Here is a 121,170-nt window from a genome sequence, read left to right on the forward strand (position 1 = left end):
CTAGCAATAAACAAGCATAAGATAAGGCTGAGCATTCATAACTAATAAATCTCCATGTCATGATTTGGGGGCTGGCAGTCTGAGAAAGCCTCTTACACCAATACTGGAATTACAAATACATGCCTCCATGCCTATATTTTTTATGTGGCTTCTGAAGATTGAAATCAGGTTCTCATGCTTGCACTTCTGATCTTCTTGCCTTTACCTCCTGAGTGCTGGCAATATAAATGTGCACCACCGCCGGGCGGTGGTGGCGCACGCCTTTAATCCCAGCACTTGGGAGGCAGAGCCAGGCGGATCTCTGTGAGTTCGAGGCCAGCCTGGACTACCAAGTGAGTCCCAGGAAAGGCGCAAAGCTACACAGAGAAACCCTGTCTCGAAAAAAACCAATAAATAAATAAATAAATAAATGTGCACCACCAGGCTAGGTTTATGTAGAGTTAGTTATTGTCTCAGAACTTTGTACATGCTAGGCAAGCACTATACCACTGAGCAACACTTCCATCTTCTGTGGTTATTTTGGTGTGTCTGGTGCATGAATAGCTTTAGGAGATATTCCATAAGTATCTGAAGCAAAGTTGTGTTTATACTTTTGTGGCATCACCTGAGATATTACCTTCAATATTTTGGACTGTGTCACCTTTCTCATTTTTTCTTTGTAATTTTGGATTTATTCTTCTAAAATATGTTTTCTATCACTCCCACAAATTTTTAGACAGAGTAGATGTTCTCTAGCTTCCATATTGTTAAAATCCTTCAGTTTGTTGAGGTTTTGCTAATGGGTGTGTGTAGTATGTTTTCCTGGCTTTAATTTCCCCATTTTTTTATGATAGCAATTGAATCCAGGGCTTCACACATGGTAGACAAGTGTTCTACCATTGTGCTTTATCCTCATACTTTATCTCCCCATTTTAAAGGGATATTATTTTTAAATGCTACAGTCCCATTTTAAAAATGGCTCATTATTGTTCTAGTAAAATACTTTTGGTACAGTATGTTTTTCTACTTTTAGTGAAAACATGAACTATGTCATTCAAGTCTTTTTTTTTAAATCTAATTAAAGGAACTTAAGATTCTCTTTGCCAGGCACTCAGGAAGCAGAGGCAGGCGAATCTCTGTGAGTTCAAGGCCAGCCTGGTTACAGAGCAAGTTCCAGGACAGCCAGGGCTACATGGAGAAAATATGTCTCAAAAAACCAAAAACCCAAAACAAAACAAAACAAAAGATTCTCTTCATGGGATTTCAAAAAATGTCTTGGCTTCTTTCCCACATTACTCTTCTCAATGCAGGATTAACTTATTACAGTCCATAAAAACTCTTGGATTTATTTATTTGGTTGGTTGGTTTTGGTTTTTCAAGACAAGATTTCTCTGTGTAGCCCTGGAACTCAGATATCCGCCTGCCTCTGCCTCCCAATTGCTGGGATTAAAGGGATGAGCTACTATGAAAGGCTCAAAGATCTTAGATTAATTTACAAAGATTGACATTTTTATGTTGAATCTTCCATTCCAGGAATATGGTAGTTGATGTTTTTTTTTTCACATCTTTTAACTTCTTCAGTAAAATTTTATATACGTTTTTACATTTCTTTAAACATTTTTATTACACATATTTATTATTGTGTGTGTATGTAAACAAGCATTCAGATGCCACAGTGTGAGTACGGAGATTAGAGGACAACTTTTGAGAATTAGTTCTCTTCTTCCATGATATGGGTCCTAGGCATCAGTCAGGTTGTTAGGCTTGGCAGCAAATGCTTTTACCTGCTGAACTGTCTCAGAGGTCCAGTTATTTACACTTTTTTTTAAAAGATTTATTTATTTACTATGTATACAGCATGTATGACTGCAGGCCAGAAGAGGGCACCAGATCTCATTACAGATGGTTGTGAGCCACCATGTGGTTGCTGGGAATTGAACTCAGGACCTCCGGAAGAGCAGTCAGTGCTCTTAACCTCTGAGCCATCTCTCCAGCCCCTATTTACACTTTTTAATAAATTTATTTCTAGACTTTAACCCTTGCCATTACACTTGGCAACATTTTATTACTAGATAAGTTTACGTACCTGCACCCTAATACTATACTAAACTTAGATTAATGGCCATTTCTCCTCACAGTGAAGGGCCACTGATGAAATTAAAGTAGGGAAATGTATTTTATTTTATGTGAATGATAATGCACCATAGATCTTGCTCTGTTTCTTGGTTTGCCATCAATTAAATATGTTTGCTCTACAGTTTTATAGATATCTCTGATCAGATTAAGGAAGTTATAGTTCTTTTTTTAAAGGCTTTTAATGTATTTTATAAGGTAATGCTGCATTACTGCTCCATTTCTCAGAAAAATTTCAAATTGAAGTTATCAAGAACAAATTAAACATAGTACACCAATAAAAAATGCAGTGCAACTACTTAAGATAGGCAAGGCTAAGAGCTACTGTCAGACCCTCAACACACAGCAACCCTGTTTCTATGATTGTACTAGACTTATCAAGAAAAGCTGTGAACAGCAACATCATAGATACAAAAGGTCATTTGTTCTTGGGTAGCCCTTAACCAAGAAAAAGATGGAGGCAAGTTAACCTGTTCTTTTGACTTGGGAACAGTGGCTGTGCCTTAATCTACTACTACGTCAGTCAACAATTGTGACTTTGCAGTTACCAGCCTGCTTCTCTAGCAGTGGCCTGGCCACTCAGGCTGCGCAGCCTGGTGGGAATTCTATTCCCCCAGGTATCAGGTCTATCGCTGCCACTAAAGATAGCTTTAACTAAATCTCTATTGTTCTGTTTATAATTAAGACTCAAGACTCAAAGGCTGGAGTGAAAACCTGCTAGCTCAGAGAGACTGGGTCATAACTAGCTAACCTCTCCTTGCTTTTGTCTCCAAAAGACCTGTGCTTCCACTCCGCCAAACCAGAAAAGGCTGTACCAGCCACTCCAAATACCTCCCTACTACTTCCTGTGTCTCTCTATCTCTTCCAGATGTTCTCTGATGTTCTATGATTGCTTTCTGCCAACTAGTTGCTAACTCAGCTGTGGTGGTATTGTATTCCCCAATATATTGTGCACCCTAATAAACTTATCTGGGGTCAGAGAACAGAACAGCAACTAGACAGATAAAGAGGCCAGAAAATGGTGGCACTCACATCTTTAATCCTAGTATTCCAGAGGCAGAGATCCGTCTGGATCTTTATGAGTTCAAAGCCACACTGGAAACAGTTAGGCATGGTAACAAGAGCCTTTAATCCCAGGAAGTGAGCCTTTAACCCCAGAAAGTGATGGCAGAAAGCAAAAAGGTGTATAAGGTGTGAAAACCAAGAACTAGAGCTGGTTAAGCTTTTAGGCATTTGAGCAGCACAGTTCAGCTGAGATCCATTTGGATGAGGACTGAGAGGCTTCCAGTCTGAGGAAACAGGATCAGCTGAGGAACTGGCAAGGTGAGGAAGCTGTGGCTTGTTCTGCTTCTCTGATCTTCCAGCATTAACCTAATACCTGGCTCCGGGTTTGATTTTATTAATAAGACCTTCTAACAATTCGTGCTACATCTGGCACCCAACGTTTGTGGTATGCATTCTCGAAAAAGCCACTTGCCTGTGGCCTTGTGGGCCCCAGCTCAGACCTGAGCTACATGTTGCCGGTTGTGGTGGCACACTAGTTGGATTTGCTGAAGGAGGCAGAGGCAGGAGGATCCCAAATTTGAGGCCGGCCTAAGAGCCTTGCTGAGGAGAAGCTGTGACTAAGGCCGGACTTGGCCACAAAAGGTGGTGGTGGGACCATGGAGGCATCAGATGCTGCTCTGAGTTGCTGGCTGCTTTTCGTCATGTTGGTGACTGCGGTGATGCTGCTACCTGGGACAAAGGGTTTACTACTGCTTGTTCAGAGAATAATTGCCAGTACCATCATGTTACAAGAAAGCATCGGCAAAGGTCAGTTTGGAAAAGTTTGGCAAGACAAATGGTGGGGAGAAATTGCTGTGAAGATTTTCTCTTCTAGGGAAGAACACTCATGGTTCTGAGAGACACATTTATCAGACTGTGATTGCTCCAAACCACAGAGGAGACACACACACACACACACACACACACACACACACACACACACACACACACAATTCTGCAGGGAACCATGACCACAACTAACAGCAACTTTGATTTGAAATCTTCAAAAGGATGACGGGACCCCACAATGATGATTCCACATGGACTATGGTAAAGCCATTAAGCTGATTAACACCATGGAAAAATCGACTTTGGACTACAAACTGTTCAGGACAATTTCAAGATGGCTAGCTGAGATGATCCAGATTCATAGACTACTCGAGCAAGGACTTGAGACAAGCCCTACATCTTCCCATTATGCAGAGACTGGACAACAAATGATACAGCTACCTCTCCCAGGACTTGACAATTAACCCAAAAATTTTCTTTTCGGGATCCCCTAAAGATGTCTTCACCCTCAGAAAACTACGCCCATATTCCCAAGAGGTGGGGTGGGTGTTTTTTGGGTGGTTTAATGAGTTATGGATATTGTCATTGTTTACGATGGTTGGTTACAAGTTGTTAATTGTTAATGGTCAGGAAAAAAGCTGAACGAGGAGATCAGATTCAGAGTATTTGTTAAAAAAAAAGAAAAAAGGGAGTATAGATATGAGGTAGATCATTGACTCTACTCTGAGAAAAAAGATAAAAAAATAATAGGATAAATGGGTAGATCATTTAATGTACTCTAAAAAGAAAAAGGGGAATATATAAAAATGACAAAAGGTAGATTATTGAATCTATAATGAAAAGAAAAAAAGAGAGAATATGGATATGATAAGATAAAAAGGAACTACTTGTTTTAAATAGGATAAGTAATGAAATTTTTGTCTGAGTTTATCAAATGTTACTGGACTGGACATTGTTAATATATATTAATGGAGTTTTTTGTCTGAATCTGTCAAATGTAAATGGACTAGAAATAGTTAATGTAATTCTTGACTGTATATATTGTATATACTTATTGGATATAGTTTTTTCTTGTATTAGTTATAAGCTTTTCTAATTTTAGACAAAAAAGGGGAAATGTGGTGATATTGTATTCCCCCAATATATCATGCACCCTAATAAATTTATCTGAGGTCAGAGAACAGAACAGCCACTAGACAGATATAGAGGCCAGAAAATAGTGGCGCTCACAACTTTAATCCTAGCATTCAAGAGGCAGAGATCTGTCTGGATCTCTGTGAGTTAAAAGCCACACTGGAAACAGTTAGGCATGGTAACAAGAGCCTTTAATCCCAGGAAGTGATGCCAGGAAGCAGAAAGGTATATAAGGCATGAAAACCAAGAACTAGAGCTGGTTAAGCTTTTAGGCTTTTGAGCAACAGTTCGGCTGAGATTCATTCTGGATGAGGACTCAGAGGCTTCCAGTCTGAGGAAACAGGATCAGCTGAGGAATTGGCGAGGTAAGGAAGCTGTGGCTTGTTCTGCTTCTCTGATCTTCCAGCATTAACCCAATACCTGGCTCCAGGTTTGATTTTATTAATAAGACCTTCTAACAATTCATGCTACACTCAGCCTCCTGACCCAAGGTTAATTTTATGTAATCAATGCAAATGCAAACTCAGGGCTCACAGTGTGATCAAATATCCCCCCAACATTAACCCAAGATTTTTTAAAAAAAAGAGATATACTAAAGTGAAAAACTCCAATAACTCCATCAGACTCCATAAGCCCAGGTACAGTCCACACCAGTTTGAAGAACAGGTAAGTGACCTGCCTCCCAGCTGAGCTGCCCTACTCCCCAAACCTTGATCTCCAGGGCATATCCTTTGGCCCTCTCCCTCCCATTTCTGCACCAGCACCACTGCTGGGCCCTGCCCTCAACTCTGGGTGGAATTCCACTGCTCTGATGCAATCCTCAACAGTGACCTGCCTGCCTACTGGACTGCCCTCACCCCCTGGATTCTGTTTCCCCAAGACCCACTCTACTCTCTAACCCCTCCCACCTCATCATCTTCCCCACAGCCATCCCTTCCCCACAACTCTGGCCGACTTCTAGGTCCAGGCACAATCCACACCGGTTGAAAGAACAGGTGAGTGACCTGCCTCCCAGCTGAACTGCCCCACTCCCCAGACCCTGATCCCCAGGCCACATCTCATGGCCCTCCCCGTTGCCATGATCATAATGGACTGAACCTCTGAAACTGTAAGTGAGCCACCCTCAACTAAATATTTTCTTTATAAGAGTTGCTGTGGTCATGATGTCTCTTCACAGCAGTAGAAACCCTAACTAAGACAGAAGTTGGTACCAGGGTAATGGGGTATTGCTGTGATAGGCCTGACCTTGCTTTTGTTTGGAGTAATTTAGACTTTGGTACTTTGAGTTAGCAAAGCAGTGGAATGCTTTAAGCACTACTTAATGGGGCATACTAGTAGAAGCATGGAAAACAATGGCGTTCATAATGATTGAAATGTCAGGAGCTGGCTGTAGCAGGAGTCTTAAAAGTTCTTATTAATAAAATCAAACCTGAGCCAGGTAATGGGGTGAACACTGGAAGGTCAGAGAGACAGTACAAACCACAGCTAACCTCACCTGGCCAACTTCTCGGCTGGTCTTGTTTCCTCAGACTGGAAGCCTCTGTGTCCTCATATCCGAATGGCTCTCAGCTGAACTGTGCTGCTCAAAACCTAAAAGCTTAACCAGCCAAATGCTTCTAGTTCCTGGTCTTCACGCCTTATATACCTTTCTGCTTTCTACCACCACTCCCTGGGATTAAAGGCTGCTTTCTGGGATTAAAGGTGTGTGTCACCATGCCTGGTTGTTTCCAATGCGGCCTTGAACTCACAGAGATCCAGAGGGATTTCTGTCTCTGGAATGCTAGGATTAAAGGCGTGTGCTAACATTTTCTAGCCTAAGTATCTTGTGGCTTTTCTGTTCTCTGACCCCAGATTAGTTTATTAAGGTACACAATATTTTGGGGAACACAATACCACCACAGCTGGCTCAAGAGGTTTCAGAGAATGCACCAGACAGACTTCATAAAGCAATATACCACAGACTTTGATTTGTTAAATACCACCCCTCCCTTGACCTCTGGCTCCAAGCATACTCCCTAGAATAATACAGGCAAGGAAGACTTATATATTGGGAAGAATTCCTAACACTTTTCCAGGGTAGAATTCTGGCTAGTCCAAAAAGGACCCTTCTTTTAAGGGTTGTGGGAAACTAGACACTGCAACTTTATTTAGTATCAGTGACATTTATTTGAAGCAAATTCAGCTCCAGGAGCTGGACAGTTGAATGCAGGAGGAGTTCCACTAATTCCTTTGATTTGTAGCAGCTTGGCCAAACCATTCAGTTTTTGGTGGAGTCAATCCCAGGCCTCCATCTGGCATCATAGTGTCAAGTCCTGGAAGAGTTGGGATACCAGTTGGCTCAGGAGCAATAGGCATGGTGCCTCTATTGTTTAAGCCCATAACACCTCCCAAAGCCATTTGGCCCATCCGTATCTCTTGTTCCCTCAAATTAGGGAAGGTTCCCTTGAATCCTTCCTGCTGTCATTGCATCATTTCTTCTTGTTGCTGCAGCATTTCTTCTTCAAGGTGCCTGCGCTCATCTTCCTGCCTGAACCTCTTTGTTGCTGAACCTCTTGGTTATGCAGTTCCTCCATTCTCTGAAGCTCTTTTTGACACCTCATCAAATCCTGCCTCATTAGCATAACCTGGTGCACAAGGCATGCTGCCTCCATCTCCATCTCCATCTTCAGCTTCTCATGAGCCTCCCTGATATTTGGGTGCACTTGATCCTGCTGTTGCTCTTCCATCTCAATGAGTATCTTCCAGTGGGTAACACTGGCTGTGCAAATCTGGGTGGCTGTTCTTGCTCCTTGTGAAATTGCTGGTGGGGGGGTTGGTTTTATGTTTGTTTGTTTTTGTTTGTTTGTTTTTATCAGCAGCTTCTCTGCAAGTTCCTCTTCATCATCTAAGTGGTCCACAGGCTCCACAATCACAGGCCAAGGAAATGTGCTGAGCAAGAATGAGCCTTCAGTGCATCTGTCCAGAGGTTTCTGAGTAGCTGGATTCCCTGAGACCTCAACAGTACTTTTCCCTGAGGGCTTTCCTCAGTCATCCACAATTCCCACAGACCTCTCCACCTGGCCAAACACAGAAAAGGTTTCTTCCAGCAGTTCATTGGATACATACTAAGGAAAGTTGCAGACTGTAAGGGATCCACTATAGGACAAGCAAAGTGTACATGCTGCTGCTTTCCATGGAGTGTCATTTTGCCCAGCTCCACTTTGGCAATTTTCACTAGGGGTCCTGTTTCCAAGCAAATAAAGACAAAGCCGGGCTGGAGAGATGGCTCAAAGGTTAAGAGCACTTGGCTGTTCTTCCAGAGGTCCTGAGTTCAATTCCCAGCAACCACATGGTGGCTCACAACCATCTATAATGAGATCTGGTCCCCTCTTCTGGCATGCAGGCAGAACGCTGTATAGATAATAAAGAAATTCTTTTTTTAAAAAAAGACAAAGCCTTTATCCTTAAGAACGAAAACTTTGCCTGCTTTCTTACAGTTCTCAGAAAGCTTCCTCATTTCCTCCTCAGTGACATCAGGGGAAGATTGTCCACAAAGAGACGGCTACTCCAGGTGAAGGTCTTTCCTGGTTTCCTAAAATTCTTCAGGTCAATAGTTAAGATTTCATTCTGGCCGGGCGGTGGTGGCGCACGCCTTTAATGCCAGCACTTGGGAGGCAGAGCCAGGCGGATCTCTGTGAGTTCGAGGCCAGCCTGGGCTACCAAGTGAGTTCCAGGAAAGGCGCAAAACTACACAGAGAAACCCTGCCTCGAAAAACCAAAAAAAAAAAAAAAAAAAAAAAAAGATTTCATTCTGTCTGCTGGCCTGCTGTCCATTTGCAGGTATTGGTAGGGTGGCTGCTGCTGCTGTTGATGCTACTTGTGGTGATGTTGATGATGCTTCCTTGGAGTATGGTTCTGCTTCTCCAAGTTAAAGCTTTTATTGCTCTGCAGTTTTGAACCCTTGACTTAATTTGAACACAGCAAAGTGTCTATCTCCTGCTCTTCTATAACCTCCACTCCCTCTGCACACAGTTCTTTGCTCATAGTAAAAGTGACGCTACACAGCCTCCACCATCCTGAGCTCTAGTTATCATTCCTTATGGTATTTTTTTATTATTTTATAATTTGATTTAATTTTACATATCAGCCATGGATCCCCCTATCCTCCCTCCTCCCGCCAGCCTCCCACCTCCCCCTAGCCCACCCCCCCATTCCCATATCCTCCAGGGCAAAGACTCCCCTGGGGATTCAGCTCAACCTGGTAGACTCGGTCCAGGCAGGTCCAGTCCCCTCCTCCCAGGCTGAGCCAAGGGTCCCTGTATAAGCCCCAGGTTCCAAACATCCAGCTCATGCACTGAGGACAGGTCCCGGTCCCACTGCCTGGGGGCCTCCCAAACAGTTCAAGCTAATCAACTGTCTCACTTATCCAGAGGGCCTGATCCAGTTGGGGGCTCCTCAGCTATTGGTTCATAGTTCATTTTTAAAATCTTAAGTAGTTGTTGAATTTTATCAAATGCTTTTTCCTGCATGTATTAGGATAATCACATGATTTCTTCTTAAAATTGTAATTGGTTTCTAATTTTAAAGCATATTTGTTTTCGTAGAATAAAGCTCAACTTGGTGGGGTTTGAGAGAGGGCTCAGCACTTAAGAGTGCTTGTTTCTCTTGCAGAGGACCCAAGTTTGGATCCTAGCACTCATGTTCAGTGGTTTATAACTGTTTGTAACTCGGCTCCAGAGGTCTGATGCCATCTTCTGGCCTCTGCAGGCACCTGCACACACAACACACACACATTCTCTCTCTCTCTCTCTCTCTCTCTCTCTCTCTCTCTCACACACACACACACACACACACACATACACATACACAAACACACACACACACACACACACACACACACACACACCTAAAAATAAATTGTCAATGATATATAATCATATACTTCTGGATTCAGTTTATCCAGAAAATAAATTCTCATATTTATTCTCATAACTTATGTCATATATTTCTGTTTATTATTATATTAGCTATTTTATTCTAATAAAATAAATATGACCAAAGTTCTTACTTTTCTATGTATGATTCAATCTGCTAACCCATTAAACATTTGGTAGAATTCATCTGGTAAAGCATCTAGCCTGTTTTATTTTTATTTGATTGTTTTTGGAGGGAGGGTATTAAACATACTTTCTTTAAGGTTATGAGACTCTATCTAGAATTTTATTTCTATAGTTAGTTTGACAAGCTGTATTTTTCTATCATTTTACTTATGTTTTCAAGTTTACTCACAGTTCTTCATAAAGTTGTTTTAAAAAATCTCAGGCTGGAGAGATGTCTCAGTTTTTAAGAGCACTGGCTGCTCTTCCAAAGGTCCTGAGTTCTATTCCTAGCACCCACATGGTGGCTCAAAACATCTATAATGGGATCTGATGTCCTCTTTTGGTGTGCAGATGTGCATGCAGCCAGAGCACTCATAAAATACATAAATACATAAATCTTTTTTAAAATCTTACTAGGAACTAAAGAGATAGCTCAGTGCAAACATGAGGACTTGAGTTCAGGTCTCAGTCTCTAGCACTTACATTAAAAATCCAAGTGGCCGATCCGCACCAGAGGTGTGTGCCTGGGGTCATACGCAGAGAGGCCTGCCCCTAGGTCCCATCCCTGGGCACTCGCCATTCCAGGGAAGACCTGCCCAACTTAGCCCCAGGTTCTGGCCATGGGCGGGCCCCAGTGGGAAGGTTCCCCTTCTCCTAGACCCCCTGCAGACCCTGCAAGCTCCACGCCCTGCCCCCACACCCATCCGCACCAGACCCCAGGCACTTCCTGAGACTTAGAGACCAGCCCCCAGCTCCCAACCTGCCCTGGACCTCCCATCTGGACCAGAGCTCCCATCCTGCCCAGAGTCTCCATCTGGACAAGAGAGAGAGGCTTCCTGAATCTGTCAGCTCTGTCTGGACCAAGTGCGCTGATAAGACCAAGAAGGAATCCACAAGGAGATGGGCAGACATCAAGGCAGAAGTACATACAACAAAATAAAGAGCAATACAGCATCACCAGAACCTAGCCCTCCTCCAACAGCTAGACCTTAACATCACAAAATGGAAGAAGCAGAAGAAAGCAACCTTAAGAATAGCATCATGAAGATGCTAGAGGCCTTTAAAGAAGAAATCAAAAATGAAATGGAGGAAAAGACAAATAAAAAATGGGAAGAATGCTATAAAAACTAGAGGAAAAGACAAATAAAGCAGAAGAAAACAATAAATCCCTGAAAGAAAACCATGAAAAAGCAATTAAACAGGTAAAGAAAACAGTTCAAGACCCAAAAAGGGAAATAGAAAAAATGAAGAAGACACAAACAGAGGGAATATTGGAAATAGAAAATCTGAGTAAATGAACAGGAACTACAGATGCAAGCATAACCAACAGAATGCAAGAGATGGAAGAGAGGATCTCTGGCGTTGAAGATACGGTCGAAGAAATAGATTCCTCAGTGAAAGAAAACACTAAAGCCAACAAAGTCATGACCCAAAATGTCCAGGAAATTTGGGACACCATGAAAAGACCAAACCTACGAATAATAGGGATAGAGGAAGGAGAAGAATACCAACTCAAAGGCATAGAAAATATATTCAACAAGATCATAAAAGAAAACTTTCCCAACTTAAAGAAGGAAATGCCTATGAAGATACAAGAAGCCTATAGAACACCAAACAGACTAGACCCCCCCAAAAAGTCCCCTCGCCACATAATAATTAAAAAACTCAACCTACAGAATAAAGAAAGAATATTAAGAGCAGCAAAGGAAAAAGGCCAAGTGACTTATAAAGGCAAACCCATCAGAATAACACCCGATTTCTCAATGGAGACTTTGAAAGCCAGAAGGACCTAGACAGATGTAATGCATACACTAAGAGACCATGGATGCCAGCCTAGACTAATATACCCAGCAAAACTTTCAATCATCATAGACGGAGTGAACAAGACATTCCAAGACAAAGCCAGATTTAAACAATACTTATCCACAAACCCAGCCCTACAGAAAGCACTAGAAGGAAAATTCCAACCTAAGGAAGTCAGATACATCCTCGAAAACACAGGCAACAGATAACACCACAGCAGTAAACCCCAAAGAAGAGAAGTACACACACACACACACACACACACTACCACCAAAAAAAAAAATAATAACAGGAATGAACAATCACTGGTCATTAATATCCCTTAATATCAATGGACTTAATTCACCTATAAAAAGCAGGACCCATCTTTCTGCTGCATACAAGAAACACACCTCTACGGTGGTATTGTGTTCCCCAAAATATTGTGCACCCTAATAAACTTATCTGGGGTCAGAGAACAGGACAGCCGCAATATTAAACATAGAGGATAGGCAGTGGTAGCACACGCCTTTAATCCTAGCATTCAAGAGGCAAAAATCCCTCTGGATCTCTGTGAGTTCAAGGCCACATTGGAAACAGCCAGGCATGGTGACACACGCCTTCAATCCCAAGAAGTGAGCCTTTAATCCCAGGGAGTAATGGCAGAAGGCAGAAAGATATATAAGGCGTGGAGACCAGAAACTAGAAGCATTTGGCTGGTTAAGCTTTCAGGCTTTTGAGCAACAGTTCAGCTGAGACCCATTCTGGATGAGGACTCAGAGGCTTCCAGTCTGAGGAAACAGGATCAGCTGAGGAACTGTCGAGGTGAGGAAGCTGTGGCTTGTTCTGCTTCTCTGATCTTCCAGCATTCACCCCAATACCTGGCTTCAAGTTTGTTTTTATTAATTAATAAGACCTGTTAAGATTCCTGCTACACACCTCAAATTCAAAGACAGACACTACCTAAGAATAAAAGGCTGGGAAAAGACTTTCTAATCAAATGGTCTTAAGAAGCAAGCGGGTGTAGCTATCCTAATATCCAGCAAAATAGACTTCAAACTAAAATCAATCAAAAGAGATCAAGAAGGGCATTACATACTCATCACAGGAAAGATCCACCAAGATGAAGTTTCAATTCTGAACATTTATACCCCAAAAACAAGGACACCCACAGAAGTAAAAGAAATATTGCTAAAGCTTAAATCACATATAAAACCCCACACATTAATAGTGGGAGACTTCAACACCCCACTTTCACCACTGGACAGATCAGCCAAATTGAAACTTAACAGAGAAATAAGGGACTTAACTGATGTTATGACTCAAATGGACTTAATCGATATCTACAGAACATTCCATCCTAACAAAAAAGAATATACCTTTTTCTCAGCACCCCATGGAAACTTCTCTAAAATCGACCACATACTTGGCCACAAATCAAATCTCAACAGATACAAAACAATTGGAATAACCTCCTGCATTCTATCAGACCACCATGGCTTAAAGTTAGATTTCAACAACAAAAACTACAGAAAACCTACAATCTCATGGAAACTGAATAATACTCAACTGAATCACCAATGGGTTAAGGAAGAAATTAAAAAAAAAAATTAAAGACTTCCTAGAGATCAATGAAAATGAATATACCACATACCCAAACTTATGGGACACTATGAAAGCAGTGGTAAGAGGGAAATTCATAGCACTAAATGCCCACATAAAGAAGTTGGAGAAATCTCACACTAGTGACTTAACAGCATACCTGAAAACTCTAGAACAAAAAGAAGCAAAGTCTTCCAGGAAGAATAGACGCCAGGAAATTATCAAAGTGACAGCTGAAATTAATAAGATAGAAACAGCCGGGCAGTGGTGGCACACGCCTTTAATCCCAGCACTCGGGAGGCAGAGGCAGGCGGATCTCTGTGAGTTCGAGGCCAGCCTGGGCTACCAAGTGAGTCCCAGGAAAGGCACAAAGCTACACAGAGAAACCCTGTCTCGAAAAACCAAAAAAAAAAAAAAAAAAAAAAAGATAGAAACAAAGAGAACAATACAAAAAATTAATGAAACAAAGAGTTGGTTCTTTGAGAAAATCAACAAGATAGACAAGCCCTTATCCAAACTAACCAAAAGACAGAGAGAGAGCATCCAAATCAGCAAAATCAGAAATGAAAAGGGAGACATAACAACAAGCAATGAGAATATCCAGAGAATCATCAGGTCATACTTCAAAAACCTCTACTCCACAAAACTGGAAAATCTAAAAGAAATGGATAATTTTCTGGATAGGTACCACATACCTAAGTTAAATCAAGACCAGATAAACTATTTAAATAGGCCAATAACCCCTAAGGAAATAGAATCAGTCATTAAAAGTCTCCCAACCAAAAAAATCCCGGGACCAGATGGTTTCAGTGCAGAATTCTACCAGATCTTCAAAGAAGAGTTAGTACCAATACACTTTAAATTTTTCCACACAATAGAAACAGAAGGAACAATTTTGAGGCTACAATTACCCTGATTCCTAAACCAAACAAAGATACAACAAAGAAAGAGAACTACAGACCGATCTCCCTCATGAACATTGATGCAAAAATACTCAATAAAATACTGACAAACCAAATCCAAGAATACATCAAACCAATTATTCACCATGATCAAGTAGGCTTCATTCCAGGGATGCAAGAGTGGTTCAACATATGAAAGTCCATCAATGTAATACACCATATAAACAAACTGAAAGAAAAAAAGAACCACATGATCATCTCACTAGATGCTGAAAAGGCATTTGACAAAATCCAACACCCCTTCATGATAAAGGTTTTGGAGAGATCAGGAATACAGGGAACATACCTAAACATAATAAAGGCAATTTACAGCAAGCCAACAGCCAACATCAAATTAAATGGAGAGAAACTCAAAGCGATTCCACTAAAATCAGGAACAAGACAAGGCTGTCCACTCTCCCCATACTTATTCAATATAGTACTTGAAGTTCTAGCCAGAGCAATAAGACAACATAAGGAGATTAAGGGGATACAATTTGGAAAGGAAGAAGTCAAGCTTTTGCTATTTGCAGATGACATGATAGTATACATGAGTGGCCCCAAAAATTCGACCAAGGAACTGATACAGCTTATAAACACCTTCAGCAACATAGCAGGATACAAGATCAACTCAAAAAATCAGTAGCCCTCCTATATACAAATGACAAACAGGCTGAGAAGGAAATCAGAGATACATCACCCTTTACAATAGCCACAAATGATATAAAATACCTTGGGGTAACTCTAACTAAGCAAGTGAAGGACCTATATGACAAGAACTTTAAGTCCCTGAAAAAAGAAATTGAAGAAGATGTCAGAAAATGGAAAGATCTCCCATGCTGATGGATAGGCAGGATTAACAGTAAAAATGTCAATCTTACCAAAAGCAATCTACAGATTCAATGCAATCCCCATCAAAATACCAACCCAATTCTTCACAGACCTGGAAAGAATAATACTCAACTTCATATGGAAAAACAAAAAACCCAGGAGAGCCAAAAGAATCCTGTACAATAAAATAACCTCTGGAGGCATCATGATCCCTGACCTCAAGCTCTACTATAGAGCTACAGTAATAAAAACAGCTTGGTACTGGCATAAAAACCGACATGTGGACCAATGGAATCGAATTGAAGACCCTGACATTAATCCACATACCTATGAACATACAATTTTTTACAAAGAAGCCAAAACTGTACAATGGAAAAAGAAAGCATCTTCAACAAATGGTGCTGGCATAACTGGGTGTCAACATGTAGAAGGCTACAAAGATCCATATCTGTCACCGTGCACAAAAAAGTCCAAGTGGATCAAAGACCTCAACATAAATCCAGTTACTCTGAACCTGATAGAAGAGAAAGTAGGAAGTAGTCTTGAATGCATTGGCATAGGAGATCACTTCCTAAATATAACACCAGTAGCACAGACACTGAGAGAAACAATCAATCAATGGGACCTCTTGAAACTGAGAAGCTTTTGTAGAGCAAAAGACATGGTCAACAAGACAAAGTGACAGCCTACAGAATGAAAAAAGTTCTTCACCAACCCCGCATCTGACAGAGGGCTGATATCCAGAATATATAAAGAACTCAAGAAATTAGACATCAAAATGCCCAACAGTCCAATTAAGAAATGGGCTATAGAGCTAAACAGAATTCTCAACAGAGGAAGCTCAAACAGCTGAAAGACATTTAAGGAATTGCTCGATATCCCTAATCATCAGGGAAATGCAAAGCAAAACAACTCTGAGATACCACCTTACACCCATCAGAATGGCTAAGATCAAAAACACTGAAGACAGCTTATGCTAGAGAGGATGTGGAGCAAGGGGAACTCTCCTCCACTGTTGGTTGGAATGCAAGCTTGTACAACCACTTTGGAAATCAATATGGTGCTTTCTTAGAAAATTGGGAATCAATCTCCCCCAAGATCTAGCTATACCACTCTTGGGCATATACCCAAGAAATGCTCAATCATACCACAAGGGCACATGCTCAACTATGATCATAGCAGCACTGTTTGTAATAGCCAGAACCTGGAAACGACCTAGATGTCCTTCAACTGAAGAATGGATAAATAAAATGTGGTACATATACACAACGGAGTACTACTCAGCAGAGAAAAACAATGATGTCATGAGGTTTGCAGTCAAATGGATGGATCTAGAAAAAATCATCCTGAGTGAGGTAACCCAGACTCAGAAAGACAAACACGGTATGTACTCACTCATAGGAAGATACTAGATGTAAAACAAAGGATGACTAGATTGCTACTCACAACTCCAGGGAGGCTACCTAGAAAATAGGACCCTAAGAAAGACACAGGGATCGCCCAATGACAGAGAAATGGATGAGATCTACATGAGCAAACTGGAAGTGGGGGGGGGGGGTAATGAAAGGCAAGTATCTAGGGAAAGAGAGCTTAGGGGAGTGGGAGATCCCAGCTGGATCAAGAACAGAGAGGGAGAACAAGGAAAAAGAGACCATGATAAATGAAGATCCCATGGGAATAGGAAGAAGCAAAGTGCTAGAGACGTCCCCAGAAATCCACAAAGATACCTCCACAATAGACTACTGGCAATGTTTGAGAGAAAGCCCGAACTGACCTACTCTGGTGATAGGATGGCCAAACACCCTAACTGTTGTTCTAGAAATCTCATCCAATGACTGATGGAAGCGGATGCAGAGATCCATGGCCAGGCCCCAGGTGGAGCTCCAGGAATCCAATCGGCGAGAAAGAGGAGGGATTATATGAGCGAGAATTGTTGAGACCAAGATTGGAAAAAGCACAGGGACAAATAGCCAAAGTAGTGGAAACATATGAACTGTGAACCAATAGCTGAGGAGCCCCCAACTGGATCAGGCCCTCTGGAGGCACCCAGGTAGTGCATGAGCTGGCTGTTTGGAACCTGGGGCCTATGCAGGGACACTTTGCTCAGCCTGGGAGGAGGGGACTGGACCTGCCTGGCTGAATCTCCAGGGGAATCTCCAGGGGAATCCTTGCCCTGGAGGAGATGGGAATGGGGGGGTGGGCTGGGGGGAAAGCTGGGAGGAGGGGGAGGAGGGAGGACAGGGGAATCCATGGCTGATATGTAAAATTAAATCAAATTATAAAATTTAAAAAAAGATATCTCCATCTCCCAAAAATTTAAACAAATGCAGCATTGTGGGAGCCCACAAAGGTTTTCTAGTGAGATCGGAGCTTGTTTTACACAGCAGGGCTGCATTAGAGGATGGTTTGACCATGTGTGTGGTTACCAGGTTTGGGGATGGTCTGCACTTGGCTGTGCTGTGGGGAAGTCTTTTGCTCCACCCCTTGGCATTCCTTTAAAAGCCCTTTAATAGAGACAGAAAGGGCCGGTGTGTTTTGACTCAGGCCTTCCTGAGGGTGTCCTATGTTCTAACTACTTCCTCTATATTTCTATCTAAATATTTCTCCCTTCTCCCTCCTCAAGAGTACTCTGGGGGAAAAAGTGGGAGCTGGTCTTCCTAACAGCATAAACAAATGTAACACACCTTTACAGAGTTAAAGTAATATTCTGCAGTGTAAACAAATGTAACATATCTTTACATAGTTAAAATAATATTCCACAACATCCTTAGCCACAAAATGAGTTCGAGGTCAGTCTAGGCATATATGGCAAGAAGTTGTCTCCAAAAAAAGGAAAGATAGCTGGGTGGTGGTGGCGAACACCTTTAATCCCAGCACTCAGGAGGCAGAGGCAGACAGATCTCTGTGAGTTCAAGGCCAGCCTGGCTTACAAAGCAAGTTCCAGGACAGACTCCAAAGTTACACAGAGAAACCCTGTCTCAAAAAACACAAAAAAAGGAAAGGAAAGGAAAGAACTAAAGAGAGAGGGGGAGGGAGAAAGAAAAGAGGGAGAAGAATATTGATGATACCACATACTTCAGTTGCAACACACAGAAAAATAAAGCTGGAAACTTCCTAATCTGCTGCCTAGAGTTCATAGTACAAGAAGATGCTAAGATGCTTGCTGAAAGTGGGGGAAGTCATCAAGAACAGTCTTGCCCAGCTGTGAACTCTATGAGCTACAATACCATTGCCAGGCAAGATGCTTACTGGTGCAATATTAGCTTGCCTATTATGTGGTAACCAACCACTTTCTGATTAGATTGAGGCTTGATCAAGAAGGGAATTCATTCCTGGAATGGTGAAAAGCCTATGTCAAATTTCTGTCTTCTAAATACTTACGTTTATGCTCATAGATTAGTGCTACTCTCAGCTTTGATCCAAGAAAGATTCCAGTTTGCAGGAGGTGAAAGTTAATGTAGAGGCTCATAAATGGTTAAAGTGTTGAGAATAAATAACAATTGAGTTCTTAGCCCTAAACAGGACATCTATGCCCCGCACCCCCCCCCCCCCCGCCCCACAAGGCTCAGGAAAAATCACAGAAGGGCAGAAAGAATGTAAGAGCCAGAACCAGAGGATAAGGAAGAGTGTTGTGGCTGTGAAATGCTGTCTTCCGGACATGGCATGGCCATTGCATTCATGAACTTACAGCAGTTGTGGTTACTTGTACAAGACCTGCACAAGATGGACTTCTCAGTATTCCAACATGGAGGGGGAAGGGTCTCATGAGGCCCCACCTCTCTCTGAGGAGCTATTGGCAGTTAATGGTTGCTGGGGAAATCATTTTATTCAGTAGTGTAGCCATGCTCCCAAATAACATCCCACCCATGCTCATGCAAGCAACTCTAATTAAATTAAACTCAGCGGGCCATGCGTGCACACACAAACATGAACATACACACACACACACACACACACACACACACACACACACACACACACACACCAACAAGGACATGAAAATAGGAGTACTTTTTGAGAAGAAGTGTTGGCCATACCTGAAGTGCCATCTCACAAAGAAAAGCCCTGCAGCATTCTTGACTGGTAATTCTTGATACTGAATTCTCCACAAACTCTCCTTTCCTCTCCTCTTCTTGCCTTTCCCTTCCCTTCCCTCCCTTCCCTTCCTCCCTCTCCTCTTCTCTTCCTCTCTCTCTTTTGCAGTATGGTGTGGTGGTGGTGGTGGTGGTGGTGGTGGTGGTGGTGGTGGTGTGTGTGTGTGTGTGTTGGTGGTGCATATGTGTGAGTCTGCAGGTGTGTACACAGGCAGAGGCCAGAATAGGGCACTGGGTATCTTTATTGTCTTTTGCCTTATTCCTTTAATTCATGGTCTTTCACTGAACTTGAAGCTCAGCTAGGCCAGTTCATCAGAGGAGTCTCAGCATCCCCCTGGCTCCATCCTCCAATACTGAGGTTACAGACACATGCAACCATGCTTAGCTTTGTATGTGGGTGCTGGGATTTGTACTAAGACCCTCTTGCTTGTAAAGTAAATGTTTTCACTCACTGAGCCATCTCCCCAGCATCTCCTTTATTTTTGGAGACAAAGTTTTATGTAGCCCAGGCTGACCTTCAATTCCTCATTCTCTTATCTCTGTTTCTCAAGTGCCAAGCTTACAGGTGTGTGCCATCACACCTGGCCACTTTTCCTTCTGCTTCTCTTCCCTCTCCTTCCCTTCCTTTCCTTTCTCCTCACCTCCCCACCCTTCCCTTTCCTTCCCTTCTCTTTTCTTTGCTTTCTTTTCCTCTTGTTTTCTTCACAAAGTCTACTTATTTTTTCTTGTTTTTCTTTTCTGCCTCAAAAAGAGGGTAATATACAGGCAACATACATGCAGCAATCTCAAAAAGGATATCAAAATAGTCGTGAGCAAAATTAGTAAAGATGCCAGACAGAAGAGGGGTATCTACTATATGACTATGTTTATGAAAAAAATCTAGAAAATTCCAACAAATCTGTGATAGACAGCAGATGTTGGGCTGTTTGCATGCTCCTAATTATGGAAACATTCCCATACTTATGGAACTCATTTCTAGCTTTACTGTGGTGGTATTGTGTTCCCCAAAATATTGTGCACCCTAATAAACTTATCTGGGGTCAGAGACAGAGCAGCCACTAGATACAGAGGCTAGAAAATGGTGGCACTCACGCCTTTAATCCTAGCACTCAAGAGGTAGAAATCCTCTGGATCTCTGTGAGTTCAAGGCCACATTGGAAACGGCCAGGCATGGTGACACATGCATTTAATCCCAAGAAGTGAGCCTTTAATCCCAGGGAGTGATGGCAGATAGCAGAAAGGTATATAAGGCGTGAGGACCAGAAACTAGAAGCATTTGGCTGGTTAAGCTTTTAGCAGCAATTCAGCTGAGAACCATTCGGATGAGGATTCAGAGGCTTCCAGTCTGAGGAAACGGGATCAGCTGAGGAATTGGCGCAGTGAGGTGGCTGTGGACTGTTCTGCTTCTCCGATCTTCCAGCATTCACCCCAATACCTGGCTCCAGGTTTGATTTTATTAATAAGACCTTTTAAAATTCCTGCTACACCCTCAACCAATCCTAAAACACTAAGATGTGTAACCCATTGCATGTAAATTTTTCCTATATAAACCCCTTGTAATGAGTGCTCGGAGCTTCTTCCTTCACTCACTGTAAGTGTCGGATAAAGTCTCTACCAAGACTTGGCTTGAATAAAGAAACCTTTTGTTTTTGCATCAGAAATTGGCTCCTTGGTGGTCTTGTGGTGGTGGTGGGGGCGAACTCACAACTTGGACATAACACATCCACTGTTTTAAAATCTTGAGGTCTGGGGATCTAGCCCAGTTGATAGAATGCTTATCTAGCACTCATGTAGTTAGGGTTCAGTCTCCAGCAGCCCATAAAACCAGCTATGGTGGTGCACACCTGTAATCCTAGTACTCAGGAGGTAGAAGCAGAAGATCCAAAGTCCAAGGTTGTCCTTAGCTATGGAGAAGGTTTAAGGCCAGCTAGGGTACATGAAATGTTATCTAAAAGCAAAAACAAAAATGAAACAACCGCCCCCTCCCTTCATTCCAGTTTCAGGTTATTTCTCCCTTCCTATTTGTCATGTGGTTTACCTTGGTTTTTCTCCTTCCTGTTAATGAAATTTGTAAATAGAATTTAAACTGCCAGGAAAGGGCTAGAGAGATGGCTCAGTGGTCAAGAGCACTGGCTTCTCTTCTAGATGGACCTAGGTCAATTCCCAGCACCTACATGATGGCTCCCATTTGCCTGTAACTCCAGTTCCAAAGGAGCCAATACCCTTTTCTGGCCTCTGTAAGCACTGCACACATGTGATACACATACATACATGCAGGAAAAACACCCATACACATAAAATAAAATTAAAATTTCAAAATAATTAAAGAATGACACAAAGATTCCATGCACTTCATTCTAAACAAGAAAAAACACATTTCCTCCAAAATTAAGCAGAACTTCATTATAAGAAAACACCGGATTGTCATGATATATACACAACGCCTGGCTTCTGTTATTTCTGACAGATGCTCATAATTATGTTAATCATTATTTCTTTTTCTTTTCTTTTCTTTTCTTTTTTTTTTTTTTTGGTTTTTTGAGACAGGGTTTCTCTGTAGTTTTGGTGCCTGTCCTGGATCTCTCTCTGTAGACCAGACTGGCCTCGAACTCACAGCAATCCACCTGGCTCTGCCTCCCAAGTGCTGGGATTAAAGGTGTGCACCACGATCACCCGGCGTTAACCCATTATTTCAAATTAAGTTTCCTATACCTTTCAGACATGGTGTCACATACCTATAATCCCAACACTCAGGAGGCTAAGGCAGGAAAAGGAAGAGTTCCAGGCCAGTCTGGGCTATAGAAGGAAGGGAGGGAAAGAAGGAAGGTAGGAAAAGGAGAAGAAACAAAGAACAGAAGAAAGACAAATGACAAAGAAAAGAAGAAAGATTCCCATATCTGGTGTTTCTTGGAGATGTATCTGGGTCAGTGTGATTCAGGTTTAACCCACACAACTCATAAATAAAGAGTAGATTTTTGTTGCATTGAGGCAAGATCTTACTATGTTGCTCACGATAATCTTGAATTCCTGAGCTCAAGCAAGCCTCTGCCTCAGCCACCCAAATATCGGGGACTATAGGTGCTTGCCACACTTGGCTGACTAGCAGAGTTTTAGCCTGTGGGTAACTAACTTGTTGAGTCTATTAAAGCATCCACCTACATGCTCCTTTCCCTCTGAAGCCTGGGAACTGTACCTTCGACCAGCTGGCTGCTTCACTGCACTTGGGCACATACTCAGTGTCTCCTTGGCTCAAATCACAGCCTACACATGTTAGAGGTTTCCCCTAAAGTCACTGGCCTCAGGCTAGAAGCTACCTAAGCAGAACCCTGGCATGGGAATTTTCTGCAGGGCGCACTGAGGGGTTTCAGTCTCCCACTCTCTTCCCTAGGAAGACTGCTGCTGCTAATGAAGGTGGGAAAGAGTCTTGGTCTCAGCCATTGAGCTAATTTCTATGTTCTTTGTCTATAGAAGACTGAGAGCCACTTGTCTTTCTGGTCCTCTGAAATTTTTGGTTAGTTCCCCTTCTCTTTCAAGGTACAGAGCAAAAGTCCTATTTCTAGGGGGCTGGAGGGATGGCTTAGTTAGTAAAGTGCTTGTCTGAAAGAATGAAGACCTGAGTTTGATCACCAGAACCCAATTAATAACAGCCAAGTGTAGCTACTTGTATTTGAAATTCCAGTGCTGGGGAAAAAGAGACAGGTAGATCTCTGGAGCAAACTGGCCAGCCAGTCTAACCTATTTGGAAAGTTCCAGGCCAACAAGAGACCCTGTCATTAAAAAAAAAAAAGAGGAAGAAGGTGAATTGCACCTGAAGAATGACACCTGAGGGATGACCTCTGACCTCCACACATATGAACACACCTACACACACATACATGTATGCACACACACAAAGTCCTGTTTCTGGAACAGGACAATAGAGCAACAAAAGAAAAAAATCCATTTTGTCTCAGTTCCTATGGAAACGTTGTGCGTATGAAACGGGGATACTGTTTGGACTTTATTAGTATAGCTGGACATTTATTTCTGTTGTTGTTTGGGATATGGTCTCATTCTGTAGCTCAGGCTGCCCTAGAACTCATGGCAATCCTCCAGTCTCAACTGAATTATAGGTATAAGCCACCATACCTGGCTTATATCTGGTTTTGTATGCTTACTTATAAATATTTTAATTTTACTTACTAGAGTGTAATAACCAAAAATACTACAATTTGATAAACTTTCTCTCTTCTTTTTGAAGCATTTAGAAGTTAATTTTGGGGGCTGGAGAAGTGGCTCAGAGGTTAAGAGCACTGGCTGCTCTTCCAGAGGTCCTGAGTTCAACTCCCAGCAACCACATAGTGGATCACAACCATCTGTAATGAGATCTGGTGCCCTCTTCTGGGGTGCAAGCAGAACACTGTATACATAATAAATAAATAAATCTTAAAAAAAAAGAAGTTAATTTTGTGCACCAAAACATGGTTTATATCCACAAAATTAACTTCTTTAAACTTTTTCAATATCTAAGTTACCATGTACACAGGAAGGGATATCCACACTGTATAGGAACCAAAGTCTGTTATAGGTCCTTCTTTAGAAAAAAGGACACAAAATTAGTTGCAAACATGTATGTTTACTTAGAAAAAATAAATCACAATAAACTGCACAAATTAGGAACTTGACAAATTCCATAAAAAAAATAGCAAAAGCCCACAAAATGCTATTACTGTTGTTATTATATTTTCTTCTTGTCTTATGTCTAGTATCCTACCTCCATTTTAACTGCATACTCTCTGATCATGTTTTTCTTTCTTTTTTGGTTTTTCGAGACAGAGTTTCTGTGTTGTTTTGGTGCCTGTCCTGGAACTCACTCTGTAGACCAGGCTGGCCTTGAACTCACAGAGATCCTCCTGGCTCTGTCTCTCAAGTGCTGGGATTAAAGGCATGTGCACTACCACTGCCCAGCATCATGTCTTCTTTTAACAATGATTTTGTAACATAATTTTTCTCTGAAGGCATAGAAAGATAAGGCAATCTTTCTTCTACCCTGGCTGATGTGTTTTATTGTTGATGGTTTTGCAGTCTCCTGTTTCATGGGTCTTAATCAGTCCAACTACCTCAAGCACTGACCCCCAAGAGAAAAACAAAGCCTCTCTTCAACTGAAGCATCTTCCCAAACAACATGACTTCAGGAAACTACCAAGGAGACATCCCCTAAGGACAGAATTCCTTTCCCTTAGGCTGGGCACAAGATGGCATCTTCAATGGGTATCCCTTGGGTGCTGAGTTGATCAACTGACAGGGGGAGAAACTGTACCTTTTTCTGTTCTAAGTAAAAAAATGCTTGCCACAAAACAATCATCAGAATTCTAGAGCTCTAGGAAGGTTTAATTCAGTTCTCGGTCAGGAACCTCCAACCCGGCCATGAGCTTTAAGCTTGGCTTTCCTGACCCAAGAAGTGGGTCGAGCCAGCCACCAAAGCCAAGCAGAGGTCCTAGCCTCAGTGCTTAGCAGTTTTTTGTTCATGCAGACAAAAAAGGCTAAAAGATATGCAGTAAAAGAGATCCAGACAGAAAAACCTGTAAACAGGTTCCAGTGTGTTTTACAATGTGCATAGGCTTAAGAAAGAAAGAAAACGGGTGTGGACAGTCATAAAAAGAAATAAATAGTTTAAAAATAATAGTCTTTAAAGAGAGAAGTGTGGGGCATTTACCCAACCACCTCCACAGTTCCCCAGAGTTTTCTTGAGTGTGAGCAGCAGGAAATATTAGATAGAAGGATTTATTGCGGAGAATCTTGCGGAGATAAACAGATAGAAAATAAAGGATAGCCTCGAGAGGGCCTGGAACCTATTCCAACGGGCCCCGACTGTCTCTGCCCCAGGGTTTTTATAGAGACGCCAAGGGGTGGAGCAAAAGACCTCCTCCCCCAGCACAGCCAAGTGCAGACCATCCCAGACACCTACACTCAGGCCGGTGGTCTAATCATCCTCTATGAGGACCTGCTGGGTAAAGCCACGAGGAACCCGAGAACAGGCTCCCACAGAGAAGTGAAATGATAAAAAAAATAATAAGCCATGTAGAGGTGGGAAATACACAGGAAATGTGCATCCTGTATGTTATTGTGTTGGTTTTGAATTTTTTGATGGATGATGGGCAAGAGACAGCTGCTGGGAGACATTGGATTGTGAGCAGGATTGTAGAATTGAACAAACCTAGATACTTTAGGGCTATCTTAACTTTAAAAAAGAAGTCAAAAGTTGTATTTGTCAAATGGAAGTAAAAAATGCTTTGGAGAAGAGGTTTTGCTTTTGTTTCCACAGGAAATAAGAGGCTGTAGATTCATTCCAGGTTAATATGGATCAGGTTTGATCAAGGGAGACCTCCTGAACATTAACAGGTGATATCTATCAACAAAGGTTATAGCTAGTCTTCCCAAGACTTGGCCATTATCTCAATTCTTTTTTAGCAACCCTTAAAGATGTTTTCACCCACAGACAACAGGAAGCAGTCAGAACACACCGCTCACATTCCCAAGATGGGTGTGGGAGGCTTTTGGCTATTTGGAGGGTTATCAATGTTTGTTATCATTTAGGGGAATATAGTATATTGGTATAAATATAAGGTTATTTTTCTTACACTGTATATATGTTTCTACTCTTGTTTAAGGTATTGTACCTATGCAGTTCATTTTAAAATGTAAGGTAAAATTCTAGTTTTTAAAAACTATCATTATAAACTATTTAGGATAATCAGGAAACATAGGTTAGTGTTTAGTCATTTATAACAATCAAATTTGTAGATATGTTAGGTATGTTTTCAAGATCATATAGGGATATATTTAGATAGCTAAATTAAGCATTTCCCTTTTATCAAGAAAATTCCTTTTCTTTCCCCATTTTCTATTGGAAAATTTTCCTTCTTAATTCTTTCTCCTTCCCTTCTTACTACTGGGAAGATTTCCTTTTTTATCTCCTTTCTTTCCCTTTTCCCTTTTGGGAAGTTTCCTTTTTTGTCTCAGCAGCTCTTGTATTTTTAACGTGCAGTTAACCTTTCAGCCTTTCTTATTTCTAAATCTGTTTCATCTGATGAAGAAGGAAGAGAGTCATCTCCAGTGTCCTGGCTTTCCTCACTTTTACTGTCCTCTGAAACAGTATTCCTATCTATCTGTGAAGGAATATTCTCCTCTGCTGACTGACAATTTCTAGGCTGAGTGTCTTTCTTTTTACTTTCCTGTTCTACTTCAGAACCAGCTTTCAGCCTTTCCTCACTCTGCTCTAGAGCATTTGAAATTAAATTACAGAAAGACCAAATTTTTAACGGTATGGGCTCTCTTCTCTGATGAGCTCTCCTCAAACCTCTCAACACTTGTTTCCATACCATCAGTTTCAACTGCACATGAGGAGTTGCCTGAAACCAATGACAATGCTGTTTAATTAATACCAAAAGCTCTGTAAGCTGTTTTTCCTTCACTTTCACTCCATTCTTTTAACAAGCATTTTAATAACTGCATATACCATTGCTCCTGAGATGGGAAGTTTCCCATGACCGTGCCAATCCTGAAGTCCTCTTACCCTGAGAGCAAAATTTCTTCCAGTCCTTCAAAGTGTCGGGATCCACTGTTCTTCTTCAAGCCTCAAGTGGGCACCAAGTGTTGTAGAACGGGTGTGTTTTCACACAGGTTTGTGGGAAAAAGACACAGTGCACTAAAGGATGTCTTTAACCTTCCAGCTTCAGGAGGAATCAGCCTCTCAAAGGACTGAGACACCTTCCCTTAGCCAAGGGTATTTTTATTGTTCTCCAAATTTACACTTTTAGCAAGTTGATCTCCATATTCCCAAAACATCCTGACTAGGCTTCCAAAGGGACAATGCCAAATGCAAATTCTTGATTAAGGAACATCACAGTGTGCTGGATTTTCCCAACCAAGTTTTGCATAGGCTTTGTACCCTTGGGAAATTCTCAGACAAAATTCACATAGAGGACAACAAGGGAAAGAAAAGGTAATGGAGAAAAAAAAGGTAGATTAAGGCTAGGTCCAGGTGTAGCTCAGTGGGAATTCTCCCATCAGATCCCCCTTTCTTTTATACAAGAATTAATTATTTTGGAGGTTATGCAGCCTCACAGCATATACAGCTTTTTCCCTCTCTTTCTGTTTTACAATCTTATGTAAGTAAACCAAAACACATTTTAAAGCCAGTAAGGTTACTATTGCTAGCACAAGAGTAACACATGCTAAAATAATAAATCTATTGAAGTGATTCATAGGGTTAAAGTGAGGTTATAGTATCTGCAAGGCCTTTCATGATATCTGTTCCTGTCTTATCAGGTAACTTTTTTTGCAAAGGTTTCCTTAATTTCCTGTTGTAAATCATAAAACATTTGAGAAGAATTAGGGTGACCCATTAAATGCATCTTAATCCTTTCCCAGTCATACTTGCTTTCATTAAATTTTAAAGGTGTAATACAATAAGATATAATGTTCCATTCGCATTTTAATTTTATCTGCTCCTTTAATATTTCTAACTGATCTCTCAACAATATGTTTGTCTTAAATCAGCTAACTCATTAACTATCTCCTTATTTATCCTATTTTGTTCAGTCCAAAGTTTGTTAGAGTGTTTATGTCAGTCTCTGATGAACTCAGCAGTTTGAATTTCTTTCTGAAGGGCCACTCCAGCTGTTGCAGCAGTATCTGTCAATGCAATAATTCCAATAATAACTGCAATAACCAGTCTGACCATTCGATGTGTCCTTTTTAATATTCTTTCAGTGAGCTTCTGTACCAGGATCATCACAGGAGAGTCTTGCCATGGCCTAAGTAACCTCACCGGTATCCAGATTGCTGGCTTTGCTCTAAGAATGTACGAGCTTTAAGAGGTTAAGTTTAAAGACATACTAGAATTAACACAGGTATGAAGTGATAGCCTTCACAAGCAATGCTGTAATTATTAGGGTGCCATTGTACAGACCTCTTTTGTAAAAAATAAGGCAATGGTACACATGCCATAAAAGGATGGCTTTGATTTAGCCTAAAAGACCGAGTGTACTAATCATCCTTAATGTTTAATTTTCCTTCCCATGCCTTAAGAGGGTAGAAGGCACTTGCCAATTTCCACAAGTTAGTCTGGTTGAATTGCCAAATTGCAGGAGAGGACTTGACATTCCAACTCCATGCCATTGGATAGGTTCATTAACAGAAACACTGATTTCTACAGTTCCATTCAAACTATATCTCTTCTATCTTAACTCCAAGTGAGAATATTTTCCTCGAAGGAAGCCATAAGGGCTCCAATCAATGACGTCTCCTTGGGAGATATTAATTAGCACTCGAGGTTTCTCACTCTTACACTGTTGCCAGTCAGATTCCTTGTTGGTAACCCTCATCTCACAGAATGGTAGATTTATGGAACTAGTACCCTGCTCTTTTCTGAAGGGAAGTAGAGGAGGAGTGGATCTGGGACAGAGGAGAGGTGAAGGGGGCGCTGGGAGGAGTAGAGGGAGGGGAAACTATGCTTAGATGTAATGTATGAAAGAAGAATTTTTCAAAAAATTGCAATTATTTTTTCCCACAAAAAAAGGAAAAACAATGAGCACAGCAGCTAGCATTTTGTATATATTTTGCCACAATTTTGAAAATGTCAAAGGAAATTACCAAATGGTTCCTTATTCTCTAGCAAATTCAGCCACTGGCTGTTGCTGATAAAGTCCCTGACCTACTAGATGGAGCTGAGAGCTGAATGGAGGTGACAGGCAGTCCCCAGAACCCCTAATAAGCTCTCATTTGTAGAGTCATTTAGAAATAGATTAAAGACAAGTGTGACATTTAATCTTCTAGACTTCCAGGACACCAGCTGGCACAAGGGTGACAGATGATGCTGGGGTGGGGCAGAGCAGAGGATGATGACACTCAAGTTCTTTCTCATTCCATCTCCACCATTACTCTGTTCCTCTACACTCCCATTTTCTCCCCACCTTTGCCCTTGATCTCTCTTTCCAAGGCCCCTCTCCTTCCACCCACTCTTTTGATGGAGCCCCAAGGAGCTTTCACTAGAGCTAGGGAGCTCACGTGCTCTTGCACATGTTTGGGGACTTTCTAAGGCAGCAATCAGCTTTAAGCTAAATTGAGACCTGATCTTCTCTTAGCCCTAATCATCAATTAGCACCCTATCGTGCAAGAACCCTAAGACTTAGAACTCACTGCCTTACTCTACCTCCTCTTCCCCTCCCACCTCTAAACTCCTTCCACAGAATTTGAGGGCACTACTGTGAGATGTCATCTGTGTAATATCAGATAAGAGCAGGCAGGGCAAGCAGAGGGCTTGCTCTGGATCTCAAGCAAGGTTGGAATCTCTCCCAAACACCAAACCCCTCTACATTTATATAGCACTTCATCTTCACAAGGAGGGCTTCCTGCCATTTTCATTCAGTTTTTAATTCCATCCAGCAGGTCAGAGACTTTATAGGTAACAACCAACAGTTGATTTACCTAGAGGACAAAGACCCCCTGGACCAGCCACTTCTCAACAATATGGCAGCCCTGGATGTTCACAGCCAGAATGGAGAGTCAATTTGAGGGGTCCTGGGAGAAACTCAACCAAAGCTTATGAAACCTCAGGGCAGCCACACACAACTGCCTGGTGTAATCCAGAGAGGAGGCCACAGATCAGGGACCACAAGTTCACAAGTCTCCAGAAGGTCGACCTTCAGGGGGATATTGCTGGGTCCTAACCTAAAGGAACAATCAATTGAAAGATAAGACGAGAGAGCTATGTGGTGGCATCTAGCATGCTTTCCGAGTTGGAGAGTTGGATGGCCATTGTAATTGTTATTTTTTAATCATTCCTAAGTGGCTCCACAAGACTGACTTTATCAACGCTTCTACTGGATGTCTCTCATCTTTATTCAGCTCTCAGCTCCATCTAGAAGACCAGCTACAATACAAAGAATTATTCGACCTTTGCCTTTGACATCTCTAAAATAGTAATAAAACACATAAAAAGTCTACCATTCTAGCCATTTTCGAATGGAAAGTCCAATGAGAGCAAGCATGACTCTTGCTGGGCAGATGTCAATACCTCCAACTCCAGACAACTAAAAGGCTGCACTCATGAAACACCAACTCTCAACTGCCCTGTCCCCTAGCTCACCAGCCTACCTGCTATAAATAATCTGACTACTCTAGGGACCTCCTAGAATTCGTGTATTTGTCTTTTTGTGGCTGTTTCATTTCACAGGGCTTCATGTCCTCAGGGCCATTCATGTTGCTGCATGTATCAGAATTTCCTCCCTTTTAAAAAAATTTATTGGTTATTTGGGAATTTCACATCATGCTCCCTGATTGCGCTCACTTTCTAGTCTTCCCATGTCTTCCCCCTCCCTTGTGACCTCCCCCCAAAACAAAACAAAACAAAAAACAAGTCCATTTTGTGTTGTCCATTTATTCACTGGAGCATGGTCAAATTCCTAGTGGCCAGCCCCCAAAGGGAGGATGAGTCTTTCTTCATCTGCTTCCCCACCAGAAGCCATCAGCTAAGGAGATCTCTGCTCAAATGGAGTGGGACTAGCTCTCCCACAACCACACCTTATCAGGATCACTGACCCACATCATGGCCCTCAGTGGCTGCACTGGCCACATACCTCAACATGGCCTCAGGTGGTTACACATGCCACTCACATCAGCATGGTGCCCCGAGGCAGCAAATCCTTGCGACATCAGCAAGGCGTCAGGCAGCAGCACAGACTGTGTATATCCACATGGATCTCAGTCCACCAAGCCTAACTATCCCTGAGATACACATGGTAGAAGGAGAGAACCGACTCCCACAAGTTGTCCTCTTGTCCTCCACACACATATGCCATGGCATGTACCCTCCCTACACATAAACAAACAAACAAACAAATGTAATTTAACATTTTTTAAAAATTATTTTTATTTTATGTGTATGAGTGTTTTGCTTGCAAGTGTCTGTGCACCACATGCATACAGAGCCCACAGAGGTCAGAAAAGGGCATTGAATCCCCTGGAAGTAGAGTTACAAACAGTTCTGTGCCACGATGTGGGTGCTTGGTATGGAACCTGGGTCCATGATCAGTGATCTGTGCTTTCACTTGAAACCATGTTGATGTCTGTAATTCAGGCTGTTGCTGGAGACCATGTTAACCTCTATGGTCCCATGCTGCTGCTGGAGGCCATGTTGATTTCCATGATCTGTGCTGCTGCTGGCTGCTATGGGCAAGGAAGCTTCTTTTGCAGTGGTTCTAATGACTACAGACTCATAACTGAGAATGAGAGACACTGAAAGCTTCTGTGACAACCTATCCTCTCCTAAAAAAACAAAAAGAGAAACAATACAGACAGAAGCCATTGAAGAGAACTAGTAAAAATTGTGATAAAGATGCTGATGTGTAGCTCTTCACAGCTGATGGCTTCCGGCAGGGGTTGGGTGTAGCTAGAGTTTTCCTGCCTGGCCCACAGTCAGGACAAATCTCTCTCACCCGCCAGACCCACAGCCGCTCAGACCCGACCAAGTAAACAGAGACTTATATTGGTTACAAACTGTATGGCCGTGGCAGGCTTCTTGCTAACTGTTCTTACAGCTTAAATTAATTCATTTCTATTGATCTATACCTTGCCACATGGCTCGTGGCTTACCAGCATCTTCCCATGCTTTTTCTCATCGTGGTGGCTGGCAGTGTCTCTCTGACTCAGCCTTCCACTTCCCAGCTTTATTCTCCTCCTTGTCCCGCCTATACTTCCTGCCTAGCCAATGGCCAATCAGTGTTTTATTTATTGACCAATCACCAACACATTTGACATACAGACCATCCCACAGCAGTTGGGGGGGGACAGAGGGGACTTAGTTTTCTATAAGGGACTGGCCACTGAGAGTTTGACTATGCTCCAGTGAGTATATGAGCAACACAAATTGGACTTGGTGGGGGTATTTTTGTGTGTGTGGGGTACAAGGGTGGGAGGGTGGACCTGAGAGGAATGGGAATTGGGTGTGATGGAGCACATTGTGTGGAATTCCCAAATAATTAATAAAAATAATATTTTGGGGAAAAAATTAAAATATAAATCTTTAAAAGGAGAGGGGTGGACAAAGGAGGTTGCATTTGAGCAGTGTCCATGTGGAACTAGTATACCTAACTCCTTTAATATGAAAATCAATACATACTAATAAAAACTTTTTAAATTCTTAATAAAAGATTTATCATGACTAACCAAAATCAAAACATGCAGAGCAGTTAAGGTAACTTTCCATGAACCCCTTAAGTGGTTAGAACTTGGCACATACATTCAGGGCTTCCTAATAAATTTGTCAATAATATAAATGAATGTTTTTCAAAATCCTGTATCACAAATGCCCTTCAATTGAAAAGATAACATCAATTTTAACCCCCTCCCAAGGAATTTAGAAATAAAGACTAAGTGTTTAAAAAAAAGAATTACTCCCATTCTCTTCCTCCCATAACCTGGCAATAACTTACCTATTTTCTGTTTCGGTGGATTTGCCTTCTCATTTTATTTGCCATCCTAGAATCTATGTGGCTTTTTGTGTCTGCCTTCTTTTGTTTAGCGTACTATTTCAAGATTCATTCACTTTGTAGCACAAAAACCACTTCATTCCTTGTGATGGATGAATGATATTCCTTTATGTGAATAGACCACACTTGACTCATTTACTCATTTTTTCATAGACTTTTGAGTTGTTTCTCTCTTTGAATCTCATCTGGAGAGTGCTGCTATGAACATACATGTGTGAGTTTTGTGCAGACATACTGTTTCTAGACTGCACACAGAGCCCCTAGCTTGGTCCTGACACAGAGTGCATCAATTAATTCCAAGAGCCATTCTTGGGATGAGTAATTAAGGTTCTACCTGGCTCTAGCCTTAAGCTTAGAGCCAGGAGTATTGAAGAATGATAGCACAGAAGTTGGAGACATTAATTCCATCAGCCCATGTGACTTTACTGAGCTCAAGAAGCCAACCCAAAGGCAGCTGGATTTCAGGACCAAGTAGAACCCTTAAGAGTGGATGTGTTTCCTGAGGGGGCCATAGCAGGAAATCAGGAGTCTTTGCTTGGAACTGGCTATGTTCAAGGAATTAGTGGCTCCTGATAATTGTGGAGCCAGCAGCCACACTGCTGTGAGTAAAGGAGGACAGTGAGGCACCCTGTCTAGACACTGTCAAGAAGCAGGTAGCAATCAGGTATAATCCAAGGACACATTGTGCACTTGAACAGACAAGATAAAGGTACCATGCAGGCACTTTCCAGTGTTGTGCCAAGCTTTTGGGAAGACCTACATAGGCCCCTGGTGATTGTAAGAGCTGCAGCTGGTAGAGGTGGAGGAAGAGGGCTGAAGCTGAAAGAGAGATGCACAGTCAGTGCCTATCCTCTTTCCCATGGGAGCAGTCCTGCTAACACAAACTGTGGCACAAGGCCCAATTAAAAAAAAAAACTGTCCTGCAACACAGTCCTGTTCCAGATCTCTGCCTGAAAGGTTTCCAAGGGCTTTCAGCAAAGCCAGAAAAGGGAGGTAGACTAGAACTTTGAGCTGCTTCGCTACTCAACACTCTGGTCCACAAATCCCACCCTAGGACCTGTCCGACCTACAGCAGTAGAAAGAGATGGAAGACACGTAATCACAAGCAAGGGCTATAGTGACTCCCACAAGCTCTACTGCAAGCCAGGGGTGGAAGGGGTGGAGGTGTGTATTATGCAGGTTCCACTGTGGGCAAATGGCCCTGAGCCACCCCTGTGGGTTGAACTTAGGAACAGGGAAGTGAGGGTAGGAGGGGGTGATCTAAGTCCTGGGCCCAATTAAGAGATCAGATGGTGAAGTGTTTGGGAGCCCTTAAGGTAAGGAGGCCTGGGCTGATCCTGCAGGCTGATATAAAGTTCTGTAACCCCACAGGCAATGTGCCAACTCTGGCAGGTTCCAAGGACAGTGTTTTCCATAGCCATGACCCAAAGGCTTACAGGAGGAGAGATACTGGACCACTATGAGGATAGCACCCACGCAAGCATCTTCACCTACACCAACAGCAACAGCACCAGAGGTGAGCAACAGGTGCCCTGGAGGGTTCAGTCACCAAGCCAAGGTGGCTATGCTAAAAGCTACCAGCCACCCTCAATTTCTCTCTTCTACGTAACCATATCTCCCTTAGCTTTAACGATGATGTCATAGTGGGCAGCTAAAAGCACAGTCATCCTAAAACCACACACACACTCCTCCTAGCCTCTGGAAATCTGTGTCCTTGGAAGGGTTCATAAGATCTTCCTCCTTGAGGAAGAACAGGATCTGTCTTTTTATCCTCTAAAGCCACAAAGAGGCTGAAGAGATGGTCTGGAGAACATAGATCCACTGAAGGAAATGGGAAAGTTTGGCAGGCCTCTGAGTGTGCCTGACCCCAGAGAGGGAAGCTGGGGAAGCTACAGCAGAAGACAAATGACTAGGTTAGAAGACCTTGTGACAGTTATATTGTCCAACCCAGGGCCTAAGGCACACCACCAAAGCTGTTCACTTCTGAGGAGGAGAGCTAACAAATCGTTTTTCTGTCTTGAGCAGTCCTAGGAACTGAGGTCTTATCAGGGCAGCCTGAGTTCTGCCTTTAGAAGCTATGTATGCAAAAAGCTTTGCATGTGGGACTATCAAATGACTGAAGGCAGGCCCCAGTCCAGCACCAGGTCTCTCCTTAAAGCTTCCCTAGAACCCTGGGTTGGCAACACCTTGCTCTGGGGTTGCCAGGGCCACCACTGTAGGAACAGGGACTTTAGGCCAGACTAGCTAGCTTTCTGTATTTCACCTCCACAGGGCTGTTGTGGTTCTAGGCTTCATTATGGCACAACACCCCTGTTTTCTGATGTCAGAGGCTTTGTTTTGTGCAAAGCTTCAAGTATACATCAAAGTAATAGGGAGAGTATCATGAACTCAGGCCCTTGTCATTCAGCTTCCATGGGTTTTTATCTTATTTTGTCTGTGACCCTTCCACTCTCTTTCTTCCTGATTATTTTTATTTTAATTTTGCATTTTGTTTATTTATTTGCTTGTTTATTTATTTATTGAGAAGGGGAAGAGAAAGAGAGAGAGAGAGAGGGAAAGAGAGGAGTTGCATGTGGAGATCAGAGGACAACTTGGGGACATGTGTATAGAGGTCTGGGGATAAGTTGGGGCAGTCAGTTCTGTCTTTCCACCATGTGGGGACCTGTTGTTCAAATCTTAGATGATCTTTTAATAAAAAAAAATCCCATAGCCAGATATCAGGGTGAAAGCTGAAAGATCAGAAGCAGAACAGCCAGCCACTAGTTCTTACCTCTATGAAACCCTCAGCCTGAAGAGAGTGAGTTCCTGTTTCCTCATGCCTTATATACCTTTCTCTGCCTTGCCATATTACTTCCTGGGATTAAAAGTGTGTGTGCCACCAATGCCTGGCTCTGTTTCTCTCCTTTACTGGATCAATCTCATTGTATCCCAGTGTGGCCTTGAACCCACAGAGATCCAGATGGATCTTTGCCTCCCAAGTGATAGGATTAAAGCTGTGTGCCACCACTGCCTGACCTCTATGTTTAATTTAGTGGTTTGTTCTGTTCTTTGATCTTCAGTCAAAATTTATTAGGGTACACAATATATCACCACAGGGACTAAGATCAATCTCAGTTTGTCAGGCTTGACAGAAAGCACCTTTACCTACTGAGCCATCTTACTGGCTCCTCCTGATTCTTAGACATGAATCTAACACATCATATCCTTTCTTTTGTATGTACTTTGGATGTATCTCTAAGATGAAAGGACTCTACAAAACATAACTATGATGCCATCCTAATATCAAAAGTTTAGCAATGTTTCCAGGATATTATACACTATCTTAGTTGATGTTAGCAATATCTTACTTTCAACTGGTCATGGTGGCAGATGCTTGTAAATCCAGTGCCTATGATGTAGAGGCTGAAGGATCAAAAGTTCAAGGTCATCCTCTGATACATATGGAGTTTGAGGCCACTTTGTTACACATGAAACCCTGTGTCGAAAATGTAAGTCAGGTAGTAGTAATGGTACACACCTTTAGTCCTAGCCCTTGTGAGGTGGAGACAGGTGGATCTCTATGAGTTTGGGCCAGTCTGATCTACATAGCAAGTTCCAGGCCAGCCAATGCTATATAGCTCTCAAGACCTTGTCTCAAAAAGACCATGTTTTTGTTTTATTTTACACTTAAATTTAGTTATTTTTTGAGAGGGCACATACCACAACATACACACAGTGGTCAGAACTTGTGAGAGTGAGTGCTCTTCTTCAACCTTATATGTTCCAGGGACCAAATTCAGATTGTCAGGTTTGGGGCAAGTGCCTTTACCAACTGGAACTTTATATCCCAGGGTGGCCTTGAACTCACTATCCCCTGCCTCAGCTTTCAGAGTCCTGGGATTACAGGCATGCACTACTATGCCTAGAAAAAAGCGTTATACTTTTTTTTTTAAGTTGAATTGAATCAAGGCTCAAATAAAGTGTACATATTCGTGTTGATTACTAGATCAAACTCAGACCCTCATGCATGCCAAGCAAGCACTCTACTATTAGCTACTTCCCTTGCCCAATTGCTACATTTTTCATTTTCCTTGCACTTTTTTTTTAAAGAAAATAACCATTTTCCATGAACTTTTCCTCACTTCAAATATTGCTGGTGACTAGCCTATAATGTGATTTAACATGCTCCTTTGAGTGTATTCATTCTTCTTTTGTTGTTTGTAGATAAACAGTTGATCTGAAGGTCTGACTGGTACCAGAGGCAGAATCCTTTGGCAGAAGTAATAGAAGTGAGAGCAAGCCCTGGGTTAGGAGCTTCCATGTAAAACTTTATTGGGACATTAGCTCAAGCAGAAAACTCACAACTTGAGCAGAAAGGCTGCTTTCCAGACAAAGGGAGAGAGGCAAGCTTTTCTTTGTTTGCTAGAGTGGCCTGGGGATTTTCTTCTGGCTATAGCTGTGGTCTCAAAAGATGTTCTATTTTTCATACAAGACATTGGCTACTCCTAGAAATCCAGGTGCTGCCTCTTTTATACTTCTTTCCTGTCCACCAGGAAATGATGGTTGGTTGGTGTCTGAAGCTTCTAGGAGGGAGAAGACACTGGATGAGTGTGGATCAGGGTGGTCCTGGGTTTTGTTTTCAGTTATCAGCAAGTCTATATACAGAGCTAAGTAAAATCTAACTCAAAGATCAAGGCACCAAGGAGGAAGACAGATGGACCAAGCCTTGTCATCCCATCCCAGTCACCCTGTCAGACACCTGCAGGCCCAAGTAAAGACACAGTGCTTTTGGTGCTTTCAGTAAAAGCAGCCTTCAGGTCCCTGAAGAGTAACGTAAGCTACTGTTACCACAACTCACACCTCAAAGTTATTCTCTGCATCGAAGCTAGCAGGATATGAATGGTGTATGGCCCAGCTGTATGATCTTCAGAATTAGTGATCTTTGGGCTGGAGAGGTGGCTCAGTGATTGAGAGCACTTACTGCTCTTCCAGAGGACTCAAATTCAAATCCCAGCATCCACAACAGATGTCTCACAGTTGGAGTCTATAACTCCAGGTCCAGGGAATCTGACACCTTTGTCCTCTGAGGGCAACTACACTCACATGCACATACCTACATGCAGACACACACATCTATACATAATTAAAAATAATAAAAATAAATCTTAGAAAAGAAGAATTAGCAATCTTGAAGTTAACTAAGAGCCACCAAAGCTAAAGTTCTTAATTAGTTTTCCCTCAGTGGCTAGACCAGTATCCAGCTGGTGTTTTGTGTCTCAGTGAAGACAGCTTTCAGAAGCATCGCTTTTCTTGGGGAATCACAAGTTGCTGAAGTGCAATGCCCAGATGTGCTAAGCAATTGGAATGCCAAGCTGCTCTTCTCTGACTTCCCTTCCTAGTTTGATTACTTTAATAAAGGGAATCATGCCTCAGTTTCCACCACTGGACTCTCCAAAGTGCAGCATGTGTGAAAAGTAGGATGTATGCTCAATTCTTTCCCCTTCATTTTTTAGGCAAAGTCTCCCTATGTAGGCCTGAAGGCCTAGAATTCACTATGTAGACCAGATGGGCCTCAAATTCATGGTCCTCCTGCCACTGCCTCCTGAGTGCTGAGATTATGAGAATGCACCACCATGCCCAGTTCTCTTTTCTTATGTCTCCATTCTCCAATAGTGATTTGGTTCACCAGTGAACACCATAGGTATTACATCTCTTTCCTTTTCCTCCCAATAAGAATCTTGTGGGGGCTGGAGAGATGGCTCAGAGGTTAAGAGCACTGGCTGTTCTTCCAGAGGTCCTGAGTTCAATTCCCAGCAACCACACGGTGGCTCACAACCATCTGTAATGAGATCTGGTGCCCTCTTCTGGCTTGCAGGCATACATGCAGGCGGAATACTGTATACATAATAAATAAATCTTTAAAAAAAAAAAAAAGCCTTCCCCACAGACTGAGATCAACCTGGTGGACTCAGTCCAGGTAGGTCCAGTCCCCTCCTCCCAGGCCGAGCCAAGGGACCCTGCATAAGCCCCAGGTTTCAAACAGCCGACTCATGCAGTGAGCACAGGACCCGGTGCCTGGATGCCTCCCAAACAGACCAGGCCAATCAACTGTCTCACGGTGAGGGAGGGGAGGGGAGAGAACAAGGGAATCTGTGGCTAATATGTAGAACTGAATTGTATTGCAAAATAAAAATTAAAAAAAAAAAGCCAGGCGGTGGTGGCGCACGCCTTTAATCCCAGCACTCGGGAGGCAGAGGCAGGCAGATCTTTGTGAGTTTGAGGCCAGCCTGGGCTACCAAGTGAGTTCCAGGAAAGGCGCAAAGCTACACAGAGAAACCCTGTCTCGCAAAACCAAAAAAAAAAAAAAAAAAAAAAGAATCTTGTTATACAGGAATTAGAACTTAATGTCATATAATTACTCATTTTCTCTATGTCAGAACACACACACACACACACACACACACACACACACACACACACACCCATCTCAAAAGAGTGATACAAACACTACTATAAACAATAATATCAATGTTGGGTATGATGGTACCTATCTGGAACCCCAGAAATCGGGAGGTAGAGGCAGGACAATCATGTGTTCATAGCTATCTTCAGCTAAATAAGCAAGTCAGAGGCCAACCTGAACTATATGATACTTGCTTCCCCCCACCGCTGCCCAAAAAGAAGATGACTAGGGTCTGGAGTGACAACTCAACAGTTAAAAGCACTGACTGCTCCTCCAGAAGATCTGGATTTGATTTCTATGGCAGCTTAAAACCATCTATACTTGGCTGGGTGGTAGTGGTGGTGGACGCCTTTAATCCCAGCAATTGGGAGGAAGAGCAGGTGGATCTTTGTGAGTTTGAGGCCAGCCTGGTCTACGGAGTGAGTTCCAGGACAGCCAGGGCTGTTATACAGATAAACTCTGTCTTGAAAAACAAAAACAAACAAAAAAATCTGTAACTCCAATTCCCGGAGATCTGATACCTGATAACCTCTTCTGGCCTCTCACATAGTGTATAGACATACATGCAGGCAAAACACCCATGCATATAAAAAAGTGATATTAAGTTTTTAGGAGACTGGATAGATGCCTTAACTGTTTGCTCTTCTAGAGGTACCAGGTTTGATTCCCAGCACCCACATAATGACTCACAACCATCTGTAAGATCCATTTCCAGGGGATCCTCTTCCAGCTTCTGTGGGCATTACATTAATATGGTGCACAGAATACATGCAGGCAAAACACCTACACACATAAAGTAAATGACAAAAATTTTTAAAAACTTAAATAGGATTACTAAAGACCTAACATTTGTACATGTCCTTTCACACTGAGGATGTATGTCATTGGGTTGTGTAGTTGAGACACTGTACTTTCAATCCCTCTCTCTGGAGTTACACTATTACTGGATGTGTGCATTTAGGCTCATTTGTTTTGGTTTTGATAACCAGGGGTTACCTTTTTTTTTTAATGACAGATATGCACCACCACATCTGGCAATCAGATATTACATTTTAAGTTTAAATTTTAGATCAGACATAAGCCACTATGCTTGTAATCTCAATACACAGGATGAAGAGGCAGGATAAATTCAAGGCCGGCTTGGTATACATAGCAAGTTCCAGACCAGCCAGGTCTACATAGACAAACCCTGTCTCAAATATATTTTTATAATTATGCAATATGTTGGTTATAAGGTTCCAAAGGAGGCAAGCATGGTGGTCCACACCTTTAATCCCAGCAATCAGGAGACAGAGGTAGGCAGATCTGTGAGTGTGAGGCTAGCCTGGTCTATGTAGAAAGTTCTAGCACCATCCAGGGCTCTATAGATCCTGTCTCAAAAAACCAAAATAATATAATAATAATAATAATAATAATAATAATAATAATAATAATGTTCTAAAGGAAAATCTAGAATACAAGATAGATTTGAAGAAGTCCAGCTTTCCTGACCCCATCCAACTCAATTGTTTCCTTCCCTGTTTTCCTTACAAACTTTTGGCCTGGGAGTTCACTTTTGCTACCTTTCTCTTGCTAATCTCTTTATGAATCCTGTTCTACTACTTTCAGGCAGGAGGGACAGGCTGCTCTGGTGTCATTGCTAGAGGCTCTGGTCCCCCTCCTTGACTGCTGCCTGGGCCTGGCTAGTCCTTACCCACCTTTGTCAGTGCTCTGCCTGGTTTGGAGTCTATCATCTGGAAAGGGTGCTGGCTTAGAATCTGTGACATTCAATTGCTCTAACCTCTTTGCTTGTCTATAAACTAGAGGTTCCAAATACCACCAGTTCCCCCTGCTCTGCTCCAGTTCACCTGCTGTACTTTCTCAGGGGAGATACATTGACAGTCTGAGGGTTCTCTGTTCTGGGGTCTTTTAAAAGGCCTCATTGTGCTGGGTGGTGGTAGCACACGCCTTTAATCCCAGCACTCAGGAAGCAGAGGCAGGCTGATCTCTGTGAGTACGAGGCCAGCCTAGCCTGGTCTATGGAGCAAATTCCAGGACAGCCAGAGCTGTTACGAAGAGAAACCCTGTCAAAAAAAAGAAAGGAAGAAAGAAAGAAAGAAAGAAAGAAAGAAAGAAAGAAAGAAAGAAAGAAAGAAAGAAAGAAGGAAGGAAGGAAGGAAAGAAGGGAGGGAGGGAGGGAGGGAGGGAGGGAAGGAAGGAAGGAAGGAAGGAAGGAAGGAAGGAAGGAAGGAAGGAAGGAGGAAAAAGAGCCCTATTGCTTCATACTATTCCCTTCTGCATAGAGACAGACTCTATGAGTCTTGGGTTGTCAATGTCCTGTTCCTACATCTCATATTGGGGGTTCCTGGGAATCTGTGCAGGGTTTCCTATTAGAAACAAATAGGCCAGTACACAGAGTGAAGCAGAGGTATCACAGAGTACAGTTGTGCTGGGGATGAAATTTACCTGTCCCTCCTAGCACAGCCAGGACACCCCTGTTTTTCTTGAGCTATTTTGTGCTGGTTTTGGGAGGGGGCTGTGGTTTTTGTTTGTTTGTTATTTGTTGTTTTTTTTTTTGCAATACATAGACTGTAGAATTCTTGCAAGCATAGGCCTCTTTGTGTGTACTTTCCTAGTGCTGTGAAGCCTTATTATACAGTAGGAAAGATTGGGGCTTGTGACCCTGTGCAATTATTCTGGCAAAAACAGTAGTAGTAAATGTCCCCTTTTTATAAGGAAACCAGTCCTACTGAATCAGGGCTCACCCTAATAGCTTAATGTGCAGGGCTCATTTAGAGCAAGGAAAAGTGGGATCAAGATGCTAGTGCAGCTGTGTAAAGCTTTGTGCAGCTCCTCCTCTATTCTGTACCTCTTGCCTCCAGGTCCCTTTGAAGGCCCCAATTATCACATTGCTCCCAGGTGGGTGTACCACCTCACCAGCACCTGGATGATCTTTGTGGTCATTGCATCTGTCTTCACTAATGGACTTGTTCTGGCAGCCACCATGAGGTTCAAGAAGCTGCGCCATCCTCTGAACTGGATTCTGGTGAATTTGGCAGCTGCTGACCTAGCAGAGACCGCCATTGCCAGCACTATCAGTGTTGTGAACCAAATCTATGGCTACTTCGTGCTGGGCCACCCTCTCTGTGTGGTGGAAGGCTACATTGTCTCCCTGTGTGGTAAGCTGAAGGAGACACAACCTGGTGTGCCTAAAGAAAACCATACTGCAAACCCTGAGGTTCACACATGGTGTGTATATATGAGACACAGTATGAAGGGAGATACTCATGGTAAAAGCTGGATCACAGTCAGCACAGGGGTTGAAGGACAGGCTTACAAAATTCTGAAGGCTTACATCTGAGCACACATTTTCTTTTTTTATTAACTTTTTTCCTTTATTTTACATACCGATCACAGTTTCCCCTCCCTCTTCTCCTTCCATTCCTTCACACACACACACACACACACACACACACACACACACACACACACACCCCGATTCCCATCTACCCCTTCCCCATCCACCTACTCCTCCTCTGTCTCCATTCAGAAAGGGGCAGGCCTCCAATGGACTTGAACAAAACATGGCACATCAAATTGAGGAAGGAGGAAGAACCGAGCTCCTCTCCCTATATAAGGGCTGGGCATGGGGAACATGTTCCCAAAAGGCAGCTAAGCACCAGAGACAGGTCCTAATCTCACTGCTAGGAGCCTTGCAAACAGATCTAGCTACACAACTGTCACACACATGCAGAGGGCCTAGGTCAGTCCCATGCAGGCTCCCTAACTGTTGGTCCAGAGTCCATGAGCTCCTACAAGCTCAGGTCAGCTGTGTCTGTGGGTTCCTCCATCATGACCTTGACACCCCCTGGCTTGTACAATCCCTCCTCCCTTTCTTCAGGAGGACTCCCAGAGCTCAGCCCAGTGCTTGGCTGTGAATCTCTGCATCTGCTTCCATCAGTTACTGGATAAAGGCTCTGTGATGACAATTAGGGTAGTTATCAATCTGATTACAATAGATGGCCAGTTCAGGCATCCTCTCTGAGCGTGCATTTTCAAGTGTTTGCTTGAGTCCAACATCGAGACAGGCTCTAGCTATACGTACCCAGTTTTGGACTGTGGAGCTCATGTGGGAAGAGATAGGTCACAAATCAGAGAATTCCAGAACCATATGAAGGGTAGGCTCTGGGCACCTTGGATGGACTCCTACCCAAATCAGGGATATGTGTTTTTCCATCCTGTCTCTAAGGCTGGTTAATGACACTGTGTGAGCTGTTCCCAGAGAAAGACATCAGAGCTTTTGAGATATTGACTGGATCTAGACACCTTTCTTTACAACCATCACTAAGGCCTGTTGGCTATGATTTGCTTAGGTTAGGTAGCTAAAGGCTGATGGGTAAAGATGCCTAGCCTAATGAGGTGTGTTTAATTCCTAAGACCCACATGGTAGAAAAAGAGAAACTCCTGAAAGTTGTCCTCTAACCTCCACATACACCCCATGGCTGCACACACATACACACTCTAAAACGTGGTGGCTAAGAAGTACCAGTGTGGTAGGCTCTGTGCTGGAAAGGGCCCAGTAACTAGATGGTGACAACACAGTATCTCCATTACTTTATCTCTAAATGGTTAAGGAGAGCCCAGTAGTAGCTAGTCTGGAAGACAGGCTCTGTTGAGCATATATGACAAGGGAGGGTTTAAATGCCATGTGTATAAAAAGAGACTTTGAGAGGTCTGGACTGGGGGTGTGAGACCCACAAATAGACCTGGTTGGAACCCCACTTGCCTAGCTGTGTACCCAGCAGATATCTACCAGTAGCTTCCCCAGCTCTTGGTCTCTCCTTGCCCCTCACCCACTGGGCAGATTAAGTTCAGACCAGAGAGAGTACTGGACAATATCCAAATCTATAGGGTAGAGTAATCAGGAAAGATCAAGTTAAGAAAGTCTATCTCCCAGGCCCAAGCGCTTTCAGTTAGAGATGTGCACCTTGGTGGTTACATGGCCTTTCCCAAGTGGCATCCTTATGTCTGGCTCTGCTTCTGCTAGGCTTGCCTTTGTCCTACTCAGAGTGTTCTTTGTTTACCCATACACACAAAATAAAAATAAAATACATCTTTTAAAATTATGCACTAAAACCATTAGCAACAGTGTTCTATACTAAAGTATTTCAAACAAGGATATGATCTGAGTACCAATAAAAATTTAGTGAAGTGACAATGAACAGGAATGACATTTTATAGTCTGCCACCTCAGTAGAGTGATCTGAGAACATCTGTCCTTTCTCTAGCTGACCGAACTAGGAGTGTTCTAATATTGCCTATTTCATAATAGAAGGAATATAGAGTGTCCTTTAGAGGTTAGGTGAATGAACAATATATACTTTTCCCCACCCTGGTTCATGGGTGCCTGAGGCCTGTGTGCACACCTTTGGGCATAAGGAGTGGGAACCTGTGTCACCTTACAAACAATTGGAGAGACTCTGAGCTGTCCCCAAACACTTAAAAGAATAGCAAACAAGCAGAAAGGATACAGATCATATGTTCTGTTTCTTTGAAACAATGACACCTCAGTGTGGTCATGCCCATATGGATATGGGCTTCCAGGAACTCCATCAATGGCACCAGAGGAAGAAATTACCAGAGGCCAAGAGGACAAAAAGCCCTTGAAGGGCCCCAGTGGACATATAAGTACAAAGCCATCAGCTACCAGAGTATTTTTTTGCCTTCTTTTTGGTGATGGGGTGTGCAGGCTGAGGTTGAGGAGAGAGAGCTATGAAAGCTCTAAGGTACCAGCCTCAAGATTCTATGACTCAGCGACTAAACTGAGAGCTAGGACATCCTGCTCCAGAGCAGAAGCAATTGTGGTTAGAAGGAAGACAAGAAAGGGAGTAGGAAACAGAGGGGAAGAAGGCATGCCATTGGATTTAGCATGGAAGCAAAGCAGAAGAACCTGAAGGAGATGAGAAAAGAAGGTGAGACACACATGTCATAAAAATGGATTGAAAAAAAGTCCATTCACCAAGAGGTCCACTGCACTCTGGACCTGAGAACATTTCAGAGGATTTGGTGTGATAACTATGAGGGAGTCTTGAAAACTGTTGGCTAGTAGGAGGAAGTAGTGTGAATAATCCTTTGTTCTGACTCAAAGCCCCGTTATATCTCTTCTTCCCCATAGGCATCACAGGCCTCTGGTCCCTGGCCATTATTTCCTGGGAGAGGTGGCTAGTTGTCTGCAAACCCTTTGGCAATATGAGATTTGATGCTAAGCTGGCCACTGTGGGAATCATCTTCTCCTGGGTCTGGGCTGGTGTGTGGACAGCCCCACCAATCTTTGGTTGGAGCAGGTAAGGGTGTAATGATGCTAGGAAAGTAGCCTCTGTAGGGCCAAGTGGGGAAGGAAGGTCAGACTGTGATCTCCAGGAATATCAATTCACTTCTGGTTCCTGGGCATGCATGGCTCCCTGCTTATAAGAAGGAGGGAGAAAACTCTCCCTGGGCTCTCAGTGCAGCATGCACATGAATGTATGAATATTTGCCTATGGTATCAAAAGGGGCCCTATGGCCCACTCCCTAGACTATGTAAATGTTTTTCTCAAGTATAAAAAGCTCATAAGAACACTAGGAAAATCCAAAATGCCCAACCTAGTGTAAGTGAACACAGGGTACATTTTAGATTTCAGGGCCCTCTTCCAAGCTCTGTGCCAGGCCTTTCTCATACATTTTACCCTACCACCTTCAAAGGTTTCTTGGAAGGTACACCAGGTCACCTATATCCTGGCCAGGCTCATTCTTTGGGGAAAATACTCAAAACTGATGAGGCAATGGCTCAGATGTTTGGTTGGGAGGAATGAGACATGGACAATTGATTGCACTGTAGTAAACAACAATCTTGAGTGTGTGTTTGTAGCAGGAATCTTAAAAAAGTTCTTATTAATAAGAACAAACCTGGAGCCAGTTATTGGGGTGAATGCTGGAAGATCAGAGAAGCAGAACAAGCCGCAGCTACCTCACCTTGCCAGTTCCTCAGCTGATCCTGTTTCCTCAGACTGGAAGCCTCTGAATCCTCATCCAGGATGAATCTTAACTGAAACCAGGCAAATGCTTCTAGTTTCTGGTCCTCACGCCTTATATACCTTTCTGCTTTCTGCCATCACTTCCTGGGATTAAAGGCTCACTTCCTGGGATTAAAGGCGTGTGTCACCATGCCTGGCTGTTTCCAATGTGGCCTTGAACTCACAGAGATCCAGAGGGATTTCTGCCTCTGGAATGCTAGGATTAAAGGTGTGAGTGCCACCATTTTCTAGCCTTTGTATCTAGTGGCTGTTCTGTCTCTGACCCCAGATAAGTTTATTAGGGTGCACAATATTTTGGGGAACACAATACCACCACATGTGTTCTTCTGGACAGGGAATGTTCTTTCTTTGGGAAGCTTCCATCATTCTATAAAATAAGACTTGTAAAAAGCTTGTCTTTCTCCAGAACCACAATGACTGCCAGAAACTGAGAATTTTCTAGTGCTAGTCCCGGTGGAGGCCCAGACTGGATGATCTAATTTCATCTCCATGGTTACCCAGGGAGCATGTCCATTCATTACAGCCCTGGCACAATGGCCTCAGAAAAAAATTCAGATATTCATAGGTGTTCTTAAAAAGTAAGAGGAAGAGGAGGCCTCCTCACCGTCTTATGAAAATAGCCTAGAACCAGGTAATGATAATTGCATAACCTTGGGAAAGTCTTCAATGTCATAATGGCAAATTTTATATTATGCATATCTTGCTACAAAGAGAAGAGAAATGATATGAAGTATATAATGGAAAAGTATTTATTAAAATCTTACTAAAGCATTTTAAGGTGATAAGAATATTCTGGAAGTACTACACTGTGTAGATATGAAATGCTATTGACCTGTTAACTTCTCATTGGTTAATTTCTTCTCCATTTAAAAACCTTCTGACTCAAGTCAGGGGTGTGCCCTGGTTGATTGGGCAGGTTCCAGGTTGCCCTAGCTTGAATCAGAATGAACTGCTGGCCCTTCTCTTTAGGTACTGGCCTTATGGCCTGAAGACATCCTGTGGCCCAGATGTGTTCAGTGGCACCTCGTACCCTGGGGTTCAGTCTTATATGATGGTCCTCATGATCACATGCTGCATCTTCCCACTCAGCATCATCGTGGTCTGCTACCTCCAAGTGTGGCTGGCCATCCGAGCAGTAAGCCTTTCACCCTCCTGCCTTCATCCCAAACTAGCAAGATATCTAGGCAAGCTCAGAGGCACACCTGGTAACTCTCCTACCTCCACACTGCTCTGATCAGAAATCTATCAGTACACCTGAGTCTTTTAAACTACTTTTTTTGGAGAAAAAAAATCTCACTATGGAGACCTGGCTGGCCTGAAACTTGCTATGTAGATCAGGCTAGATTCAAACTCACAGAGATCTACTTGCCTCTGCCTTCCGAGTGTATACCATCACTCCTGGATTAAACTGTTTTTTCAATCCCCATATGTCTTAGTTACTGTTCTATTGCTGTGAAGAGATACCATGGCCAAGGCAACTCTTCTTATAAAAGAAAGCATTTAATTGAGGGATTTCTTACAGTTTCAAAGGCTTAGTCCATTATCATTATGATGGGAATCAGACAGGCACGGTGCTGGAGCAGTAGCTAAGAGCTATATCCTGATCTTCAGGCAGAGAGAGAAATGCTGGCCTGGTGTGGGCTTTTGAAACCCCAAAGCCCACCCCCCAGCGACACACTTCCTTCAACAAGGCCATACCTACTCCAACAAGGCCACCTCTCCTAATCCTTCTCAAATAGTGCCACTTCCTGATGGCTAAGCATTCAAATACGTGAGTCTATGGGGGAACATTCTTGTTCAAACCACCACACTATACCTATAAGAAAATATTAAGACCCAATGGTATGGGACAGGAGATGTCATGTATTGAAGTTCTGAGTTCCATCCTAAGCACCAAATAAACTGGGAGTGGTGGCACATTCCTGTAATTCCAGCACTCAGGAAGTGAAAGCAGGAGGATCAAAAGTTCAAAGCCATCCTCTGCTACATAGCAAATTCAAGGCTAGCCTGATCTCTTACGAGACCCTACCTCAAAAAACAAAACAAAACATTGAGTAGTGTGAAGCAGGACATTCCTTTGGAAGATAAATTTGAGGGTTTTTTAAAAATTAATTAATTTTATTCATTTATTTTATATCCCTCCTCTCCTCCCATTCCCTCTCCCCACCTCCCACCACCAGCCCCAATCTACTTCCCCTCTGTTTCTGTTCAGAAAGGGACAGGCCTCCCATGGGTATCAACAAAACATGGCATATCAGGTTTCTGTAAGACTAAGTACCTCCCCTTGTGTTAAGGCTGGGCAAGGCAACCCAGTATGAGGAATAGGGTCCCAAAAGTCAGCCAAACATGTACAATATATTTTGATCATATTCTTTCCCTTTCCTAAATCCTCTCAAATCCTCCCCCACCCAACTTCATGCAAACTCTCTCTCTCTCTCCCTCTCTCTCTCCTTCTATCCCTCTCATTAAAAAAAAAAAAAAACAACGGTCAAAACAAATTAACAAAAATCATTAAGACAAAAATATCAAAGCAAAACAAAAATGTACACACAAAAAACCAACAACAAGCAAGCAAACAAGCAATAACAACAAAAACATGGAGTCTATTTTATGTTAGAAGCTACTCCTGGGTATGGAGTAGCTTCCTGGAGTGTGGTAGATATACCTGGTGACATTCCATTGGAGAAAACTGATTTTCCCTTTTCCAGCGTGTATCAATTGCAAATAGCTTCTTGGTTAGGGGTGGGACTTCTACCTCTCTGTGCTAGAATTTTATATGGTTTAAATTTGTGCAGATTTTGTGTGTACTGTCACAGCCCTAAATGGGATGTCTTTATCAAACCCCAGTCCTCAGGGCTCAAGGATCTGTGCAGAAAAGGAGTCAGAAAGATTGTAAAATCTAGAGGTGGTAAACAGCTCCAAGGATACAGTGTCATCCAGACACAACAAGACTGATATACATGAATGAAGTTCTTGCAGTCTCAACCTTCCTTGTTCTCACTCCTATGGGATGGAAAGTCACTGCCTGCACATTCCTAGAGGACCCAGTAAGGGAGCAGAACTGTACCTTTCCCCTGGCCCAGAACAATCCTCCTACAGAGCATAACCAACAGAGCACCTGTATTCCCTTCACAGGAGTCTTAGTTATTGTTCTATTGCTGTGAAGAGACATCATGACCAAGGCAACCTATAAAAGAAAGCATTTAATTAGGGGATGCTTATAGTTTCAGAGGGTGAGTCCATGATCATTGTGGTGGGGAGCATGACGGCAGGCAGGCATGGTGCTGGAGCAGTATCTGAGAGCTTACATCCTGATCTGTAAGTTGGAGGCAGAGAGAGATAGCCTGACCCTGGCATGGTCTTTTGAAACCTCAAAGCTCACCCCTAATGATACATCTCCTTCAACAACGCCAAACCTCCTAATCCTTCCAAAACATTTCCACCAACTAGGGACCAAACATTCAAATATATGAGACTATGGAGGGCACTCTCATTCAAACCACCACAATGGGGCTCTTGAGGATGACCAAGAAGTGGACTCAAGGGTGCTATTTGCCCTCAGACCTGCTCTCCACTGTCCTGCGTCTGGTGTTCCATCTTAGGAAGCCAATTCTGTTAGCAGTCCTTAACCCATCAACATTCCTACCCAGGCCAGGCTACCACTGGGGATTATCCTGCAAAAAAAAATGATAGTAAGGGGATGTGTGAGCTGGGTACTGTATGGTAAGAGCTCTGTGCTCCTCTACTGGTCTCCCTCTCCAGCATAAATTGTCCCTTTGTCCAACAACTCTCCTACCATTTATTTTGTGTTCCATTTGTTCATTGCTGGGATCCTGTGTAACAGAAAGTCCCTCCAGGTGGTGCTTTTCCTATATGAAGTTGCTTTGTGCTCACCCCTGCATGAATGGGTATTTATAAGCTCTTTCTGGAAAAGACCATGAGCTCCACCAGGAGGCTCCACTCACTTTAGTGTCTTGTAATGAAGGCTGCAATTTGGTCCCTGGGTTGGTGGTCTCATATCAGAATCAATTTAGCTAGCTCCCACAGGGTTTCCTTCAAGCTTTAGCAGTATTGGCTCTTGGCTAGTAAAACCCATCACTGCTGTTTCAGCTCTTGCCAGATTCTAGCCCTCATGGTTCCTTTTACAGCTAACCTTCCATGGCAGATAATGGCTGACCTCTATCCTTTAGAAAGCCTGGGTGAAGTGTGTATATGGCTCTTGCATTGCCACTGGGCACCCTGCCAGGCCCAGTTTAGTCAAAGCGAACTTGACTTCTGGGGCTCAGTTCAAGACTCCAGACTCAAACCTGAGCACAAGACTAGATCTTCTTGGAAGGGATCATATAAAGGCTAAACTCAGTCTCCTTAGTTCTCTTTCGCAAACTTCTATGAAACTACAGGCAACAGCTTCAAAAGTCTGGTCTGAGGGTTGACCTTGGCCAGGCCAGCCACTTGTTACCTCAAGGCCTACAGGAACTCCTACAAAGCTCCAGGACCACTCCGGCTCCCAAGTCAAGTCATCCTCTGACTGAGGGTGGGAAGCAGGATTGGGATACTAGGTGAACTATTTCTTACTCCCTATAGATCCCTAGGTATCCCTCTTCTTGTTAGTATCCTGACTCAGTGCCTGAGCAACATCAATAGTCCCTCTCTATATAGAGACCTAACTGACTCCTCCATTCACTGTTCTTGTCTTCTCTAGGTGGCAAAGCAACAGAAAGAATCTGAGTCCACCCAGAAGGCCGAGAGGGAGGTGACACGAATGGTGGTGGTGATGGTCTTTGCATATTGCCTCTGCTGGGGACCCTATACTTTCTTTGCATGCTTTGCTACTGCCCACCCTGGCTATGCCTTCCACCCTCTTGTGGCCTCCATACCATCCTACTTTGCCAAAAGTGCCACTATCTACAACCCCATTATCTATGTCTTTATGAACCGGCAGGTAAGCAAGAGCATGAGCAGATCAAATTCAAAATGGCCCATAACTCAGTGAAGGTTTTTTACCTGGAATCAAGTCATCAATGAGAAAGCTTTATGGAGAACCTGGGGGTGGGGACTGATGATACGCCTCCAAGAAAACGAGTGTGAGAAGGCTTTGCATGTGATCCACCCTCTCTAGACCCCTCTCAACCATGAGCTCTGTTATCCTTGCACCGTCTCCACCTGAGTCTGGTACTTAAGAAAATGCAGTGCACTGCAAGTTCTTCCCTTCTGATGACCCCACAACTATGGACAGGAATCTTCAAAGGGTGCTGTTATAATCCAGATGTACTAAGCACTCAGTGAGCACACAATGACACTAGCTAGTTCTGCTCCTCTTGTGTTTACAGATTCAACTCCAAATTTTTCCATTTTGAAACCTTGACTTTGGGATTTTTGCCTCCTTATAAGTTTAACCTTTCTTAGCTATACTAGCTAAGAGTTCAAGAGCTTTTATGAGCTCATGAATTAGTTCAGAGAGAGCATGCTATGGCTTTGTCCAAAGTCTTGTCTGATGGCAACTATCCTTAGCTATCATATTGGACTTTGACACAAGTTGCTCATGACTCTTAGACCATCCTGGTAGGTTATAGGTGAACCTTAAGAGGTTCATCACCTTCTGAGTGCCATTTGCTTTCCTTTTCCTTGAATCCATCACATGTACTTCATTAAGGAATATCTACTGTGTGAGTTATTAGTAATCAGAAGTGTTCACTGGGGCCTCTCATTTCATCAGACTCTGTGAGTCCTTCCAATTGACTCCACTTTCCTCTATTGTCTTCCTTCCTCTGGTGCTTGGGATGGAACACAAGGTCTGGTACATGCCAGGCAAGTGCCCCACCCCAGATCTCCTCTGCCAAAATCTGAAAGTAATTCTAGAAAGAGATCCTTGTGAAAGACAGGAAACAAAGGTGGCCAGGTGTGCAAATTTTACTTTCACTCATTCTGCTTTATTCCAAGAAAATTGGTGTAGAAGTAACCGTCTTATTAAATAAGAAACACAGAGCCAATGCAGAGATGAAAGCCCAAGAGGTCAGAGCTAAGAGCCTTACCCTTCACTGTTGCAGCTATCCTCTTCAGCCAAGAGACCTACTTCCTGTCTGTTTGTCTTTATATAGACTTCTGTTCTGCCTTCTCATTGGTTGTAAACCCAACCACATGACCTCCTGTCACTGCCCATCTATACAGACCTCCAGGTCTTCTATGGTTGGTATTGAGATTAAAGGCATGTGTCTCCATGCTGGCTGTATCCTTGAACACACAGAGATCTGCCTAGCTCTGCCTCCCAAGAGCTGGGATTAAAGGTGCACCACCACCACCCAGCTTCTGCTATGGCTTGCTATTAGCTCTGACCCCCAGGCAACTTTATTTATTAACACACAAATACAATCACATTTCAGTACAAATAAAATATCACCATAAATTGGAACAGGGGATTCCATTCTTGTTCACTGCTATCTCCCTCCAGAATAGAGTCAGGCATGAAGTGAAAACTCAGTAAGTAGATGTTGAATGAATTTCTTGCCTTACCTGCCAGTTTTTCAGCCAAGTTCATGTTGTTATTTAGCCCATCTCTAATGTTGTCAATGTCAACACTTAAGTGTTTTCATTTTGAGAGTTTTAATGTGAGAGGGAATGGAGATAGTCATAAATAGAGCTGAAATTAGTGACACTTTTACTTTGGGTTCTCAAAGCTTTGTAGTTGAGCTCCTTAGATGGCATTGGTTTTGGTCACTGCCTAAGTATCCTGAGGCTACCACAATAAATTCTACAAGCTTTGTGGCTTAAAACAACACAACTGTAGTTCAGTGACAGAGTACTTGCCTAACATACACAAAGCTTTAGGCTAAGTTCCTAGCTCAGCAACAAACAAGCAAACAAAACGAGAAAATAGGAATTAAGTTTCTCACAGTTCAAGAGGCCAGAAATCTGAGGTCTAGGTGTCAGCATTATTATTGTTCCTTCTGGAGGTGCTGAGACAGTATCAGTCTTGTGTCTCTCTCCTAGCTTCCCTTGTCCTACTACTCACAAACATGCTGTCCCAATATTATTCTTCACATAGTCATTTCTCTGCATGTTAAATATTATCTAAATCTTCCTCTTCTCACAAGAACACTGGTCACTGGACTAGTGACAATGCTAATCCAGTATGACCTCATTGTAACATATATGTGCAAAGACTCAAGTTCCAAAAAAGGTACAGTCACAGGTTCCAGTAATTAGGATTTGGCATTTTTTAGGAGCAGTCACAATTCAACTAGAATCACCATTAACCACTAAATTAGATGATTCAGTCCTCCTCTATTCATATGTGTAAAGAATTAGCTGAGCCTTCCTCATCCCACTCATAGTATTCCAAATGGGAGAAGGGAAGGTGTACATCCACAAAGTGACAGTACCAAATGCCCCAAGCCTCACCTTTAGCACAGTGCACTAGCCGTTTCTGCTTTGCTGAATAATGTTTTCTGTCCTTCTAGTTTCGAAACTGCATCTTACAGCTCTTTGGAAAGAAAGTTGATGATATCTCTGAACTTTCCAGGACCTCCAAAACAGAAGTCTCATCTGTCTCTTCGGTGTCACCTGCATGAGGTCCTGCCTCCAACCTGTCCCATCCACCAAAGCTTTAGCCATGTCTTACCTCCTTTCTCCTCCATCATTATGAAATAAACATAATTTCCCCTTGCCCAATCAAAGTTCCAGAGATGACTACTACAATTTGGGGTTATCTAAGCTACTGGGTGTTCAGGCACCGGGTCTGGAGAGAGTACAATGTAGACAAAGAGATCAGAACATATGGTTTCTTTCATTTTTAATCCAATCTCCATGTCTATAGATATTATGAAAAGATCATGGAAAATTGGAAGGAGAAGGCAAGTTGGCATCTGCATATATCTCACTGGGCTGGTGGTTACAGAATTAAGAAAATGAGGGCAACAAAGTAGCTATCTAGGGGAGGCTTACTGGATGCCCTCAACATCTGGAAAGAGGGAAGTAATGAACAAATTCAGGTGGTCGAGACTCCTTGCCCTTCAGTGTCCATCTAATAGAGGCTTAGCATCCTTGAAGTCTGGTCTCCACTTAAAGGGAACCCAGGCCTGCCAGTCCATGATGGAGATGATATGCCGCTTCTGCCAGGCCAAAATTCCAAGGCCAATCAACACAAATATGGTGAATGTGCGCAGGCGTGAGTTGAGCAGGGGCAAGGGGCAAGAACACAAGGTAGAGACTAAGACCAAGAGGATAGTGGTCAGTGTAAGAAGCAGGCTTATGAATCTGAACAAAAAGTCCTTGGGACGGGTTCTGATGCTGGCCATCATCTCCAGTTGGGTAGCTTGCTGTAGAGTTTCTAGCTTGGCTATTCTGCTCTTGAAAGTCTCCATTACATCCTGTAGGTAACAAACACATATACTCACCAGATGTCAGAACAGAAATGTGTTTATCTAATTTAGTAATTTATTTGCTTAGGAGTGTTCAAGAAATACTGTTGAAATAAAAAAAAAGTTTTATTTATGTATTTATGTATTTATGTATGTATGTATGTATGTATGTATGTATTTATGTATTTATTTATTTATTTATTTATTTATTTATTTATTTATTTATTTATGTTTGTTTATTTGAGACAAGATCTCACTGTATAGTTCCAGCTGACCTGAAACTTGCTATATAGAAGACAAGGCTGTTCTCAAACTTAGAGATCTGCTTGCCTCTTCCTCCCAAGTCCTGGGATTAAAGGCCTGTGACATCACACCTGATGAGTTGAATCTCTTAGGAGAGACAGGGAGAACTTCTAGGACATGCACAATGGAGACAAGACAGTTGTTGTGCAGTGCTGGGCTAATGGGTCCTGGTCCTTATCTACTGCTGAAACTGAGGACCTAGGTGGGAAAGGGATAATCAGGGACAGGAGTAGGAGCTATGAGTGTGGCAAGGACTAAGGGGCAGGAAGGTAGACCCAAAGAAAGGGTTCCCAGAAGCTTTCCCTCTACTAGCAATGCAAACACCTCATCATCCCTTGGGCTTGTCAGGCTTTACCCCTCCCTGATCTGTAGCTCACAGACTCTAGGCTATGGCTCAGTGATTGCCCTGACAGGATGAGAAGCACAGTCCAAAGTTCACAAAGCAGCTTGGTAAGGAGTGGAGCTTACACAGACATGCAAGGTAAACACTGTTGGTTCTAAAGCACCACCAGGTAGTCACAGCTACAAGATCTTCTCTTGCCTTGGCTTGGGAGCATACAGATAGATTCACTCATCACCCCCCAGCCCTTTCTCCCTGAGGTCCTCACCCATATTTCCTTGGCTTTTTCATAGGACAAATAGGCCATTTTCTCTTCAGTGCATGCCAAATGCTGTTTGAGGTGGCAAATCTCATCCAGGTATCTCTGCAAGTGATCATTCACCTGTTCTTCCATCAGTGATTGTCTAGAAAGCAAGAAGGAAAGTAATATTCCCTCTGTAGCTTACTCAGAGCTCATGCTAGCACCTTGCAGCTAGATTTACTACCCCCACCCCCACCACACCCCCACTAGAATTTAGTCAAAGATGGCTGCCTCCTCTACCTCTGCTTGAGAATACTTACACTGATAGACATTATTTACAATTACTGTCTAGTAAAAGTCTTACCAAATGTGCCATAGACTAAAAAGTGTAGAAAATATTTTTTTTTTTTTTGGTTTTTTGAGACAGGGTTTCTCTGTGTTGTTTTGGTGCCTGTCCTGGATCTCACTCTGTAGACCAGGCTGGCCTCGAACTCACAGAGATCCACCTGCCTCTGCTTCCTGAGTGCTGAGATCAAAAGGCGTGCGCCACCACTGCCTGTTGAAAAGAAAATTTATTTATTTATTTATTTATTTATTTATTTATTTATTTATTTATTTATGTTTTTTGGAGCTGAGGACTGAACCCAGGGCCTTGTGCTTGCTAAGCAAGCGCTCTACCACTGAGCTAAATCCCCAACCCATTTTTTTCTTTTCTTTATTCTTTTTTTTTTTTTTTTTTTTGATTTTTTGAGACAGGTTTTCTCTGTGTAGCTTTGCGCCTTTCCTGGAACTCGCTTTGTAGACCAGGCTGGCCTCGAACTTACAGAGATCTGCCTGCCTCTGCCTCCCAAGTGCTGGGATTAAAGGTGTGCGCCACCACCGCTCCGAAAAGAAAATTTAAGCTATCTGTACATGCTATCAAATCCCCCAAACATTCCCAGGAGCAGTGTTAAGGTTGCAGTAGTTACTCCATAAATGTATCTCTATTATAGAGCATGAAAAGTCACAAAAGACCACACTGAGTAAAATTCCATTTGTATGCAGTGTCCATAAACACGAACAGATGAGTGGATGCCAGGGGCTGAGAATCAGGGTGACAAGGAGTGACTGCTAATAGGCTTTATTTTTTCAAGGACGATAAAAATGGAGATTAGACAGTGGTGCAACTAGCTGACTGGAATGGAGTAGAGGTCAAAGCCACTGGGGCCTGAGAGTCCAAATTGTCTAATGGGATTCTTGCCCTTTCAGCCCCATCTGGCTCTGAATAATACCCTTGCCAGACTGTGCTACCTTTACTTACCCCATAAAGGGGTTCCATGTCAACTGGCAGCAGATTAATCAATCCAACCTTCTTCATTCTCTCTCCACCCTCATTACAGTCTTAGATGTTCCAATCATCAACTGGTGCCTACTGTGCTTTTTTGAGAAATCCAGAGTTTCATGAAGCAAAGCTAGCAACATCTTGAGGCAGTGTGAGGAAGAATGAGCTGCAGAACTTGGGTGACACATTCCCATTTATTTGTCAGGATTTTTTGCTGTGGAATAATCCTTCTGTACACTATGAATATATATTGCTCTCATTGGTTAATAAAAAACTGACAGGCAGGTAGCTGGACAGGAAGTTAGGTGGGAAAGCCAAACTGAGAATGATGGGAAGAAGGAGGGCAGAGTCAGGCGAGATGCCAGTCAACCGCCCAGTTAGCAAGACATGCTGCTAGAGGACAGGTAAAGCCACGAGCCACATGGCAATACATAGATTTATAGAAATAGGTTAATTTAAGTGTAAGAGTTAGCTAGTAACAAGCCTGAGCTATCAGCTGAGCATTTATAATTCATATTCAGCCTCTAAGTCGGTTATTTGGGACTGGATAGTCAGGACAGGAAATGTGTATTTACAATTTTTTAATCACCACAACAGAATAAGTAACTAGTAAATCAACCCCTTGACAGCACTCCAGGATGAGGAAGCCAGACAATTTATGGAGAATGATTGTGGATTATAGAGAGCTAAAGAAAATAGTGCCTCTTACCCACACTGTTGTACTCTTCACTGCTATTTTTAACAAACAATTGGTTTAAGTGATGGGATGATCTTGATCAATCTGAGGACCCACACAGAGGTGAAGAGAGAAAACTGAGTCCATAGAGCTGTCTTCTAAACTCCTCACATGTGCCCCCCATTACACACAATATGACAGTAGTAAATAAAGTAAGAAAAACTCAAAATAAATCAAAGACCTTAATATAAGACCCGAAACCCAAAAACTGTTCAAAGAAAACACATAGAGGAGCTGAAGAAATGGCTCAGTGGTTAAGAGTACTTGCTGCTTTTGCAGAGGACCTGGATTCTGTTCCCAGCATCCACATGGCAACTCTCAACTGTCTACAACTCTAGTTCCAGGGGATATACCCTCTTTTCTGGCCTCTACAGGTACCAGGCACACATTCAGTATACGTATACACATGCAGGCAAAACATTCATACACATAAAATAAAGTAAATCTTTTAAAAAATATTCTATCTCTGGCTGGCAAGATGCAGAAGCCCAAGGCTCCTACTTGAATGAAATGAAATACAATAGAAATGGCAATTCTTCTACCCGACTCCATAAAGCACCCCCTTTCCAGTCATCTCTCTCAGCACTGTCCCCCTCTGACCACTCCCCAACCCGATCCCTCAAGTTCCCATGCCCACCCACCCCCAGTCCAACCAGGGGATCTCCTCTATTTCCCCTTCCCAGAGAAGGGGAGGTGCTTGGTCTTATGGCAGCCTGACATGCCACACTTTGCTGAAGCCCATGGGAGGTCTGCCCCTTTCTGAGAGATTATGGAGGAGGGGTGGGGGCATGGAAGGGAGGAAGGAGGATGGAGTGGAAGGAGAGGAGAGAGGGGGTAGCTGCAGTTGGGATGTAAAATAAATAATTAATAATAAAAATAAATAAATAAATAAATAAAAAAGAAATGACAACTCTTTAGCCCTCTGACCAACATAGTCTGAGAACACAATAGAAGCCTAAGCAGATTCCTTGAGAAGTCACCCCTATATTATATCACTGGGGCAAAGTGATCTTAGCAACTAAAAAGGCTCTGTTATACATAACTTTTGATTTCTGAACCTTGTCTCAAAGGAAACCATACCAGAATATTCCTGGGACAGAGGACTTAGAGATTGGAAACTTCCAAAGTCCTGGAATGTAGAAGGGAAAAAAGCACAGAAATATAGAATATTTACTTCAGGGCATTTTCACTCTGGTAAGAACTCTTGTGCAAGATGGACCGTGAAAATGTTCATGAGTGCCATCATCTGTGAATACAGGTAGAAATATAAAGCAAGAATGATGTTCTCAACACAGAAAATATGCTAAAATACGACAGAGAGCCAGAATCATGGGAGTGGTGTAGGCAATGTGATGCTGGTGGAGAAGAGATAGCATGAGGAATCCAGGAGACATTGCCTGAAGGAAATAAGAAGGCAAGGTCAGGCCATCAGCCTGGCCAGCTCTTCACACTGGGGTATTCTGCTGATTTTTCTACAATCTTGCAAGAGCTTAGTTTGCAGAGAGAAAGCAGAGACTATTAATTCCAGTTTGTGAGCATTCACTTGGGGTCTGAACCCAAACATTGACCAAGTTGATTCTCACAACAGGCCCAACGACAGTGGAATTACGAAATTAATTCAACTTCACAGGCTTGGAAACGAGTATGAGTATTGCTATTTTAATCTTTGACTAAAGCTATTTAGCTCTAGCAGAGAGGATGCTAGGCCTGATCTAACTCCAGGATTCTCTCCTGAGTGATTGGGGATCTCAAATCACCTATCTGACAGGATTAGTATTTAAAAAAAAAAGATATGAAGAACTCTTATAATGCAACAAAAGAAAAACAAAACTATACAGTCTGAAAACAAGCCAAAGGCTTAAATAGAATTTGATAAAGAAAGGTATACAAATAGCCATAAGCAGATGAAAAGGGCTCAACATCACCAATAACTAGAGATAAAAATGTTAAATTACACCCACTGTTCTCATGTACTTAGAATAATGATTCTCAGGGGCAATTTGTTCCCCATGCAATATTTGGAAATGTCTGGAGACATCTTTACTTGTTACAAACTGAGGAAAACTGGTAGGCTAAAAATGGTTCCCTAAAAGATAGCCATGTCTTAATTCCCAAAAGAGTCTTTCTAGAAATGATATAGTTAAGGATATTGAGATATGGAAATTATGCTGGTGGGCCCTAATGTGATCACAAGTATTATTTTTCTTTGTGTGTAGTGCTGGCGATAGAGCCCAGGGATTATATGTGATAGGCAAGCGCTTTACCATAAAGCTATACCTCTAGTCCTCATTCAGTCTTATGCAGATAGATATTAAACACACATAGAGAAGGCTTTGTGAAGACAAAGAAACAAGAACTTTGAAGGGCCATATGTAGTGGTAGGCTCCTCTACCCCCAAAATTAGCAGGTAGAGGCAGGAGGACCAGAAGTTCAGGGTCATCCTCAGCTACATAGCAAGTTCAAGGCCAGTCTGAGAGATGTGAGACCATGTCAAAAAGTCAAAACAAGGGAACAGGAAATGAAAAGAGAGGAGAGGAGGGCAGAGGAGTGGAGAGGAAAAATAGAGAAATGAAGAGTCATTTGAAGATTCCAGTCTTGAAGATGTGGCCACAAATTAAGGTATGTAGCAGCCATCAGGAACCAGAGAAGATGGTGCAACCTTGCCTAGTAAAACTAGTTTTAGACGTCTAGCCTCTAAAACTGTGAGAGAATAAATTCAGGTTATTTCAAGCCACCAAGTTGGAGTGATGATGGCAACAAAAGGAAACCAAGGTAGGCAGGGTACTATTGCCATCTGGTATGTAGAGGCCATGTGTAGTACCAATCATTTTACAATGCCAGAGAGGTCTAAGGGTCAGGGGCTGGCTCCCTGCTACTTCCGGTCAGTACTCCTCACCTATGAGTAATCAATCTCTTCTGCTTCCTGCTAAATTTTAGTTTCATCTTCTCCTTAGGAATTCCCTGACACAAGAACTCTAACATCTCCTAGAGAGTGACTATTTTAGCTTATGTCCACTCTTGTTTTTGTTTTGTTTCATTTTGAGTTGCCCAGCTGGTCTCAAAGTCATAAGGATTATCTTGCTTTTACCTGAGTTCTAGGATTACAGATGTGTACAACCACACCTGGCTTAGGACCACTCTTAACAGATACCTTAAAACAAAATTAGAAGGGGTAAAACAACTACAATGAAAAACATTTCAGTAGCTGTAGCTGCATGTAGTGTAATCTCAGCAGTTAAGAGGTAGTGGTGGAGGATCAGGAACTCAAGATCATCTTCAGCTACATAACAAGTTTGGGGCCAGTCTTAGATACATGAAATCCTGTCAGTAAAAAGAAAATTACAATAGCTCCTTTTGAGTACAGATTTAACTTTGTTAAATGTTACAGGACTTTCAATTTAAAAAATCTTAGTAGGGGCTGCTTCAATTGTTAAGAGCACTGGCTGCTCTTCCAGAGGACCCACGTCCAGACTGCCAGTACCCACATGGTGGTTAACAACCTAGTTCCAGGGGATCTGATGCCCTCTTCTAGCCTCCATGCCCACTGTGTATATGTGGTGCACAGACATACATGCAGGCAAAACATCCATACACATAAAAATTTTTTAAAGAAAAAGAAAGCTAGTGGAGCATAATTCTTCAAGCAAGCCAATGAGCAACCTTCTTTCATGGTTTCTGCGTTAAACTCCTGTTTGAGTTCCTGCCCTGACTTTCCTCAATGACAGACTGTGTGTGACCTGGAAATGTAAGCCAAATAAATTCTTTCTTCCTCTAAGGTAGTTTTGGTCAGAGTGGGTTTTTTCGGGGTTTTTTGTTTGTTTGTTTGTTTGTTTGTTTGTTTTGATTTTTGTTTTATTGTTTTTGGTTTTGTTTTTTCCTGATGGAGTTTTTTTTTATATATATAGCAACAGAAAATAAATTAGAACACAGGATCTGTCACTGAACCTCAAACTCATTGATTTTGTAACACTACCTGGCCACCAATCCCTAGTGATTTTTCTATCTCTGTTCCCCCAATACTGGGGTTACAGGAGTGCACCACCATTTCCAGATTTTTATCTGGGTGCTGAGGGTCTGAACTTAGGCCTTCATACTTGAACAGAACTTTACCCACTAAGCCATCTTGCTAGCTCATAAAATAAACTATGTCATCATTTATATGAAAGTATGAAAGACTCCACATAGCCAAAGCAATCTTGATCAAAAAGAATAATGTCGAAGGACCACACTTGATTATAATTCATGCACTACAGAGCTATAGTAAAAAAAAACAGCATGGTACCCACACAAAACAGATATGTAGATCAATGGAATAGGATAAAAGACCCAGATAAAAATGCATGCAGTTACAGACATCTGATTTTTGACAAAAATGAATATATATATATATATATATATATATGTGTTAGAGAAAAAGAGCCTCTTTAACAAATGGTGTTGTGAAAATTAGAATAATGAAACTAGGTTCTTATCTCTCACCCAGTTAAAAAAAATCAATCTCAAAATCTTTATTAAAATATATATGATTGATTATGTATATAAACCATCTGTCTATATGCTTTATTATTTTATTTTTATATAATGTACTTATTGCCAAATTGTCTAATAATAAAGTACTTATATAAACAAAAAAAATCAATCTCAAATGGATCAAAAATCACAATGTAAGACTTGAAACTACAAAAGGAAAGGGTAAAGAAAATGCTTTAAGATATAGGCATTGTCAAAGTTTTTCTGAATAAGATCATAATAACTCTGTAAATAATAAACAATGTAAACAACTGACAAATGGGACTTCTTAAAATTAAAAAGCTTCTATACAGCAAAAGAAAGAGTAATTGTCTCTTCCTGCCTCAACTGAATGTGCATGGCTCTGCTGACTCCCCATGGGAGACCTTGCCTTGGAGGAGGCAGGAAAGGAGGGTGGGTTGGGGGGCAATGCTGGGGGGCGGGAGGAGGGAAGACAGGAGAATCTGTGGTTGATATGTAAAATGAATAGAAAATTTCTTAATAAAAAACCTACAAAAAATTGTTAGGTAATTATTTTCAGAATATAATCTCATAATCAGAATAAATTTAAATAAGACATAAAAAATGAAAGAGTAATTGAATGAAGAGATAGCCTATAGAATGGGAGATCTTTGCTAGCTATACATCTGACAGATGATTAATATCTGCAATATACTCTGAGCGGTGGTAGTGCATGCCTTTAATCCCAGCACTCAGGAGGCAGAGGCAGATGGATCTCTGTGAGTTCAAGGCCAGCCTGGTCTACAGATCGAGTTCCAGGACAGCCAGGGCTACACAGAGAAACCCTGTCTCAAAAAGGCAAAGAAAATCAAAATAAAAAATAAAAACATAAAAATGCATAAAATCATGTATGTATATGTGAAATGAAAGTAGAAACAAAATTGTCTATGAATATACACAATGAAAATAATAATAGTAATGAAACCTGTATTTCTCAGTAGCTAGCTTACTTAATGATAGGCTTCTTCATGATGCTCACTAATGTCTCCTTACAGATTCTTAAAATGCATGAATGCTCCTAGGAATCCCTGGGAAAACCCAAGACAATGGTTCCCATTTGCGTTTTCTTCCTTGTATATATAGGTACTAAAATGACTTCAGCGTCCTTATTTTCATGAATATGCTAAGACTCTTGGATTACTGAAGCAACCCCTCCTTCTTCTCTTCCTAGGCTGTTGAGTGTATTTGTATTAATTTATCATTGACTATGCTGACTGTGACATGAGAGTGATCAAGGTACCCAAGGCTGGTGGGGAACCAGAGAAGGAGTGCAACAGGAGTGGAATGGATCCATTGAGAGACTCGATTTATGTTTTGTTGTTTGTTGTTGTTTTGAGACAGGGTCTCACTGTGTATTGAAGGTTGGCCTTGAAATCACTACACAGTGAATGCCTAGCTTGCCTCTTTTTAAGTTGTTGGACCCCTGTTTTGTCTTGGAGGAAAAAATGAATTCAAGCCACACCATACTGAAGAGAAAGCACTCACAAAAGATAGTCACTTTCAAACTGAATATCCAATACATCCAGTGCTTGACATTGTACTCCAGTTTGGACTTGAGTCCAGACAAACTTTCCTAGCAAATGGGACCTAGGGGACATTACCTTTCTAATGCTAGCAGTCTGCCAGGCTCCCATTGCACCTGGATGCCTCTATTGTTCCATTGCTACAGCCTATTTAACCAGCAAGGGGTAAAGGTTGGTGTGAGGCAGCAGGAAAAAAACCACTCATTCCACTGGAGGTAACAGCCACCAAAGAGAAGCACAGACCTGCTCTTCTTACCTGTCCTCACTCTGACTCTGTTCCTGTCTCCTTCTCAACCCTTCACAGGTGGATCTCAAATTATCTCTTGACTGCTTCTTGTCTTGGGAGCCAGGGTGTAAAAAGGAGCTTTCCTCACCTGGTTTTCTTTTCCTGGAGGGACTCTAGTATCTCCCGCACATCAGTCACATGTCTTTCCTTGAGGCTTTGATGGGAGACCTGAAGGCCAGCATGAACCTTCTTGGCTTCTGTCAGTTCTTCCTTCATCTTCTGCAACAGCAGGTTTTGTTGCTGGGCCACATACTTTTTGTCTGAGAATTTCCTCTGTTGCAAGACTGACAAGTGACCTTCCAGAGTGTAGGGCCTAGCTATGTTGATGGGCAGGCTATCTTCCCCACCTGGCTTATGGCTGTCCATGCCACTGCCCACTTTCATCACTGAGCTTGTAGGGCTGCAGCCCTCTTCCAGCTCCTTCAGCTGCAGGTGACACTGATAGAGTTTTCGTTCTATGTGAGCAATAGTGGCAGAGGTGCGCTGGTTCACCCTCTCAAAGGCCTGTCGGATATGTGGGGCCTGGTGTCGGTCAGCTTTGGATACCAGCTTGAGGTAGCTCATGGTATTCTCATCCCTACTGGCCTTCTCCACTCTCAGCTGCTCTGAGAGGTAGAAGATTCGATGTTTGACACCTTCCCTCACGTTCCGGGCAAGCTCGCCATCTGAGAAGCTAGTGTGACTGCTAGGGCAATCCTCATGAGAGGACAGGGACCTGTAGGAGGGCACGTTGCTGGGGAGGGTTGCACTTGAGCTCTTGGTGCTTTCCACCTGCATTGGGAAACAACGAATCATGCAACAGGTGCTCTATGAGCTTCAAATAGATGATGTATGAATTCACTTCAGAAAATACATGTATGCATAGACAGTGATGTGTACAAGGTTTGTATATTCAAGATAGGCCCAACATAGACTGTGGGGAGGTGGAGTTCATTTTCTAGGCCCCTAACTCCTTACTTTTCAACACCTAACTCCTTGCTGGTACCCTACTACAAATCTCAGATGGGTATAATCTGCCCTCTACATCTGCCTCACCTGGCCTTGAACTTCTTCTTATTTCTTCCAAGAATTATCAGTTATGTCTCTCACTTATTAGGGGCTATTCTTACAAAGTAGCAGTAAACTTATTCCCATTAATCCATATGGCTTCCTGTGAAAGACAAACATGGTATGTACTCACTCACAAGTGGATATTAGATGTAAAGCAAAGGACAACCAGACTGCAACTCACAACTCTGGAGAGGCTACCCAGTAAAAAGGACCCTAAGAAAGACACAGGGATCGCCCAACGACAGAGAAATAGATGATGAGATCTACATGAGCAAACTGGGGGTGGGGGGGTAATGAAGGGCGAGGGTTGAGGGAAAGAGAGCTTAGGGGAGCAGGAGGTCCCAGCTGGATCAAGAACAGAGAGGGAGAACGGAGAGGGAGATACCATGATGAATGAAGACCCCAGGGGAATAGGAAGAAGCAGAGTGCTAGAGAGGCCCCCCAGAAATCCACAAAGATACCTCCACTATAGACTACTGGCAATGGTCAAGAGAGTGCCTGAGCTGACCTGCTCTGGTGATCGGATGGCTGAACACCCTGGCTGTCACGATAGAACTCTCATCCAGTGTCTGATGGAAGCGTATGCTGTGTTGCTACTTCTGGGGAGATGATAGGTAGAAAAATTTCTATGCTAACAGGTTTATCCATTCATGAAATCATTTGTCCCATATATTATTTCCTGAGCATTAATGAGACAAAGTAGGCAGGGAGTCAAATGAGAGCACTACACAAAGGAAATAAACTATATCCTTAAGAAATATGAAGGTGGCGCACGCCTTTAATCCCAGCACTCGGGAGGCAGAGCCAGGCGGATCTCTGTGAGTTCGAGGCCAGCCTGGACTACCAAGTGAGTCCCAGGAAAGGCGCAAAGCTACACAGAGAAACCCTGTCTCAAAAAAACCAAAAAAAAAAAAAAAAGAAATATGAAGGAATCTTACAAGCATAATGTTGAACAAAAAACTTCACATTGTACCTGGTTTTTGTTTGGATAAATTTTAAGAGCACGCAAAATGCAGTAATATTGTATAGGGATGTCTACATGGGTGGCAAACTATAAAGGCAAAGCCTAGTCATGTGTAGTATAAGCATCAGGAGGAAGATTTCCCTGAAGGGGGTTGTGACTGTAAAGGAGGTAGAGACTGTGGTGCTTGATCTGGAATAGCAGTTATTTATCATTATTTCTTAAGATATATGTTTACAGTTCCTGCATCATTATGAGCATATTCCAGATTCTGCAATTTTAAAAATATTTTAAGTGTTCAATAGATGGATGTAGTAGTAGATTTTATATGATTAGATAAAGCTAGTAAATAGTAAAACAGAGCTGAAAAAAAGTATCTGAAATCCAGCACAGAGGTATAAAGAAATAGAAACTTTTCAAAGTAGAAACAGAAGACAGGCTGAGGAGTTCTAACAAAAATCTTCTCACTGTACCAGAGTGAGAAGATAGAATAAATATTTAAAGAGATAATCCATAAGAACTTTTTAGAACTAATGAAGGTCACAAATCCACACATTAAGAAGCTTAATAAATTCCAAGAAAAAAAAAACTCAGAAATCGATCTGTATCAAGAGACAAGATATTAAAGCTAGAGAGGAAAAAAACATATTACCTTTAAAACCATGACTTTCAGACTGCAATCTGACTTCTCAATAGCATCAATAAAATCAAGAATATGGCTGAATAGTATCTTCAATACCATAAAAGATATACTGTTGGAGAAAAAAATCAAGTCAGATTCAAAGAACTTGAAGTTAGAATGTCTTCAGACTTCTCAGCACAACTAGAAGGAAATGAAGAAATGCCTTCAAAGCTTGAAAGATAAATGATTTCCAAACTAGAATTTATTTTATAATAAAGCCATTGTCTAAGTTAAGGACTCTTCTTTTCCCTTTTCCTTCCTTTTCTCCCTTCCCTTTTCCTTTGCCTCCTTTTCTGTTGTCTCCCCCTACCTCTGCTTTCCTTCCTACCCTTTCTCATTCTAGGGATTGAACCCAGGGCCTCATATGAGGTAAAACTTGCTGCTCACATTCCCAATCCTAACTGTGAATGTACAGTGAAACATTTTCAGACATGAAAGAACTCAAATAGTTTACTTCCTCTATAATCTTTCTTCAGATTTTTTTATGACACATATAGAAGACCACCATAATGAACAAGGGACTTAGGAAACAGGGTACTGGGTGGAGGGATGGCGAGGGGAAAGAGGAAGTAGAGAAGCAAACATCATTTTCTGTTTCCCAGATGACAAAAGGAAAGCCTGTGCTTATGACTGGGCAGCAGGCCGGGAAAGTAAAATAAAGACTCCTTTGGGGTTGGGGAGATGGCTCAGTGGGTAAATTGAGGGCCTGAGTTTGGATCTCCCAACATCTGTAACCCTAGTGCTGGGGGTTGGAAACAGGAGAATACCAGTGGCTCACCGGAATTGGTGAGTTCAGTGAAAGACCTTGTCTCAAAAAAAAAAAAAAAAAAAAGAAAGGCAAAACAAGATGAAAGGAAGAAGGAGAGGAGAGGAGAGAGGAAAGGAAAGGAAAGGAAAGGAAAGGAAAGGAAAGGAAAGGAAAGGAAAGAAAGAAAGAAAGAAAGAAAGAAAGAAAGAAAGAAAGAAAGAAAGAAAGAAAAGGTTGGCAGGGCTAGAGAGATGGTTCAATGTTTAAAAGCATTTGTTGCTCTTTCAGAGGACCAGAGTTCGGTTTCGGTTCCTAGCACCCACATGGTGGCTTACAAATATCCATAACTCTAGTTCCAGGGGATCTGACGCATTCTTTAGCCTTCCTCTGGTACCAGGCATGCATATGGTGCACATACATACAGGCAGGCAAAACATGCATATACGTAAAATAAATATTAAATAAAAGTTATAAAAATGTAAGGTGGAGATAGAGGAAGACATCCTGACATCTACTTCTAGCCTGCACACATACATACACACAAAGTTCCTTCAGAGAGCTACTGGGAATCAAGTGAGTAGAATGCCAGATATCTTTTAACACATGGGTAGACAATTTTTACATATATAGTTGGTAGAAGTGCTGAACTCGATACAGGTAATAGAGAACAAGCAGAAGGGAGTACAAATATTGAGTCTAAGGAAAAGAAAATGTCTTTTAACACATGGGTAGACAATTTTTACATATATAGTTGGTAGAAGTGCTGAACTCGATACAGGTAATAGAGAACAAGCAGAAGGGAGTACAAATATTGAGTCTAAGGAAAAGAAAATGTTAGACAAGATAAATAAATAAATAAATAAATAAATAAATAAATAAATAAATAAATAAATATCACTAATTATTCATTTGTGACTAATATTCCCTTGGATTTGAGGATTTGACCATGTAAACCCCCAAGAAATGATGCACCTGAAATCATCAGTGTGCACTGTGCAGGAAGGAAGGCCAAATATGAAGTGTGTGTTGTCTAGAGAGGAGGCAAGTGAAAGAGTTACATCATCATCTTTCCTATAAGAAGTCAACAACAATGGCTGAGGGGTCCCCAACTGGATCAGGCCCTCTGAATAGGTGAGACAGTTGATTGACTTGATCTGTTTGGGAGGCATCCAGGCAGTGGGACCGGGTCCTGCGCTCATTGCATGAGTTGGCTGTTTGAAACCTGGGGCCTATGCAGGGTGGCTTGGCTCGGCCTGGGAGGAGGGGACTGGACCTGCCTAGACTGAGTCTACCAGGTTGATCTCAGTCCTCGAGGGAGGCTTTGCCCTGGAGGAGGTGGGAATGGGGGGTATGCTGGGGGGAAGGTGGGGGGGCGGGAGGGGGGAGAACAAGGGAATCCGTGGCTGATATATAGAACTGAATTGTATTGCAAAATAAAAATTAAAAAAAAAAGAAGTCAACAACAGTTCCTAAAATACAAAAAGACAATTGAACTGGATTATGTAATCAAATTGTTTAGGTAACTGAAGGCAAATGCCAGGTGAAACAGCAAAAGTGTTAAAAATTGTTTGATTCTGGAGAATGGACAGTGTGTAGTTGGAGTCTGGGTGTTGCTAATTTTTTATGTTAAATTATATCTTCATTTAATTAAAAAATAAAGTTGCTAAGCTTAGTAGAAATATTTAACTCTAGCACCAAGAATTGACAAAATCTAACCTATAGGTCCACTACGTGATTTTGAATGGCATGCAAACATTTACATCTTTTTTTCTTTTGAGATAGGGTCTTTCTATGTAGTCATAGAACTCTCTATGTAGACCAGGCTGGCCTTGAATTTACAGAGATCTGCCTGCGTCTGCCTCCTGTATGCTGGGATTAAAGGCATGAACCACCATTCCAGGCTTATATTATACCTTTTTTTAAAATTATAACTGCTTGGCCATTAGTTCAGGCTTATTACTGACTAGCTCTTACACATTTATACCTTTTAAAGATTTGAAAAAAGTGGGACCATTCAGAACATAAAAATTACACAAGATTAAAACCTTAGTATTCAAACTGAGCAGTGGTAGCACATGATTTTAATCCCAGCACTCATGAGGCAGAGGCAGGCAAATCTGAGTTTGAGGCCAGTCTGGTCTACAGAACTAGTTCCAGGATGGCCAGGACTATACAAAGAAAAGAAAATCAAGAAAGAAACATCGGCATTCATAAAAAAATTATTTGCCCAGAGCCACATTTAACCACTTCCCTACCACCTAAGGTTCCTAAATTTTCTACAAATGCTATCTGACCATTTATAGAAAACTTTGTTGACCTATGCTTAAAATAGTTCATGTATACCTTTGACAAATGAAAGAACTAAATAATTTCTCAAGGAGCAAGTTGTATATATGGAGAATAAAAATTTGTTTATAACTTTTTCTGGGGGAATTTTATAGACACAATATAAAACTCAAAATTAAAGGGAAATTGTTGGTGTAAAAAAAATCAAAGGGACTGGAGAGATGGTTCAATGGATAATTACAAAAGCATGAGAACCTGATTTCAGATCACGGTGCCTATGTAAAAAATTGGGAATAGCCATACTTGTACCTGTAACCCCAGTGCTGTGGAAGAGTGGAAACAGGAGGATTGCTTGGGCTTACTGGCCACCAGTGTAGGTTCAGTGAAAGACCTGGTATCAAAGAATAAGATAGAGAGTGATAGAACAGGAAACTTGACAGCCTCCTATGGTCTTTGCATGTGTGCACTGCTGTATGCACACACATATGTATATACACCACACATACTACAACACACACACACACACACACACACACACACACACACATACACACACACACACAAATAAGTAACTAAAAAAGTGCTGGAGATGTTGTTCAGAGGGCCCATCTAGCACATCAAAGGCCCTGTGTTAGATCCCAGCATTGCTTAAAATGAGGTGATGGAGGTACACAGGCCTTTAATCCCAGCATCTCCAAAAACAGGAAGCTGGAGGAGCAAACTTCAAGCTCAACCTCCTCCTCAGCCAGCTTGAGGCCACCTGGGCCACATTAGACTCTGTCTCAAATCAACAGAAGAAAAGTTCAATCCAAATGTAAACAAACAAAATAACAAAACACAAAGCAAAATAAAACAAAAAAGAAAAGGAATGAAAGTTTCTTTGCTCTGGCCTGCTTCCTCTCCCTTGGAAGTATACTTACTCTTAATAAACTGTCCCTGCTTCTGCTATTTAAAAAGCAAAGAAAGGAGGCTGGAGAGATGGCTCAGTAGTTAAAAGCACTGGCTGTTCTTCCAGAGGTCCTGAGTTCAATTCCCAGCAACCACATGGCAGCTCACAACCATCTGAAACTCCAGTTCCAGGGGATCCAACACCCTCATACATTCAGGCAAAACACCAATGCACATGAAATAAAAATAAATAAATCATTAGGAAGGAAAGTAAAAACAAAAAAAAAAATTAGTGTAAGGGTTGGCAGAGATGCCTTGGTGGGTAAAAGTTCTTGCTTCAAAGCCAGACAACCTAACTTGGATCCTCAGAACTTATAGTAGAAAGAACCAGCTACTGAAAATTGTCCTCTCACACCCACACATGCACACACACACACACACACACACACACACACACACACACACACACTCTATACACATAGTAATAATAGTAATAATAGCCGGGCAGTGGTGGCACACACCTTTAATCCCAACACTTGGGAGGCAGAGACAGGCAGATCTCTGTGAATTTGAGGACAGCCTGGTCTACAGAGTGAACTCCAGGACAAGCACCAAAACTACACAAGAGAAACCCTGTCTCTAAAAACCAAAAAAGTAATAATAATAATAAAAGTGTAAGCCAGGTGGTAGTGGCGCACGCCTTTGATCTCAGCACTCGGGAGGCAGAGGAAGGTGAATCTCTGAGTTCAAGGCCAGCCTGGCCTACAGAGGAGCTCCAGGACAGCCAGGGCTACACAGAAAAACCCTGTCTCGAAAAACCAAATAACAAATAATAATAATGATGATAATAATAACAGTAAATCTGTGTAAATAAAAATATAAACAAGAAAGCATGGCCTAGTGGCACCTGTAACCCTAGCACTTGGGAAACTGAGACATGAAGATCTCCAGTTCCAAGCCAGCCTAGGCTACTGATACCAAGTCTTTAAAAAAAAAATCCACCAGAGGAGCCATAAAAATGGCTCAGTGGGTAAAGGTGCCTTCCATGCAAGCCTACGGATGTGAGTTCAATCCCCTAAACCAGCAAAAAAGCAGAAGAGAGCCAATTCCACAAAGTTGTCCTCCTACCTACCTACACACACACACACACACACACACACACACACACACATGCATACACACTAAAAATGATTTTTTTTAAGAGATGGGAATTTATCTCAGTAATAGAGGGCTTACCTGGGATTTATGGGGACTAATGTTTTATCTCCATCACCACAAAAAAGAAAATATAAAATAGGATGTTAATAAAATGTAATTATAAATAGCTATATATCATGATCTTGGGGAGATTACTTAATATTATAAATATCCCAGTCTCATATATATATACTAATTTCTACATTCCTTGAAATGACAGTTAAAAATCAAATGGTATCACGTATGGTGGCACATGCCTGTAATCCCATCACTTGGGAGGCAGCAGAAAGAATTCAAGGTCAGCCTGGGCCACACAGTGAAAGCCTATCTCAAAAAAAGAAAGAAAGAAAAAGAAAGAAAGGAAGGAAGGAAGGAAAAAAGGAAGGAAGGAAGAAAGCCAACCAAATGAACAAAAAATCCAAGTGAGAATATCTTGTGATTCTTAAATTAACTGACTTCAAAGTTTAAAAGAGAAAATGCAAAGTAGCTAGGAAAATTTTAGAAAAAAATTATTGAATTAGGGTCTTAGACTATTCAAAAATAGAGTGCTTCTTTATGTACAATAATATAATCTAGACAGAATAAAGAACTAAACATAAGAAACACAACCATAAAAATATTAAAAGTATCTCTTTAAAAAGGAGGGTTGGAGGGACACTTAGCAGTTAAAAGCATTTGTTGCTTGCTCTTACAGAGGACCTGGGTTCAGTTCTCAACACCGACATGGTGGCTCACAGCCATCTGTAACTCCAGTTCCAGGGGATCTGATCCCTTATTCTGATCTCCTTGGGCACTAGGCATGTATGTGGAGCACACACATATGTGCAGGCAAAACTCTCATACACATAAAATAAATTAATTAAATGGATAATTAAAGAAAAATGAAAGTATGTAATAAATATTTTTACAATCTTTTAATAGAAAAGACCTTTCTAAGCAATGCTCAGGCCTAAATGCCATGAAAAAAAGATTTACATATTTTATTACCTTAAAAACTCTTATAACCTACTGTATGGAAAGAAAAAAAAAGGAAGATAAAATTTAGGTTTTGTTTCACTTTTTTAAAAAAATAAAATATCTACCTTACCATTAAAAACTAAAAACAGATATAGATTAAGGGACAAAGACTAAATATATGTAATAAAGGGCTAATTAGCATCATATTTAAGGTAATCATACAAATTAGTAATCGAAGAACAACCTTACTAAAATAAAATATCAAAAGATAGTATCACATACTTCAGATAGGCTGAACTTCCAATGAGCAACAAATATTTCACAAAAAAAGGGTAGGAAGGGGACTGGAGAAATTGCTCAATGGTTAAGAGCACTTGCTCCTCTTACAGAGGACCTTGGTTGGATTCCCAACCATTCATAATTTCTGTTTCAGGGGATCCAAAACTGACTTCTTCAGACACCAGGCATATACATGCTGCATATATATATGCAGGCAAAACATTCATACACATAAAAATGTAAACATTTTAAAAATACTAAAAAAAGTGATTAGTAATTTGTAAATCAAAGCATTAATTAAATACCATTCACTTATCCATCAGATTGCCAAAAATTAAAAGTGCTAATAATATCCATTAGTTATGAGAATGTAAGGAAAGGAATACTCAGATACTCTGCAAATAGGATCAGTTCAGATTCTTTACTATGCTAAATCAGGCAGCATCTACTGAAAATTTAAGTGCAGGAACCTTTTAATCTAGCAAGAACAGCAAAGTCCAGTGGCACTCAGGTGACAATTTACACAGGAACTCCTAACTTTTGTGTCAAGATACTGCATTTGGAATCCCATGTTACTGACTCTCGGCACAGCACCCAGTACTATATATCTATCTATATCTATCTATATCTATCTATATCTATATCTATATCTATCTATCTATCTATCTATCTATCTATCTATCTATCTATCTATCTATCTATCTATCTATATATATATATATATATATATTTGGCGAGATAGACATATAACCAGGATAGACTTATAACTGAGTCACGAACTTGTGGGCAGAGTTGAGGTATAAACCTGTGGAATATGTGCGGAGGGATCAGTTCATACCAGGGCGGAGCACTCCGGTCCTTTTAACTGAGTCGCAGGCAGCCATTTAGTGCTGCGGAGCATGATGCTCTGGTAACATGTCAGAAGCTGAGGCAAGCAGTGGGATGGCCGGCAACGCTGGACCAGATGAGAAAACGTTGCAGGTGTTGCGGGACATGGCCAACCGCCTGTGAATCCATTCCATCAGGGTCACAAGCACCTCAACCACTAGGTAAGGCTGCCTGGGAGGGCCTTACCATGCGGTTCTTCAGTCCTTACTGAAGTTGTGAGGCGAATGGAACCTGCCGTTATCCTCCATTTTCTGCCTTCTGGGACCACCCACCGCCTTTAGATACCCATGAAGTATAGTCTTCAGCCCTGGCGGCAGGGGCACTCCCCTGACTACTTTCTGACCAAGGTTCTGGAAGCCCACAAGACCTCCCTTAGTAAGGAAAAATCTAGAACCTAGTCGAGTGAGCGAGCAGTGTTCTCTGGTATTTATCAGGCTAGTTCTAGTTTGGCATTTTAGGGAGGAGTGGAGTTTTGTGTGTAAGTTGCAATGGAATGGGGGGGTGGTCGTGATTGAGCGGACCCTTACTCAGGACTTTAGGGTGAAAAATGAACCACATTCTGTGGAGAGCACACCAGAAGGGTAGTACTCCAGGAGGTGGAGTGGGAAAGAGAGGAGGAAATGTGAGAGGCAGCACATAAAAGGTGTGGTTTCCCAAAAAGTACTTGACGGCTTGTAAAAAAAAAAAAAAAATGGTTAGTGGATTTGTTGATATTTGTTATTTGTTGAAGGCAATTTTGCACCGATATCGATGAAGGATAGGGGTCTATAGTTTTTTTGTTGTCTGTGTGGCCCAGGCTGGCCCTGACGTGGATACAAGGGATTCTCCTGCTTTCCCAGTATTTGGAATTAAGACCTATAATGCTGCTAGTCCACAATTCATTCATATTCTCTCTATTCTTCCCCGTTTTTCGAGACAGGGTTTTTCTATGTAGCCTTGGTTGTCCTGGAACTCACTCTGTAGAAAACTCACAGAGATCTGCCTGCCTCTGTCTCCCGAGTTCTGGGATTAAAGGCGTGCGCCACCACCGCCTGACCGTTTTTTTTAAAAGATTAATTTATTGTGTGTACAGTGCCTGCATGTATGCCTGCCCACCAGAAGAGGGCATCAGGTCTTATTATAGATGTTGTGAGCCACCATGTGATTGCTGGGAATTGAACTCAGGACCTTTGGAAGAGCAGCCAGTGCTCTTAACCTCCGAGCCATCTCTCCAGCCCCTCTCTTTTTGAGGCTTGTTTGTTTGGAGGCTTGGTCTTTTGGTTTTTTGGGATAAATGTCTCTCTACATAACCCTGGCTGTCCTGGAATTCGAAGTATAGACCAAGCTGACCTTGAACTCACAAAGATTCACCTACCTCTGCCTCCTGAGTGCTGGGATTAAAGCTATGCACCACTACACCCAGCTTGTCCACAGTTTTTCAATGACTAAACTACTAACTAAACTACTAATTGTATGTCTATTCAGACTTTCTAATACTAACTAGGTCTTGTTAGATTTTCTCTTTCTAGAATTTTTTTTCAGTTATTTTGATTAACAAGTTTTTTAGGATACAATTATCCACATTATTATAAAAAATTATTTTTCATTTCTTTAGGGGTGACAATAGCCTCATCTTCATTTTCTGAGTTATTTCAGTCTTTTCACAATTTTGCCTATCTAGCTAAAGCTTTGTTAATATTTTGCAAGAACCAACTTTGGGTCCTGTGGGTTGTACTTCAGTGCAAAATACTTGCCTATCATGCCCTGGGCTTGATCATTAGCACTGCACAAAAAAAGAACCAAGTTTAGTTTTGTAGATTTTTACCTCTTTTGCTGCACTATTTTTTTATATCTGCTATGATCTTTATTATTCTTTCCTTCTCTTAAAGGCTTTTGGTTTAGTTCTTTTGTAGTTCTTTAAGTAGGAAAGTTAAGGTTGTTGATTAGAAATTGTTAAAAAATGAGTTTTAGCTTTACATTTTTCTTTACACTGCTTTTGCTGCATAAATTTTAGATTTTTGTTTTTATTTTCATGCATCTGTTTCTAATTTTCCTTGTAATATTTTTCCTTTGGTTTGTATAAGAGTTCATTATTTAATTTCCACAACTCTGTTGAATGTTTTCTGTTTTTCTGCTGGTTTATAATTTCATGTCCTTGTAGTTACACAAAGTACTTTGCATGTATTTTTTTTTTTCAATCCTTCCCTGGAGTTCGGAGCACAGCTCAGTAGTAGACTATTTGCCTAGTATGTGCAAGGCCCTAGGTTCCATCCCCAGCACTGCAAACATAATTTGCCCTGAAACCTAAACCATGACATTAAGAGGACAATTTTGTTGCATTTTAAGACACTATATTTTGGTTGGGTGGTGGTGACACATGCCTCTAATCCTAGCGCTCAGGAGTCATGTAGGTGGATTTCTGAGTTCGAGGCCAGCCTGGTCTACATAGTGAGTTCCAGAAAACCCTGTCTCATGGGGGGGGGGGGGGAAGACACAAGATTTTGTTTTGTTTTACATTTTTGTTTTATGGGTCTTAAGTAGAGTCACATTGTCATCTTAATGTTATGCCAAGTCTACCACCACCACCACCACCACCACCACCACCACCACCACCACCACAGGCTGAGGTTACAATTATAGGGTATTACACCAGGCTTTTTTTTTTAATGAAGCAAAAATGTTTATTTATGTCTTTTATTTTATCAAATACAGAGAAGGATTTAAGAAGACAAATATTAGCCAGGCATAGTGGCAAACACCTTTAATCCCATCACTTGGGGGGCAGAGGCAGGTGGATCTCTGAGTTGGAGGCCAGCCCGGTCTACAGAGTTAGTTCTGGGGAAATCATTTAAAAAGAAATGCTTATTACAAATATACCTTACCTTTTTTTCTTCTTTTCTTTTTCACCTGCCTCTGCCTCCCAAGTGCTGGGATAAAGGTATGTACCACCACCACCCAGCTTGCGTATCTTACCTTAAAGTAGATAGATGATTAGATAGTGCAGAAGTTTCTTCAGGTTTTTTGTTTGTTTGGTTTTGATTTTGTTGTTGTTTGTTTGTTTGTTTTTTAAGCATGTGTTCTGGTGATTGGCAAACACTTTACTGATGAAAGTAGCTCCCAAGTTCCGCTTTATTTGTTTCTTACAGTAGCTTTTTTGACTGGGGTAAGATGATATTTCATCTTTGTTGTTTGTTTGTTTGTTTGATTGATTGATTTTGTGATGCTGGAGATAGAACTTGATCACCCACGCACTAGACAATATTCTACCACTAAGCTGGCTTCCAGCCTCAGCCACTTGAATCCTGGGATTACAGGCATAAGCCACCATGTCTGGCCCTTATTGTAGTTTATATTTATATTTTCTTGGTAATTAATGATGCTACTTTTTTTTGAGACAGGGTCTCTCTGCATAACCTTGGCTGTCCTGGAACTCACTCTATAGACCAGACTGGCCTCAAACTCACAGAGATCCACTTGCATGTGCCTCTGGAAATATTTTTTATATACTTGTTAGCCATTCACATTTCTTTCTTTGAAAAATCTATTTAGATTATTTGCGCACTTTAATGTTAAGTTTTTGAGTTCCTTATCTTTTGAATATTAATGATCTGTCAAATGAATAGCTGGGAAATATTTACAGGGAATAAGTTTTGTCCCCTGTCCTGTTCTCTCTCCCCTATAAGAAATTCATTTTAGGGGCTGGAGAGATGGCTCAGTGGTTAAGAGCACTGGCTGCTCTTCCAGAGGTCCTGAGTTCAATCCCTAGCACCCAAATGGTGGCTCACAACCATCTAACTGTAATCCCATGAGATCTGATGCCCTCTTCTGGTGTGGAAATGTACATACAGACAAAACACCCATATACATAAAGTACATAAATAAATAAATCTTTTTTAAAAATTCATTTTAGGTAGTAGAATGGAATCTATATGATGGTTCTGATAGAGTGAAGCATGTAGATGAAGCATGTAGAAGTTCTACAGATGATAGCATATGAGTAAAAGAATGCTCAAGTCAGTAACAAATTGAACTAAGCCCAGTGCATGTCACTGTGTAGAGAGAAAGAGGGCTTGGGAGGTTGCTGACCTCTCAAATGGCCTTTAGTGCCTCAAGCATAGGAGGCCATGGCCCAGCACCCTGAACCTTGGCTGAATTCAGTCAGGCCGGGGGAAATGACTGCTGCTTCTAGTTCAAAGACACAGTATACTGCTGCTATACATAGAAGTACAAGGTGCCCACTGAGAACCATTTGCCTGTGAGAAACGACTTGTATTGTGTCTGCCTTTCAGCCATCTCACACTATGCAGCAGTGCTGCTGAGATCATGTCTGTGCTGTTCTTCTACACAATGAGATATAAACAGGCAGACCCAGAAAACCCAGACAACGACCGATTCATTCTTTCAAAGGTATAATGACAGGGGAATACTGCTGCTTGTTGTTTTACAGGTGGCTGGTTTTTGTTGTTTTGTTTTGAGACAGGGGTTTGTGTAGCTCAAGCTAGCCTCCAACTCACCATGTAGCCCAAGCTGACCATGAACTCCTTATCTTCCTACCTCCAACTTCTGAATTCTGGAATTATAGGTGTGTACCTTGCTTGATGCTTACTTCTTAAACTGCACTTTAAAGACACCATATGTCAATAGGTGCCTTTTGAAATGGGCCCTTAAAATGGGCCATTTGGTATTTTTTTTTTATTCACAGTACAAAGTTGTTCTAGTGAGGCCCACTTGGAGCCATATGACATGTATAGCAGGAAAGATGAAATGTGGCAGCTGGCCATCATTGGTACTCTTGCCTCATTCCACCTCACTCCACTGAAGTCCCCATAGATCATACTTTTCCCATCCTCTGTGCTGCTTTGAGAGGCAGGTGACTTCAGTGAACCTGCCTTGCTGAACCTGCAGAAAACTGATGATGACTTGGAAGAAGCATCAACCGAAAACTGAAGGGCTTTTAGTTTTACCAGTTTTCTTTTTTGTTGTTGTTTTTTTGTTTTGTTTTTCTCAGCTAAGTAAGCCTGGGAAGTAGCCAAAAGATCTTTGTATGAGCAATTTCTTGAAACATACTTGGTGCTGGAACAAAGATAAGTACTGCCTGGAAGCTAATTCTTCCCCTGAGTGTACATACCTTTATTCTAGTTGCCACCACTGAGTTGTACCCCTCAATGCATAATAGTTTATAAGAAAAAGAAAACCCTATCTGGGTATGATGACACATACTTGTAATCTATACACTTAGGCAGCTGAGACAGGAGAATTACCAAGTTTGAGACCAGCCTAAGCTACATAGCTCCAGGCCAGACTGGGCTACAAAAATAGCCTATCTAAAAGAAATGTGGGGTAAAAAACCTTTTCTGGACCCTTGTGCCATGTCATGCTTCTTGCTGGCACCCCACCCATATTCTCAATAGTCTCCTGCTCCTAAGTGGAGGCTCTGACTCCATGCCAAAAGATGAAGTCCTAAGACTTCTTTGCCTTCTGCTTCACAGTTAGGAGAACGCAGAGATGTAGGTCTGTGCTCCAAGGGCATGTAAGACATCTGGGAGCCAGGACTTGTTACTCTAGGTGTTTTTTTTCTGTTGCTAATGAAACACTTTGACCAAAAACAACTTGAGGGGAAAGGATTTATTTGGCTTAAACTTCTAGGTCACAGCCTATCATTTAGAGAAGACAGAAACTCAAGATACTCTACTGGCTTGCTTTCCTCTCTGACTCATACACAGCTAGCTTACATATACACAATCTAGATCCCCTTGCCTAGGGATGGTGCTGCCAATAGTGGGGTGCAGCTGGGCTTTCCAAAATCAATCATCAATCAAGACAGTCTGTATCAGACATAGAAATGGGTCAATCTTATTGAGGCAATTCTTCAATTAAGGTTCCTTCTTAGATGACTCTAAGTTGTGTCAAGTTGACAATAAAAACTAACCACCTACTCCATCTCTTGTCAACTTGACACAAACACGTCACTGTTAAACCATAACTTTCCCTTTCTTGTCTATCCCCTAGATTTCATGTTAATGTCATATTATAAAATGCAGTACCACGTTAAAAGTCACCTATTCTTTAAGAATTCCAATGCTTTACAAGTTCAATGTCTCTTTAAAAGATCAAAGTATCTTAGCTGAGATCCTACAAAATTAAAAAAAAAATAAGTTACATACTTTCTTCTTCCAAAAGGGAGAACCAGGGCATAGAAACAGTTAAAGCAAAACCCAAAATCCAGCAGTATAAATCAAATCCTGTAGCTCAATGTCCATTATCTCAGAGTCACTCATAATATAATCCTCTGGGTTCCAAAGGGCTTGGGTAGCTCCACCTTCCCAATTCTGGCATCTGCAGCTCACACAGCTTGTCTCCTAGGCTCAGGTTCACACCACTTCACATCTGCTACTGTCTTTGGTGGATAGTGGCAATGAATAAATTTAATGTGTCTGAAAGCTCAGGAGCAAGGTGTCTCCCACCAAAGCAGCAGCATTTTGCCATGGCTTTTCATCCTGTAGGGGAGCACATTCTCTCCATGGAATACTACTAACCTGTATACAGACTAATGGATATTAGCCAAGGGGAGGTAGAGTGACAGAAAGTTAATCACAAGCATTGGCACTGCCTAGAATACTCAAACACTTTTGTGTTTATAGTTCTTTGAGAACCCATATTCTCCAAAAGATTTAACATCTGACTTGTGCACACCTGAACCAAAGACTATGAAAATGCTTTACATTTTCTATTTTGCACTTAGGTTCCTTTCTCTGTGTTCTAAAAGCTCCAGTTGCCATCACTATGCTGTGGATTCTGTGGCAATGGGTATCTTCCTTGTCTTTGTCACCCAGTTTCCAATTTAGGGTGGGCCCCAGGCTTGACCCATGGTCATCTTATGACCTTGATCTGAGACTTTGTAGATGAGGCAAAGATGATTTCATCCAGTAGGGTGGGAGGGGTAATTCCAATGGGTCAGCAGGAGTAGCCTGCACTCAGTACTAGAAATCTTCCTGAAGCCCATGTTCTGTAGATGTTCCTATATTCACTGGGTCTCTTTTCTCTTACAGGGACTACCATTTGTTAATGTGGTAACAGGATGGCCTGGGCAAGGACTAGGGGCTGCCTGTGGGATGGCATATACTGGCAAGTACTTTGACCAAGCCAGGTAAAGCGCTTACCAAAATCCATTTCACTGCCCCACCCCTGCACTTTGCCTCATTAGTTTGAGAAGACAATGATAGTTTTGAAAGTTCTGGTTGCAAAGTATTGAAGCAGTAAATAAATTCCATTTGTAGATCTGTTCTAGCATCTCTGGTTGGATCTAAGTGGTGACTAGAGTATTAGAACACTAATATTTTCTGAGATAGCTTCATATTTTCTGTCCTGCAAAGTTTAACTGTGGAATGAACAACATGTACTTTGCATTAGGAGCCCCCAAATATTAGTAACACATGTCCTTTACTGGGTAGGTTCACAATCTCTTTCTTGGATCTGTGCTCATCTGCTGCTTATAATGAGCAGTACTACAAATGAAATTCCTGGTTTAGACCTGGGATTTCCTGCAGCTCTGCTGCATGTGGTGAGCCTGAATCTAGAGCTCTTTTGGTTTAGTTTCTCCGGAGTGTGAGCTTATCTTTCATATGATCTCCGGAGATAGCTACCTAGCTCCTAGGAGGCCTTGTTCCAACTCAAAGAATCCCTTTGGAAGTACTTAGTTGTGTTTCCTCCACCCCTCCAGCAGCTTGCTTGTTCCATTTCTCAAAGTTTACTCATACATTTCTCACTGCTGCAAATTTTCACCCATGATTGCCTTTCTTAGTGATAACCTTGAGTTTAATAACTTTTCTTAAGGGTTAGGGAGATAGGTGACTCAGCAGTTAAGAGCACTGGTTGCTCTTCCAGAAGACCCAAATTGGATTCCCAGCATCTACAGGCAGTTCACAACTGTCTGTAACTCCAGTTCCACGGGATCTGACATTTTCTTAGGCATACACACAGACAAAACACTCATACACATAAAATAAATAAAACATTAAAAAAAACAACTTTTCTTAAACCCACAGTACTTTCATGAGGTCTAGGGTGCATTTTATTGGTATAAATGGTTCATGTCTGTAGGCGGGACAAGGAGGAGAATAAAGCTGGGAAGTGGAAGGCTGAGTCAGAGACACTGCCAGCCTCCACGATGACAAACAGCATGTGAAGATGCTGGTAAGCCATGAGCCATGTGGCAAGGTATAGATTTATAGAAATGGATTAATTTAAGCTGTAAGAACAGTTAGCAAGAAGCCTGCCACGGCCATACAGTTTGTAACCAATATAAGTCTCTGTGTTTACTTGGTCGGGTCTGAGAGGCTGTGGGACTGGCAGGTGAGAGAGATTTGTCCTGACTGTGGGCCAGGCAGGAAAACTCTAGCTACACATGTCTCTGCTGCAGAGGAGTGTATTGTTTATGGTGGAGCATAGCTCCCTAGGTAGGATATTTCCATTACTATGATGATTTGTAAATAAATTTTAAGGTCAGAAATAAAAAGCACCAATGCTTTAAAAAATGGAGCACGCACGCACGCGCGCGGGGTGTGTGTGTGTGTGTGTGTGTGTGTGTGTGTGTGTGTGTGTGTATCTTATTTACATGTTTCAGGGATCTGCTTTCTCATTCCCTCTTGCTTGCTGACAAACCAGGAGAGGGAGCAGAAACAACTAAAAATAGTCTTAGAGCTGTAATGAGACCACTAATCAAAAGTAAAGTCTGTCTCATGAGGCTCAGACTTCATTTCCTCAGCTGCTAAGCTTGTGAAGATTTGATGAAGAAAACAGCCTTAAGGACCTTCTGAAGGCTGAAGCAGCTCCCAGAGTCTCAGTGTGTGTGTGTGTGTGTGTGTGTGTGTGTGTGTGTGTGTGTGTGTGTGTGTGTCTTCCGCCCTCCCCTCTCCCTCCCTCCCTCTTTCCCCTCTTCTCCTCCTCCTCTTCCTCTTCTTCCTCCTTCTCCTCTTCCTCCCCCCCCCCTCCTCCTCCTTCTTTTTTTAATCTCCCTGAAATTGATTTGCTTGGGTGGCCCAAGTGAGCCCCAGCAGGGTCCTAACTGAATCTTGATTTGTTTCTAGCTATCGGGTGTTCTGTCTTCTGGGTGATGGAGAGTCCACAGAAGGCTCTGTCTGGGAGGCATTAGCTTTTGCATCCTATTACAATCTGGACAATCTCGTGGCAATATTTGATGTGAACCGCATTGGACACACTGGCTCCATGTCCGTTAAGCACTGCATTGCCGTCTACCAGAAGCGTTGTGAAGCCTTTGGGTAATTGTTTCTTTGTTGTTGTGCCTTCTTTCTGTCCCATCATCCTTCTTCATTGTAATCAAACCTCCTCCATGACAGGTGGAATACTTACATGGTAGATGGCCGTAACGTTGAGACCCTATGCCATGTGTTCTCACAGGCAGCTCAAGTGAGAGGCAAGCCCAATGCTGTGATTGCCAAGACCTTCAGGGCCTGAGGCATGCCAAGTACATGTTTACTTCCTATGAGTATTCAAAACATTTGTCCATGGAGCAGAACAGACAGAAGGAAGCACTGACTAGGCTGATGGTTTTCCTTAGTGAACAGTGTTAATGCTGGTAACATGCGAGGCTGTTTCTCTCTCTTGACCTCACTAGCTAATATGTCTGGTTAGGATAGGAGGCTAAGGCCAAACTTCTACCAAGTAAACAAAGTTTTTTGCCCTTGTAGAGAATGGCTAGTGGAACAGTTCACCAGTGGGAATAGTTTGCTAACAGGGAAGGGTCTATTGTGATTAGTAGTCAGAAAATATGCTATATGTAGGGGGCAAGCCCATGAGTAAGGTGGTATATCCATATACATTTGTCTAGACCCAGATCATCTGGAAGAACACATAGAAAACAGAAGCTTGGGAACTGGGGCTAGTGACAGACTTATTTTTTTAATAAAATTTTATTCTAATTAATTCACAAATAAAAACATCAGCTACTTTAAGGAAGCCACTCAAACACTTTCCTAGTCCCAAACTCTATATATCTCACTGAACTTCTATACAGTTAGTATGGCCATTCTGAAGTAGTGGAACTTCACTAAGGGTTTTTTACTTTCATTATTACATTTTTTTATTCAGTTAATCTACCACATAAAGAGTTAAAACTAGGGGGGAAATGAGACATAATACAAGATGTAACTCTTTGTACATTTAAAGATTATCATCTGGAATTGTCTATCTCAAATTTAGTTTCTCAAGTTTAAGTAGTTGAAGAAGATATGATTCTTTTTTTTAAATAATATAGACAATTTAGAATAACACTGATCTGTGACTCCTCCCAAAAAAAAAATACAGCCTTATTCTGATTCTACCAATTTGGCAAATGACAACTTTACCAATGAGCCGCTGCCAGAACCTGAAATTTTTCCTTGCCTTCACCTCTCCCTTACCTTCCTTATATACCCAGTCACTAGAGTGTATCTCATATGCATTCCCTCCTCTTTCTCTCTACTACCTTACTGTCACTAAGTCCCCATTACCTTTGTAGAACTACAGCAGCTTCATGAAGAGTCTATCTGCTTCCTGATCACTCTTTGGCAAGCACAGTACTACAACAGTAATCTTTCTATAGCACATCTGATCATTCACTCCCATTCCAAACCTTTCATGGTTTCCAATCTTACTTCAGGTAAAAACTCATATACATAATTGTCACTCTGCTTGGTCTGTCTTTTCAGCCTTGTTTCCTTCATAAAACCCTCCTTTCACCAGCATGTGTCAGTGCCTCCCTTAAAAGCCTCAGGACCTTTCTTAGGCTGCTCTTACTGCAATTCTATCCCAAGACCCCTATGTCCATTCCTTATTCCTATGATTACTATTCAGATATCTTTTCTCTCAAAGTGACTTTCAGATGATCTGGAAGGTACTCATTAAGCACCTGGAGTGAATATCCTTTGTTTTGTTGTAGATATTGAGGATGCAGAAAGTTGGTATGGAAGGCCAATGCCAAAAGAAAGAGCAGATGCAATTATCAAATTAATTGAGAGCCAGATACAGACCAACAGGATTCTTGTACCACCAGCTCCTATTGAGGACTCACCTCAAATCAACATCATGGATATAAATATGACCTCACCCCCTGTTTATGTAGCTGATGACATGGTAGGCAAAAATGTATAAGATTAACTAAAGTCATGTACATCATCATTATGGTTTTAAAAAATATTCCTTAACACACAGGCATCTTCATTTATCCTGAACTCTGTGGATGAACCAGTTGGTACACAATAATGGAATTTTATTGATGATTCTAAGCAGTAAAGATCATTTTTGCCTCCTCTATATTAACTCTGAAATTTCTTCTTGTTTTGGGTGGGTGGGTTGGTTGGTTTGAGGAAAGTTTTATTTATTTGCTTTTTAAAATAGGATCTCACTACAGCCCAGGCAAGACTTGAACTCACTATCCTTCTTGAGTTCTGGAGTTACAGATGTAAACCACCATATATGTGATTCTGAAGGATACTGTTGGTAAATCAAAAATTTATCAAAGATAACAATTTATAAACCTATAAAGTAGTAACTCCTTTCTAAGTGTACTCCCAAGAAACCCTTACCACTTGGCTTTTTGTTCTAGGTGTCTACTCAAAAAGCATGTGGTTTGGCTCTGGCTAAATTGGGCCATGAAAATGACAGAGTTATTGTGCTGGATGATGACACCAAGAACTCCAACTTTTCTGACATATTTAAGAAAGAACACCCAGAGAGATTCATCCAGTGTTATAGTGCTGAACAAAACATGGTGAGTGTATCATGCAGATCTCTCAAGTCTTCTCTAACTATCAGTAGACTATAAAAGGCCTTCTACAGAAGCATTCCAGAGAAACAAGAGGTAAGTAGTCACCTAAAGTCAGAGAGGTGGTTTCTCTGTCTGCTAGACAGGGTGTAAACTGCCCAACAGCCTCTGGGCATCCCACCCATACAGATTGAAATCAGGCTGAGAGTTCTAGGTCTGAAATGTCCTAAGCTCCCTAGTAGCCCTTTCTGTCCCATCTAGCCTGTAACTAGGCAACTTACAGCCACCCAGGGACAAACAGATTGAGGAACTACCAGATATCTGTGAGTTTGAGGTCAGTCTCATCTATATAGTGAGTTCCTTGCCAGCCAGAGCTACATAGTGAAACCCTGTCACAAACAATTTCTTTTAATTAAAAAATATCAATAGTTAAAAATTGTCAAAGAATTAAAAAGAAAGAATACTAATAGTTAAAGCTAGTACCTGGGCCGGGCAGTGATGGCTCACGCCTTTAATCCCAGCACTCGGGAGGCAGAGCCAGGCAGATCTCTGTGAGTTCGAGGCCAGCCTGGTCTACAGAGCGAGTTCCAGGACAGGCCCAAAGCTACACAGAGAAACCCTGTCTTGAAAAAAAAAAGCTAGTACCCAAGGCAAATCTGTACCTCTGTTGCTGCCCAGAGTGATAATATGCAGAGAGTACCTGCACCATTCTCAAGAGAAAGGAGTTCATGTCAGGAAACCCTTAGAACTCTAAAACCAAGACCTGCCCACATAGAGGATGACAACTCTCTCCTGCCTTTACATTGCAGAGGCTAAAATAACCCTGAAGAGTATTTTTCTGGACAGGGAACTGGACTAGCAGAGCTCATGTGAATGTATTTTGAAACAAGTAGTCTGATATTTTAAAAAGATGAATTGCCAGCATTTAAAAATCAGATTTTTATGTAGAATCCAAATTTCTACATTCTCTTGAAAAGTAGAAATAACTGCCAAGTGGGTTGGCATTCCCTCATAATGCCTACTGGCTGGAGTCAAGCATCATCCCTGTTGAGATGGGCATTCCCAGCCAGCTCTCCAGGAGTACTGTACTCTGCTGGCCCCATTGTTCTTTTATAACACTTCTCTAACCCACCAGTACTGGAATTTAAGCATACCTGTTACATAATAGGTCATCACAATGTTCATTCTTGGGTCTTTTCATTTTGGTTTTATTGTAGTGTTATGAATTGAACCCAGGGCCTTGCATAAGCAAGGCAAGTGCTCTACCACTAAGCTACATCCACAGCAGCTCTTTTTATTTAGAAAAAAGAAGTGCAATCCTTATTTTTGTAAATTGACCTTCCTATCAAAAAGTTTGCTGGTATGATTGCTTCATTGATTACTTCTGTTAACAGCCATGTATTCTGGGCCTCACTTTGGTAGGCCTCCAACTATTCAGCTGAAAATGAACCATAAATTTTTGATCTTCATGCCTCTGCCTCCCAGCCACATTGCCTAGCTCAGCATGATTATTTCAGTTTGTTTATTATTTGATCTGAAGGTTTTGTATTCCAGAATGCCACCCAATATAAAATTAATGTAGGTGTAAGCATGCCTTTTAACAGTTTGTTAGCTGGAAGATAGTTGGTAAAAAGACTGTGGGGAAAAAAGGCCATGGGCCTTTTCTCTGGCAGATAAATGTAAAGCCAAATCAATTAACATTTAAGTATCTTGATTTTGGAACCAGCCACAACCATCACCACCCCTTTGGAAGTTCTTGTTTGCTCCCAGAGGTCATGTCCTAGTTCAAACCTGCCTAGAGTATATGAGTCTGGAGTGCCAAGGGAGATGTAAAGAATAACAATATAAAGTGGAGGTCATTAATAATGTGCATATCAGGGGCTGGAGAGATGGCTCAGGCAAAAGATCTAAGTTTGCTTTCCAACACAATGCTGGGCAACAGCCTGTAACTTCAGCTCCAGGGGATCCTATGGTCTCTTTTGGCCTCCATGGGCACCCAAACACACTGACACACATAGAGGGCAAGAGGAGGGGAGAGAGAGAGATTTTTTAAATTGTGCACAACGGAGCAGCTTTAGACTAGTCTCCTAGAATCAATGGCCCAAAGAGGAAGAATGAACACAGAGCTCTGAGAACTCACCCTATATGCCCATCCATCAACAAGAGGTTTGCACACTCTAGCCACCTTCATGAGGCAGCAGGACTGGTCCTATTACCACACCACAGAAATCTGAAGCATGATGGATGGTCCTTGTAACAAAGAGAAGTAATTTGTTCTGAATACTAGTGAGAGGTCAATTGTGATGCCACTCAAGGTAAAGAGACCACTTGGAAAATTTTTAACTTTGGGGTTCTTCATGGGAATGGAGGCCTAGATGAAGTAGGCTAAGGAGAAAGTAGAAAATGAGAAAGTGGAGATAATGACTAAATGACTTTTTCGACAAATTTTCTGTGAAGTAGAACCAATAAGGGCAGTTTCTGGAAGGAAGAGTAAGGTGGAATGGGAAAGCAGAGATGGAAAGTATTGACACATAATTAAATGATAACAGATGATTTAAGAGAAAGTGAGAAACTGATTGAAAGGGAAGGAGTGGTAGAATTGGAGATACCATCTAGTAAGAAAAAGGTTGGGATCCAGGATGAGCAGTGGGCAAACCATCCACAGGGAGGAGCAAGCTGATGGCTCAGGGTGGAGGGCAGGGAGTGGACAGGCAGATGGATAGAGGCTCCATTTCTTAACTTGGTCTCTAGGAGGTGTGAGGTTAAGCATACCACCTGAGGTGGGTAAGAGAGATCCAAGGAAGAGCATAGAAAAGAGACATGCTAGGACTGCAGAATAGTTAACCATGTGCAGAGTAGGAGTTACATCATGTAGTCTCTGTGGTTTAATGGGGGAGGGGATGAAGCCAAATCCAGGGATGTTCTGCTTCCTGTTCTTTGTGTTTTAGGTGAATGTGGCTCTGGGCTGTACCACCCGTGACCAGACCATTGCTTTTGTTTGCACCTTCGCTGCCTTTTTCACCCAAGCATTTGATCAAATACACATGGGAGCCATCTCTCAAATGAACATCAACCTTATTGGTTCCCATTGTGGGGTATCTATTGGTATGCATTTTGAATATCGTCATGTTGATAGCTTTGTTTAGGCTTTGTATTTTCTTACTGTTCACAAAAGGGATTTATTTTTGAAAATCTTTATTGTGTTTTAGATGTTTCAGGTACTCTGGATACCAATCTAGATGAGACACATTACTGTAAAGTACCCATTCAGTCATTGAGAAATACTTGTCTGCAGGCCTTTCTGAGATTTGCAGTATACCAAATCTGGAATAAGGACAACACACACATCCCAGAATTGTTTTCTGTGCTCTGTGTGGTCACAGCTAATTGGAATAAGCAGCTGTGAACAGCTGAACACACATTTAGGTAGAAGTAGAGCAAGGATTGCTGTTCCACATTTTTGCTTTGTGCAATGGGAAACTTTTAGGAATATGATGCAGGAAATTATGGTAATGAAAACTTCATTCTAGTATCAGTAACCTGCCAGGGATCGCTGGAAACAGGAAAATCTAAGATAGGATTGAAGTAAGATGGGAACCAGCAAGAGGGTAGAAAACCAAAGGTGGCCCTGAGAGAGTAAAGAAAAGAATAAATGTTGCTGACTAATGGAAGGATCTGGAATTATATAAAAAGCCAAAAAGCAAGTATCCAGGAGTTTCTTAGTTGACAGTGTCAGGGAATCCTGCTCATGAGTTACAGAAATTGCATGGGAAAGATGAGTAAACTTGTGGAATAAGTCATCTAGATAGTTGTGGCAACTTACATCTGCTGCTAGAATGCTACTGATGTGCACTCAGGAACCATAAAGTGACTCCCTGGCAGAACTAAACTATAGAAAGCAGCTCTGGCTAGAGCTGAGTGTGAAGATAGCTAAGTGAATCTGAAGTGAGGCACAGATGGTAGTCCAGGGAGCAAGTATAGCTGAGAGACAAGGCAAGTGAGGCATACCAGCACTTTAGCATGGACAGGGATAGCAGCTGAGAAAGTGCCCCCAAATTTTAACCAAAACTGGGTTCAGTAAGAATTTGAAAATCAGGACAGCTACAGAGACAAATGGATCTAATGTAGAGAGGATCTGGGCTTCTGAAGTTAGACAATTGTCCTAGGCAACAGTGTACACAGGACATTCCTTTTCCCAGGAAGAAGTAGGCTCCCTCTCTGTATGTACATTGTGATTTCTGTACACTAATCCCACATACCCAAGGGCATTCTTAGTCACAGCAGCATCTGAGGGTATCCCAAAAGTATGTTATCTGGTACTTGAAAGGCCTGCCAAAATGAATAAGATACTTCAATCTAGAAAAATCTGATTTCTTGAGAGTGAGAAGTAGAATAGAGCCAGAAATACAAAGCCTTGGGATGCTCTTAAGAAGAGGAGGACACAGGATCAGAGACTGGGTAGGGCTGACTCTGGCCAGTGACATTTAGGTAAGAAAGAACACTGGGTTAACTTGAACAGTACTTCTACTGCTGTGTGACCAGCCAACTGATTACTGATCTGAAAGATCATTTGATAGCCTAACCTAGAATATATTAGTGAGATTATTCAAGGAAGATGGTTATGTAAAAGCTAATGTAAATTACAGCAAGTGTTGAACCATGCAGGGCTTTGCTGTAATACAGGATGTTCTGGAGCAGTAAGAGTAGCTGCTTCTCAAGAACGATGGAAGGAGTAGTGGGTTCCTGGTAGGGTTGTGTTCATGTTTTTGTTGGTCTGTGGCTTTCTCAGGTGATGACAATCCCTATCACATGGCCCTGGAAAATCTGGCCATGTTCCGAGCAATTCCCAACTGTACTGTTTTCTATCCAAGTGATGCCATCTCCACAGAGCATGCTGTTTATTTGGCAGACAATACTAAGGTATGTTTAAAGGATGCCAAATCAGAAAATGGTTCTGGACTCTACTACAAGTTTTGAACTGATGAGAGTTTTCTTTTCCTATCATAAAATATAAAATGTGATGCTAGATACCGAGGGTGCTAGCATATTTATCTAGCATGCATGAGGCCCTGGGTTTGATCCCTTCACCATATAAGCTGGTCATGGTGGTACACACCTAAAATCTTAGCATTCAGAAGATGGAACCAGGAAGGTCAAAATTTCAAGGTCACTTTCAGCTATATTGATAGTTTTAAGCCAGCCTAGGATGCATGAGACCCTAACAACAGGTGACTGTGCACATGAATGCATTGGAATTGTAAAACATGGAAAACTTACTATATAGGGCAAAAGAGATGGCTCAATGGAAGTGTGAGTACCAGAATTCAGATCCCTAGAACTCATAAAAATTGGACAGGGAGCCAGGTGTGTTGATGCACACCTTTAATCCTAGCACTTGGACTTGAAAACGTGTGCATTCAAGTTGACAATACAGTTATATTTACACCTTCTCATTGGAAATGGCTGACTCACTTCATATTCACATATTTAAAGTCTTTCTAAGAATGAATCATTACAAACTATATTGTGGTGAAATTAATTTTTAATGTGTTTTGGGCTTTCTTGTCATCATAAGTCAGTGCCCCTGCCCTGACTTTTTGTTCCATGAGGACAGGAAAAGTCAGTGCATATTTTAGAAATCTTCCCAAATCAAAAAATCGGACAACATGGAAAATTTATCACTGAGGATATCACTAGGGTCCTGCTTGAGATATTCCTGTCTCAGTATAATCTGTTCGCTGGCAGTTGAGCTTCTTCCTCACTCCAGAGTCTGCATTTTGTTGTTAGTATGAAGAACTGTTCACTCTTCTTTCCTATTGTTTAATGACTTATTACTTAGAATTTATGGTTTGGTTTAATTTTCATGTTTTTTCTAATTTTTGGGATTATAATATAACATTTCTCCCTTCTCTTTCCTCCTTCCAAAACCTCCCATATACCCCTCCTTGCTCTCTTTCAAATTTATGGCCTCTTTTTTCATTACTTCTTGTTGTTGTTGTTGGTGGTGGTGGTGGTGGTGGTGGTGTGTGTATACCATATATATTCCTAAATATAACCTGTACAGTCTGTATAATGTTACTTGGACATTTATGTTTTCAGAGCTGGCCATTTGGTATTGAATAACCAATTGGTGTGCTCCTCCCTGAGGACTATTTCTCCTGCTCTTTGCATTCATTAGTTACCTGTAGTTCTTTGTGTAGGATTGAGGTATCCTGGTCTTCCCTACCCTCATCCATGTTAGCTCGTCTATAGTTGTCCTTGTTCAGTTGATGTTTTGGCAGTCATGTTGGTAAGACTTTATGAGTGTAGCTTGTGACATTTCTAGGAGACACAGTCTCATGGTACACTCCCTGTTCCTCTGGCTCTTACAGTCTTTATACCCCCTCTTCCTCAATGTTCACTGAACCTTACATTTGAGAGTGTTTTGTAGATGTATCCATTGAGACTATGCTCCACAGCTCTGCATTTTGATTGATTGTCGTTTTCTGTAATGATCTCTATCTGTTGCAGTTTGATTTTTTAACTGTAGTTCTTGTTTGCACAGGAAATGTGTTTCATTCATACCAGCCAAGCTGAAACTGCAGTTATTTACACCACTCAAGAAACCTTTCAGATTGGACAGGCCAAGGTAAGGGCATAAGTTTTCCTGTGCTGTCCAATATCCATTATATAAAGAAATCCGCCCTGCCCCACCGGCACCGGCACCACCACTCCTGAACTAGAGGAAGTCGGCTTATGTGAGCGCCTCACTACAGGAGCTGTACATTTTATAGAAGACGATGTCTGGAAGTTTCTACTTTGTAATTGTTGGTCACCATGATAATCCAGTTTTTGAAATGGAGTTTTTGCCAGCTGGGAAAGCAGAACCCAAAGATGAACACCGACACCTGAACCAGTTCATAGCTCACGCCGCCCTGGACCTGGTTGATGAAAACGTGTGGCTGTCCAACAACATGTACTTGAAAACCGTGGACAAATTCAATGAGTGGTTTGTGTCAGCTTTCGTCACTGCTGGGCACATGAGATTCATCATGCTTCACGACATGAGGCAAGAAGATGGCATCAAGAACTTCTTCACCGATGTCTATGATCTGTATATCAAGTTTGCCATGAATCCCTTCTATGAGCCCAATTCTCCTATTCGGTCAAGTGCATTTGAAAGAAAAGTTCAGTTTCTTGGAAAGAAACATCTTTTAAGCTAAACGCAGAAAACTTCAGAATCACAGTGGGGTCTGCTCAGGAGTGTATGCATAGGAAGTAACTTGAGAAAACAGCCTGGCAAAACTTTACATGTCTCAACTTATCTGTATATCATAAAATTTCCTTTATATGTAACAAATCTCCTTTTTTCATGTTAGTTATCAATGTTAGCATTTGCTTGTAAATAGTTATTAGTAATTTATAATATTTTATTTCAAAAATTAAGAATAAACTTCTATCTTTACTGATTGAGATAATTAAAAAAAAAGAAAAGAAAAAAGAAATCCATTCTAACCCTTGCATATGTTCTGGTTGCTTTTCCATTAATAAATCTGTTTTGATCTTTGCCTGATTCTATACTTCTTTCCAAATGGAATCTCTTTTGTTCAGTTTTTTATTTTGTTTTGAGACAGTATCTCATTATGTACCCCAGGCTGGCCTCAAACTTGGAAACCTTTCCCTTACCGTCTCATGTGCAGGAAGCTATAGATATGTGGCAGCACACCCAACTTTGTGGATTCCTTTTTATAGGAGAAGGATTTGTTTGATTTTTATGGTGCTAGAAATTGAGACTGGGTCTTTATGCATGCTAGGCAAATACTCTATATCTGGGTACCTTGCCAGCCTTTTTTTTTTTTTTTTTTTTTTGGCTTTTGTATTTATCAATTGTGTTTGTGTGTGGCAGGTGCACCACTGCATGCAGGTGTAGAGGTCAGAAGACAACCTTGAGGTGTGATTGGTTCTCTTCCTCCCACTATGTGGGTCCAATGAATTAAACTCAGGTCATCCGGCTTGGTGGCCAGCACCTTTACCAGCCAAGCTTTCTAGCCTATACAGTTGTCAGCCCTTTCTTAAAGAATTTTTTTTTTTTTGGTTTTTTGAGACAGGGTTTCTCTGTGTAGTTTTGGTGCCTGTCCTCTGTAAACCAGGCTGGCCTCAAATCATAGAGATCCGCCTGCCTCTGCCTCCTGAGTGCTGGGATTAAAGGCATGCGCTACCACCACCCGGCTAAAGTTTTATTTTAAGGTAAGTTCTCAACCAAATTGCTCATGTTGTCCTTAAGCTTGAAATCTTCCTGCCTCTGGTTCCTGAGTGACTGGGAATTCAGATGTGTACCACTGCACCTGGCTTGTAGGTGAATTAACTAATAAATTTGTTAGTAAGGAGCAATTTGTCTTTGAGATGTGTCTTTCCACAATAACCACATTTTGTTTTGTTGGTGCTATACCAGGTTGTCCAACGCAATGACAATGACAAGGTCACAGTTATTGCAGCAGGAGTCACTTTGCATGAAGCCCTAGTGGCTGCTGATGAGCTCTCTAAAGAAGGTCAGTTGATTGTGTAAACATTGAAGTTATGGGAAGAAGTAGAATGTCAGCTATGTGATATACCCGGACTGATCTTTTCATTTTAACCTCTGAACACCCCTTATTCTGAGTTTGCTTCTTACACTAAGCTGATATTACTATTCTCCAGATATCTCTATCCATATCATTGACTTGTTTACTGTTAAACCTCTGGACACTGCCACAATCATTTCCAATGCAAAAGCCACATCTGGCCGAATTATCACCGTGGAGGAACATTACCCAGAAGGTGTGTTGGATACATTGGGTATGGTTTAATAAGTTTGTTTTGGTAGAATTTTTTTTTGGTAGAAAGTGTTTTTGTTTTGCTTGACTGGAGATACACCATGTTCTCTATGTAGCCAACAATAGTTCAATATACCTTTGTTATACTCTCTACAAGTGCATCCATGTAGGGGCCTCTCAGCCACGCAGAGTGGTTTCTTGAACATGGAACATTGTCTATATATACTTTATGAGTCCCTATCATAGAGCCCAGTCAACTAGGGTGGGTCAGTAGCAACACTAAGGTGGCTAATTGAGCAATAGACAGGGAAACATTCACAAACACTTCTACAGCTTCTTTTGAGTATTGAATTAATAGTTCACTCCCCTGCCCCTTAAAAAAAAACTAGCTCCTGGCAGAGAGTGGTGGCATATGCCTTTAATCCTAGCCTTTAGGGGGCAGAGGCAGTTGGATCTCTGAGTTTGAGGCCACTCTGGTCTACAGAGCAAGTTCCAGGACAGCCAGGGCTACACAGAGAAACCCTGTCTTGATAAACACACAAAAACTTAGCTCCTTGAACCAGGCTTGCTGCACACACCTTTAATATGGCACTGAGTCAAACACAAAGGCAGGTAGATCTCTGAGCTTGAGGCAGTCTGGACCCACATAGCATGTTCCAGATGACCTAGAGTGTCTTAGTTAGGATTTCTATTACTGCAACGAAACACCACGACCAAAAACCAAGTTGGAGAGGAAAGGGTTTACTCAGCTTACACTTTGACATTGCTGTTCATCACCAAAGGAAGTCAGGACAGGAACTTAAGCAGGGCAGGATCTTGGAGGCAAGAGCTGATTGATGTAGAAGCCATGAAGGGGAGCTGCTTACTGGTTTGTGTCATCCTACTTTTATAGAACCCAAGACCACCAGCCCAGGGATGGCACCACCCACCATGGGCTGTGCCCTCCCACATTGGTCACTAATTGAGAAAATTCCTTACAGCTGGATCTCATGGAGGCAATTCATCAACTGAGGCTCCTTCCTCTCTAATGATTCTAGCTTGTGTCAAGTTGATGCACAAAACTAGCCAGTACAACTGACCCCTTGTCAACTTGATGCCCAAACACATCACTATTAAGCAACAATCCTTCCTTTCTTATTCATCCCTAAGATTTCACATTAAAAACATAAATAACTTTAAAAGTCCCACAGATTTTACAGATTTACACACATTAAAATTGTAGTCCCTTTAAAATATCCTATCTTTTAAAATTCAAAATCTCTCAACTGCAGGCTCCAGTAAAACACTTTCTTACTTCAAGAGGGAAAAATCAGGTACAGTCTCAATCAAATCAATGCAAAATCAAATTCCAACCATCCAATGTCTGGGGTCCACTCACAATCTTCTGGACTCCTCCAAATGACTTGGGTCACTTCTCCAGCTCTGCCCTCTGTAGCACACAGCTTGTCTTCTAAGGTTCCAGCTGGCTCCACTCCACTCCTGCTGCTGTTCTTGGTGGTCATCCCCCCACGGTACTGGCATCTCTAAAATGCTGGGGTCTTTGCTGCAACTGGGCTTCACTTTTCACCAGTAGCCTCTCATAGGTTCTCTTCATGCTGCCAAGCCTCAGCCTCTTGCATATTCTGGGCCTTCAACTGCCACTGAGGATACACTTTCACCAATGGCCTCTCCTGGCCTCTCACAGTGCCAAGCCTCAGCTGTTCTCCATGACTCACCCCTTCCTGCTTTCAAAGCCAGTACCACCTGGGTGACTCTTACACATTACCAAGTCCGGCTGCCAGCACAAGGTACAGCCTTGGCCTCTTCTGGAACTCAGGTTCTCTGTGCTCTCAGGAAACACTTCCCAGAAGATTTCACCTCAGTGATGCTGGTCTCTTCTTAATCACCACTAATTTCTTAGCTCCAACTAACCAGCATAGATTGTCCCAGTAGCATAAAGGTTTCACTTCAATAGTTCTGGTATCTTGTTAATCACAGCTGATTATTTATCCCCAGCTGATCAGAAACACAGAATTTTAAATCAAAATAACAAACAGCCCTGATAGTCTTTAATCTTCCCTTTGAAATTTCACAAGCCAGGCCTCCATCTTCTGAACTGCTCTCAACATCCTTATCTTCCAAGCTCCCACAGAACATCCTACTGAGGTCTCAACACTCAATGGCTCTTCTACCCAAAGTTCCAAAGTTCTTCCACACACAGTCCTCCCAAAAACATGGTCAGGTCTGTCACAGAAATATTCCACTATGCTGGTACCAATTTGTCTTAGTTAGGATTTCTGTTGCTGTGACAAAAAAAACCATGACCAAAAAGCAAGTTGGGAAGGAAAGGGTTTATTTGGTTTACACTTCCAGATCATAGTCTATCATTGGAAGAAGTCAGGACAGGAACTCAAACAGGGCAGGAACCTGGAAGCAGGAGCTGATTGATGCAGAGGCCATAAAGAGGTGCTGTTTACTGGTTTGCTTCCCATGGCTTGCTCAGCCTGCTTTCCTATAGAACCCAGGACCACCAGCTCAGGGAATAATAGTACCACCCATAATGGGCTGTACCCTCCCCCATTGATCACAAATTGAAAAAAATGCCTTACAGCTGTATATCATGGAGGCATTTCTTCAACTGAGTCTCTTTTCTCTCTGATGACTCTAGCTTGTATCAAATTGACACATAAAACCAGCCAATACATAGGGATACATAGACCTGTCTCAAAAACAACTGGATCCTTGCAAACAAAAGAGGAAATGGCAAAAAGTAAGAGTATTTCAGGGAGTTAAGGCTTGGGCTATATTTGGGCCTAGAAAATAGGTAAAATAGACAACATTCTGTTTTTATGACACAAGACCCTAAGACCACATCTCACTGGGTATTTCTCTGGAAGGGCTCCCAAATCTAGCATGCAAGTGTGGGAACCTCTGGTAGAGATGGGAGAAATACCTGCCCCCATGAAGGACACAACACTTCCCACAAAGACCATGTCTTCCAAGGGTACACATAGTTACAGACTGGGCACCCCATGATTCTATTGAAAGCTGGTCATGTTGGCATCTTCTGCCAGACATTTGTACCAAAATTCACCTGACTCCTGGCAGAAAAGTGGGCATTTGTCATAGTCTGCATCACTTGCACTTGTATTCTAGGCACAAGTGCTACCCCATGAAGAGGGAGAGGTAATAGCAGTGAAAAATGCTTGTACCAGCCAAGGGCCACCCTATCAAGCTAGCAGCCTATTACTTCTCTTTGACATGGTTGATTGTGTTTAGTGGTTTTCAGACCCCTGGCAGCTTTAAGAGTCCTAGTTTCCACAACCACCGCCCCCACTGCCAAATTACTGGAGACCAGGTTGAGATTAGCCCCCTGCTGTGTGTGTGTAGGGAGATGATTATAAGATGTGGGATTAGAAATGAGAACTCTTTAAGCCAGTTGGAGCATGATGATTTGGGTAAATCAAAGACTAATGAAAGTACTTTGCCTGAAAACCAGCAGATTTAAAAGTGTATCACAGGACTTTTAAGGCTTACAGAAGAGATATTAATATCCAGTTTTTTCCCTAGGTGGCATTGGGGAAGCTGTCTGTGCAGCAGTCTCCATGGAGCCTAACTTCATAGTTCATCAGCTGGCAGTGCCTAACTTCATAGTTCATCAGCTGGCAGTGCCTAACTTCATAGTTCATCAGCTGGTAGTAACGGGGGTGCCTCAGAATGGGAAATCCAGTGAAGCACTAGATTTTTCTGGAATCAGTGCCAGACACATCAATGTAGCTGTGAAATGCATCTTAATGAATTAAATTAGCTGTTGGTTTTTGTCTTAGAAGACTAGCCTCTTTTCTGTATATTTATGCTTGTACCAAAACCATCACTTAGAAATGATTGTGCTTTGTTCTCCTTAAAGGCAAAACCAGCTAACACCTTTATTCCTCATTCAGTAATTCTAATTTCCCTTTCATATGTGACTACATATATGAATATTCATTGTTTTAACCATCAAAATGGGTTATATTTAAAATGGCAGACTATCTAACAAGACAACCACCTGATACTGAACTTTCTCATAAGACTGCATGTAAGTGAATTAAGGATCAATGTGGAAGTGACAGTTTAAAAAGTATTTCCCTCATAAGTAAAGCAAATATGTGTTGAATTAGAGTCCTCAGCCCAGCTTTCACAACACTAGACCCCTGAAATCCATAGTGCAGTTCGACTTGAGTTACCATGTGTGCTGCCTTCCTACCTGCAGCTTCCTGAGTAATGTGTAACTTCAGGTGCTCTTGAATTTTCTCTGCTGTTTCCCTTCATACCTCCTCCACAGTTCACAGGCTGGTGAACAGAACGAAAGCAGTTAGGATGTCTTGTGCTGTTTGTGATGACTGTTCTGTGAAGACACAAGGACACTAGTCTTGATCTCCACACTATGCTGTTTGATATTAATAAAGCATTTCAAAATCAGCTACTTTATTCATTTTGTGCCTTCTATTCAATTTGGTTCCCCCTTGCAATAATCCTAAGGGAGAGCCTTCTATCTCAACCAGACAAGAAGGTGTAATGGGCTGCAAACAAGTCACTCATTGTAAAATAGTATAGCCTTGAAAATCTACCCTAGTCAAATCTTCCATCAGCTGGAATGTAAGAAAGGTGTCAACCAAATAAAAATGGGACTGAGTTTCAAAAGCATTTGTCAAATATGTCATATTTCTTATTACTTTCATTAAGTGGACATTGAGAATTTGGGGATACATGACCACATTGCTTCTGGAGTTATGCAACAATGTGTGGTAGATTTAACCTGGACTTGGTGCCATTAGAGCCTGCTCATTCTACTCCCACCCCTAGTCGACTAATTGGGTTTCCTGGCCTGTAAAAGGAAAGTCTTCATAAAGACTGCAAAATTGGGCTGCAGATATGGCTCAGTTGTCAAGAGTACTTGCTTCCAGGTTTGGTTCCTAGCACCCACATCAGGTGGTTCACAACTGACTATAACCCAAGGTCCAGGGAATCTGACCCCTTCTTGCCTCTGGGCACTCACACACATGTGGCATACATTCACAGACATACCATACATAGACATTTTTTTAAAATAAAATCTTTAAATGACTGGGTATGGTGACACATGCCTTTAAGCCCAGCACTTAGGAGGCAAAGGCAGAAAGTGTTTGAGTTTGAGGCCAGCCTGGTCTACATAGGCAACAGGCCAGCCAAGGCTAAATACTAAGATTCTGTCTTTAAAAAAAATTCAATTATCTTGTGATAATCACAGTAGTTTTAGAAAACAATTTATTCTGGGTATGGTGACACGTATAATCCTAGCACTTAGAAAGAGGAGGCAAGAGGATTAGAAGTTCAAGGTCATCCTTCTCAGCAATGTAGCGAGTTGGAGGCCAGCCTATACTATGTAACACTTGTCTCCTGAAACATTTTTAACTTATTTCTCTGTCTTAGGGTAATCACTTTCTCATTATAGGATTTTCTCCTTTAAATTATACAGTTCAGAGGTTTTTTTAAATGTATTCAGAGTTAATTTTACAACATTGATATCCCCCAAATTCCATACCCTGTTTCCCCTCCCAGCTCTTAGCAATCACTGATTTGCTTTTGTCTGGATTATACTTTTAGGGGATATTTTGTGAAAATAGAATTGGAATATACGAACTTTTTGTGTCTGGCTTTCAAAAAGCATAATGTTCTTTGTATTTATGTACATGCACATGGAGGCCAAAGGACAACCTTTGTTGGTGATCCTCTGGTGCCTGCCATGTACCTTTCTGGCCTGGAACTCACCAATTAAGCTAGGTTGGCTAGCCAGGGAGCCCCTGGGATCCACCTGTCTCTGCCTTCCCAGTGCTGGGATTATCAAGGTGAATCACCTTGTCTGGCTTGTTTTACATGAGTTCTGGTGAATCACACTCAAGTCCTTGTTCCCATAAGGCAAGCATGACCTACTGAACTATCTCCCCAGTCTTGAGTGTAATGCTTTTGAGGTTCATCTATGTAGACTATGTTCATATCATTCCTTTTTTGAGGGAAAGGAGTCATCTCTTGTAAGCAAGGCTGGCCTTGAACTTGCTCTGTAACAGGGTGACCTTGAACACTTGATCTTCCTGTCTCTCTCTCCCAAGTGGTCATTACTTTTTTATGGTCACACAATATTCTTGTTTACATAGACCCTATTTTATTTAATCTTTGAGTGAACATTTGGTTTGTTTACATTTTTGCTATTATGAATAGTGACATTCTGAGTCATATATACAGATTTGTGTGTAGGTAACTATTTTCACTTCATGTGTATGACTGCCTGGAATTGCTGGGTTCTACGGTAATACTGTTTGCTTCTTTGTGTGTAGTATGAGTGTGCTTAAACACAGTTTATGAAAGAATAAATAAAATGGGAAGATGGTCAGCAATCTGTAAAGCAAATATAGAAGCCATTAATACAGGAAAGCCACGGTATAAGTGTCTATGCGTTCATCTGGAAGTGCTAGATTCAGTATGCCTGAAACTCACAGTGCACATTTACACTGGCAGTATAAATGAGTCAACAAATGTACTCAATAGAAGTATAATTCCAAGAAGCAAAATAAAAGCCCCAAAGGCTCAATTCTGGCTTCTAGATTATGCTGGGCAGAAAAGGACAGATAAAAGCCAGAAGTGGTCGCTCATTCCTTTAATCCCAATACTCTGAAAGCAGAGGCAAGCAAGCCTGGTCTACACAGTGAATTTCAGGCCAGATAGGGCAACATAAGTGAGACCCTGTCTCAAAATTTAAAAACAAAAAGAAAGAAAAAGACAGATATGGTAATAAGGACTCAAGAGCCATGATCATAGAGAAGAAAATGAGTTCCATTGCCAGGGATTGTTGTTGCCACTGGGTAGCCAAGGTATATAATATCCAAGTGATGGGGGCTGGTGCACTAAGCATTTGAGGATGAAAATTCCTTAATTCACCAGTCTGGCAGTTTGTAAGCTCATGAATACCCTCTGAAAGATGTCATGGATCTTTGCACTTGGAACCAGTCCCTGAATCTTCTAATTCCCTACCATGAAGAAGTACCCGTTGGAGTTTGGAGCCAGCTATCTGGTTTTAAATCTAGACCTGTTAGTGGGAGGTGATTGCCTAGGTAACCTTTATGTCTCGATTTTTTTCATCTCTAAAGGGGATAATAGAATTGCCAATAGAGTATGTTTTGGGGCTGTGGCCAAAATTTTACAAAACTAAAACATCTCTATTTAGGCCCTCCATGTCCATCTATCTGGTGGGTTCCTACTTCCCCTCAGCTCCAGCCATATCCCAGTTGTCCCACCTCCTCAGCTGATCCTCACACTTGCCACCCTCCCGAAATTGACTGTATTGGGGTAGCGGCGATTCTTTTTTGCTTTTCCTCTCCTTTGCTAGCCCCCCCTCCTCTGCAGCCCTGTCTGTTCACCTGCCCCTTCTTTCTCCAGTTCCTTGCTGGGACGCCCTCTACCCACCATTTGACTCTGCCTGGCGTTGGTATGTTGGGCCTGCCCGCGCCTGCCCGCAGTACCCTCCAATCCACAGGCGGGCTAGCGTTTCGTCATTGGGTTTTGTACCGTCACTCACTTGGCCACAGCCAATCATCCCACAAGGGCCTGAAGACGCGGGGGGGGGGGGGGGGGGGCTAACAGTGAGGGTTAGCAACATGACCTCACAGTTGTGTGCTCCCAGCTGCCCTGGCACCGTCCAGCCACGAACAGGGGAGGGAGGACCAAGCATAGGGACACAGGAGCCAGTGCGGACAGCTAAACAGTGCAGCTGGGTTTGACAGTGGAGTGATTGAGATGGTAGGTAAGCATGTGCTTACCACGGAGTGCAGGGAGTTCCTTTCAACAGTCAGACCTTCAAAGCCATTAGGGTCTTGGGACAGAACCCTCCCTACACAGCACATGCAGCACAGAAAAAGAAACTAGGAGTGGCCTGTCTTACCACGGGAAACCATGGGACTTTCGTTCTACTGGTACTACTGTAGCCATCTTTTTCTGCCAGTGAGAAAACTTGTGGCTTTAGGATTCAAGAAGCCAGAAATGATAACAATTGTGATTCCCAAACTAGTTGAGGAAGACAAGCAACTAGCCAAAGAAATATTCAAAGCCAGAACCCAGGTACAGAATTGGGGTGGTAGTAATTTCAGCAATCTGAAGGCTGAGACCAGACAATTAGGAGTTTAAGGCCAGCTTGGGCTGCATAAAAAAAATTTTTTGAGACCAGGTCTTGCTATATAGCTTTGACTGACGTGGAACTCACTATGTAGATAAAGATGGCCTACAATTTTCAGCAATCTCCCTGCCTCTGCCTGCCAAATGCTGGGATAACAAACATGTATAACCACGCCTGGAATTTTTTTTTAAGTGCTAGGATGGAATCCAGGGCCTTGCATGTGCTAGGCAAGCAGTCTAACACTGAGTTAGATGCTCAGCCCGAAAATCTTTGTTTTGCTGCGCCTCAGAAACCATTGAAGATTTTAGAGGAGTTGGGGTGGCTTTACATCAGAATTTGTAAACACCAATGAGAACTGCTCTCTGGGCTCATGGAACTCAAAAGAAATGTCAATTTTGATTTGTAAAGTTCATCCTGATGAAACAAGAAGAGAAGGGTGCTTCTCTTTTTATTCTCCTCCATTTCTCATCTGACGGCCAGACTCCTCAGTGACTCCTTCCCAAAAGGAGTTCCTGCTCATGTAGGAACCTCAGAGATAGAGAAAGGGAGGGAAGGAAGGTGGGGAAAGTCAGAGGCAGGAGAGCACAGGATCCAGCCCTAGAGGCCAGATTCTTTGAGTCACACTCTGCCTCTACCATGTGCCAACTCACAATTCAGAACAAGCTATTTAACCCTCCTGCATACTGTTTCCCTCATGTCCTCCCCTGGAAAATAGGGGTAGCATTAGCACCAACATCTTGGGGAGCTGCTGGGGATAAACCAAATTGGGTCCTTGGAAAGTACTTGAAACAGCCCAGCATATATAAAATATTCAGTCATTACTGCTGATCATATTACTGGGTCTCTGAGAATTATGCTGTCAGAAATATGACAGCCCTGGTCTTGCTCTTTGATGTACCTCCTAATTCTCAGGGATAGTGACAATCTATACTGCTGTCAGTATGTGACTGTTGATCTACCTTCAGTTTCACCCCTGGGAGTCCTGTGTGTGACCCTGCTCTGCCAGGATTCCAGCAGTAAATGACTTTACCTGTAGCATAACTTCCTGTCTTTCCAGGGCTTCCCAGCCTTCTTCCTAAGCTGTGGGAAGGTAGGCTTAGCTCCTGGGGGCTCAGAGGGGCTTCTTCACCTACTGATATACATCAAAGCTGAAATGGACCCACTTCCTTCTAGATCCCTGTGCTGAGGCCAAGTTTATGCCCATCTTGCATTTTCATCCTGCAGGTAAACCATCAATATCACCAGGTATAGGTGAGGATGTTGGTCCTACTAAGTAATATGCTATAAGTTCAAAAGCTTCTACTCCAAAGACTAACTGGGCATGGTAGTGTATACTTCTAATTCCAACACTTGAGAAGCTGAATTAGTATTGGTATGAGTTTGAGGCCAGTCTGGGCTACATAGAAAGCGCCAAGCCAGCTAGAGCTACACAGCAAGACCTTGTTATAAAAACAAAATGGGGGAGGGATGTCATTTTGAAGAGTTGCTCAAGGTAGGCTGCCCTCAGTCAGACCTTCTCTACTCTCTCTTGCTTTGGAACAATCTTTGTACACTGTAAATATGTATTACTCTCATTGGTTAATAAAGAGCTGACTGGCCTATAGCTGGGCAGGAAGAGATTGGACAGGAGAGCCAGACTAGGAGAATGCTGGGAACGAGAAGGACAGAGTCTGAAGAGTCGCCAGGAGATATAAAAGAAGCAGGACATGAACATGCCATACTGAGATAAGGTACCAAGCCACATGGTAGAACATAGATAAAATATGGGTGGAGCCAGAAGTTTTCCTGTGTCCCGCCTGGTCCTGCAGCTGCTTGGTCCCAAGTAAACACACAGAGGCTTATATTAATTACAAACTGTATGGCCTATGGCTCAGGCTTCTTGCTAGCTAGCTCTTAAAATTTAACTCAGTCCATTCCTATTAAGCTATGTTTTGCCATGTGGCTTTGTAGCATTACCTGTTCTCTCACATCTTGCTTCTCCTGGCTGCTTGCAGATCTCTCCCAACTCCACCTTTCTTCCCTCTCTATATGTCTTAGATTTCCTGCCTAGCTCCATTCTGCCCTGCCATAGGCCAATGCAGCTTTATTTATTAACCAATGGGAGCAACACATATTCACAGCATATAGAAAGACATCCCACAGCACTTCCCCTTTTCTGTCTAATCAAAAAGGAATATTTTATTTTTAATATAGTAAAATTACATGTAATAAAACAGTTATCAAGCAAGAATTATAGTTACAATATCTAGTCTATTTGTATTTAGCAAAATTAAAGAAAATACTCTATCATTCATTCTATTTTTGTGAGTCTAAAGTTTCATATCTAATTTAATCTTTATCATGATTAAGGAAAACCATAATTATAACTATCCAGTCTTCAACTCCATCAAAGACCCCAGGAGGATATATTACCTGAGTAAACAGGAAGTGCATTGTGAGCAACTTCCAAAACTCTAGAAATGACAAGAGACATCTGGTTGCCCGAACAGTCACTCAAAATTCTTCTGCAACATTGGGGCATCCATCTTCAGCCTACAGGCCTAGAGTCTCTGGCAGACTTTTTAGTGAAGCAGGAAATTTGAAGGATTGTCTCACCTATTGGCAAAGTTCATCAGTCACTTCTCCCTGTGTGTTGCAGAATGTCTGGCAGTCTCCTCTGCAAAGCAGGAACCTGAAAATACCATCTCACCTTGTTTTGGCAAAGTTCAGTGGTCATCTTCCTATGGGTCCTTGCATAACCAGTTTATACAGCATCCTGTCAAGAAGTCAAGGCAAGAGCACTTTTTTGCCCAGTGACTAACTTTTGACACAAAAAAAGCAAACTCCATAATGAATTTCTTCAATGCCCATTATCTTCTCTGAAGTAGATTGGTGCTGTCAGGAGCAGAACCATCCCACTGTCCAGAAAAGTCTAAGTTCTTAAAACATTTTAAATGCCATATTCTGTAGGTCTTTGAAGTGTTTGAAGATTGTCTATCTAATTGAAATATATCTTTGTATGCCTAAAAAACTTAACTAACATTACTATAACTTTGATTATTATAGATGACTATTAATCTGTATTTCTTAATGATACATTACAATTTTAAATGAGTTGCATAAATGTAATACCTCAAACAAGAAATAGACATACAGTATAACAAAATTGACCTTAAATTTGTAATAATAAACCAAAATCTATATTAATGTAAAATATATAAGATTAATAGTTGTTTTTTGGATTAAAGTAGATTTAATAATCTACCCCTTTTCCCATCATTTCTATATCATATCCCCCTTTCTTTTTTCAGAAAGAGATTGACTATGACCAATAACAATTTGTAACCAACCCCCTAAACAAAGGTAAACAACCATAATCCATTTTTTGGGAATGTGGGTATAGTTTTCTAGGCTACTTCCTGCTGATTGGAGGCACTGGTAGTCTCATGAGGACACAAAGAAAATTCAGGATAATAGTCAAGTCTGGGCTGTAGTTGTTTGTGAGGCTGGATCATCTCAGCCAGCAGCCTTGAAGCCTTTCTGGATGCAGAACTCAGAGGAAACTGCAACAGTGGCATTTTGAGATGCTGGATCATCTGGGCCATTTGTTTTCATTGGTGTCTGGTCCCCTCATCCTGAAAATACATAAACTTTTAAAGGTAACATACATATCTGCATTAATATAAATACAGACTATGCATTGTACATAAGTCAGCCAAAGATAATTTCTTGTTATGTGTTTGAGGAGGTAAAATATACATCACATGTCTTGCAGTTCTTCAGGTTTATGTTTTTATGTCTGTAGTCAGGATTTCAGGGGGTCTTCCTCCATCAAATCTGATAATCTTTAATTTTGAATGAATCCATAGTGTCTCATTTCCTGTGGAAACAAAAACATAACCTCTCTCCCAAAGTGGCACACCTTTTGACTTAAATTTTAGAGTCAAGGTATTTTTAAAATATGTAGGTTGGTTTAACCCAGCTGCTTTTATAATCAAATGTCTCATAGCAGTCAAAAAAATTAAAGACAACACAATAATATACATAATCTAGATTTCCATACATTTTCCATCCTCACGTGGCTCATTTTCTTTATATGACTTTACTCCCCTAAGGACTTTATTTTACTATTTTAAAACTATATATTTCTTTTTTATGACTGTCTATACCTTCTCTTTTTTTCTCCCAAGCCTATGTATATATTTTTTTCATTTTTCTTTATTAAGAAATTTTCTACTCACTCTACATACCACCCACAGATCCCACCTCCTCCCTTTTCCCATCTCCCAGCCCTCCCTCCCAAGCCACCCCACATCCCCACATCCCCCAAATCAAGGAGCCTATGTATATTTTTAAACATACTATAACCTGTTTAGAGTTTTTTTCCATCTGAATATGTTCTTAGTGTGTATCTATAATCCTTTTTTGACCAGGAGAGATTTTAAACTGCTAAGCTGTGCGGCAGCTTTGGCTGTTGACTTCACCCATTTGGCTTCCCAACATGGCAGAGGTACATTTACTGCCAGCTCTGGGAGTCATGCTCACTGCCAACTCTGGGAAGCAGTGAGTCTATGCCTCCATCAAGCAGCATGTTGCCCAAAAACATTTTTGTGTGTACTAGCAAAAGCTAAATCCACCATGCAGTGTGCTTTGCAGCTTGGGAATGCCTCTGTGTACCATGGCAGGAATCCACCATGCTGTGCTCAAGCTTGAATGCCATAGGGTCTCTGTCCCATGACCCGCGTGAGAGGTATGAACTAGGAAGCTGCTCTTGGCTCCTTTTTAGAACCCTTTTATAAAGCTTTCTCAGGTTTTAGGTGGAAATTCTTGCCCCATGTTGGGCGCCAGATGTAGGTGGAAGTTTTTCTGTGTCCTGCCTGGCCTGCAGCAGCTTATAAAATAATCACTCAGAGGCTTAATATTAATTACAAACTATTTGGTCTATGGCTCATGTTTCTTGCTAGCTAGCTCTTACAACTTAACTCAACCCATTCCTATTAAGCTGTTTTGCCATGTGGTTTTGTGGCATTATCTGTTCTCTCACATCTTGCTTCTCCTGGAAGCAGCTCACAGTCTCTCCCGACCATATCTTTCTTCCCCCTCTCTCTCTCTTGGATTTCTTGACTGGCTCCATTTTGCCCTGCCATAGGCCAGTGCAGCTTAATTTATTAACCAATGGGAGCAACACATATTCACAACTTACAGAAAGACATCCCATAGCATATGGGTTAATTTCAAATGTAAAAGTTATCTAATAACAAGCTTGAGCTATTGGCTGGGCATTTATAATTAATATTAAGCCTCTTTGTGGTTATATGAGAAAAGCTGCCAAGACACAAAGAAACTCCACCTACTCTCTCTGTTCCCCTAGACCTAATCCTCAGGGTTGTCCCTAGCACTGCAACAGAACACCAACTGCAACCTCTGTTAGGACAAAGCAGTGAAAATGTACCCCTGGTGGGTCTAGGGCCAAGGTGTACTGCTAAGAGATCATGCCACCCAACATATCTAATGCAAGAGGTTTATTCAGGGAGAGGAAGATTGAAAGGCCATCTTGGAGTGGGGATATGGGAGAGATATAGAGACAGAAAGACAGAGAGACTGGGAGAAAGACTGAACAAGACAGAGTGAGTGATCTGGGGTGGCCAGGGCCTTTTAAATGGGATATGTAGTGACATACCTGGCAGCAGCAAGTAATGACATAAGCTGCTGCCACTGAGTCACTGAAATGCAGGCTAGTGCAACACCGAATTTATATTACTCCCTTTTGTTTATTATAAAAGGTGGGGGGATAGGAAGGGGTGATGGTAAGGCAGGAATGAGGATGCCATGCTCTTTATACTGCTTCCTATTATCTCAGGGTGACATCTTTGGGGGCTTAAGAAAGCTGGGATGCTAGCCAAGTCCTGGGAGAGCTGGCTGTTTTACTAGTTGTCCAGGCTGTGTGAGACCATCTGGGGCTAGGAAAGTGCAGGCCTAGTTGAAGCAGTCTGTGATGCTGGACAACCTGGTGCTTTGAAGCTGTCTGGAATACAGATTTTGAGGGGACACCTGGACCTGACAGGATGCTGAAGATAAAGTTAAGAGGTTTAGGGGGAATTTTTTTCCTTAGGTGTATGTTACATGAATCCTTTCTCTGCCTAGCCAGGTGTACATTTGAAATTTTTGGGCCAATTGACCTGGTAGTTGAGGAATGGGAGTCCTAAGACCAGGGAAAGGGGGAGAGATCCCACCCTCAGGAATAGGTAGTAGGTGGGGAAACTTAGGCTGTTAAGTTTCTCTGTTGGCAGGGGTGCTTAATCTAGAGTCCATTTGACCCGTGAGAGGTAGATTCAAGTTGATTTCCTGAAGTTTACAAGAATTTTTAAGTTTACAAAGAGAGGTTTTAGATATGTTAGCATTACCATTGTTTGTAATCTGCACTGAAATCCACATTATAGAAAAGGCAGTAGACTCATGTTTTTGTGTCATAGTAGAAGCTTGGGAAATAACTTTGGGTTAAAAGCATGAATACTCTTTAAGGTGAGCTCAGAGAGGACAGAAACCTTTCAGGGAGCAGAAGAACAAAAGCTCCCTTGATCTTGATTTTTCAGTACGAATACAGACATGAAAGAGGGGCTTCTTCCCTATCCAGAAGAATGGATGTATATAGACTAGACAGATGTTTTTAGCACAAGGAGAAACACTGTTAAGTCTATAGTTAGAAGACAACCAAAGGAAATTTAAAATCTTGAGCTTGTGACTGTGATAGTAATAGTCATTGCTCACCAGGGCTAGATTAATAGCTTATTAGAACTCTATTGGTTAATGTCAAAACTTTGAACTTTTGAAGTCTTAGTATAACAATAGTATAGAGAGGGAAAGAAATCTGAAGCATTTTTCATTCTTTTTATATACCATAAATCACTTTTTTATCACAACTTCTTTCACATTCTCCAACTGTTATGACTTGTATCTATACACCTTAAAACACCTTAAAAACCTAAAACATTTTCTTAGATCTTCACAACTTAAGCTTTTGTATCCTCAGACTTTATATAAACTTTACACCTTTTTTCTATCCAATTAGTCACCATGAGACACAGATGGTTGTTGTGGGATAATCCTTTTGTACACTGTGAAGATGTATCTCTGCTAAAACACCCTCTGATTGGTTTAGTGAAGAGACCTCCCGGGCCAGGCAGTGGTGGTGCATGCCTTTAATCCCAGCACTTGGGAGGCAGAGCCAGGCAGATCTCTGTGAGTTTGAGGCCAGCCTGGTCTACAGAGTGAGTTCCAGGAAAGGTGCAAAGATACACAGAGAAACCCTGTCTCAAAAAACCAAAAAAAAAAAAGAAAGAAAGAAAGAAAGAAAGAAAGAAAGAAAGAAAGAAAGAAAGAAAGAAAGAAAGAAAGAAAGAGAGACTAATGGCAAATAGGTAGGCAGGAGAGAATAAGTAGGACTTCTGGGCAGAGAGAGGAACTCAGGGGGATGAAACTAGGCTTGCAGGAGACACCAGCAAGACACTGAGGGAGTAGGACATACAGAATGGAGGAGATGTAAAAAGTCACACAGCAGAATATAAATTAATAGAAACAGGTTAATTTAAGTTATAAGAGCTAGTTGGGAATAAGCTGAAGCTAAAGGCCAAGCTTTCATAATTAATAATGAGTCTCCAAGGGGTGGGGGGGAGGCTGGGAGGGAGCAGGAGGAGAGATGAAAGGGGATCTATGGTTGGTATGTAAAATGAATAAAAAAATTTGTTTTAAATAAAAAAGGAAGAAAAATTAAAAATAATAATAATAAGCCTCTGTGTCATTATTTGAGGGCTGGTGGTCCAAAGAAAGTCTGATGAGAAAGCTGGCTATAGGTGGTTGATTGACATTGTAAAGTGAGCAGTCATTGTATAGGAGCAGTCATTATAAAGTGAGTTTCTTTAAATAAAGAATAGTAAAAAGTTACATTGAAATCTGTTTTGTGAGTTTATCTATTTTGGAGTCTGGTAGGAAGGTAAACTATGTCTAGGCCTAGTAGTAGCTCTAGGAAAGTGAGGCCTGTGGCCTGGTTTTTACATATGAAGAGAACTGAGGAGGCAGCTGAAGCCTTGGTTGCTGCTGTTAAACTGACAAAGCTGTCACTAGCCTAGTCATCAACACCACCAGAGATCTGAGAAGGATGTATTTCACCCAAGTAAACAGGAAGTACAAACCAAACAGCTTCTGAATCTGTTTTAAAAAAAATAACCGAGACTTACCAGGTACCTGGACAATCACCCTAGGCTCCTCCACCATTGTTGGGGGCAGAAGTCCCGGGGCAGCATAAGTCTTTGGCTACCAGGCCCAGAAGATCTGACAGACTTTCCTGTGTTAGTAGGAGCTTGGGACAACTGGCCTAACTTGTCTAAGCAAAGCGGAGCAATCAACTCCCCAGTGTCTTGCTTATCGAGAGTTTTGACAGGGTCTTGGCAGCAGTTGAGATGAAGGGCAGTTTTTCTTGCCAAAAAGGAACATCCCCAAAATTAGTCTTGGGGAAAGGTTTTTGTTTTTGTCTTTTAGGAGAATGAAGGTTAAGGAATCTGAAGAACACTGGACAAATGAGACAACTGAAGAAAAGGGACAAATCATCTATCCCAGGAAACAGAGTGAAACGGCGTATGGGTATGTTATCTAAAAAATTTTATGTCTTCCTAAATGTTTGTTTCTGCTTTTCTCTAAAGATTTAACACTATTGGTCTTCTAATAATCCCAGTTCAATTAAAATTTAAAGCTGACTTTGGAGTTGGAGAATGGCTCTCTCCTTCTTTAAACTCAAGCATGTTGTTAAAAGGAAAATGCAAACTCCCTGTATCATGCCAGAAGAAAAGAGCCATCTTCTGCTATGGGACAGGAGAAAAGCCAAATTAATTAAGGGACTATTCTATTACTAATCTCAACTCTTTGATTCTATTCTGATTCTTTAAACTTTTCTTAAAGTATAAATTTTATATCAAAACTTACAAGATTAATATATATAGATATATAGTTATATATACATTTTAAACTTTGTTAAGATATGAATGGTCATATAGAGTACTAATTAATTCTAGAAAAAAGGCTTGAATTAGCTGCATATATATGTCTTTGTGTTCGAGTCTCTTATCAGTTTTCTGCAGGAAATCACGTCAGGCCTAACATCAACTGAAGTCTCCAGGAAGAAGATGGGGCCCCACAACAACAACAATTCCACGTGGACAATAATAACATCACTAAGCTGACAAACATCATCTACAGATCAGCTTTGAACTACAAGATGCTCAGAGCAATTTTGAGACGACTAGCTGAGATGATACAGTCTCAAAGACTACTTGAATAAGGACTTGAGATAAACCCTGAACTTGGGCATTATACACAGACTGGATAATGAAGGATATAGTTACCTTTCCTAGAATTTGACAATTAACCTAAAATTTTTCTTTTCAGGATAAAGATACCTTCGCCCATACCCAGCAGGAAGCAATTTTAAGAATACAACGCCCACATTCCCAAAGAGGTGGTGTGGGGCGGGTGGTTTTTTGGTTTTTTTTAATGGGTTTTGGGTCTGGGATAATTTTCATTGTTTAGGGGGGTTGGTTACAAGTTGTTGTCAAGGGTTAGGAAAAAGGCTAAGCAAAGGAGATTAGATTTTAAAAAAAAGAGAGAAAGAAAGAAAAGAAAAGAAGAAAAAGACAATTACTAGTTTTAAATACTTTACATTGGATTGGATTGTTTTATATTGTATACAAATTATATATATTGAAATTGATATTGTTAGAAAATGCTATATGTATATTTCTAATTGTACTTATACCGTTCATTTAACAATGCAATTTTCTGATCCTTGAATGTTATTATTACCAACTATCAGGATATAAAGAAATGAAAGTTAGTAGTTAGACATTACAATAGAACTTGTAGTCATATTAGATATGTTTTAAAAATTGAGCAGATATATTTTAGACAAGTCATCTTCAAACCCTTCAGAAATCTACAGAATATGGCATTTAAAATGTTTTAATAACTTAGAAAATTTTTCTTTTTTGTTATGATTATGAGACATGTCGGCTCCTGGCAGTACCAATCTACTTCAGAGAAAATATGGGCATTGAAGAAACTGCATATGGAGTTAACTTTCATTGTGGTAAAAGTTAGCCACTGGACAACAAAGTATCCTCGAATCAACTGCTGACAAAATGGACAGACAGGACATGAAACAAAGGACTACTGATTCTTGCCAAAACAAGTGTGGTTATGGCTTTATCAAAAGGCATCTTCTGAGGCCAGGACAATATGGCACCATCCCTGAAGTGGCCTTCACAACTCGGAAAAGGTACAGTGCCCTTTTCTTCGAAGGCAGCTGAACAGGCAGTGGGCCGATGGCTTCTGATGTGCTATGGAACAGCAGCTGAAACAGTTATTCTTGAAGAGTTACTAAGCTCATGCCTCTCAATAGTAGACTGGCTTTTAATAGAGGGATGTGGAGAAGAACGGGATGCTGAGATGAAGCCATATATACACAACCAAGAAGAATGGACAGCTGAATTAAAAAACCATCAACAATTTTTAGAATTTAAAATCCTGAATCATGACATGACACTAGTGGAATTCAGGTGTTTCTGGTACATGGACTGCTCTCACCCAATGTGAGGTTGAACTGTTGACCTTGTGTACATCCTACTTCACAAATGAGTCTCTCAGATATGCTAAGCCTATAGGCTGAAGATGATGCCCCAGCATTGCAGAGAAACCTCAGGTGACTGTCCAGGCAGCTGGCTGTTTCTGTCAACTCACAAATTTTTTGGAAGTTGCTTGCATGCACTTCCTGTTTTTATTTTTGTTAGCTAATATTATTTCCTTCTTGGGTCTCTGAGGGAGTTGAAGATTAGTTAGTTATAGTTGAAGATTAATTAGGATAGAAAGTTAATTAGATACATTTTGGACTTACCAAAATAGGATAGATAATGGAATTATTTTCTCTGAATTTGTCAAATACAAATGGACTAGACATTGTTTAGACATTTATTACTTGTATATATTGTATATAGTCATTGTACTTTTGTATATAGTTTTTCTTTTGTTAGTTATAACCTTTTTCTTTTTTTTCCTTTTTATTAAAATAGAAAAGGGGAAATGTGGTGGTATTTTACTTGTACTGAAATGTGATTTTAATTGTATGTTAATAAATAAAGTTGCCTGGGGGTCAGAGCTATTAGAGCCATAGCAAGTGTGTGGCAGTGGTGGCACACGCCTTTAAGGACCTAGAGGGCGGTACATACAGGCAGTGACGAGGCAGTCACGTGTTTGGGTTTACAACCAATGAGAAGGTAGAACAGCTATACTATATAAAGACATACACACAGGAAGTAGCTCCTTTTCGGAGAGCTCTCTTGGCTGAAGAGGATCACTGAATCAGGAAGGGTGAGGCTCTTAGCTCTGACCTCTTGGCTTTCTTCTCTGAATCAGCTCTGTGTTTCTTATTTAATAAGACGGTTGGTTACATCTACAGTCCAGTGGCTAGCTTTGCCACATTTAAAGCAAGCTCCACGTGGAGGTTCTTCTGTGCCCATCTCTGTAGGAGATTAGGGGTCCTGCCAGGAGATGGCACTTCTCTCTATCTCAAAAAGCTTTTTTTTTCTATGAAACATTAAATGCCATATTTAGAAGACCTCTGAAGAGTTTGAAGACCATTATCTACTAAATATATCTAAACTAGAAAAACTTTGCTTGTTTCTGTTACTTGTTTTAGGCTTAACTTTGAAAGCATACATAGGAGGCTAAATAAATCTTAATCCTATAATTAACTGTATTAGTACTGAGCATGACTACAAATATAGTTCTGAACACATTAAAGAATTTGATCATCTATAAGGTGATTGACCATTAACTTGCATGTCTTAATTATCCTTAACAATTTACAGTAAGTTAGTAATTTTTATAAGACTATGACTTTACATTGCATCCATGTTAGGTTAAGCCTTAAAAATAATGATTTTTTTTCTCAGAGAATTTGTTTATTCCCTCCCCCAAAACCAACTGCAATAGTAAGAGGTGAGTACAAGCTCATGATTTTATTGTCTTCATAACAAGATCAGCTTAGAACTGGATCACCTGGCCCTTTCTCTTCTTATCGCCTCCCAGTTCAAAGTGCTTGCATCTCTTACTAGCCAGCATCCTCTTCGATCTGCAGTTGGGCTCAACACATTCAAGTCTCAGCACAATCTTCTTTGTCGTTTTAGCCTTTTTGCGGAAAATAGGCTTAGTCTGCCCACCATAGCCGCTCTGTTTCCTGTCATAGCGCCGCTTTCCCTGGGCATACAAAGAATCCTTGCCCTTCTTGTACTGGGTCACTTTGTGGGGTTGGTGCTTGCCACATTTCTTGCAGAACGTCCGGCGGGTCTTAGGAACGTTCACCATGTTGGCGGGAGCGATATCAGCACAAAAAGAAGAAAATAATGATTTTTTAATTGAAGCTCTTCTAGTATCAAAATAAAACTTTTAATCATAGATGTGGTCCACAGAGAGACTGACAACTTTATTGATCCTTTTATTGTGCACCATTATAGGCCATTATAATTTTTTGTATGGCTTAGTTTATCTGAATAGCTAAAATTTAAGAGGCAAAGAAGCTAGACAAATATTACTGTGAACCTGAGTGGATCCTAGGAGTTTATAAATCTTGATTATCAAATATACCTTATGTAGCAAACATATGTTGTTACTTATCTAAATTTTCTAGCCACTTGGTGTTGAACAATTAGCAAAGACATAAGTAGTTAGACATACATCTTGAATTAGCTTTTGTTAATCTGAATAGTCCTTTATAACCTTAAATTTTCATTGTCATGTGCTGTAGGATAATGCTCTTGTACACTGTAAAAATTTGTCACTTGAATGGTTTAATAAAACACTGATTGGCCAGTAGATAGGCAGGAAGTATAGGCAGAGTGACCAAACTAAGAATGATGGGAAGCAGAAGGGCAGAGGCAGAGGAGTTGCCAATGAGACTCAGAGAGAACAGTAACGAAACTTTCCCAGGGGCCTGCCCTGAGATTTCTCTCAGAGTTCTAGGGAAGATGCTACGCCCGGTGTAGGGTAATCTTAGGGAAAAGAATCTATGTACACCATGCTCTTTCATCCATCCACTTTATTTCTCTAAGACAAAATTCTACTACATAGCTTCAGTTCCATCCTCACACTCAGCTCCTCTCTGTCCCTTCTTTTCCCGTCCTCTCCTAATCCTAGTAATAACTAAGCTCTTATGCTCTCGACCTCATCCTTGTCCTCTGTTCCTCCCTCCTCCATCTTTCCTTCCTCTCCTGCTCTCTTGACCTGGCTCAAATCCACCTACCATCTGCAAAAACTTTTCCTTGCTGCTTTCTCCTCTGGCTGAGCCACTCTCACCCTAACCCAGAGTCAGGAATTCTGCCCAGTCTTCACTCCACCTGGTTATGCAAAACCCCCTTTTGTCCTGAGTCAATATCTCTGCAATGCCACTAGGCCTTTGAGAGAAAGGGATGGTCTGAGCTTCATTTGCACAAGAAATAAGCTATGCATCTACACATCTGCCTGTCTTCTAGGCATTGTCTCTATAGGGTGTTACCTAGTTCAGATCAGCAGTAGGTCTGAGAAGCTTATACTGTTTGCCTCTATGGCCTAGGAGTATGAGTGCACAAAAATATTGATAGCAGGAAAAAGCTGATATATTGAAAGCCAAATAACATCAAATATTCCTTGGTATATGACTTCTCCTCCAGAAGAATTCCTTGATCCTCCTAGGTATAGTTTCATCATATACAGCTGAATCTCTATTTCATATTCTTGTGGCCTGCAGCAGAACAGGAGATGAATGTGCCATGCTAATAAAGGTACCGCCACATGGCAGAGCGTAAATAAGGAATACAGGTTAATTTAAGTGTAAGAGTTAGCTAGTAATAAGCCTGAGCTATTAGCCAAGCAGTTATAATTAATATAAGCCTCTGGGTCAATTATTTGGGAAGCAGCTGCAGGCTATTTGGGAATAAATGGTCAGGACAGGAAACATACATTTACAGTCATCTACAGTATATTCTAAACCAGAGTTGAATCACATATACAGTATATATACCTTAAATTTCTATCAATATACAAAAGTCCATACCAATCCAAAATATCTGTGACTTGTTGCTATTTCCTTAGTCTAATAGGAGATACAATAATAAACAGAGAGCTCATCAGGACTAAGAAGTTTTACAATTGTTGCTTTATACCACATGATCATTGCTATAGAATATTATTTTAAGATATGTTACATTTGTTTATGCTGTGGAATATTTGTTTTAATAATGCAAAGATGTGTTACATTCTTTTATGTTGCATTTGTTTAACTTTATGAAGCTGTGTTACTGTGCCTGTCTAAAATACCTTATGGTCTAATAAAGAGCTGAATGGCCAATAGAGAGGCAGGAGAAAGGATAGGTGGGGCTGGCAGGCAGGGAGAATAAATAGAAGGAGAAATCTGGGGGGAAGAAGGAGCAAGAGGAGGAGAGAGGACTTCAGCAGCCAGCTACCCAGCTACACAACCAGCCATGGAGTAAGAAGTAAAGAAAGGTATACAGAATAGAGAAAGATAAAATCCCATAGGCAAAAGGTAGATGGGATAATTTAAGAAAAGCTGACTAGCAACAAGCCAAGCTAAAACTGGGCATTCATAAGTAATAATAAGACTCCAAATGTGATTTATTTGGGAACTGGGTGGCAGGCCCCAAAAAAGAGTAAAAAGAGTAAAAAAAAAAAAAAACCAAACCAACTACAGGTCATCTTAAGATGGTGAAGTCACATGGCATGTACTCTTTAACCTTAGTAAAGATGGTCATCAGCCATGTGACTGCTTATATCCTGATGAGTCTCTGAGTTCAAGGCCAGTCTGGTCTACAGAGTGAGTTCCAAGATAGCCAGAACTACACAGAGAAACACTGTCTTTAAAAAACAAAACAAAAAAAATGTTTTCCTAATACACACACACACACACACACACACACACACACACACACACACATTAAATGAGAGTTGAATCCAAGTTAAATACACACATACATGCAGAGTTAAATCCAAGTTACATACACATATATAGAGTTAAATTCAAGTTACATACACAACCATATGGAGTTGAATCATATATATTCATATATAGATTTTTAATTATAAGCCTTTTGTTATAAGTTTAAAGCCAAATTTTGCTACAAATTATATAGATTTTAAACCATGCCTAATGAGCAATTACAAATCCTGAGATAAGAGTTTACAGCATAATCTTTTTTTTTTTTTTTTTTTTTTTTGGTTTTTTGAGACAGGGTTTCTCTGTGTAGCTTTGCGCCTTTCCTGGAACTCACTTGGTAGCCCAGGCTGGCCTCGAACTCACAGAGATCCGCCTGGCTCTGCCTCCCGAGTGCTGGGATTAAAGGCGTGTGCCACCACTGCCCGGCTACAGCATAAACTGAAGATTTTTTTTTTTAAAGCAGAGTGCAAAGAAATCATAGAGATAAAAGATTTTTAAGAATGGGGAAGTAGAACCTTAGAGGTAAGAGATTTAGGAAGTATAAAGTGTAAAGCTTAGCAAGTTTAGATATAGGATATTTGGGGATCATTTGTTTGGGGCAGTAGCAATTATTACTGATTTCTGAGAATTTGGAAATCAAGTTCAGCAATTTTTTGGCCATTGATTTGTATTGAGGCCAAGTTGTTGTAATAAAATGAATCTGTGGAGGATGAGAGAAAGGGTCACAAAGCTGAACACTGGGTGGGTGCATTCCTATAAGTTCCAGGGGGGAATCTGGAAGCTGAAGCTGTGGAACTGCAGGCTGGAGCTGAGAGATAGTATAGTGGGTCTAGTGTAAGGCAAGAGAAAGCCAGGAGAAAGCAGGAGAGAAGGAAGATGTCCACATGGGTCAGCAGGCTGCAACAGAGCCACATGGAGGATACAGCAAGCTAGTGGGAAACAGTAGCTGAAGAATCAGTGGAAATGTGCCACACCAGGCAGTGGTGGGTGATGACATAAGCTGCTGCCACCAAGTCACTGAAAAGCTGACAGAGTGCCAAATTTACAACAGCCTCCCCTCCCCCTGTTCATTCCTCCTGTGGATACCACAGACCACTCCCCAGAGCCCGCGGCACCCCCCCCCCGCCTTGTCACTGTGTCCCAGCCCCCAACTTGGGCAGACCTCACCCACCCACCCCTGCTCAACCATAGGCCACACCTGCCAGAAGACCAGGTAGGCTGCCATTGGACCTTCCCACTCCCTGTCTCCCAGACCCTATCCTTCAGGGTCTCCCTTAGCTCTGCAACAGACCATCCCCACCTTGGCCTTCCCTTCCCCACAGCCTTCAATACCAGCAGGTATTCCAGTGAACACATCAGCTGAGCATACCAGTAAAAGAGGCAACACACAGCCAACACACTGAAAATCCAGAGAGGAAACAGAAAACAAGGAACAAAACACCCACCCAACAAAAACAAACCCAGAAATCAACACCTACACCTATAATCATCCCAAACCCAGATGCCTAGACACCAGCATAAAAACAGAATAACAACCAGGGCAATATCTCTCCACCAGAGCCCAGCTATCCTACCACAGCAAGACCTGAATATTCCAACACAGCTGAAGCACAAGAAAAAGACCTTAAAACCAACTATACAAAGATGATAGAGGTCTTTAAATAGGAAATTAATAAAACCCTTAAGGAAATCCAGTAAAACACAAACAATTCCAGGAAATTAATAAATCTCTTCAAGAAAAACAAACAGTTGAAGAAAATGAATAAAACTGTTCAAGACCTGAAAATGAAAATAGAATCAATAACACACACACACACACACACACACACAAAATAAATAAATAAATAAATAAATAAATAAATAAATAAATAAATAAATAAATAAATAAATAAAATAAAACAACCTGAGAGAATTCTGGAAATGAAAAATTTATAAATACAAAGAGTAACTACAGAGGCAAACTTCTCCAACAGAATACAAGAGATGGAAGAGAGAATCTCATGCATTGAAGATACAATAGAAGAAATGGACATGTTGGTCAAAGAAAATGTTAAACCTAAAAAAATTTCTGACACAAAACATCGTGAAAATCTGGGACACTATAAAAAAAAAAAAAAAAAAACACCTAAGGATAATAGGAACAGAGGAAAAAGAGGGTTCCCAGCTCAAAGGCCCAGAAAATATTTTCAACAAAAATCATAGTAGGAAATTTTCCTAACCTAAATGAGATGCTTTTAAGGTACAAAAAAGATTACTGTACTGGCTGGTTTTGTGTCTCAACTTGACACAAGCTAAAGTCATCAGAGAGAAAGGAGGGAGCCTCAATTGAGAAAATTCCTCCATTCGATCCAAATGTAAGGCATTTTCTCAATTAGTGACCAATGGGGGAGGGCCCAGCCCATGATGGGTGGTGCCATCCCTGGGCTGCTGGTCCTGGGTTCTACAAGAAAGCAGGCTGAGGAAACCAGAGGAAGAAAGCCAGTAAGCATCTCCCTCCATGGTCTCTGCATCAGCTCCTGCCTCTAGGATCCTGCCCTGCTTGAGTTCCTGTCCTTTGATGATGAACAGCAATGTGGAAGTGTAAGCTGAATAAAATCTTTCCTCTCCAATTTGCTTTTTGGTCATGGTGTTTTGTTGCAGCAATAGAAACCCTAACTAAGACACTTACAGAACACCAAATAGATTGAACCAGAAAAGTAAGTTCCCTTGCCACATAATATTCAAAACACTTCAACTTACAGAACAAAGAAAATTAAAAACTGCAAGGGGAAAGGACAAAATAACATATAAAAGTAGAACTATTAAAATTACACCCAACTTCTCAATGGAGACTCTAAAAGCCAGAAGGGCCTGGACAGATGTCCTGCAGACTCTAAGAGACCACAGATGATAACCCAGTTTACTATACCCAGCAAAATTTTCAGTCACCATAGATGGAGAAAACAAGATATTTTAATGCAAAGTCAAATTTAAACAATATCTATCTACAAATCCAGCACTACAGAAGATACTAGAAAGAAAACTCCAACCCAAGGAGGTTAACTACACCTGTAAAAACACAGGAAATAAATAATCTCACACCAGAAGGGAAACACACACACACACACACACACACACACACACACACACACATACACACATCACTAACACACACAAAACAACAACAAAATAACAGGAATTAACAATCATTGGACATTGATATCTCTTAATATCAATGGACTCAATTCCGCAATAAAAACACACAGGCTAACAGAATGGATGTGAAAACAGGATCCATCCTTCTGCCACATCCAAGAAGCACATCTCAACATCAAGGATAGGCATTACCTTAAAAGGATTAGAAAAAGATATTCCAAGCAAATGGACCTAAGAAGCAAGCAGGTGAAGCCATTTTAATATCTAACAAAATAGACTTCAAACCAAAATTAATCAAAAGAGATGGACTAATCGAAGGAAAAATC

General features: G+C 41.5%; 5 protein-coding genes and 1 pseudogene across 5 annotated transcripts; 3 read left to right on the forward strand and 3 right to left on the reverse strand.

Moving 5' to 3' along the window:
• Positions 1 to 7,232: 7,232 nt before the first annotated feature.
• Positions 7,233 to 9,003, reverse strand: LOC131900229 (non-POU domain-containing octamer-binding protein-like; annotated as a pseudogene).
• Positions 9,004 to 34,358: 25,355 nt separating this feature from the next.
• On the forward strand, positions 34,359 to 54,001 carry LOC131899947 (medium-wave-sensitive opsin 1). Its single transcript, XM_059251427.1, has 6 exons — positions 34,359 to 34,455; positions 42,243 to 42,539; positions 45,536 to 45,704; positions 47,403 to 47,568; positions 51,136 to 51,375; positions 53,891 to 54,001. The coding sequence occupies exons 1-6, from the start codon at positions 34,359 to 34,361 to the stop codon at positions 53,999 to 54,001; spliced, it is 1,080 nt and encodes a 359-aa protein (XP_059107410.1).
• A 224-nt stretch (positions 54,002 to 54,225) lies between these two features.
• Tex28 (testis expressed 28) lies at positions 54,226 to 70,189 on the reverse strand. The gene is made up of 5 exons (XM_059250732.1): positions 70,107 to 70,189; positions 66,734 to 66,833; positions 64,159 to 64,841; positions 55,702 to 55,837; positions 54,226 to 54,799 (listed from the first exon to the last, which is right to left on the reverse strand). The coding sequence occupies exons 2-5, from the start codon at positions 66,821 to 66,823 to the stop codon at positions 54,443 to 54,445; spliced, it is 1,266 nt and encodes a 421-aa protein (XP_059106715.1). The 5' UTR covers positions 66,824 to 66,833; positions 70,107 to 70,189; the 3' UTR covers positions 54,226 to 54,442.
• A 3,844-nt stretch (positions 70,190 to 74,033) lies between these two features.
• Positions 74,034 to 99,036, forward strand: Tktl1 (transketolase like 1). Its single transcript, XM_059250461.1, is given in 14 exon segments — positions 74,034 to 74,167; positions 78,275 to 78,392; positions 81,035 to 81,132; positions 83,072 to 83,263; positions 83,342 to 83,469; positions 84,922 to 85,115; positions 85,588 to 85,752; positions 88,695 to 88,851; positions 90,536 to 90,666; positions 92,291 to 92,374; positions 94,178 to 94,274; positions 94,423 to 94,542; positions 98,088 to 98,155; positions 98,210 to 99,036. Coding segments are annotated over 14 exon segments (1,797 nt in total). The 3' UTR covers positions 98,321 to 99,036.
• Positions 92,435 to 93,195, forward strand: LOC131899090 (trafficking protein particle complex subunit 2-like). Its single transcript, XM_059250462.1, has one exon. It carries the CDS (start codon positions 92,526 to 92,528, stop codon positions 92,946 to 92,948), a length of 423 nt encoding a protein of 140 aa, XP_059106445.1. The 5' UTR covers positions 92,435 to 92,525; the 3' UTR covers positions 92,949 to 93,195.
• A 15,695-nt stretch (positions 99,037 to 114,731) lies between the features above and the next one.
• LOC131899671 (large ribosomal subunit protein eL42-like) lies at positions 114,732 to 115,114 on the reverse strand. Its single transcript, XM_059251161.1, has one exon. It carries the CDS (start codon positions 115,087 to 115,089, stop codon positions 114,769 to 114,771), a length of 321 nt encoding a protein of 106 aa, XP_059107144.1. The 5' UTR covers positions 115,090 to 115,114; the 3' UTR covers positions 114,732 to 114,768.
• Positions 115,115 to 121,170: the final 6,056 nt, after the last annotated feature.

This window comes from Peromyscus eremicus, chromosome X (genome assembly GCF_949786415.1).
Source record: "Peromyscus eremicus chromosome X, PerEre_H2_v1, whole genome shotgun sequence".
NCBI lineage: Eukaryota > Metazoa > Chordata > Mammalia > Rodentia > Cricetidae > Peromyscus > Peromyscus eremicus.

Coding starts and splice junctions, on each gene's coding strand:
- LOC131899947 (XM_059251427.1), top strand. CDS start 34,359: ATGACCCAAAGGCTTACAGGAGGAGAGATACTGGACCACTATGAGGAT. Junction 34,456..42,242: donor CAACAGCAACAGCACCAGAG/GTGAGCAACAGG, acceptor TCTTGCCTCCAG/GTCCCTTTGAAGGCCCCAAT. Junction 47,569..51,135: donor TGTGGCTGGCCATCCGAGCA/GTAAGCCTTTCA, acceptor TGTCTTCTCTAG/GTGGCAAAGCAACAGAAAGA.
- Tex28 (XM_059250732.1), bottom strand. CDS start 66,823: ATGGTATTGAAGATACTATTCAGCCATATTCTTGATTTTATTGATGCT. Junction 55,838..64,158: donor CTCCAGGAAAAGAAAACCAG/GTGAGGAAAGCT, acceptor CTTGCTTTCTAG/ACAATCACTGATGGAAGAAC. Junction 54,800..55,701: donor AAAAAGCCAAGGAAATATGG/GTGAGGACCTCA, acceptor TGTTACCTACAG/GATGTAATGGAGACTTTCAA.
- LOC131899090 (XM_059250462.1), top strand. CDS start 92,526: ATGTCTGGAAGTTTCTACTTTGTAATTGTTGGTCACCATGATAATCCA.
- LOC131899671 (XM_059251161.1), bottom strand. CDS start 115,089: ATGGTGAACGTTCCTAAGACCCGCCGGACGTTCTGCAAGAAATGTGGC.